The sequence below is a fragment of the Silene latifolia genome, chromosome 4 (genome assembly GCF_048544455.1).
Source record: "Silene latifolia isolate original U9 population chromosome 4, ASM4854445v1, whole genome shotgun sequence".
Lineage (NCBI taxonomy): Eukaryota > Viridiplantae > Streptophyta > Magnoliopsida > Caryophyllales > Caryophyllaceae > Silene > Silene latifolia.
In genome coordinates, this window is record NC_133529.1 from 106842196 (window position 1) to 106971945 (window position 129750).

General features: G+C 37.1%; 4 protein-coding genes and 1 pseudogene across 5 annotated transcripts; 1 reads left to right on the forward strand and 4 right to left on the reverse strand.

Annotated features, from left to right (window-relative positions):
- The first annotated feature begins 9436 nt into the window (after positions 1 to 9436).
- LOC141653756 (uncharacterized) lies at positions 9437 to 10725 on the forward strand. Its single transcript, XM_074461601.1, has 2 exons — positions 9437 to 10168; positions 10392 to 10725. Exons 1-2 carry the CDS (start codon positions 9553 to 9555, stop codon positions 10460 to 10462), a joined length of 687 nt encoding a protein of 228 aa, XP_074317702.1. The 5' UTR covers positions 9437 to 9552; the 3' UTR covers positions 10463 to 10725.
- A 23303-nt stretch (positions 10726 to 34028) lies between these two features.
- LOC141653757 (ATP-dependent zinc metalloprotease FTSH 12, chloroplastic-like) lies at positions 34029 to 53218 on the reverse strand. 2 transcript variants are annotated; one of them, XM_074461602.1, is made up of 19 exons: positions 52813 to 53218; positions 52518 to 52705; positions 51731 to 51957; positions 50768 to 51045; positions 48654 to 48731; positions 48312 to 48554; positions 48084 to 48224; positions 46814 to 46981; positions 46098 to 46210; positions 43057 to 43273; positions 42301 to 42372; positions 41105 to 41224; positions 40904 to 41020; positions 40642 to 40818; positions 38722 to 38841; positions 38548 to 38622; positions 38162 to 38269; positions 37933 to 38013; positions 34029 to 34779 (listed from the first exon to the last, which is right to left on the reverse strand). In XM_074461602.1, the coding sequence occupies exons 1-19, from the start codon at positions 53092 to 53094 to the stop codon at positions 34702 to 34704; spliced, it is 2883 nt and encodes a 960-aa protein (XP_074317703.1). In that variant the 5' UTR covers positions 53095 to 53218; the 3' UTR covers positions 34029 to 34701. The 2 variants fall into 2 exon arrangements, with proteins under 2 accessions (XP_074317703.1, XP_074317704.1); XM_074461603.1 differs by lacking the exon at positions 52518 to 52705.
- An 11558-nt stretch (positions 53219 to 64776) lies between these two features.
- LOC141653758 (uncharacterized protein At5g41620-like) lies at positions 64777 to 69285 on the reverse strand. The gene is made up of 3 exons (XM_074461604.1): positions 68756 to 69285; positions 67616 to 67741; positions 64777 to 66403 (listed from the first exon to the last, which is right to left on the reverse strand). Exons 1-3 carry the CDS (start codon positions 69185 to 69187, stop codon positions 65048 to 65050), a joined length of 1914 nt encoding a protein of 637 aa, XP_074317705.1. The 5' UTR covers positions 69188 to 69285; the 3' UTR covers positions 64777 to 65047.
- A 10573-nt stretch (positions 69286 to 79858) lies between these two features.
- On the reverse strand, positions 79859 to 81838 carry LOC141653759 (F-box/kelch-repeat protein At3g61590-like). The gene is made up of 2 exons (XM_074461605.1): positions 81695 to 81838; positions 79859 to 81253 (listed from the first exon to the last, which is right to left on the reverse strand). The coding sequence occupies exon 2, from the start codon at positions 81232 to 81234 to the stop codon at positions 79993 to 79995; it is 1242 nt and encodes a 413-aa protein (XP_074317706.1). The 5' UTR covers positions 81235 to 81253; positions 81695 to 81838; the 3' UTR covers positions 79859 to 79992.
- Positions 81839 to 85926: 4088 nt separating this feature from the next.
- On the reverse strand, positions 85927 to 114041 carry LOC141652387 (respiratory burst oxidase homolog protein A-like; annotated as a pseudogene).
- Between the last annotated feature and the right edge of the window lie 15709 nt (positions 114042 to 129750).

Genomic DNA, 129750 nt, shown 5'->3' on the forward strand with positions numbered 1-129750 from the left:
TTAATGTATTTTGGAAATATTTATAATTATCGTCTTCGTTATCTATTTTAATATTTCTTGTTTTGGCCTACTTTGGATGGGTTAAAATGATAATGTACGATTTTACTATTTTAATTTAATGATTATCTTTCTATTATAAGCTCTCCTTTCGTTTTAATAATATCCAATCCATCTTGTAATCAGATAATCCATTGTATAAGCTAATGGACCCAAAGCCCATTAGTTAATCCCTTATAAATAGAATTAACCTAGCAAGCAACTAGGTCAATCCTTCTTTTTCTCTCGCGTGAAACCCTAACCTAGCAGGCAAGCTGCTCTCTCTTTTCTCACGCATGAAGTGCCGCACGGCATCTCCTCTATTTCTCTCTTTCGTTCTTCTTTTCTCCCTTTGACTCCATTGTTGAATATCTTTTCTTCCTCCAAACTTATTGATAAATTATATTTTCATAATCCTTGCTCTTATCTTTACAACATATTCATCTCCAAATAGTTTTATGGGAATTATTTGTATGGACCTTTAGACCTACCTTTATGGTCTCTTATTTTTAATGGGTAAAGAAGAAGAAGAGTCTTTTATGGTGTTTTCATGGATTTGGATTCGTGCATCTTTGATATCGTTATTGAGGACGTTGACACGTGTTGGAGACAAGGCTTTGTTGGTCGTTTTCTTTATGAAGGTTTTCATTAATTGCTAAAAAGGTAACTAGGTGTTTTCTTTTAATTGTGTTTATGCCAATTGATATAATTAATATGATTTAATTTTGTCTTGTATGATTGGTACGTGTTAGATTGTTTATTATCATGTTGATTATGTTTTCGCATGTTTGTATATGTTTTAATGTTTTAATGTATTAATTATATATCGTATGTTGGTTATGTGTTTATTATGGGCGTCGTGAGCGCAATTAGGGTTTACGAATAAACCCTAGTGGCGGCATGATAGGCGGCCAAGGGTTCTCTCCAAAGTTATAGCTAAAGTTAGTATAACCTTGATGATGATTCAAGCGTTATAGCTTAAGTTAATACAACTTTGGGTAGCTACTCTAGTTATGGTTGGACCTACTATAACATTGAAGTGCGAGTCAAGGTTATAGCTGTAACTAATGTAACCTTGGGATTATGGCTCAAGGTTATGGTTAATGCTAGTGTAACTTTGTATTTCGTGTCAAGGTTATGGTTGAGGTAGTATAACTTCCGAGTTATATTTACTGAAGTTATAGTAGAGGTTACTATAACCTCGCGTCCAGAGTTTATGTTATGGTTAGGGTTACTATAACATTGAATAGTTAAAGTTAAAGTTATAGCTGAAGTTACTATAACATTGGTTGCTTATACTTGATTCATATGTTGTATTATGTTCAACGTGTTATGTCCTTGTGTTTGCATATATCTTTGGTTACTCTTGTTCATATGATAAGTAGGATGGTCAGTCATACTATCCTATGAGTTGAATCGTGATGTTGTTCACGCATGTTAGTACAGTCAGTTATACTGTGCATTTGTTTGTTGGTTGGTTTGAATAGATGGCGGTAGTATCATTTGTATACTATCGGAACGAACAAATGCTACCCTTCGGGGATTGGTGTATGGTCTATGGTCGGGGGTAGCGAGAGGCAAAGTCGTTATACGCTCTGTTCCCCGAGTGTCGTTCGGTTTACCGAGAGTCCGGCCAGGTCTGAGACATATAGGCAGTGGTTATACGCTATACATAGTACCTTGGAGGCGATCGTTATACGCTCCACACCGATGGAGCGGTGCGTTATACGCTCCATCGCTAGAGGCGATCGTTATACGCTCTAGCAGTTAGAGGCAGTGCGTTATACGCTCTAACGGCGTTCGCTCTATTCGGCTATACTTTGATGATAGCTTTGTGCCTTCTGTTGCTGTGGATTGTGTGTCGCCATGTTTGCTATGCTTCAATGCTAGCTTTGTGCCTTAGGTTGTTGTGGGTCGTTTGTCACTGCTAGTCTTGTAAGTGTTCATGGTCTAGTTGTTACATATGGTCTAGGTTTGCATGTTTGCATTCGTCTAAGGTTGATTAAGTCATGGTAAGCTGAATTGGGTTTTCATGAGTGTAGATGGTCTCACATGTTTACTGGTTTTACATTTCAATTGTTATTGATTGTTGATTATATTCAATTGTTGTAAACATGACTGGGAGAGCATCTAGTTACTCCCGACTGATTGTCGACCCCCATTCTCAGGTTGTTCAGACGTTTGCTGTTTGGATGATATATTGCTGGGGAAGTGTTGTGCGGCGAGATGAATAATAAATTAGGAGTTTGTTTTCATGTTATAAGAACCTTTGAATAATGTATTAGTTTGTTTTGGAGTTAGTAGCGAACCGGATTGGTCAGGTGTTTCCGCCACCTTGACCCTTTTATCAGTATCGTACTCTGATATTCATTTTATATAAGTTTTTCCTTTGTTTTATAATCCGGGTTGTTACAGTTGGTATCAGAGCGAACACGCTCCCAACTCTCACTTAGTTGATGACTAAAATAGAATGACTTAGTAAATGAGTGAGAGTAAATGGGGTAGAAACAATTAAGGACTTGTTTGGTTATGCCTTAATGTTTCTAATCGTTATTAATTTTATTACATGTGTTGTCAGTCATGTACTTGTTTGATTATGTGTTGATGTTTCGTATAATTATTAATTGTGTTACATGTGTTGCTAATGCACTTATTTGCTATGCCCTAACGTTTCACATCTTTATTAATTGTATTACATGTATTGTTCATGTAATTACTAGTTATGCCTTGATGTTTCGCAACATTGTTAATTATATTACATGTTTTATTCATGTATTTGTTCGTTTATGCACTTGCTTGTTTCTGCCTTAATATCCCGTATTGTTATTAATTTTATTAAATGTATAGTTTATATATATTGTGTTGTTTATGACTTAATGCTTTGTTTCGTTATTAATTGTATAGAATGTGTTGTTCTTGTATGACTTTTTCGAGCATGCTTTGTTGATTTTAAAGACAGTCAATTTTGAAAATGTCTTTTGCACGTTACGTGTCATGCATTTTGGTTATATGTCGGTCAAAACTTTTAATCCTTGGTAACCCGAGTTATACTCTTATCGTACTTTCATCCTTTTGGATCATTTGGGTGGTTGTGTCCTTGTTTGAGGTGATTTCGAGGTTGATCTCTTGTGGTCTCTTGAGGGTTCAAGTTAGGATTGATTGGCAGATTTGGATGTTAAGGTATGAAAGAAAAGAGTACTTGCTATTATGAGTTTGGTAACGAGGAAGTTTACTTTGGGATTTGAGGTTATTGAGATGAGGTTTCTTTTGGGACTAGAGGTTGTTGATGAGATAAAGTTTCCTTTAGGATTAGTGGTTGTTATGTTCTTTTATGTATCTGAGAAAATCCTTATTGATGATGAAGAGTGATTGATATGTAGCATAAGATGTATGATTGTGGTTTCATAATTTCACAAGCAAGGAGTGAGAGACATAATGAGTAGGTTTATATGTGATATTATTTGGGAATATCGTGGCGTATGCTCGTAATGGATAAATTTATTGGATTTTTGTCTGGTGTTAAGGAAGAAGTTATGCAAGTTATTTATGGATTGAGAGTAGAGTAATAGAAATGATTGAATGTTATCGTGGACTTTATATTGAGCATGTTGGGAATTTTGGAGACTATGCTCGTCTTTTGAATGGAATACCATATTTGAGGAGTAAGAATTATTAATGTCTATCAATGAGTTATGAAAGATCTTATGATTTATCCGTTGAGGAGTTATTTACTAGTCATACGTTTTTAAGGGATTGTTTGAGAGAGACAAGCAGTAATTTATGGACTTGTGAGATGTTAATGTTAAAGTGTTCTAGCGTTGACATAGTGAACGGCCATGTGGACGATGATTATAATGGATCGTGATGTTCATCTTTTGAGGATATATAGGGTTGCTATGGATTGATTCTTTCAGTGCGATTAGATGGAGTTGTTGAGAGTGGAAGGATTTGAGGGTTGATGGTCGTGAGACTCTGTGATCTTGAGAGTTGATAATCTGAGGAATATAGTGTTTGAAAAAGGAGCAATTATATGGAGATTTGTTGATGAGTATATAGATATTTGTTGGTTCTGAGGTTTATGAAGATATGATGAAAGGATGTTACGAGATGGAGTTATCTTAAATGATGATTGTACGATATTTGTAAGACCTTGGTTATCGTGCTTAATTTATCTTATGTTAAGGTGTCGTCTTTGAGTAAATGGAATTGTTTTTGAGTTGTCTATTCTTGTCATCCTTGCACGTCCGAAGCATACCTCTTCTATTTGAGCCTTTCGACCAAAAGTTTCCTTTTGTCTTTGTCCTCTGTAGGTCTCATCTATCGTTGCTCTCTATCAGTTCTTAATTTCAACTCGAGTTCCTTCTTCTTTGAACTTTCGTGATTACCTTTTTCATATTGATTTTTCTCTAAACTTTTACTTCCCAAAAGAATATGTTCTTTTGCCTTGTGTTATTACACGAAAATGTTTTGTTTGGTTTGCAAGTTATTTATTCTTTCATGGTAACTTGAAAATGTTTGAAATCGCTTTAGAGCTACTTGTGATCATCTCGTAATGAAAGCTTGGATCTTTTTGCGAGCGATGTTAGAAACCTTGAGTTTGATGTTTGGTTATTTGAGGTTGAGAACTTAGTAATATAGTTGTATGCGAGTGTTAATTGGGATAACATATAGAGTGCGGAGAAGGAGTATTTAAGGTCTTATATTGTGCTTTAAATTTTTGAGGATGTTTTGCTTTGAGGGTATATAGATGTTTGTTTGTTGTATATGGGGTTAAAGATGCGTCATTAAGAGTACGAGGGTTTTAATTAAAGGACATAGATTTATACAGCCTTTTATGGACTGGTAGTGTTAAGCTAATGTTCATGGATAGTAGATTGTGACACAAATTGAGGTTATAAGCGTTGTTGTTATATGGACACAGATGATAAGATTTGCATGGTGATATCATTTTAAGAGCGATGATGGAATTACGTTATCGGTGGATACGTGTGTTGTGGTACAATAGGTACTAGCTTAACCTATGGTGTATGATTGTTGGGTGCGTCGTAATGCCGTGGACATAAGTGTTCAAAGGAAATGATTGGGTCTTGCAAGTGTGACTAAAGATTTTGTCATGAGATTGAGGTTGGATAGGATTTTGACAATTTAGTCGGAGTTTGAGGTCTGAGATTGATGAGTTTGGATACTAATGTATAACGAGAATTATCGAGGTTTTATGATAAAGGCTTTTGAGCTTAAGAGTTGTGATTGGTAGTAAGCACTACTCGCTTTGAGGATATTAGAGTAGGAGTGATTGTAATGGCGCTCGTGAGTGAAAGAGTTTTCTCATTTGAAGGATGGTTCTTTGTTTTGAGATTATCAGTTTGGGGTTTGGTCAATGCCAGATCTTGTGGTTAATGGTAAAATAGAATTGGAGTATTTGTTAAAGGTTATGTGGATTTGGAGTAATAGTAATGAGTTTACAACTTTGAGAGGGCATATATGTTTTCGAATGATGGTTAAAGGTAGTTGGATGAGTGTTTGAAATATGAGGACTAGATGTTGGCTTAATGATCATTTTTGGGTTGCGATGGTTTAAATCTGATGTGACTTTTGAGGTTCTAGAGTGTGTGAAGTTGATAACGACATTGATGATCTAGGATCTTTTCTTTGGTTTGAGTTTGGATATGGATCAGAGTGCGCAGCGGTTAGGATTCTGAGTTGACTTTTGTTGATGATCACTTGTAATTCTTACCTTATTTTGATCTTATCTTTGAAATTCAAGTTTCGAGGACGAAACTTCTTTTTAGGGGGTTGGATTGTAACACCCCGTATTTTATAATAATATTTTATTATAAAAGTATTTTATTAAATTGATTATTTCGGAATTTATTAATGTATTTTGGAAATATTTATAATTATCGTCTTCGTTATCTATTTTAATATTTCTTGTTTTGGCCTACTTTGGATGGGTTAAAATGATAATGTACGATTTTACTATTTTAATTTAATGATTATCTTTCTATTATAAGCTCTCCTTTCGTTTTAATAATATCCAATCCATCTTGTAATCAGATAATCCATTGTATAAGCTAATGGACCCAAAGCCCATTAGTTAATCCCTTATAAATAGAATTAACCTAGCAAGCAACTAGGTCAATCCTTCTTTTTCTCTCGCGTGAAACCCTAACCTAGCAGGCAAGCTGCTCTCTCTTTTCTCACGCATGAAGTGCCGCACGGCATCTCCTCTATTTCTCTCTTTCGTTCTTCTTTTCTCCCTTTGACTCCATTGTTGAATATCTTTTCTTCCTCCAAACTTATTGATAAATTATATTTTCATAATCCTTGCTCTTATCTTTACAACATATTCATCTCCAAATAGTTTTATGGGAATTATTTGTATGGACCTTTAGACCTACCTTTATGGTCTCTTATTTTTAATGGGTAAAGAAGAAGAAGAGTCTTTTATGGTGTTTTCATGGATTTGGATTCGTGCATCTTTGATATCGTTATTGAGGACGTTGACACGTGTTGGAGACAAGGCTTTGTTGGTCGTTTTCTTTATGAAGGTTTTCATTAATTGCTAAAAAGGTAACTAGGTGTTTTCTTTTAATTGTGTTTATGCCAATTGATATAATTAATATGATTTAATGACTGTCTTGTATGATTGGTACGTGTTAGATTGTTTATTATCATGTTGATTATGTTTTCGCATGTTTGTATATGTTTTAATGTTTTAATGTATTAATTATATATCGTATGTTGGTTATGTGTTTATTATGGGTGTCGTGAGCGCAATTAGGGTTTACGAATAAACCCTAGTGGCGGCATGATAGGCGGCCAAGGGTTCTCTCCAAAGTTATAGCTAAAGTTAGTATAACCTTGATGATGATTCAAGCGTTATAGCTTAAGTTAATACAACTTTGGGTAGCTACTCTAGTTATGGTTGGACCTACTATAACATTGAAGTGCGAGTCAAGGTTATAGCTGTAACTAATGTAACCTTGGGATTATGGCTCAAGGTTATGGTTAATGCTAGTGTAACTTTGTATTTCGTGTCAAGGTTATGGTTGAGGTAGTATAACTTCCGAGTTATATTTACTGAAGTTATAGTAGAGGTTACTATAACCTCGCGTCCAGAGTTTATGTTATGGTTAGGGTTACTATAACATTGAATAGTTAAAGTTAAAGTTATAGCTGAAGTTACTATAACATTGGTTGCTTATACTTGATTCATATGTTGTATTATGTTCAACGTGTTATGTCCTTGTGTTTGCATATATCTTTGGTTACTCTTGTTCATATGATAAGTAGGATGGTCAGTCATACTATCCTATGAGTTGAATCGTGATGTTGTTCACGCATGTTAGTACAAATCGCTTTATCTTTGTGCATTTGTTTGTTGGTTGGTTTGAATAGATGGCGGTAGTATCATTTGTATACTATCGGAACGAACAAATGCTACCCTTCGGGGATTGGTGTATGGTCTATGGTCGGGGGTAGCGAGGCGGTGCGTTATACGCTCTGTTCCCGAGTGTCGTTCGGTTTCCGAGAGTCCGGCAGTCTTAGACATATAGGCGGTGGTTATACGCTATACATAGTACCTTGGAGGCAAGATCGTTATACGCTCCACACCGATGGAGGCGTGCGTTATACGCTCCATCGCTAGAGGCGATGCGTTATACGCTCTAGCGATTAGAGGCGGTGCGTTATACGCTCTAACGGCGTTCGCTCTATTCGGCTATACTTTGATGATAGCTTTGTGCCTTCTGTTGCTGTGGATTGTGTGTCGCCATGTTTGCTATGCTTCAATGCTAGCTTTGTGCCTTAGGTTGTTGTGGGTCGTTTGTCACTGCTAGTCTTGTAAGTGTTCATGGTCTAGTTGTTACATATGGTCTAGGTTTGCATGTTTGCATTCGTCTAAGGTTGATTAAGTCATGGTAAGCTGAATTGGGTTTTCATGAGTGTAGATGGTCTCACATGTTTACTGGTTTTACATTTCAATTGTTATTGATTGTTGATTATATTCAATTGTTGTAAACATGACTGGGAGAGCATCTAGTTACTCCCGACTGATTGTCGACCCCCATTCTCAGGTTGTTCAGACGTTTGCTGTTTGGATGATATATTGCTGGGGAAGTGTTGTGCGGCGAGATGAATAATAAATTAGGAGTTTGTTTTCATGTTATAAGAACCTTTGAATAATGTATTAGTTTGTTTTGGAGTTAGTAGCGAACCGGATTGGTCAGGTGTTTCCGCCACCTTGACCCTTTTATCAGTATCGTACTCTGATATTCATTTTATATAAGTTTTTCCTTTGTTTTATAATCCGGGTTGTTACATCCCGCGCTCGCGCGGTTTTTTAAATAGAGATATAAGAGAAGGGGTAGAAAAGAGAAGGTTTAAAACTTTTACTCCTAATAAGATTGTCGGTTTTACTGAAGCTTTATTATTAACTTTATTTTAAAAAATATTGTTGTTATATCATTGTATCTACTAAAGGCGCAATATAAAGGTGAAATAATGACATTTGTAATACAATTACATAAGATATGCGTTTTGACCCCCTGCAAATGCAATGTTTTTTTAGATTGTAAATATGTAAAAAAAACTAGCATTTAGCAATTAAAGTTTAAATTTAATATTATAATCTACAATTATTATTAATGATAGTATTAAGAGGTAAAAATTACATTAATTTTATTTTCGTGTTGTATTAAGAGGTAAAATTTACATCAACTTGTTAAATTTGATGTTGTAGTCTATATTTCTTAAATATTGGGATACATTTATGGTTAAAAAAACTGATAATAAATGAATAGTAATAAAATACATAGTAGTTGAAAGTGTATGATATAAAATGTAAAATTTATGGTAGTCTAAAATAATTGGTAGAAAATGTTAAGCTCAATTTTTAGGACTGTAATTTGAATGGGTAAATCTCTAGATCCACCTATTCTTTTAGTAGGTAGAGGATGACACACAAATTTTCATATTTTAAAGTAGGATCGAAAAATCAATTATGACAAATATTATTTCAATACTTGATGAGATTCCATTTTGTATTTTCCTTCAGTGTTTAGGCCCATATATTTTCATTCTATGCTAGATGTATTACACATCAAATTTAGCTTACCTTTGGCCCACCTATTCTATTGAATCTATCTATAAGATAACATAAGAGAAAGCCCATTTGTAGCAGCATTAAGTTAGGCGGGAAAAAATTACAGATTTCTTATTCTTTTAGTTTAAGGGAAGGTAACATACACGTGTCGCATAATTTGTTCTGCATTGAGGTTGTAAATATGTACGGGCGGACTTGAAACAAAGTTATAAAAAAGAGTTAATTTTGTTACCCAATATAGGCAGTCTAGAGTAGTATCACCATAATTGGCATGCATCCTTCTTTCTCTACTTATGTACGTAACCTCCCCAGTCTTCCTCACTCTTTGTTTCCACACACATAAAAACCGCCGCTCATCTTTCTCTCTCTCTCTCTCTCTTTAATTTAGGGTTCTCTGAAAATTAATTAAAAGCATGAGTAGTTCAACTTCAAATTCCCCACTTTCCAACATTATTACACCACCAACGCCCCTGTTTGATGAAATTCAAAGGAAGAATGACCTCCTTCATAAGCTCAAATTGGCCGACAAAAACCACGACATCCTTGAAAAGCAGCTCAGGCAGACTCAACGCGACTACGGCGATCTCCTCCTTGTCAACAGCGAGACCGCCTCTGAACTTTCTGAGTCCCGCCGCGAGGCCGCCGTGTTAAGGGCTGAACTCAACCGTCTAAACTCGGACAATAATGGGGAACGTCACGAGTTGACTCGCCAGGTTGCCGAGTTACGAATTGAGGTGAAGCAGTTGAAGCACAACAATAAGGAAGCAAATGCGGAGGTGGAGGAGATGAGGAAGAAAGCAAAGGCGCTGGAGACTGAGAACTGGGTTTTGAGGGGAATCAGGGAGGAGGCTAAGGCTGCTGAAGAGAAAGCTAAGAAAGAGAGGGATGAGGCTGTTACTCAGAATATGAAGCTTAAAAGGGATAATGATGCTATTATTGATTCGGCTACAAACAAGTTTAAGGCTTTTGAGAAGCGGGTTGTGGTCTTGGAGTCTTGTGTCGCTACTATTAAGAACAACATTCAAGCAGGTAATTAATTAATTCATTCACTCATTATTATGCATTTAATTTGTGGTTGCTATTAATTAAAGTATGAGTAGGAGGAAGAATGAAGGGTACGGTGGTAATTAATTAAATAAAGTATCAGTTTCCGATTAATTAAATTTCTATTTTACTGGGGTATGTATGTATGTATGTATGCATATTGATTGATGAAATTTGTCATACATTTGCACTTTAATTATTAATGCAGGTGAAGAAGCAGTGGCACCGGCAAGCCAAGAAAAGATGGAACCTGTTGTTGTTGATTTGGATAGTGATTAGTTAATTAATTAATTTGGATAATTTAAAAGTAATTATTTACTCTTGCATGCCTTGTTGAATTGGGTAGAGATTTTGGTCATGAGGCATATGCATACATTTGCTCTTTGATTTTGCTATTAATTATTAGGAGCTAATTAATTAGTGGTCATTGTTGATCTACTCCGTATGTAGTAATTAGTATGTTGGTTATATTTTGCGGAATTCTGATGATTGTAATAATCATGTAGCTCCATCGTCTCAAACGTGACCCATTTTGTGTTCCTCTCTTTCTCGTCCGTAATCGTAAGCGTAAGAATGGTGTCGCATATATATGATGGATGCTAAGACCATTCCAACAGTTCCGCTGCATGATTCACAAATACTCCCCAACAATTTTTAAGGATTGAAATTTTGGGGGTCTCATTTTAGTTCATCCACCGGTTTCATATTGTTTACTACGAGTATGTTTTTGGGTTGAAAGGTGGAGACTATTGTCCAGACTTTTGGCTCATGCACAAACCAATCAGCAACACCACTATTGTCCAGCCCAGAAATAGGAGAAATTAATCGCGACCATGACTGAAATGATCCATTGGTCCTGCCAGAATCTGACTTTTCGGCCGTCCCCGATAAGCCACCTACTTCCCTTACAGAAAACTGGAAATGCCTCCATAAGGCTCCTCCACATGAAGGATGGGTGATGACCAAGGGAAGCATCAATAATGTCACCCGATGGAAAATACCGAGCCAATAAAAGCCTTGTCACAAGTGCATTCGGTCTTTCACATAGCCTCCATAACTGCTTAGTAAGCATAGCAAGATTAAAGGACTCGAATGTCGAAAACCCAAGCTACAATCAGTTTTTGCACTACACATTCTCCCACGAAATCCAGTACACATGGCGTTTTTCATCAGAATGCCCCCACCAGAATCTAGCTAAATCTCCCTCCATCCTAGAGCAAAAGGTACTCGGAAATTTAAATAGTAGTCCCATATGATAGGTAGGAATCGATTGGGCAACTGCCTTAAGAAGAATCTCTCTACCCGAATATGAAAGCAATTTTCCTTTCCACCCCTTTAATTTCTTCCAAATTCGCTCTTTAATATTATAATTAAAAGCAAGGGATTTGTTGCGACCGATCACAGCCGGGATCCCCAAATATTTTCCGGGCAGAGCTACAATAGTGGCATCCAAATTATCACACACCAGAGCCCTCACTTCCTTATCCGTACTTGGGCTAAAAAATAACTCAGACTTCTGCATATTTAATCGTTGCCCAGACGCCGCCTGATAAATATCAATGACCCTTTTAATCGTATCCGAATTTTTTTTATCAGCACAGCACAAAATAACAGAATCATCCGCGGAAAAACGATGTGACAAACTAGGTGCTCCACGACAAACATGAATCCCATGTAAGTTCTTTCGCTCTACCTCCCTTGAGACAAGTCGAGAAAAAACATTAGCACAAAGGATAAAAAGATACGGAGAAATTGGGTCACCTTGACGAAGACCCCTTCTGGGACGAATATAGTTCGATAGTACACCATTAATCAAAACCGTCGACCGAACAATACACACACCTCATTGTCATATCCACTCAACGAGGCGCAAAACCCATCTTAACCAAAACCCGTTCCAGGAAAGCCCATTCGACCCTATCATAAGTTTTGCTCATGTCTAATTTAAAAGACATATAACCTTTGCTCCCATGAGTGTGTGACTTCAAAAAGTGGAAACTCTCAAAAGCCAGTACAGCGATATCCGAAATCAGGCGACCAGGAATGAAGGCGCTTTGTTCAACATCGATCAAGTCATCCAAAAACCTCTCAAGTCTTCCAACTAGAGCTTTTGAAATTAATTTGTACACCACATTACAAAGGGAGATGGGTCGATAATTACTCAAATTAGAGGCTTGTTTACATTTTGGAATAAGAACGATTAACATCATTCATATCTTCCCTTCCGTCTAGACAACCAATCACACAATCCGCTACATCTTTACCAATAATATGCCAGTATTTCTGAAAAAAAAAATTGCATTTAAACCATCAGGTCCGGGCGTCTTGCTTGGTGTCACGGTCCGAACTTTGAGTCGGATCGTGAAGCGCACCCTTGTCTAAAATCACGACAAGAATGCTAGAGAGAGCGTCAAGCACTAGATCATTCGTAATCGGTCTCGGTTTGCGTGTGTCGCGTCGGGATCCTCGTCTCGATCATCAACGGTCGACACACCCATGCTTGTTAGTAAGTAATGAAGGCAAGAGTCGTTCATAAGAATGTAAGCAACAAGCAATAAGAAGGCAATTGGGTGGGAAGCAGATTGATTGACTAGTACTCCCCAAAGAGGAAAATTTGATATTACAAGCCTGGTACCAGGAAACATTGAATGTGCAGAATAGCGATACGTTTTCTAAACGCCTAAAAACGTATCTTAAACTAAAAATCTAGCTCCAAGATTCAACACGCATGAAATAATCTTGGAGTACTACATGACTATAAAAACAGAAACGAAAATATATAAGTAGAAACATAAAATATAAGGGTTCGAAGTGAACGGATCACACGCGCAATTTTTAGGGATTGGCGGCTCGTTACACTCTCCCTCACCTAATATGTTGCCATCCTCGGCAACGCTGGAAGTCTTCAAGGCTGGATCAGTCGGCTGATGCTGCTGAAAGTTGGTTGGAACAGATGTTTGCACGCTTGCTTTTGTTACGAGTAGGATTTGCTGGATCTGGATGGCACGGCTTCAAGCAACTCACATGGAACACCGGGTGACACTTCATCCAAGTAGGGTGCTCGAGCTTGTATGCCACATCTCCAATCCGCTTGATCACTTGGATTGGGCCTTCATACTTTCGAACTAGCCGTTTGTCTCGTCCCCTGAGGAATCTCATATGTTCTTTATTCAACTTCACCATGACCATGTCGACTACTTGGAAGTTGGAACTCCCTTGGTCTTCGGTTCTCATCTGCCCATTTCTTCATGTGGCGTGACGCCTTCTCCAGATAAGCTCGAGCAATCTCTGCAGCCGCTCCGTGTAGTAATCGACCAGTCTTTCAGCCGCTGTCATCGCAGCCAAAGGGACTCTGGCCTTTGTCGCATGATCTCTCGTTGAGCCCACTCCTTCAAGCCATCGATAAACTGGAACACGCGATTGATATAAGGATTTTGCCGTCACTTCCCAATCAAAAACAATTTATAAAACCAAATAAAAGTAGTATTTATTCGGGTGTCGAACACAAAGATGGCGGGGGTTAGATACTTGGTTTGTTTAAATCTTTAGTTTAGTCAAACAAAATAAGATGTTGATTTATCTAAAACTAAGATGCAAACAAGTTAAATTAAACTAAATGGGATTGTATTCAATTGATGGAAGGCTAAGGTCTTTGGGTTCACAAAGGGCAATTAGGGGGAGAAACAAGGTCTAACAAGAGAAGGGTAATAATAGTGGTCAAGGGTTTAAGACTAATTTCTTAGTCACCTTAAGCTCCTCAATAAGTTGTCACTTGATCGAGATGAACTAACTACAAATAAAGCATAAAGACTACCCAATAGCATGGGCACCAAGACGGATCGAATGCATCAAAGAGATATTCTAACTTTCATTAAAACTCATCTATAAGCACTTCTAAAACTATCTAATAGCACAATGCACCAAGGTAAGCCAAACATGTTAATGAAATGTCCAATTTTCATTGAGGCATTTCCACAAACACTTCAAATGCATTAAGAGTAGAAATCACATAATCACCCAATTCAAAAGGTTAACAACCCAAATTCATCCCCTTAATTACCCAAATTCCCCCTAGACCCTAGATTAGACTACTCACACATGTTCATGGGTGAGAATTCAACAATAAATTGCAACAAAACACAAGTAAACATTGCAAACATGATAAAGACTAATACTTTTGATGAATAACAATTAAACAACATAAGAAATGTAAACAAATGAAAATAATGTAAACAAAAGATGAGAATTGTACCAACAAAGAGGAAAGTAACAATCTTGGACAATAATGGAAGAATGAATTTCTTCTAATCTTCAAATACAACCCAAAATACTAATAGTATACTAATGAGAGATGAAGAACTTGCATAAACAAAGGAGAATTAAACTAATAATTAAAGAAAGATTGCAAATTTTATTGAATGAAAAAAGAGAAAGGAAATATTAGGGTTCTACAATTGTTGAGAGAAAGATGAACTAGTACTAGTCTAATTTCTATCTAATGTAAGGTAGTAAATGGTAGTGTTGCTATTCTAATTTATATAACTTTCTAATTACTAATCTAATAACATACTAATAATGATATTAATATTAATAATAATACTAATAAACTCTCATCCTCCCCTAACACACACACACACTTTACACGATACAAACTCCAAACTAACAGCCAATAACAAAACAAAACAAAACAACAAAAAATGAAAAAAGGGCAAAAGAGGACAACACTCAAATCGCCAGAAAGGGGTCCCAGCCGGTCCACCGGCCGACGGCGTGTGACCGGCACAAAACCCGCTGGAAAATTGAGGTGAAATTGATATGATTTTGAGCCGGTGAGGGTGTCGGCAGACGGTTGACCGTCTGAGAGCCATTTGCTGAATTGTTGCGGATTGGGAGCCGGTGAGGCGGCCGCCGGTGGGCCGGCTCAGGAAAGCATCTTGTATGCGAGATTAGTGACTAGATTGATGCGGATTTGGTTGTTTGGTCTGACTGACGGTGGTGCCTGAGGACGTAATTCTGAGCTGCTGGTGTCGGGTTTCTGCAAATTGGACCGTGGTGGCTCACCAATCTGGGTTCGAATGACGGCTGCTCGGAACTCCGACAAGCCAAAAAGGACGAGCAAGGGTGTCGTGATGGTGGTGTGTGGCGATGTTGTTGCCGCCGCTGCTGGTGGTTTAATGGAGGGGGTGGTGAGATGGGTTTGATGATGATAGAGTGTAAGGTGTTGCGGACGCAGGTGATTGATGAATTGGTGGTGCGAATTGAAAGCGAGGTGGTGATGATGGGGGATGAATGAAAATGGTGATGAAGGGTTGATAAAGGTGAAAAGGGTGGAGTTGCGACAATTGATGTCGGGCTCGGGTTTGCAGTGGTGGCGTGATTGTTGATGCAGGAATGGTGTCGGGTTCGGTGCAGCGAGAAGGTGATGCAGGGGACGAATTGATGGTGATGAATGGTGTATGAATGGTGATGCGGTGGAGAAGGTTGAGGAAGTGTCGGGTTTTCGAGCTGCTGCTGTTGTGATGAAGCAGGGAGAAGGATGGTGAATGCGAGATGTGGGCAGGACGTGGTTGTCGTTGATGCTGGTGGCGTGATTGAAGATGGAGGTGAAGGTGGTTAAAGGATGCAGGGGAGCTGATGGTTGATGAATGAACATGGTGGTGAAGGTAAATAAAATTGTTATGGTGATTGTATGATGCAGGTAAGAGTACGGAGTGAAGATGGTTCGTGAACACAGTACGGGTCAAGGGTGTGCTGTGTTTTGGTCATGGTGAAGTTAAAATTGACTTTGACTTTGCTTATCATTTGATTCACCATCTTTTCTTCTATATTTAAATCCGTCTTAATTTCCGCTTTGACCCGATTAATTTCTCAAACTCCGTCTTGCTTTCCCGTTTCACCTACACATTGAATTGAATTAGAATAATAAAATAGTAATAATAATAATACGAATATTAAATATAACTAATGCAACTAATTATTATAAATTAGTAAATAAAATGAGCTTTTTAATCATTTAAGCACGCAAAATCAAGTTGGAATAAGGTATAAACGCGAGGTAAAAGCTACCAAAATACTACTCATCAGCGATCCTTCTCGGTCATGTCGGCAATCTCCAACATACAAGCCGAGTAAGCTTTCACGTAATCACGAATCGAGCCTGTATGTTTCAAGCTCTTTAATTTTCTTCGAGCTAGGAAATCGGTGATCTCCGGGTATAATTTCTCCTTAAAGAGTCATTTGAAGTCGTCCCATGACTCTAGCACAACGGTCCCTGACTCGATCTCGGCGTATTTCGAGCGCCACCATTGCTTGGCATCATCCATTAAGTACATACTCGTAGTGCTGACTTTCAGACTCTCGTCGAGCATGCTCACTCGGAAGTACTATTTCATGTCGAAGAGAAAGTTATCGACCTCCTTCGAGTCTCTCGCCCCACTAGACTTGTGAGGTGTAGGCGGCTTCACCTTGGGAGCTCCACCGAAACTCCCGTCTGCGGCCACTTTCATCAAGGTATTACACATGTTCTCAAGTTGAGCGAGTTTTCCATGGAGGTAGCCCACCTCCTCGTTATATTCTCTCGGAATCGCCTTTTCAACGGTCACCACGCAGGCCTCGAGCCTCTTTATGGTCTCGTCTACGGTTTTTAAGCGGGCCTCATTGTAATACTTCGTATTTATGAGTCTTTGGGTACTCTATCGAGTAGGCCTTACTCTGTCGAGTAAGGGTAAGTTGCGTTTTAGAAAAGTTTCTGACCTGTTGGGTACTCGATCGAGTAACTAGGATACTCGATCGAGTAAGGGGTACTCGATCGAGTACCTTGGGTACTCGATCGAGTAGCCAGGTTTCTGAGGAGTTTTTCTCGGGTTTTGTTAATTATGCGATTAAGATATATAACCTTCGTCGTCATTATTCTAAACACTTTTGCAAAACCTAATTTACTGATAAAGAGAGAAAGCAAGTACGTTCTTAATCCTAATCGCATCGTTAGCAAATCCCGGAGTTTGGAAGGTCGGTTCTCATCGTTGGTTATACCGTTGAGATCCTTGCGTCGAGGGTAAGATCTATGTACCCTTTTTGTTGTCTTTCCTTTGTTTTGGTTAAACCCTAATATAGGGATTTGGGGTTTTTGAGTAGTATGTGATTTGGTAGCATTTGTATGTTGTATGATAGGAGGAGGTTTCGTAGAGGAAGCTTTTTGATACAAAGAAGAGAGACCGTCGATAGTGTGCTTTTCGGTAGGATTTCTACTCGTATTAGTCCCATAATGGGATGTTTGTTGATGTGTTGAGATTGATTGTTTGATATAGTAATTGTATTGTGACGATTGTGATTGTGGTCTATGGTCCTCGAGGCGAGTCCTCGGCTGAGTGGGGTCACTTGCGGGAGTGGCTCCACGCCCTAGTTTCTCTTCGTGGAACCCGCCACAGAAGGGATGTGCACATTAATGGACGGGGTTATCGCTCATTATGAGGAGCGGGGATTTGGTGGCACGGTGCGGTCTCCCCGCGTGGCGGGTCCGGTGGACGATCGGTGATTGAGATGATTGGAATTGGTGTGGTTGTGTGTGTGTGATCAAGTATCATTTATCTTATTGTTGTTATATATATTGAATTGTGTGATTAGTATTGACCCCGGTTGTTGTTTTGTAAACCTGCGGTGATCCATTCGGGATGGTGAGCGAGATATTGAGCGGTATGAGATGAGTCTTGGGATAGTGGGATTGCCACGATATGATGATAGAAGTCTTCGCCGTAGCTTAGTAGTTTCTTTACATTTCTTAGATTAGAACGATGCTTGATCGGTTTGAGAACATGTATTATACTTTTGGTTTTGGTTTCGAGAATTGTAACCCTTCACTAAGTATTTCTATTTAAACGTTGTTTCTTTATTGTTTATTTGATTATCATTGTCTCGGGTAACCGAGATGGTAATACTTTCATACCTGAGTGGTCCTGGTAAGGCACTTGGAGTATGGGGGTGCTACAAATGTTATCAGAGCGACGATCCTGAAACCTGTAACCAATGAACCTAATGAACATAGGGAGTCAATTAAAATGAACCCGGAGTAAAAGTTGTAGGAGCTAATGCAAAGGCTTGGGAGACGTCCTAAAGTCGCGAACTTGCCCTACAATTTTGAACCGGTCACATGGGGGGTGTAAGTCAAGGTCGTATGTGTTGTTTGGTTAACTTGTGTGTGAATGTGATGAAGTGTGTGTAACTGTTGGAGAGGTAGAAAGCTGAGAATATGAAAGAAAGGTTGATGATATATGTAGACTTGTTGTTGGAATGAAAACATGTTGGATGTTTACAATGTGGCATTTAATAGCATGATATAATGATTTCGTGAATCGTATGAAAGGATGCGTAGCATTGTATGTTTAGTTATGTTATAACGTTGATTTTATAAAGTTTTAGCATGTTAGCATATGACATAGCATGTGGGTAGCGTTTCTGAGTTAGCATGACTCGATCGAGTGAGACTGACTTGATCGGGTGGGTTTTTGACGATTTTGAGTCCAGAATCGTGTTTTTGGGCACTCGATCGAGTACCTCGGGCACTCGATCGAGTAGAAATCACTCGACCTAGCTACTCGGTCGAGTATGTTAGAGATCAGAAGGTCTGTTTGGGGTCGATGTTGAGGCACTCGATCGAGTATGGTGGGCACTCGATCGAGTAGCCGGTTACTCGATCGAGTATGTTTGGGAACTCGATCGAGTAGGGTCCGGGGCGAGCTTGTTTTCGTGTTTTGAGGTTTTAGCGCGTATGTTTATATCCACCCCTTCTACGATATAGTTTCAAGATGCCGCTCAAGAAGAGGCGCTTTGTATGCGAGAGCCGAGCTTATGAACATAGATGACATCGTTAAGATGTTGGAGCATCAGGATGCTCTCACCGAGGCTTTAAAGACTGTGGGGAAAGATAAGGATAAGGATAAGGAGAAAGAGGTTGATCACTCTAAAATCAGCCTCTATATAGCGAGGTTTAACCCGAAGGAGTACAAGGGGGTTGGGGAGCCTAACCTTCTTGATAGTTGGCTTAGAGAGATGGAGAACATATTATATTTGGTTCAGTCGATGAGATGAGAGTGGAGCAGTGCGTTCTATCCGAGGGAGGCGGTGGCAAGTGGTGGGATACGGTGAAAGTGAGTGCTAAGGAGATATATACAAACCAAGGTTTAACTGCTATACCTTGGGAGGAGTTTCGTAGGGCTGTGAGAAAGGAGTTCGTGACGGAGCATGTGAGGAGTAAGTTGAGAGAAGAGTTTGTGATTTTAAGATGACCGCTAAGATGTACGTGGCCGAGTACTACATGCGGTTCAATGACAAGTCTAGGTATCTTTGAGGATATGGGTTTGAGTGAGGAGAATTTGGCGTTGAGGTTTGAGAGGGGTTGACCCCTAAGATTATGGATAAGTTACCCGTGGGAGTCCTTACCGATGTTAAGGAAGCTTATGAGAGAGGGGGGAGAGCCGAGAGGTTGGTGGAGATGGCTCAGGAGAGGTCAGGTGGTGAGAAAAGGAAGTCTGAGAGCGAGGGTGGTGGCCAATCTAATCACAAGAAAGGCAACCACAATCAGTCTAAGGGGTTTTCTTCTAGGTCAGGGTTCAGTGTTGGGGCTTCCTTTGGGCGTGGCCGTGGAAGTGTTAGTGGTAGTTGGGGAGTGACCTGCTATAGCTGTGGTGGTGTAGGCCACAAGAGACATGAGTGCACAAGTGCGCCGTGTAACACCCCGTATTTTATTAAGTTGGATAAAATTCTTTTAATTGTTACTTTATATTTAATTACGTTGGTTAACGATTTATATATTTATTTTCTCAGCTAATTAATTAATTTCATTATAATTCGATACGTTAATTTTAATAATCATTAATAAGTTTATTTAAAGTTAGTTCGAGTTTATTGAAATTAGTCCGAGTTTATTTATTTAATAATTTCCGTTTCTTTACGAGTCCTTATGAAAGTTGTTTTAAGTAAACCCGAGATGGATTTTGGGGAACAAAACCGTCCAATTAGCTATTTTGAGCTTATTTCACTAAATTGGCAATTTTTATTAATATCCGTTAGTTTTGTAAAAATCGCTAATAATTCCGATTCAAGCTGATATCGTATTATTTCCGTTAACTAGCTGAGTTTATTTTATTTTCACTCATTAAATTTATTTATTATTAATTTCGTTTTATTACTGAAACTTTTACTAAAAACCGATTTTATTAACTCGAGACGGTTTTAATAACGATCGAAGTTTCTTAACGACGAAGAAACGTACGTATAATTAGTAGCTAGCAAGCTAGCTGGTGTATCATTATTATTATTATTAATTATTATTATTACTCCCTCACCCGTTTCCCCTGACTCTTTCTTTTCCCCTTTCATTTTTTTTTCCTTTCTTTTTCGTTCTATCAGCAAACAACAGACAACAACAACAGTGAAACAACAGCTCCTCCGTATGCCATTTCCCATCGTTCAAACCCCAGATCCCGCCTCCATTCTCAACCAAATTCCGTAATTTTTGTACCATTCTCTTCCCCTTTCCTTCCTCCTCCTTTTAAGGTAAGAAAGTCTCCTTTTTGTAGTGGTTTCGTCTTTCGCCGTCTTATAAAAGTGTCGTCTTTTAGCTTCTTTATTCCGTTTTCTTGCCCTTTTATGAAGGATTCGAAGACCCGGGGTGAGGCTCGTGCCTTGTGGACCATTTATTCGAAGAATAAGGGGCGTTTTAGGTGACTCATTTGTGGTTGAAGATGAAGAGTAATTTTGGGGTTTTAGAAGCTTTCTCAAGTTTTTGCTTGTCTCTTTGCTAGCTTAAGGTAACTATTCCGAGTTACTCGACGAATTAATGTCACATTAGTAGTTGATGTTGTGTTTGTTGTTTGATAAGTGTTTAGGTGTTTGATAATGTTTTACTTTCGTTTTTCACATGATAGAAATTAGAAATAGCATGAGAATAATATAGCGATAATTGTAATGTTGGATGATTATGCCGAAAACTGAGCCTTGGTCCCTTTGACTGATTCGATGTCAGTCAATTGTGTGATTGGTCAGCCGCAATTTAACCCGTACCTGTCGCAGGGCTGGGGTTGCGGGTAAAAATTCGGTTGGATGAAATTTTGAATGAATTAGATAATCGGCCTTTTTCTTGTTTTAGGCCATTTATTATATCTTTATTTCACATGTATAGCTTATTGGATTTAATAGCTTCTTATTTTGTAGTAATGGCCCTAGTTTCCCCTAAAGCCTTAAATATTGTTATAATTGCTAGGATTGGAAATTAGTATTGAATACTTATTGAGGAACTGTTGGTTTATCTGCTGAATAGACAATATTATATAGCCTTTTACATGATAGAATGTTAGAATTCATGTTGGTAAGTGGGACTTTTTGAAGGAAATGTAGATTCATATACATTCTAACATATTCAAATATGTCATAATTAATTTGTCATAAAATTAAAACGGATTTTATGCATGCAAACAATAATATAAGAGAAGAGAAATCAAGTCCTTACATTGTAGATTTCGGTTTTAAGGGCACAAAAGAGATCACCTTTCTCTTTTGATCTTGAGCTTTTCCTTATGGATGAACAAGATCTAAGTATAAGATCTCTCCCTAAGCTTTATACCCAAGGCTCCTCTTAATTAAGATTAATATTATAGGAACTAGTATAATATGAATCTAGAAGAAAATTGAACCAAAAATATTATTAAACACTTGAATATTTTCGGTTTAAGGGAGGAAGAAATTGGAACTCTTATTCTCTCTAAAACTCTTATTTTAGATTGTGTATTAGAATGAATGAATAATGACATTTCATTATTGTATAGTAGGTAAATTAAGAGGAAAAACAATTAGTTTTTCCACTCTTAAAAACAGCCCAAGGAGAGAGGTAGGAGAGCCAATGCATGCCCTCATTTGTCTTCACAATGTATTATAGGGTTGCATGGCTACACTTGCTTTTAATCATTATGTTCACCACTAAAAATGTAAACACAATTTTAGCTTAATTCTCCTCAATTTTTCGCCCAATCTATAATATGGATTCCATATTATTTTTGTCAATTGTCAATATGTCACATGTCATATGTGACATAAATTTGTTATGTATTTTTAACATATTAAAAATCAACGTATTATCAAAAATACGTCACATACAAAAATCGACTTAGTAATTTTATAATTACTTGTGCCAAAATATTTTACCATTTATAAATTACAACTGATTGTATTTATAACAATTCATTCAATTTAATTGTTACATTAAACAATTATTTCATCCGAGTAATGATACAATTCAATTACTCAGACCGTATCTTATTTAATCACATTTCAATATGATACGTAAATTTTACTTCCAAAATCGTCCGTCAATTTTCAAGTAATTTAATTAACTCGCAACATTATACGATTAATTAAATAATCAATTAAGAGTGTTGCCCTTTAGGTATGACCTAGGGGTCAATCGATCACCACCGTCACACGACGGTAATAATGTCAAACTCTAGTCGACCCAATCATTACCGATATATGTTGACCAGTTGACAGTAACAATATTACTTCCCAATTGTATTCTTTAAAATGAGATTTAATAATGATATTAAAATCACATGATCGCACTATTGTTGAGGACACATTTCCCAACACTTTTTGCCCTCTTATGGTTAAGTGGGTGTCTTAATTGACTTGTGTGGTGAGTCGTGTGTGGTGTGGGCTAAAGTATTCAAGCTGGGACTAGGTCCTAGGTGAGTATTTCGGCCTTCATCATAGATAGGTCTTTATAGTCTCTGACGAGTATATGTTCACTGCTTGATAGCCTTTGTGTTCCTGACTAGTGGATTTATATCCAAGTTGGGGCATGACCTCAGGTACTTATTTTGATAGTATGGGGTCAGCTTAAGTACTAGCCAACCCTTCGGTGGTGTCCTTAGGGTACTCACTTCACTTTGTTTTAAAAAAAGTTGTGGGTCTTGGGTGCGGTGGTGTGTATCCGCATGTCTAGGTCTGCGCAGATTTTAGGCTAGGGTTGTGTTGTCTCTTGACCATGTTTTCTTAATAGTAACAGGCCGAGCCAAGATACCGGGGTTCGATTACCTTCCCTACCTCGTGGTATAGACTCGAGTTACAAAGTGACTATTGACCGTACTAAGAACTTATGCCTGTCTTTGATATATTGCCCTTTCTTGTTTGATGATTCTATGAATCATAGAAGGTGAGATGCAAGCCGGCTATGGTTGATAGAGTTTGGATTCCTGGATGTTATGTGGTTCACATGATAGTGTAGTATGAGTCGGTCTAGTATTCACATGCTAGGACTATGTGTTGTTATATTGTTGTTCACATGATAAGCACGATTGTCTAGCATCTATATGCTAAGGCTATGTGTTATTCATATTCATATTCTTATGTTTACATGTTATATTAATTATGACATTTCGTTCGGGAGAACTCGGAGTTACTCCCCACCGATTGTGGCTTTCGTATTTGTATAAAATGCGAAACGAGTAGGGTGATGCATTTATGGGGTACACGGACGAGCTAGCGAGTAAAGTAACCCTGGAACCTAGACTGGTTTTATTTCATTGTGACCCTTAAACCCTTTTTATGTCACATACATTTTAGGGACATATGTCTCCCTTTCTCATATTTGGTTTGTATAACTTTCTTTTCGCGACTTTAGCGATGTTTCATTCTTGAGATTTATTTTGGACCTTGCATGTTTGACACCTTCCCTTTTGGATATCTTTATAACAGGTTTAAGAAAGTTTTAAAAATTACAGGTTTTTACCCAATTGAACCTATTACAAACATATCCTGTCAGTTTTTCTGTAGAATTACGTGTTTACTTTTCCGCGATAAGTGAGGGTGTCACACGCCGGGAACTTTCCAGAGACCTGCGCAGAGCTATGCGAGCAATAGACCGGCTGGGTCATGGCCAAACCGGGAAGTCGAGTTGCAGTGGAGGCAACCGCAACGGCGGTAATTCTTATCGAAACCACCAACGAACAACAACAACAATCAAGGGTCGGGTGCTAAGCCGACCACATCAGCCAAGATCTTGTCCGGGAGGTGGACGGAAGACCGATGGAAAGTTATTCATGATGGAGAAGAAAGCGGTGAGGAGGATGCACACGTTATCACCGGTACTTTTCTTGTTAATGGTATTCATACCTTTGTTTTGTTTGATTCGGGGCTTCTCAGTCGTTTGTATCTTCGAGTCATGTTAAACGGTTGGGTTTAAGGGTGTATGAGTCTACAATCGGTGAGAAAGTTTTTATACCTTTGGGTGAGTCTCGTATCTTGTGGGAGGTTATATAGGGATGTACCTATGATAGTTTGGCAAGTTGATTTCCCTGTAGACTTGCTAGAGTTTCCTTTAGACGGTTTTGAGATGATAGTTGGGATGGATTGGCTGGGAAAGTATAAAGCTAAGATAGTCATCATCAAAAGAAAGTGTCTTTAAGAGGTCCTAAGGGCGTTAGTGTGTCTTATCGTGGGTTTCTAGTCAAACCCAAAGTTAAGTTGATTCATTTGTCACCTTGAAGTCTTATATGAGGAAGGGATGTCCTTTGATCTTGTGCCATGTGAGAGATGATCGGATAGAGAGTCCGACAGTTGATCGATACGGTGGTGGGAGAGTTTCTGAGATGTTTTTCGGAGGAGATTCGGGTTGCCACCGAAGAGGGAGATAGATTTCACCGTTGAGTTGAAACCGGGACGGGGCCAATCTCTAAGGCACCGTAGCGGATGGGTCCTAAGGAGATGGAGGAGCTCGGGAAGCGTTAGATGATTTGATAGAGAAGGGATACATTAGACCTAGTGTATCGTAGTGGGGAGCACCAGTTCTTTTTGTGAAGAAGAAAGATGGGAGTCTGAGGTTGTGCATAGACTACGAGAGTGAACCGAGTGACGGTGAAGAACAAGTATCCTTTGCCAAGGATAGATGACCTGTTTGATCAGTTGAGTGGTGCATCAGTCTTTTCTAAGATTGATTTGAGGTCGGGGTACCATCAGGTGAAGATTAGAGAGGTGGACATACCAAAGACAGCTTTCACGTCGAGGTATGGCCATTATGAGTATGTGGTGATGCCGTTTAGGTTGTCTAATGCACCAGCAGTGTTTATGGATTTGATGAATAGGATCTTTAGACAGTTTTTGGATAAGTTTGTAGTGGTGTTTATCGACGATATCTTAGTCTACTCCAAGACTAAGGAGGAGTATGAGGAGCATCTGAGAATCGTGTTGCAAACCTTGAGGGAGCATGAGTTGTATGCTAAGCTATCCAAGTGTGAGTTCTGGTTAGAGAAAGTTGCTTTTCTGGGGCATGTGATCTCTAAAGATGGGGTAGGTTTGTGGATCCAAGCAAAGATAGAAGCATTGACAAAGTGGGAAGCACCAAAGAATGTTGCTGAGATCAGGAGTTTTCTTGGTTTAGCTGGGTACTACAGACGGTTCGTGAAAGATTTCTCCAAGATAGCTAGACCTATGACCGCGTTGATGAGGAAAGAGAACATGTTTCGTTGGGATGAGAGTTGTGAGACGGCGTTCCAAACATTAAAGGAGCGTTTGACCCACAGCTCTGTCTTAGCATTGCCTGAAGGAAACGAGAACTTTGAGGTTTACACAGATGCCTCAAAGAATGGGTTGGGATGTGTGTTGATGCAGAACGGTAAAGTGATTGCCTATGCTTCTAGGCAACTGAAGCCTTATGAGGAGAACTACCCTACTCATGATCTGGAGTTGGGTGCGGTGGTGTTTGCTCTCAAGATTTGGAGACATTACCTTTATGGAGCAATCTTTAAGATATTTTCTGATCACAAGAGTCTCAAGTACATCTTCACTCAAAAGGAGTTGAACATGAGACAGAGGAGGTGGATGGAGTTGATTGGCGATTATGACATGGAAATTATCTACCATGAAGGGAAGGCCAATGTAGTTGATGATGCTTTGAGTAGGAAGAGTGTACATTCTCTGTGTACAGCTCTATCTTTGATGAGGCTGAGAGATGAGGTAGCGAGGTTTGGGATACATATGATGCAGAAAGGAGATGCCATGGGTGATATGACAGTACAGCTTGAGTTTTATGATGACATTCGAGGTAAACAGGCGTTGGATCCTAAGATAGTGGAGTGGAGAGCTGGAGTGGAGAAAGGGACAGTGTCCCGATTTTCTATTCATACAGATGGTAGTTTGAGGTTTGATGGTAGGTGGTGTGTCCCTAATGATGAGGAATTGAAAAAGACAATCATGACAGAGGCACATAGTACACCATATTCAGTACATCCAGGTGGTGACAAGCTATACAAGGATTTGAAAAAAACGTTTTGGTGGCCTGGGATGAAGAAAGAGACAGCTGAGTTTGTGTCCCGTTGTTTTACATGCCAAAGAGTTAAAGGGGAACAGCGACGACCACAAGGTAAGATTCAGTCTTTAGAGGTACCTGAGTGGAAGTGGGAATCCATTTCTATGGATTTTATTGTGGGCTTGCCAAAGAGTCAACAAGGTAACAACATGATTTGGATAATAGTGGATCGACTGACCAAGTCAGCTCACTTTGTTCCAATGAAAGATACGTGGACTAAAGCACAATTGGCTATGGCCTATCGAAAGAACGTGCCTAAGTTACATGGAGTCCCTAAGGACATAGTGTCTGACAGAGATCCGAGATTTATATCGAGGTTTTGGAAAGAGTTGCAGGAATCGTTGGGAACAACTTTGAAGATGAGTACAGCATTTCATCCTGCGACAGATAGGCAGACTGAGAGAACAATCAAGACTCTTGAGGATATGTTGCGAGCTTGTGTGATGGATTTTGGTGGTAGCTGGGAACAGAGGTTGGACTTGATAGAATTTTCTTACAATAACAGCTATCACACTAGTATTGGTATGGCGCCGTTTGAGGCTTTGTATAGGAGGAGATGTAGGAGTCCAATTTGTTGGGACGATAGTGCTGAGGCTGTGGTTTTAGGACCAGAGATGGTGCATGAGATGGTGGAACAGATTAAGATGATCAGGGAACGGATGAGGGCAGCTCAGGATAGGCAAAAGAGTTATGCAGATCTACATCGCCGAGATATAGAGTTTCAAGTTGGGGACAAGGTTCTTTTGAAAGTGTCTCCTATGCGTGGGGTTATGAGATTTGGGAAGAAAGTCAAGCTAAGTCAGAAGTTTATAGGGCCTTATGAGATCTTAGAGCAAGTTGGGAAAGTTGCATATCGTCTGGCTTTACCAGCTGCGTTAGAGAGAGTGCATAATGTGTTTCATGTGTCGCAGCTGCGGAAGTATGTGAGTGATCCGTCACATGTATTAGAGGCAGAGAGCTTAGAGCTAGATGAGTCCTTATCATATCTTGAGGTGCCTAAGCAGATTCTTGACCGAAAGGTTAGGAAGACTAGGAGTGGCGAGACAGTTTTGCTTAAGATCCGGTGGTCTAACCACGAGACTGAGGAAGCTACATGGGAGCCAGAGGAAGCTATGAAAGAGCGATACCCTTTTCTGTTTGATCAGGTATGTATGGTTACGGGGACGTAACCTTGTTTCTTTTAGGGGGGTAGGAGATGATCGCGACGAGTTTTTAAGAGTTTCATACCCTTTTTGTATGTTGTGTCGGTATGTTTGTCGGGATGAGTTGGGTTAGTACCATGTTTTATGTTGAGTTTTGTTTTGGTAGTGAGTCGGAAGCGTTGGGGGAGTACCTTTGTTTAGTAGTGGTTTGAACTTCGGGGACGAAGTTCTTTTTAAGGAGGGAAGACTGTAATACTCCGTATTTATGAGTCTTTGGGTACTCTATCGAGTAGGCCTTAATCTGTCGAGTAAGGGTAAGTTGCGTTTTAGAAAAGTTTCTGACCTGTTGGGTACTCGATCGAGTAACTAGGATACTCGATCGAGTAAGGGGGTACTCGATCGAGTGCCTTGGGTACTCGATCGAGTAGCCGGTTTACGGGGAGTTTTTCTCGGGTTTTGTTAATTATGTGATTAAGATATATAACCTTCGTTGTCATTATTCTAAACACTTTTGCAAAACCTAATTTACTGATAAAGAGAGAAAGCAAGTACGTTCTTAATCCTAATCGCATCGTTAGCAAATCCCGGAGTTTGGAAGGTCGGTTCTCATCGTTGGTTATACCGTTGAGATCCTTGCGTCGAGGGTAAGATCTATGTACCCTTTTTGTTGTCTTTCCTTTGTTTTGGTTAAACCCTAATATAGGGATTTGGGGGTTTTTGAGTAGTATGTGATTTGGTAGCATTTGTATGTTGTATGATAGGAGGAGGTTTCGTAGAGGAAGCTTTTTGATACAGCAGTAGAGACCGTCTGATAGTGTGCTTTCCAGGTAGGATTTCCTACTCAGTATTAGTCCCATAATGGGATGTTTGTTGATGTGTTGAGATTGATTGTTTGATATAGTAATTGTATTGTGACGATTGTGATTGTGGTCTATGGTCCTCGAGGCGAGTCCTCGGCTGAGTGGGGTCACTTGCGGGAGTGGCTTCACGCCCTAGTTTCTCCTTCTGTGGAACCCGCCACAGAAGGGATGTGCACATTAATGGACAGGGTTATCGCTCATTATGAGGAGCGGGGATTTGGTGGGTACGGCTGCGGTCCCCCACTGGCAGGGCTGGTCCAGTGGACAGTCAGTGATTGAGATGATTGGAATTGGTGTGGTTGTGTGTGTGACAGTCAAGCTGTCTGTTTATCTTATTGTTGTTATATATATTGAATTGTGTGATTAGTATTGACCCCGGTTGTTGTTTTGTAAACCTGCGGTGATCCATTCGGGGATGGTGAGCAGATATTGAGCAGGTATGAGATGAGTACTGGGATAGCTGGGATTGCCACGATATGATGATAGAAGTCTTCATTTGTAGCTTAGTAGTTTCTTTACATTTCGATTAGAACGAAGAAATGATCAGTTTGAGAACATGTATTATACTTTTGGTTTTGGTTTCGAGAATTGTAACCCTTCACTAAGTATTTCTATTTAAACGTTGTTTCTTTATTGTTTATTTGATTATCATTGTCTCGGGTAACCGAGATGGTAATACCTTCATACCTGAGTGGTCCTGGTAAGGCACTTGGAGTATGGGGGTGTTACACTCATACCCATTTACCGTCTCGTATAAGGCGTGGTGAGTACTCCTCAAACTCACAAGGAGAGCCTCCAACGATGGAATTTTCTCGTCCATCAATTTCTCTAAGGCCGCCACTCTAGCCTTAGTGTCGCTTTTGTTCCCACTCGGTTCTACTGTCCTTCCTGCCATCGTATGCAGCAGCCCGTCGTGAAGACCGGGCTCTGATACCAAATGTCACGGTCCGAACTTTGAGCCGGGTCGTGAAGCGCACCCTTGTCTAAACTCACGACAAGAATGCTGCCGAGAGCGTCAAGCACTAGAGCATTCGTAATTCGTCTCGGTTTGCATGTGTCGGGATCCTAGTCTCGATCATCAACGCTCGACACACACATGCTTGTTAGTAAGTAATGAAGGCAAGAGTCGTTCATAAGAATGTAAGCAACAAGCAATAAGAAGGCAATTGAGTGGGAAGCAGATTGATTGACTAGTACTCCCCAAAGAGGGAAATTTGATATTACAAGCCTGGTAGTAGGAAACATTGAATGTGCAGAATAGCGATACTTTTTCTAAACGCCTAAAAACATATCTTAAACTAAAAATCTTGCTCCAAGATTCGACACGCAGGAAGTAATCTTGGAGTACTACATGACTATAAAAACAGAAACGAAAATATATAAGTAGAAACATAAAATCTAAGGGTTCAAAGTGAACGGATCACACGCGTAATTTTTAGGGATTGGCGGCTCGTTACACTTGGCTTCATTTGATTAAGAGCTGAAGTAACTTCCTCCATAGTAAATGGCTTAACCAACTAAATATTCATTTCCTCGGACACACGCGGAGCCACACAAGAAAGAACTTCGTCCATTCGAGAAGGATTTGAAGAGGAGAACAACCCATTGAAATGCTCCATCGCAAGACTCCTCATATTTTCCTCACCCGTAACCCAGCTGCCCCCCTCACCTTTAATTTGATGAAAATATTTTATTTTAATGAAAAGTTAGTAGTTTAATAGTTTAACTAGTTGGAAAACCCGTGCGATGCACGGGGCTCTCATTAGGATCATCTTTAAAATATATGCTTAAGTTGATAAAAAAAAGATCTAACTATATTGAATCAATTGATGAAACAAAAGTTCGTGGTTTGTTGTAGTTGATCACCTATGTTGCTTTTAGCACGAAAGGTTTGCTGTTTAATTAGTAGTAATCATATCATTTGTAAAACATCAAGCGACAAAGTTATAGTACGTCGCTACTACAGGTACCATCAGTTTTTAATTAAATACAAAACCATGTCCATAAACATGGTGCAAATTACCTAAATGAACTCTATATAACTGAAACATACCTTTATGAATTTTCCAAATTATTTTAACCTTCAACAACTAAGTAAAACTAAACCGTGTTACGTAAAACAATAGGCCAGGTGTCATAATTATACTCCTTGTATCTATCATATGTGACAACATTAGTTATTAGTTTATAACTTCATTAAAATCGTTGGGTGATTGAATAATTATAATGTTACCGTTCTTATCGCACTCACTATCTGTTTTTAAGCGAAGTAGTCTTTGATTATTTACAATAAGACTACTTATCCTTAAAAATTCTACGCAAAATATATAATATGAAATATAGTTTAATAAATTTGTGATTTTTTTTTTGTAAATAATGTTTTTCGTGTGGCTTTGATACATAGGCAAAAAACATTAAAATGAAATAAATTTGATATTAGAAAGGTTAGGGGATCATGAAAAAAATCTAATATTTAAGCCTTGTTTGCAAAGCAAATAAGCTTAAGCTCATTCTTACCAAAAAAATCATTTACTTTATTTTTTTTATAAGTATTTGTCATTTGGTAAGTAACTTATTTATCAGAATAACAGTAGCATGTGAGAAGAAATAAACTTACCTGTCTTTTTTTTTTCCTATCCTTCAATTTATAATATTTCTTTAATTATTTCTTTATTTAGACTCCTAATGTGTACCCTTAGGGAAGACATTAGAAAAATCGATATTAAATATGGAGTACTTATTATGTCTTTCTATGCTATTTACCAATAATCAGCTACCTGTTAGTTTGCCAAACATTTTTTAGTAAACCAGCTAATTTATCAGATCCTAATTTTTAGTTCCTTATAAACTACTCACTCTGTCGCGGTCATTTATTTACCTTTTTCATTTATGGGCGTTGTCTCATTCATTGTTTTACCTTTCTAAACTGGGACTATTTTTTAAGGGTAATTTCACCATCTACATAACCTATTGTCCACTTGTAGTCGTGAAATGTATTTTTGAGTGAATTACGGTCAAACTTTTCAAACTTTGATCTAGAAAAAGCAAATGAGGAGTTTTGTGTGAATTGGAGGGAGTAGGATATTAGGATACTACTCTTAAACTCGATTAGTTTAAGATTAATTTTATTAAAATTATAACTCAATTTTGTTTATTTGAAACGTCATTTATTAACAAAATCAAGTCTCATTATCTTACATTGTTATTCAGCTCTTTATTTATAATAACAAAATGAGCAAATTTTCAGAAAATAGTTTCAATTTTAAGAAACTGGCTTCAAATTACTAAATATATATGTACAATCGTTTCACTTCTTAACCAATATATATGCAATTAGTTGTTTTTATCGTAACGTCAAACTTATAAGTTTGACCTAATTTATTACACTAAGGAGTACCTTATATTCAACTAATTAAATCCATATGAGATACCTCATGGTGGCCTGAGGTTTAGCCTAATTCCACTTTAATGCCTCGAGGTTTGCATAACTCCACTTTGGTGCCTTGAGATTTTGACAATCCACTTTAGTGACCTATACATAACGTTCTTAGTATTTTATATGGAATACTTAAAAAATATGTTGAACATAACAAATCAACCATTTTTTTTTTTTGCAATATTATGTTGATTATTCTAATTTGTATGTAGTTTAATCTCCAATTTTGCACTTTATTTCACTGAAAATGTAATTAATTAAGATTAAAGTTGACTATTAAATATTTTAGGTCACCAGAATGTAATTAATTAAGATTAAACTTGACTATTAAATGGTCGTTCAATTGGTTTTTAATCTTATGTGAATATTATTGGTATCTAATCATACACATTTGATACGTCATAGAAAGTCGGATTTAAACTATTTATGCCATCGTTGTAGTTGTTTATTTCTAATATAGTCATTATAGAAATTATTCTCATTCCACCGCCATTGTATAAGCCAAATGCTAAGTAAATGTCATTCTTTACTTCTTTTTTCTAATATGACATGTTACTATTTCCTGAATTATTTTTTTAAAATAAAAATCACCTTTTTTTAAAGTTTTTGTAAAAGATAATTACGTGTTTGGTTATAATTAACAACTCGAATCTTTGTAAATCTTTTAATATTCAAAAAAGTTTTAAAATATAATTATCTTTATTACAACACGGGTTTCCCTAAGTAGTTAAAATCGAACAACTTAGATTTTTGACAATATTTTATATTTGTAAAAAATTAGGATCTTTTTTTTTTCTCACAAAGAGTAATTATATGTTTATAAAATGTAGGCAATTTTAACACTTTTATACGTTTATTAAATGACATTTTGCCTTATAAATATTTCTAAAATAAATATTCTTTATAAAGTTATTTTCCTATTATTAGATCCAGTTCTATTAGTATTATTTTTCTCATAAATAACGGATCTATTTCTAGTAGGATTATTTTCTCATAAATTATTAGATCTACTCCGATTAGGATAATTTTCTCATAAATTATTAAGAGAAAAAAGCTAGATCTACACTTATTAGGATAATGATAATAATTTTATATAAAACTTATTTTATATATAGGAATTCTAAAAAAGTTGGACTCTCTAATATCGCTCGAAAAGTTTCTGCTTTATATATATGTATTGATTGATTCTTATTTGTTTCCTTATTTAAGTAATGAAGTTTAGAAAGAAAAAAATTTGAAAATTTTTCTTTTCTTAGTATACAGGGGATTTATATAACAAATTATATGTTGTGAACATTTTAATAAAATAAAATAACAAATTATATGTTGTTCATTTTTCAAAATTTGTGAACATTTTAATAAAATAAAATAACAAATTATATGTTGTTCATTTTTCATTCGATATGTAAAAAAGCACTTTTTGAGTAAAATGATAACCAAACGCTTAGAATTTTTTGACATTTGTGGAATATATGTGAGTAATATTGTAATCAAATGTATATAAATTGATTGAAATGGGGGAGTGTAAGAAAATATTAACAAAAATATTAAAAACTGGTGCAAGAAAATATTGAAAAAATTAACAAAAAAAAAATACAAAGTACTTTCCTCTGCCACCACTGACCCACACCCCTACCCCATGACCCCTTATGACCCCCTTCCCGACACCACCCTGCTAACCATTCCTTCGCCTCCTGCAGTACGCCAGACCAACAATCTCCTCTCTCCCTCGCCTCCACGCACGCCTAACCACCACACATCCACCCTCCTTCCTCTTCCCCTACCAGCCAACCACTTTTATTAATTACATTTCTTTAACCCTAATTTTTATAAAGCATAATTTTCTTTTAACCCTTTATTAATTACATCTCTTTAATATGATTTAATTGAAGTCTCAATTCATGAAGTTATACCTATAAATTGATTAATATAAGAACTAAGATTCATAATTTGATTCGTATTTTGGTTCGAATTTGATTAATTTTGAGAGGAAAAGATAAATATTTTTTTTTTAATGAAAAAGGGTTAGGGGAAAATAATGGCAAAAAGTATATGAAAGAGAGAAGAGTAAACCTGTAATGTATAAAAACAATCTCGTATGTTTGCAAGAATTTAACAGAACGGCTTTTGTCTAACCAATGATAAATTTGTAATGTTTAGTCCTACGCCACACAAAATTGATTAGAATCATCTTCCATGAAGCTGCTGTTGCAGCAATTACAGCCAAATCATCATCAAAAATTAAACGGATGGTAATTATGATTTGGTACAACATTGTGACATTAATTCTTGGCTGGAACCTTACTAATTAATGTGATTAGGTTCTTACTCTTCCTAAAAGTTCTCTCATTACTTCGTTCTTGAAGTGCATGATAATCAACTTGATAGACAACTTCACAGCCCAGTTATGGTTGTAGTACTCGTGTTTGCAATTTACATTCCCTCGCCGAGCTGATAGAGTGAAGCATCATTCATATACAGAGTAGATTCAAGGGTCTGAAAATAACCTCCGGTGTCGACTAGTAGAAACCAGGTCGTATGGTCTGCCGAACTCTATGCAAAGTGATGGTTACCACTGTCGTCATTGTATCGATGTCTGAACATCATAATGAGCAAAGCCATGCCGCTGAAATCCAGTATATTGATGTGGTAAACCTTATAAAGTCCAGAAACCAGAGACATGCAAAGGCAGACCAAATTACTGACAGCATGACTCGACTTGCCATATCCTAACATCTGTGAAGTGGAGCAGGATATATGTCTAGTGGTTGATATCGTAGCTTGTCATTGTGAGGCAATGGATCTTCCTGAAAAAATTCGAGAGCAATAACAAGAACATTAATATATATTTTATAAATCTGGATTTGCAAGTTAAGGACCAACACACATAACCTTACTATGGTGCCTCAAAGGATAATCGTTGAAGAGTATTGCATGTTTTGGGCTTTTGGCTATTGCTCCATAGTATAACCGCAGCCTATTTAATCGGCCATTTTGCATTATTCTACCTTTGTTTCAAAGCTAAAGAATAGTTTTAAGGAGAAACATCCTTATAATTTCCCATGCTCCTTGGTTCTCCCAATTACAAGCCTTAACATACACAATGGTTTCTTAAAGAGGTGATCAAGGGGCGGGCCTAACAGTGTTTTATGGCCCATGGACAAGCGGACATGTAAGTAGGTTTGGAATAAGCTAATGGGCCAGGCGACCAGGGTATAGTGGGCTGCGCCGCCCCTGAAGAAGTCTACTTTGTTTATAGGGATATGCCAATATGGTTGAGTAACCCTTGTTACATATGTTGCTCGGACTCTTCAATATTACCTCGCATATACGTGTCGGACACTTGGACATAGGTAAGACACTCAAACACTTGCATTTAGACTAAAAACATGATTTTTTTTTTTCCATAAAATATAGCCGAATCCTGGACACGTGACAGGTGTCAGATACGTCAACGAGTAACATAGAATGTGACATACATGTACATACTTGAAAAACATCACTAATCAACTTACAGCAGCGAGACAATAACCTTTGTTTTTCAATCAATACAGAGACTTTAAAAACATCATTAATATTTCAAAGGCTTCAGCATATGACATGGTAAGGGATTCAGATGTACTCAATTTGCCGCCTGTATTATGGGCTTTTCCATAGTAGAAACATTACAAAATTACTGAAAAAAGGTTATCTTAAAGTTACTTAAAGTTCTGGAACTTATTTGCAACATCTATAATATAGTTTCATCTGCTCCCTCCCCTTCACAAAATGTTCCACATTTCCTACACAACTTCATAATGATGTTACACATTCATTTGCATCCTTTTTTGGTAAAAGTAATTACCATCTTAACCTCATGACCATTCCAAAATTACAAGAAATGCGACCAAATCATGGTTTAGATCGCGATTGCGGTAACAGTGCCACGGAATCGTCCTCCACATAGCGGTGACGGTCGTCGTACTCCGAGTTAAAGTTAGGATTAATTCTATTTAGACTAATTAATTTTGACCAATTCTATACAATTTTTAAGAGCTTTGCATTACAAAATTTGGCCACTCCAAGTTATAACTTGTTCATCGCGGGTCGTATCAAGCCGAGTTGGCCGATACACATATAAATCGGTCGTCTCGGCCGATGGCCGATATTTCCTTTTTGTAAGTTAGTAATTTACCCGATACATCTTCGGATATCTCATATCGGCTACCTCCAATACCATACACCCCGAGCGCTGCGATACATCTTAGCCGAAATTTTAAACCAAACACCAAATATCTTAGTTTAACCCCATTTGTCCAACAACAACATTCGTTTATGTTTGAATCCGCCAATACGATCAAAGGTAAATAAACAAGAATAAAAGAAAGAAAAGAAAATACATAAAATGATAAACGAAACAAGTGTGTTTGTAATAAACTCAAGCAAAGTTAGAAAAAAAAAATGTGAAAATCAAAATTAAAGCGGCAAAATAGGTTTGTAAAACAAAGAGTACCCTTTCACTCTCGCTAATTTCCAAGACGTTCATATTGCTTTCAGTCGCCCTTATCCATGTTTGTTTCAGTCTTTCATTTCCTTTCACTTCCCCTAACAACATTATCCATTCCCCATCAGTATATTCTCCTCGGAGGTGCTCTCTGCCACACATGGTCGGTCAAACCACCTTAAATTGTTTTCCCTCATCTTCAATTGAAGCAACACCTACTTTCTCCTGGACCACCTCTTCCTCAACCCATCATTTTTTGTGCGACCACATGTCCAGCGGAACATACACATGCTCCAGATCACAGCTACCCTCATCTTTTGTACATGTCAATGTTCGCCCAACACTCATTACCATATAAGAGAGTACCATATAAGAGTGCAAGTCTGACAGTCGTGCGGCAAAATTACCCTTTTAACCTATAAGGTACACAACCATCCTGCTTTGAAATATGGATTCTAAATACCTAAAAGTGTCGGAACTATAGACTATCTCCCCATCAAAACTGCCTTCCTACCCGCATTTCCACTAAATCTACACTTCAAATATTCCACCTTTTTTCTGCTTAGTGTAAAGCCCCGAGATTCTAACGTTAGTCTCCAAAGTTCCAATTTCCTTAACCTCATCCTTTGTTTCATCAATCAACTAATATTGTCTGGGAACATCATGCACCATGGAAGCTCATCTCGAATTGGCCCCGTCAATTCGATAACAATAGCAAAAAGCAAAGGGCTAAGAGCAGAACCTTCGTGCACTCCAATTGTGAGGGAACTCTTTTGTCTTCCCCCACATTAGTCCTCATACTCATAGTGGCAACCTCATACATGTCTTTTATAAGATAAGATCAATACGCCTTCTCTAAAAAAATGAACACCATATGTAAATCCTTTTTTTCTTGATACGTCTTCTTTGTTCAGTCATTCTTTACCATAACTTCATGGTATGACTCATCAGCTTAATCCCACGGTAATTGGAACACTACTGTTAGCACGTGTCCTCTATTAAAATCATGATACAAGATTAAATACTAATCCTCCACTTCCCATAAACCTATTCACTCATTCACAGTTACCTCCCACAATCCCACGCCTTCTAGTCTTCCACCCCTAAAAACGGGTAAAACTTGGAGTGTGAGAGTAACATGTGTCTTTTATGCTCCCTCTCTTCCCTTACTTTGTACATCTGTGATTTCTAAACTCAAGTGACATGTGTCGGAGTCGGACGTCAGCGTACCTGATACATGTCACATGTCGTATTACGTGTCGTGTGGTGTCGATACGCGACACGACGAGAATGTGACGTGTCAAAGTAACATAGGGAAGGAGTACTAAAATAGAGTCACTTCCTATTATTAGGACATTGCACAGAGAAATAGACTAGTCCTACACCAATTTGCGACATCTTGGCATTAATATCAACTCATGAACATTAAAGTAGGACAAAATAAACAAGTTCTGCTTAAAACAAATGAAGGGGGTACCTTATCTAGATCTATTTGGAATGGCTGTATGAAATCTTCAAACATTATTGGCGAGAGAGTCTGAATTTTGTCCTTAACATCCTGCATGACAGGGAATAATTTGAAAAGAATGAAGCTGAACTGGTAATTATGAGATGTCTCAATGACATGACAGAGAGCACTTCTAAATTTAAAAGGGAAGGGGAAGGGTGGCAGGGACTGCTGATTAAAAAGTGGCAAGGGTCATTACCAGTCCTGTGATCCTGGATTTTTCCAGCAGCTCAGTGGAAACCACGTCAAGAATATGCTTATTTTCCTCCAATGCTTTTGTAGCCAATTCTTCTGTTTCTTCAATGAACTGTTAACCAATTTCAATCAAACGATCCGGAGACTATATTAGCTGGAAAGTAGCATGAACCTCAGGCAAACATCTTAGAAAGTATACACTGAACTGAGTACATTGATGAATGCATGTACTGATGTAGGTGAAATTGTATGTTTCTTTTGTTGATTGTTGTTTGTTTTTGTTCAAACCAGCTTCAAGTTAAAATTTGATATTTTTGTCATGCAAATCCTCATTTAGTCAGTAAATAAAAATATCCATCATCAAGAATATATTGAGAATGACAGAAATACCCTTGTTAATTCTCGGGTGAATAGTTCGGATACTTCCAGCGTCATTTCAGCAGGAATAACATGTGGGTCGTCCCACTATGAAAGATAAACAGAGTTACTTGGTTAGTAGTGTCCTAAATAAGAATGTATACATCAAATTAGAGCATAAAACTCAGTCACAAGTTGAAAATGCACCCTGTAATTTATCAATTCTCCATCAGGATTATCGGGCCGATCCTGCATCCCTATCTTTCTAGTCAATTCTATAAGTCCTAACTTGGCATTTCTTGGGCTGATGACCATCTCTCTGGCAATCTGCAAATAACAGTGAACAAATTTTATATTGAATGTCAAAATATATTGAGAGCCATTGCTGAATGTAAACTCTTCCTCTCTTATTAACAAGTTGTCCTTCACAGAGATCACTTTTCATCAAGGCCAACATAAGGGTAGAAAGCCGTATGCAAGATGAAACTAGATCCGTGACAGTCATCATTAAACGAGCATGGAGTAATAGGTCATTCAAACTTCTCTTTGTAAAGGAAAATCTTTCATATTTTTCCCTTTTCTGAAGGAAAAATACAAGAGGACAGCAATCCTCCTTAAAAATGACCTAAAAGTAATTGTTCTGATGACTTGTGTATGTAAAATGCTGCAAATTAATTAAGTATTCCACATCCAGATAGTAGCTGCCAGCTAATCAAAATTATTACATCCCATGAGGTTGATTTGCAATTGTTAAATGGAGTAAAAACATAATGATTTGATATCTATTTCATTGAAAGGTAAGACATATTTGTATACCAAAAAAAAAAAAAAAAAAAAAAAAAACTTAGGTAACTCCACATAATTTGGATACTAATTCAGTAGCTAATTGACAGCTCCTAACTGACTGACAGCCTAAAATCAGTAATATGTACAACTGATGGCGACTTACAATATACAACCTCTCAAATTAATCAAGGGTTGTGCTTTTTCACATACACATTTTACTCTTTCACACACTTTTAATGATTTTACCCTTGTCATTTTTTTCATCTCCCTCACTCAATTGATTTTACCCACCCTTCCCTTCACCACCGGCTAACCTACTCACCGGTAAACCTACCCTTGTGCAGTTGTGCTTATGTTCTCGGCATGGCCTTTCATATTGACACGTCTAATGCAAAAGATTAGAGTACACCTAGCTCTTCTGTCCAGTGTTCTCTTTTTCGTAATTATCAGTATCATGAAAGTATGCTTGCTCCTTTGCAGTGCACCTCGTGGATTTTTCGTGCAATTTGTGGACCCAGATGGTGCTTTGGATGCAAAATACCAGATGGATGGTCAAGTTTTTCAGGGTCGTGAATTGGCAGTTCTGTTTGCAGAGGAGAACAGGAAGCAACCAATGGAGAACTAGGATCTAGTATTCAAGTTTTTAGAGCAATTAGATAGATTTTAGGGTAAAACGTTGATATGAGTTAATTTGGTTAGGTTTAGGTAAAAAGGTATTATATGGAAGATGAAAAAATGTATGTGAAAAAGTAATTACATTAATCAAATATCTTCAATTATGGATGATAATATGAATTTAAGGCAAACATCTAATTCGTTAATTGTATTAAGATAAGTTTTAGAGTTTTTTATGTTCTTTTTTTCAGGATTTTTGATTTATTTAGGGTTTGTGGTTAATTGCAAATTATTAATCAATTATGGAAATTGGTTGTTAGATGGCGGTGTGGCAGGCGGTTGTGGTGGTGCTGAGGGGTGGTGTATTGTGTGTGGGGGTGGGGGGGGGGGGGGGGGGGCAAGAAATATTATTCGCTGCTAGTTGGTGGGAGAGAGGGAGGGGGTTTGCATAACGCCTTTTTTTGGCTAAATCACCTTGGACAATCAATAGAAAATGACTTGGTGATCCACAGAGAAGAGCAATGAGGCGATGCACGAAATATTCAAAACATTCCATTAAAAGTTACATATCAATTTCTAAGAGGCTTCTAATCATCAAAGAGATAACTTCAAGCATCAGAGACTCATATGCCTTCAGGATAAAATGTCCTAGGACTATTACATTAAGTTTATATCATGAATGATGCAATACCATACAATTTTATAAAGTTAATAAAGGAAACTAACCTTGGTGATCTTTTCCAGGTCGTCTTTTCCTCCATCAGTAACATCGTCGCCAAAAACAATACGTTCTGCACAACGACCCCCATGTGCTACAACCATTTGCATCATCAAATAACCAAAAGTTGTATACCCTTGGTCAACCATGTCTTCCCTTGGGTAGAAGACAGAAATAGCTGTTTCCTGTCAGATAACATCGATAAAATATCAGAAAGAAAGCTATGCAGTCATAAATAGATATTACCAATTTCACGACTACAACTCCCACCTTGCCTCCAGGCAGAAGTTGAGAAAATGCATGCCAATCAAATTTTGGAAACAAATGAGCTAACACAATATGACCAGCTTCATGAACAGCTAGCAATCTCTTCTTTTCAAGTGAGACCTACACAATTATCAGTCTAAGAATCAGCCAAAATCATAGAAATTTCTGTGGACTAATCAACATGGGTAGAAGTGAAAAACATACACTTTGTTCACATTTTTGTTGCTCCTCCTCCGTTAGCAGTACACCCATACCCTCGAGCAATTGCTTGTCTAAGACGTCAATAATGTCTTGATGAGAAATTTTAGGATGCCCTTTCCTTACCTGGTAGCCATTTTATCAGTAAGAAGGCTAACCATCAGAGGGAGAGGGAGAGGGAGAGGGAGAGGGAGATGGAGAGGGAGATGAGTAGGGAGAGAGCAGAGGTGAGGGGTTGGGATACATCCACATCAAACGTCCACATGCGAAAGACAAGAAAAGATTAATTTAAAACCAAACAAAAATATATTGAAACAACAAAATTATGCAGGCAGATATTCTTGCAGCTTTTGATTTCATTACTTCTACTAGTAAATGTACCATATTTTCTCTTTGTTATTTCACCTTTATGCGTGGATGGATGTCCCAACATAATCGCCGTATTTGTGTGGAAATATTATGAGAAGGTTATCATGTTCACTAATGCATGGTTCAGGGTTTGGTTGGCCAATCCTCAAACCATATCCCCCAACTGTTCGTTCTGGAATGGAGCTCTGTTAGTCACCAACTTTCATTCTATTGAATAAAACATTGATCTGTTACCTCAAGCTCCTTCCCGATCCAATTTTGACACCTAGCAATGCAACACTAGTCATGTTGTCATAAAACTCAATACTTGTGAGGTTATATAATGCTAGAATTGGGAAGCAGAGTGGGGATCGAATGGGCTTAAGGACCACTTAACTAATGTTGTCTTCGTCATTTCTCCCTTTTTTTCATGTGTCAGAACTATTGCTTACATCAGTCTGATTTTACTTTAATATAAGTCGTTTATTTCTGATGGAACTAAAAATATGCAATCCTTTTGGGTTTGGGATATAATAGAGTTAAGTGTGGCTCTTAAAACACTTGGACCTTTTCTTAAGGAAGTATTAGACGCCTCCCCCACACCCCGCCCCAATTTGTCTGTTTATTGCATGGGAAGGTTACGTTACGTACCTTCAACCCTCTTAACCCGCAGTGGCAGCCTCTCTAAAGCACCAAGGCAATGAAAAATGATAATGACGATATTTGTGCGTTTATTTCCCAATTTATGTAAGGTTGTAGTAGTTGGGGACGTGGACTAGCAAGCGGCAAGCACCATGTACATAAGTTGATAAGAACAGTCCGTGCACAAAATAAGCAGATGATCATTAACTTACAGACATGATTCCTGCTTCATTAACAAGATTGCGGATATCTGCTCCAGAATAACCAACAGTGCGGAAGACAAGCTGTAACGAAATGCAATTAGAGATCTAGCAACATGAGAAGCAATGCCAAATTTCGAGAATCAATTGGTTATCCTGTGCCATCAAATATTTACGGCTATATTTTCATCACGGAGGAATTGGGAAATCATGGGATTTCTAAATTCCTCCATTTTTCAAAAATGGTGTCAACCAAACAACCCTCAATTTTGTAATTTATGGGCTTTTCTAATTCCTACATTTTGCAAGGGTTAACCAAATGACACCTAAGACTAGAGTCAGTCAGTTTATAGGATTCATGTATTGTTGCCCCTCGTATGTTTTTTTTATCAAATGTGGTCTAGATCAGGACACAGTTATAGGATTCTACTAGGGTGTGAATATTCCACGTCCCTTTTGTAAATCCTAGGACATAGTATCCTTTGTAAATCATTAATATGAAAGAGTCCTAAACTCCTAATGACTTTTACCAAAAAAAAATCTGCTGCAGGGCCGCAGGGGGTATATGTTTATATTTTTTGGTTAAGAAAATGGTCACCTAACACCATAAGATTTGTTCTTTATTTGATTATTTTTGGAATAAAAACCAGGACGTCAATCTATCATAAACCATGACAGTGCACACCGTCCAGTATCAAGTGCTACATGGCCTACATCTCCGTTAGTGCAATTTGAAACTTAAAATGGGAAGCTGAGAATGCTAGTCACCTTCCCAAAGTCAACATCCTCAGCAAGCTGCTTCCCTGCGCTGTGCACCCCAAATATCTGCACCCGCTGCTTTGCATCAGGCAATCCGATGTGCAAACGGCGATCTATACGTCCAGCTTGAACAAATTCTACATCTAATTCATCTGGTCTATTAGTTGCACAGATAAAAATCACTGCTTGTCTAAGTGAGAATCGATCAACACCAGTCTTTACTTTCCTACATAAAAAAAAAAAAAAAAGAAAAAAAAAAAACTGAAATTCATAGATAATCAAGACACATCCTTTCAAGGTGCAGGACAGTAATAAGTTCACTTGTGAAAGGCTGTGCAACAAAATTACAATAAATGGAGAATGATACAACCATCTCAAAAATGTTGACAACATGCCATAACAACAACAATCCAACCGCTAAAATTTAGTTGACTACTTAGGCACTGATGAGTGATGACCCACTCCCGAGAATATGAGACCATGGTAATATAATTAAGGGCCACAAGCCCACAACACAACAATGCCATGAGACCAAGGTATTAAATCTAGGCCGCAAGTCCGCAACTATGCATCGCCACCAAGTTATGAAGGTTACTGCAACCGTATTTAGCATTCGTGGCACAAAGACTTAGATCAGACCGTGACAACAAACGAGATTTAATACCATGCATGAAACGCTGAAAAGAAATTGGACAAATAAATTGAAGGAGTGACTTTACAAAAAAAAAAAAAAAAAAAAAGGGATATTCTCTCGTGTACCCCTCAACTTTTTCATTTTCTATGATATACCCCTCTTTTCATGCAAAAAAACTTTGACCGTCAATAATTCTTGGCTACAAGTTCAGAATACGATAAACTTTTTTTCCAAATTGACCGTCTTTAAGAGGTCTTTCGTTTGAAATAAAATTCACCGACGTCTCAACTCGTAGTCGGGAATTATGGTCGGTCAAAGTTTATTTGTTAAAAAATGTTTAAGCAACCATAACTACCGGCTAAGAGTTCAAAAAGCGGTGAATTTTTTTTTCAATTGAAGGCCTTGACGAGATAATTGGTTTGGAAAAAAAAATTACCGTTTTCTAAACTCGTAATAGAGAATTATTGTCGGTCAAAGTTTTTTTGCAAAAAACGAGGGGTACACCATAGAAAATGAAAAAGTTCAGGGGTACACGAGAGAATATCCCAAAAAAAAACACAAAACATAGAGCATCAGCCGCTAAGTGTCCTCAATTAATAAATCTAATATTACAAAGGCATGTAATAACCTAAGCACAAGCAAGACACGCAACATCAGCCTCATAGAGCAACAATGCTAAACAGAGTTTACGGAAGTGGTTTTTTTGTATTACGTCCTTTTCTGTTTAGGAGGGGGTGCCAGGATGTTGTAGGTGAAGCATGATGAGAAGTGTAAGGAGTGTGTTCTGTTTGGTTATACACTCATGACTCATCCACTTCACGTCATTGTGTGAAAATTCTCGCTACGTAACAGAAATCCACCCTGCCAGTACGCTGTCCTGTTATAGAGCGCCCTATAAAAAAATCGCCGCAATAACCAATAATTCAAAGTATTGCCATCACTATACCGATTCTCTGCCACTTCAAATATATTACCATTATCTTTAGGGTTTTTTTGTCAGAAACTACCTTTTATTTAGGGTCATTTATGAACAATTCCTTTCATTTTATTTTTGGCATTCAACTATCTTTCATTTCTTCATTTTGCGAAAGACTACCAAAAATCCACTTCCGGCGAAAAAAAGTCAACTTATCAAAAGTTTGTTCAAATCAATACCAACGCATCAACCATCTCAATCTCCATCTCCATCTCCGTCGCACCTTTACTACCACTTTCACCTTCACCCTTACATTTCAACAACTTTATAGACTACTAATGATTCATCAATCTACTGTCCATCTAAGTCATATTAAAGTACCTTCTTTCTCTCTTCATGGTAAGATGGTGGGTATAAGAAAACTAATGAGATAGTAGCACACAAGTGATCCTAAGAGTGAATCCATGATTATTTTCGAATAGTTAACACTAGGAGCTAATTTTGCCAACAAGGCCATAATAGATCATTATTGTTGAAGAATTATTTATCATGTTAAGATTAATGTCAATGATGATTTTGTTTCGGTGATTAGGACTTTGATTCGGGTAAGAGATAGACAAATTGAGGTGATTAATGTTGGGTTTAATCAATCTTTATCATCGATTATTAGGGTTATGAAGTAAAGAGTTAGATTCAACGTGAAATGGTAAGTCAACGCCGGAAAGTTTTTTTTTTCGCCCGAAGTGGATTTTTGGTAGTCTTTTGCAAAATGAAGAAATGAAAGGTAGTTGAAAGCCAAAAATAAAATCAAAGGTAGTTTTTCACAAATGACCCTAAATAAAAGGTAGTTTCTGAGAAAAAAACCCTTATTTTTAGGAAACATATTTTATTGTAAATGGTGTACGTATCTGTGAAAGAAACAAGCCTACAAATGGAAAATCAACACAAATTTTAAAATCTTAAGGAGTGAAATTTAGGGCATTTGAGAATAGGTTGTTGAAATTACAGCCACAATGGCGGCCTGTTACCAATTACAATACACAACTAACACAAGTGACATCCCAATACCAATATTTCACAACCTTGACGGATAAGGCATTTTGTACCATGTTTACCGCAATGATGTTGACTTGAATGTTGATTCTTATTGGATGTTTACCAGCATGATTTAAATATGCTCTAAATCAAAGGATTTTACAACTTAAATAAGTCCTTATTAGTTGCTTAGTTTTGAACTCGCATAAAAATCTTGTGGAGGTGATCAAATTTTTTTGAGTTCATAACTGACTATAGATGTGAAAGAACCTTAATTTTTCAGTAACAACTGTACAGTCTCATATCTACAGACTGGTGCGTTTTCTCAGAGCTGCCTTAACGGGATATCATGGCATACACACATATAAGTAAAGCCCTCTGCATCTGACAAACTGAGGCACACAAATACATATTCCTAGAAAATATTCAGACTGCTGATGAAATAAGCAAAACCAAGAGACTTACTCCCCATCCAACTGAGAAATCAATGCCTCATATGTTGCTCTTCTTCGTGGATCATTTTTAGCATGCCTTCCTGCAATCGCGTCGATTTCGTCTATAAAAACAAAGGACGGAGCCTGCACAATTATGAAGAACAAATATTATACTGTTATTGCAAGTATCTTTACATTGTGAGAACAAATGACATTTGGAGTTCCAAATAGAGAAGATCTATCTAACATCCACAAAAAAAAAAAAAAAAAAAAAAAAAAAAAAAACTGAGACAGAAGTTCAAATAATTTTTTGCAAGCTCTCCCATGTTTCTCTTATTTTAGCGTCAGCAACTTAAATTACACATAAGTTTAAAAGAAAATGAAGGAGAAATCAAAGAAAATGAAGGAAAAAAAACTGATTTGATAAACTAGCAAAAGTAGCAGAAAATTCAGCCTATCATCCATTACTCGTAAGAGCAGAGTCAATGTCAGTATTTTCTATAGTGTTTTCCTCCCCTTTTTTTTTGCTTTTCATAACTACACTTCCCATTGATGGTTTAAGATGACGATTCATGTTCGTCAACCCCAAATCCTTTTGGGATTAAGGCTCTTTTGTTGTTGTTGTTGTTGTTGTTGTTGTTCTAGTATAAGAGCAGATTACAAGTAGAAATCCAGCATTAAGGGAAACTGAAAATTAATATTCTTAAATTTACACAAATGAAAAATAAATAGAGCAATATAGATTACATTTCTGCGCGCAGCCGAGAACAATTCATTGATCTTTGCAGCGCCACTTCTCTCACTATCAGTAAACTCAGCACCAGACGCAAACACAAATGGCAAACCACTTTCCTTTGCTAGTGTTCTGGCAAACAGTGTTTTACCAGTGCCTGGGGGTCCTGATAGAAGAACACCCTGCCACAGACACAAGAGGAAACCTCGATAAGATCATTCCGAAGCATAAAAGATACTTAATACATACATAGAGCTTTTATTTTGATAGATGAGCGAGACAAGGTTAAAGTTAAGAAGTGCTCCTAACCTGAGAAAATAGATACGACCATACAAGTACATATTCTCTACATATATTCTCTATGGAGTTAAAAAAATAAGAACTCTAAAAGATGACAGAATGTAAGCAACCGGAAGACTTCTTGCCATATCCCTTGCTAACTACTATGCATAGTATAAATTCGGTTTGAGACTTGATCTCAGAATCAACCTCTGCAGCCTAATCTCGGCCATTTGACTCTGAATATTTGCTCAGTATGCGGTCGCAGTAAGCTTAAAGACCGTGATAAGTTGTTCGCATTTTAGTGCCGCAATCAATATTCAAAACCATGCAAGTGTGTACTCTGCTATAATGCTACAGAAACGCATAGCCACTTGTTTTTGGCTTAATGGAGAGTAAGTTAGGCATAGAGAACCGGCTAGATTAAGTAGCAATTGCAAAGAGCTGGTTTAATTATTCTAAGGAATTGAGGTGGCTCCTGAGGACTAAAAGTCCATTCAAGTGCGCAATCTTTGGGCTGGAATACTGGTTCTTGTCTATTTTCTTACTCCGAAGTCCGAACTCCTCATATTATCTTGACACTGGACACTCGAGCATGATTTTACACTAGGGAAACTTCATTTAAGCCAAGAGCATGTGAATTTTCATAAACACAGCTGAGTCCGACACTTGGACATGCACCCACGTCAAATTCTCTAAATAGTCTATGTAACCTAGCATGTATATGAAGTTGGAGAGAACTTGATTTGAAAAACTTTCAAATGTCAAAAACATCCTTCTGACATTCACAATCGTATGTAATAGTTTGTAAAATGTATAATTTGTCTTTCTTGGCTCAGTTTCAGTTACGGTCTTCCTCAACTTGTACTAGTCCTTTTCTTGCCCATCCTCAGAGAGAATAAAATCTCCACTTTTTCCAAAAGAAAAACAAAAACAAAAAGGGAAAGTATGCTGAACAGCAACATCAATAAAATGATAAAGTTTCATGCGAGTAAAGAATATTACCCTCACAAATTGCACCCTTTTTTCATAAAACTGCATGGGGTTACTAATGTAAATCATTATTTCATCCAGAAGATCCCAAACATCGCCACCTAGTATTACTTCTTTGTACATTGACTTTGTTTCAACGTCTTCCCCAACAGGCTGGAAAGGAAGAAATGGAATCAGAAAAGAAACTGTTGAGCTACAAAGAGAAAATGTACACTTTTTACAAGGATCTAAGAGAAATACCAAAATGAAGTTCTCTGAATATGCCATGTCAAAGAGTTGGTTATACTTCTTATACAGAAAACGGCTGGACGTAATATGCAGAAGCATCAAGGACTCCCTCATAAACCACAGAATAAGAATTCCCGGTAGTAAGGCAATCAAAACTTTCATAAAATAATGGATTTGTCGTTTTTGAAGAAGATCCACTTCAACGCCAGAATTAGAAATTGTCTCGAACAAGTATGGATCAAGCGGAATATCAACCTACAACAATCATTTGATCGTAATAATAAAAAGATAGATAGATGCAGAAGAACTTCGAGGGGACCAGAAAAGATAAGCCATGAAACACATGGTACTTACAACATATTCCAGAGGAAAACCTTCCTTCATAGTCACATACAACCTCTTCAGATCTTCAGTAAAGACGATAGCTGCAACCTGTCAGCAAAACAAGCACACAAACAGATAATTAGCACTACAAATTTTTGCTAAAATAAACATAATTTATTTTCGCAGTGCGCTAAACTCTCAACGCAGTACATTTTTCCCAAAAAATTACATTTGCATACCCTTGGCTTACAAAAATACGTAATCACTCTCAAATCCTAACCAATACACCTCGAAATACATCATCATTGTTCAATAAAGGATCATAATTCGATTGTAAAATAAGTTTTCGATTCATTATTACTTTTTTTGTTTGTTAATTTTTGAAGGTTTGGGGTTTTCTGGAGTTTGTGGTGGAGGGTTGGTCAGGTATGGTGGCCGGTCAGCGTGGGGGGGTCGCGGTCAGCAGGTTGTGGTGGTCGGCAGACATTGGAGGGCCACGGATTAAATGACCTGAATTCGATTATGGAATTGAAGAGCCATCGACTCGGAAATCTCAATTTTAATACTCCTAACATGGGGCGTTAACATAGAGAAGTGCAGGTCCGAACACATTTGAGATATGTGACTTGTTAATATAGAGAAAATGATAAATTAATGCTAATATAGGGACAACAAGCTTAATAAAATAACCTATGCAGAGCGTGTTGATACAAAGAAATAACCTAAGTGATCAATCTACGAGCTTGTGTCTCCAGCTTGACCCTACCTTTGATGACAACATTCTTTTTTGGGTTTTTGTGATGGGTTTCAGGTGTTATAAATGGCGGGTCCTCATATAAGTCACTCTCATGAGATTGTCTTGTAAAAGAATTTGTTAATCTGAAAAGCTTCATGCTCTTGGTCTTACACAAAGTGTCTAAAAGTGTATCGGAATGTCTACAGGCAGTAAAGTGAAGTGTTGAAGTAACATAGGAAATAATTACTCTTATGAAAAAAATTAATACAGTAGTTATTAGCAAATAACTTCCTCACTTCAAATCCTAATATTACAAATTACCGCACTAAATGCATATCAACTAACAGCCTGATCAGACTTTGGGCTGTTTACTTCATGTTGCATACATCTTGACATCCCAATAAAACCAATGAGAGCAGGACGTGTGCTGGATAGTGGTTGCTGGCAAATAGTTCAACACTTCAACTACTAGAACTCTGGAAGCACAAATCAAAATTTCTAATGATGTCCATATTATGTAACAGGAAAATGAGGAAATCTATCTTATTTCTTATTCAATTATTCTTACACAATTCCATCAACGAATTTGTACAACCCAACTAACTTATAAATGCTCCAAAAGCGGTTGACCGTTTTCAGTACAAAGCCTCTTAAAGACAAATGGCCCCAAAAAGGGTTTGACCTTCTTTTGAACCTTCACTTTCCCAAGATAACTCCGAGTTGGAAAGGAGAACGGAACTTGTGTTTCCTATAGAAGCTTAAATAGAAACAGCATGAGACGGCTACAAGAATCTATCAGACAAACTCTCGGATCTAGATAACTTATAAAGTCTCCAATCCTCTATCCCCAACAAAACTGGTACCCACTTACTTAGTTATGAACGGGGTAGCAAGCTTAGCAACATTTCACCACATATATAGTTATTTACTCTCAGATTCCTGCTAAGAGACTAATCCAAACTCAAATCTGATTTCTCATTCAATAGTTACTATGTCACAAAGTCAATTGATCCTCTCAAACATTATATCTATTCTTTTGTTAATTGTATTTGCCACAATGTTAATAAGAAATTCGGAATCATCTCCTAGAGCTCCAAGCCTCCCCTCAATCGCTCTATGATGACCAAATTGCACCACTTATATAATTGGAAGTAGGTAGGCAAAAAAGCAACGTAAAATGTTTAACCACGTTTTATGCGACACTAAGATATTTTCAATTTTAGCATTGTTGCCATGGTATTGAATCTAGGTGTGAGCCTTGATTTCAGGATTGGTTGGCACAGACTGGTCTTGGTTGTTGTGTCATGATGCGGCTGATACCGCCTCAAAATACGATCACTCTAACCTTCAAAGCATTGATAACTCGGTTGTTGCATAACAAGACAAGAGATTGGTAGTTCATTTTTACCTCTGAGGTATCAAGTTTTTGGAGAAAGTAGGTGTATGGCAGTTTAGGCCTGTAGCGCCACCAACGTTTCGAGATCCACAAAGCCCTTGCTCCTTGTGCATCTCTTGCCTTTTCCTCCACATCTTTCCGGAGACTGTTCTCAACTTCTTTCATGTCAAATTCGACCGCATATTTAGCGTTCAAGGAGCTCATCTGCTCACGCAACTTCTCCTTTTCCAGAATTTGTGCCCATGCATGGAGCCTTTCACGCCATGATCCATGAAGCTCCTGCTCTTGAGCTGTCAACCATGAAAGATGTAAAAGTCAAAAGATTTAGCTATGAAGATATTTTTTTCTCAAAGAAAATGCTAAGTATTGAAACTTTTCTCTCTTTTGAGAGGTTGTAGACCAAAAGCTCTGATCTATAAAGCGAGAGCTTCACACACTATGACATATTGAGACAAAATAAAAACGTTCATAGCACATACTACTATACCTGACTTGTGTATTTTGCACAAGAGTTTACAGACCAATAATATTCGCTTATTTTCCTAGAAAAGTTAATAGTACTTTGACCAACAAGATAACAAGAGTATGCGACTCATAGTGACAGAGGTGAAATAAACAAGCAAATGGTTAACATATAAGTCCACCTCAAGCAACAAAATATAGCAACGCATCTAGCATTAGTAGTGCGATGAAATTGTCCACAATCTGATTTCAACTGGCCATGATGGGAGAATGATACGCTATTCAGTTAGAGAAGTTAAGGCAGCAAGATATACAAGTCTCATGCATAATCACAATCATAATAACACCATAGCCTATGGGCTTCTAACTAAATATAAAAGTGATGAAACCCTGAAGGCCAGAGCATAAAGGAGATCCTACACTTCCTAACCATAAGTGAAGAAGAAGCAAGAGTTTGTGTTTTGAATATTGAAACCTCTTGTTAACAATTTAATTTAATTTAATTTGACTAACCTGAAACCCCAATCTCCGTTTCCACAGCCTTCTTGTCTTGTTCACTCAAACTTGAATTGCCACTGATAATTCCTTTGATGTTTTCCAGTGGGCGTTCCGTGTCATCATTCCATGCATCTTCACCAACATAAAAAGTGTCATGAATCATAGTGCCATTTGGTCCTTGGATAAATTTCTTCATTTTCAGTCCTTTAGGCATGGTCTTTCTCCACATGCCCTTCTTTACCCTGCAGTTACAAGGATACAATTCAAATTTCATACAGAGTAAGGAGTAAGGAGTAAGGAGTACCCAAAATCTCATTATAGACGGCACATATCCGTCTATAACTAAAGACGGGTCAAATACAATACCACATTCCTAATAGGACAAGCAACAAGTGGGGTGGTGGGGGGCAAAAATGTCACCACTTTCAAGTTATTTGACCCGTCTTTAGCTATAGACGGATTATATCCGTCTATAGCAAGACTAGCTGGAAGGAGTAATAGCTACGAAACACGAGGAATTCAAGTATGAGTAATACTTCCTCAGCTTCATAGAATTGTTTACATTTGCTTGCTTTTTGGACACTATTCATAAGGGAGGAGAATCTTCAATATAACTACTAGTAATATACAGTACTGTATAAAATAAAAGATAGATATTGTTTAAATTGTGTTATGAATATCAAATATTAGTATAATTTTAGTAATATTGTAATTGTAACTAAAGATATGAACAAAAGAAAACGGGCATTGATATACATACGTGTATAAAAAAGCAAGGTATAAGTAGTGGTAATTGAGTTACTTGGTGAGATTGTGTGGTGTGGGAAGAGGAATCAAGGCTTCCATATACGCATCGGTTAGCTGTTTTCGGTCTTGTGCAATTCGAGGAGCTTGAAAAGCGGCATAATAAAGTTTATGAAAAGAAAGTAAAATAGCAAATATATAGAGGAGCAAGGCGGCAAGTCGTTTAGGTTCCCAGGTATGTATGTCCTGGAGAATGAATGAATGAATAATTTAGGGTTGATTGTATGTATCATAAGAGTAATTGAAAAGCAAGCAAAACAAGAATGAGAAATGATGATGATGATGAATAATACCTTCCAGTTATCCCATTTATTCCAATTGAGAAACTCAAAGCTAAGGCGATTAAACTCGGAACGAAATAGTTGGGTAGTACGGGTGAAGGAGGTGGAAAGTTTATCCCAAGAATTGGAATTGGAATTGGAATTGGAATTGGAAGCATGAGGTAAGAACAAGGGCTTGTTGTTGCGGTTGCGGTTGGGAATCCTGGAGGATTTGTTGTAATGGCGGCTTGGTGGTAGTAATAATGGTGAACAGAAAGAGGGACATTGCAGTAACATTAATACTGAGGAGGACATCTCACATTTGAGTATGTCAAACTGGACTTATGGAGTGAGTTTAGCTTAGCTACTTCTACCGCCTTGGAGACGGAGAGGGATGCTGTGTCTTACTCTTGTCTTCACTCTTCTTCACTTCAAGGATAATCTTTTGCCAAACTTTCCACTTTCCACTCATACTCTCTCTTCCTTGAGGGGTTTGGTTCAAAATATTGGAATGGTATGGAATGGATTGTGAAACTATGGTGGTATAGAGTTAGAATTCTATATTTGCTCATGAGTGTTTGGTCCAACCCCTGGAATGGATATAGAGGTGCTAGTAATATGGAATGGAGTTAGAAACTTGAGTGAAAACATGGGTATGAGATTCCAAGGGGTTGAAATGGAGTTAGAATCCATTGGGTATGTAACTCCATTCCAAAAACCTCTAACCAAACACTAGAATGGATTGAATCCATTCCAAAAGCTCCAACCCATTCCAAAAACTCCATTCTGGGTTGGATCAGAATCGGAGTGGAAAAAATGTTGGACCGGAGTAACAAAAATTCCAGATTGGATTCCGATCGGAAAATTCCGGTCCTAGACCGAAACCAGACCGGTTGAACAGGAATTTTTCCGTACTCGCCTACCTAAGTTAACTTTATATAGGACTTATTAATTTATACTTATAAAAACGAATACATATTTGTCATTATCGTATAATTAATGATAAATTAAACGCGATGGGGTTCGTTGTTTGTTCAAGAGTGTTCTAATTATTGGAAAATTAAACTTATGAGTCATACGATGAAGTTATGGGAGCGGATAATCGAGCAAAGGCTTAGGAGATGTGTAGACATCTCGGATAACCAATTTGGAAGATCTAGAAAAATATACTGGAAGATCCAGAAAAATATAGACGGCTAATAGGCAGGTTATTATATCTCAACATGACCAGGCCTGACATAAGTTATTCCGTTCAACATTTAAGCCAGACTGTAAGCCAACCAAGGTTGCCTCATCTTCAAGCAGCAATGCATGTTCTGAAGTATCTAAAGAAGACATTCAACACAGGCTTAATTTACAGTGCCAGATCAAGGTTGCAATTCACTGCTTTCACTGATGCAGATTGGGGACAATGTGCATTTTCATGTAAATTATTAAGTGGGTATTGTGTTTTCTTAGGACAATCAGTCATTTCCTGGAAAACAAAGAAACAAAGGACTGTTGTAACACCCCGTAATTTCCACGTCATCCTATATAATTAAACTCCTATTTTAAATAATAAGAATGATTGACAATAAAATCTTATCCTTTAAAATCTATTGCTTTTCGACAATGGTATCCAAATACCCATCCTAAACTTACACTCCTTATGCCGACGAATAACTATTTCGTCGTTGATGCTAATTTTATGATATTTTAAATACAGATTTAGCTCTTGGTCATAAAATGAAAGTTATCCTTTCTCTTAGCTTTCCAACGCCACCAAAAACACCTCAATCGGAGTTCTATAGAGGAAATTATGCCCGAAATACGAAAGGCTGTCGCAGAAATCTGCGAATAAGACCCACGCTCGTTATTCCTCTTTTCACCTTGATTTATCATTTACCTCATCACCTAGGCACATGGCAAGTTGACAACTTGATTTTTTTTTCCTTGAAGCCCAAGGCTTACCCTCATAGGCATGTGACTACTTTACCTAAAGTAATAGCCTAAAGACTAGCCTTGATCATTTCTACCACTCACTCTTTACTAGCTTCCTATTACCTACAAGTTAGACCTAATCATTCTACAAATTCTCCTCTCTAAATTCTTCACTTGGTCGTAGCTTTCAACACCCATGTAATACTCCGTATTTATAAGTCTTGGGGTACTCTATCGAGTAGGCCTTACTCTGTCGAGTAAGGGTAAGTTGCGTTTTAGAAAAGTTTATGACCTGTAGGGTACTCTATCAAGTAGCCTTAGGTACTCGATAGAGTAAGGGGGTACTCTATCAAGTAGCCTTAGGTACTCGATAGAGTAAGGGGGTACTCTATCAAGTAGCCTTAGGTACTCGATAGAGTAAGGGGGTACTCTATCGAGTAGCCTTAGGTACTCGATAGAATAAGGGGGTACTCGATCGAGTACCTCAGCTACTCGATCGAGTATCCGGTTTACGGGGTGATAATTCGACGGGTTTCGTTAATAACACGGATTAATATATAAATCTTTCCGTCACTTTCATAATACACCTTTACAAACCTAATAACATTAAAAGGGAGATTCAAGTTACGTTCTTCGCATTCATCCGTGTTGTTGACAAATCCCGGAGCTTGAGAGGCCGGATTTCATCGTTCTTTATACCTTTGTGATCCTTGCGTCGAGGGTCAGATCTGCATACCAATTTTATAGTATTTCGTCAAGTTTCGTTAAACCCTAATTTTGGGATTGGGGGTTTTTATGATTTGTTAAGGTTAGATTGTGATTATGTGATTATGTGATAGGAGAAGGATTTGTAAAGGAGAGGTTTTGAGGCAATTTGCTAGATCGTCGATGATTGTTATGCTTTCCGGTAGGATTTCTACTCGGTATTAGTCCCATAATGGGATATTGGTTGATGTATTGTGTTTGGTTGTTTGATATAATAATTGTATTGTGTTTGTGGTTGTGATCGTTGTTGATGGTTCGCGAGGCGTGGCCTCGGCTGAGTGGGGTCACTTGCGGGAGTGGCTTCACGCCCTAGTTTCGCCTTCTGTGGAACCCGCCACAGAAGGGATGTGCACATTAATGGACAGGGGTTATCGCTCACTATGTGGAGCGGGGATTTGGTGGGCGGCAGTGCGGTCCCCATCGATTGTGGTAGTCCGGTGGACGATCGGTGATTGAGATGATTGGATTGGCGTGTTTGTGTGTGTGTGTGACAGTTAAGTTTGTCTGTTTATCTCATTGTTGTTATATATTGAATTGTGTGATTAATCGACCCGGTGTTGTTTGTAAACTGCGGTGATCCATTCGGGGATGGTGAGCAGATATTGAGCAGGTATTGAGATGAGTCTTGGGATAGGATTGGGATTTTACGACATGATGATAGGAGTCTTCATTGTAGCTTATTAGTTATTTACATTTCGATTAGAAACGATCGGTTTGAGAACAGTATTGTACTTTGGTTTGGTTTTGAGAATTGTACCTCTTCGCTAAGTATTTATAATTAAACGTTGTTTCTTCATTGTTTATTTGATTATCATACCTCGGGCAACCGAGATGGTAATGTCTTCATACCTGAGTGGTCTGGTAAGGCACTTGGAGTATGGGGGTGTTACAAATGGTATCGAGAGACGATCCGAAACGTAACCAATGAACCTAATGAACATAGGAGTCAATTAAAATGAACCCGGGGTAAAAGTTGTAGGAGCTAGTGCAAAGGCTTGGGAGACGTCATAAAGTCGCGAACTTGCCCTACAATTTTGAACCGGTCACATGGGGTATGTGTCAGGGTCGTATGTGATGTTTGTTAGTTTGTATGTGAATGTGATGATGTATGTTGTAATTGTTGGATGTTTGGAGTAGAAGGTCGAGTTTGTGAATGAAAGGTTGGTGAAGTATATAGAACTGTTGTTGATTGAAAGCATGTTGCATGATAGTGGTTTACAATGTTGGTTGGAATTATTAGAAAAGTGCATGAGAATGATGAGTAATGTGGTGGAAAAAGGGAGTAGTTCATATGTGATATGATTATACATAATTTTGTTTGTGTAATTTTATATAATGATTTCATATACATGCCTACTATTGTTCATATATACATGTTGTATGAAGAATGTGGTTGAAATGGATGAATTGATTGGAAAAGATGGAGTGGCAATAGCATGAGAATACGAATTTTGTGATTATGAATATGTTTAGGTGACGAAGTGTATTTGTAATATTGATGTATTAGTAACATGGAATAGGATTTGTAATGTATGAGTATGATTTGTCTTACGAAAGGCTATAGAATAAAAGCATGGGGGTAGTGCATGATGAATGTTGTTGCTTTGTTTTCGAAAATAATAATATGTGATTGGGGCTACTGGTTTCATGAGTATTGGGTTGTTTTCGTTTAACTTGGTTGTTGTTTAAGTTGTTTGGAAGTAAAAATCAAATAGTTATGTCGTCGATTCTGACAAAGTTGTCTTTAAACTGTTATAACTTGAGATGCGTAAATGATTTGAATGTGATTCCAATTGGAGGTGATAGCTTGCTCTTTTACGATTCTAACGATAGGTCACACGCCCAAAACGACCAAGAAATGAGTGAGTTATGACTGTTTTTAAAATCGGGATCTTTGAGAAATGCGTAGGTACTCGATCGAGTAGCCTTGGTACTCGATCGAGTAGGGGTAACTCGATCGAGTACGTCAGTTACTCGATCGAGTGTCCCTGGTAATTTGTTTTACGTGCTTCTGATCTTCACCTACTCGATCGAGTAAGTCCCTTACTCGATCGAGTGTCTGTATTTCGATCTAGTGACCCCTGTTTTGGGTCATATGCTTATCTTTTGAATTCGTTGCATATTATGTTTAATTCAAAGTTATTATTTTGCTTCTTTATGCATTGTTTTACATGTATGTTGGTCTTGACGCGTAAGTTACCCAATCTTGTGGTGTAGTGAGTGGCTTTTGTGGTGAGTATGAGTTCGGTGGGAGGACATGAGTTATACGTGGTTGTAATAGATAGTGGAAAAAGAAAAGGAAGATTGTTATGGCTTAATTGAGACATAGAGCATGTTTTTACGAGATGAAATGAGATGAGTGATATGAGTGTGTGTTGAGTAACGTAAAAGTAAGTGAATGTGGGCAATGGATGATGTGAGTCTAAGGAACGTGAGAATGAAAGGATTGAGAGTAAGGATATGGATAGTGACAACTTGAGATGTGTAAAGAATTATGGAGGGAGGTAGTTAAGAGCCGTGTGGGTTAAGAATATACATAATGAAAGTTCGTTTTAAAGGGGTTGAGAAGAGTGGTATATAGTGAACTTTGTGGAGACATGTCGCGGGGTGGAGATTTGGCTTTTTAAGAGATGAAACTATTGTGGGTTTTCCTTGGGCAATTAGCGGTATGAAAGGAATTTTGATTTCTAGAGATGTAAGAAGGGAGATGCAATTGTTGAACAAGAACGTTGATTCTATGGATGGATTAGTGGCAAGGGTGATTGATGACATAATAAGAGAATATTTGTGGTAAGAAAGAGTGGGATGATATCGATATGAAATAATTAGATGTGAGTTTTGGAGCGGTGAGAACGCATGCTTAGGAACACTAAAGAGTTAGGTAGAAGTGATAAGGAGTTGAATGGTTAATTGATTTTGTAGATGTAAAGGAAAAGAATGAGGGGAATAAAACTGAGAAAATGTTGACCAAAGTTATGTGATATAGAGGCAAGGAGTCGTCGAGATGTGTGCTACCAATCATGAGGATGTTAGTTAATGGTTATAGAGGAGTTTTGGGACAACATGATTAGTAATGAGTTTCGAGGAATTAAGGAAAGTAAGAAGTTGGTAGAATATTTGCACGATACGAGATTTTTGGCGGAGAGTTAGATGATGATACAATTAAGGATAGTATTGGGAAGAATGTTGAGGTAATTTTGTTGATGGATTCGATGCTTGTTATTTGGGATGTCAACCAAAGATAGGAAAGAAATCGTGATGTTTAGAGATGAGTGTAAGAGGTTTGATGTTCGGACAGTGGTAGTGTTATCGTTTGTGACTAGTGGTTAAGGGTGATGGTATATTAGAAAGGTAGCAATTCTAAAGAGGTTGATTTTGTAGAGACCAGATGGATATGTATGGTTGTGAGAGGGTATAAGATGTGGTTAGATGAGGCGGATGCCAATAGTTGAATAGTAATGGTATGGTTATACTTGGCAGGAAGTGATGGTTGCGCGAATGGGGGAAAAGGTTATGAGGGGCATATGAGTTAAGCTCGGGCGGCAGGTAACCTATGTTGAGTGGTAACTTACGTGATCAGGATTGACTAGTTGGATGTGATTACGAGTCTATGATGTGTACGAATGTGTGTGAGATTTTGACCTCACAAGAAGTGGTATTGTGTGATAATTATAAAGTTGTTATATGAATGTTTTGTAATTTATGTTGGTTACGGTATACTAATGAAATGAGGTTCAAAAGGTAATAATTTGAATGATCTGGCATGACTGGTTATGCTTGTATGTATTCATGATACATGTTAATCTGTGATATGGTAAGGGGATGATATTCATGAGGTTATCTGTTTAATTCATAAAATATGTTGTGTTATGATTTAGTAAAGTGGATTTGAGTAAGTTTTCTTGTCCGAGAAGTTATTCGAGGCGGTGTTTATGGGAGTTGTATGCGGTTGTGATGTCTATCGATGTGGTTGTTGTGCCTCGGGTGGTGATCCGGGCACGGTACATAGTCTTTGTGATGCGGGTATTTTTTCGCACTGCGGTGTGGTGTTGGTGGCGGTGTTGCGATGCCGTCACCGGTGGTGGTGGAGTAGGCGGGATGATTATGATTCGAGTTTGAAAATACGTACAGATCATACATAGATTGTTGTTTTATTTGTTGTTGTTTCTGTGAGTTTGGTTTGGACAAATAGATGTTGTTTTGTTTCTTTGATGTTCCTTGCAAGTTTGGTTTGAGAAGGAGGGTAGAGTTTAATATAAAGAGAGTTGTATATGTTTTCGTTGTTGTCATGGTATAGTGATATTACATTAATGGGACACGGTTGTGAGAGGTTGTTACAATAATTATGATCTTGTTCTAGTTAAGGTTTCATGAGACATGGGTGCGGCAAGTGAGTCGTAGAACATGTGTGGTAATGACCGAAAGATGCGGGTGGTTCATAATCTTTTGTTGAGACAGTGAGTGTAGGGTATTGGGAATTAGTGTCATGTTAAGTTGTGTATGAGTTTTGGCGGTAATGGAAGAAAGAACTTGAGGATCTAGTGTGCGTGTACGTAACGAGTGTGGATCGTGAGTTATGCTTCTGGGAGATAAGTGCCTTACATAGAGAGGTATGTTGTTTTGCAGTAATAATGAAGAGTTGGTATGGTGATTTTGCTACGAGTTTTATGGTATAGGTTAGGTGGTATGCCAAATGAGTTGAGGTATGAGAAATGTTTATGTATGGGAGCCTTGGATATAGGAATGGTGAGTGTTGGGTTTATAGGCGGTTATCTATGACATGTGATGGTGATGAAAATAATGAGAAGATATAACTAAGGATATAGTATTAGTGAGTTACGAGGACGTAACATTTATCTCAAGAGGAGTAGGATGCGATAAAAGAAAATTTGATGATTGTGCATGTCTTAGCATAATTCGAAGTAGAGTTGTATATATTGTGGTTGATGTTGTTAAAAGGCCATGGCCGTGCTTGTAGTAGCGTGATGTTTAGGAGTGTGAGAATATTTCACTAGTGTTGACAGTTGGATGATGAGGTTATGAGTGTGAGTAAACTTCGAGGACGAAGTTCCTTTTAAGGGTGGTAGAATGTAACATTCCGTTTGATGTCTATGAGTGTCTTGGTTTTGGATTTGATAGTGGATGATATTATGGAGCTAGCAGTGTTAGTGGATGGTGGTTGGTTATGTATGAAGTTGGTGTCGTGAGAGATATATATGTGGTGGATACGATATCGTGAGTCATGTTAAGGAAGTAAACATAGTTGGTGGAGTGGGTGTTAAGAGTTCATGTTTTATGTTTGGTCGAGTTTTTGAGTTCTTAGTTATGTTGTTGTGTCTTGGTCGAGTTAGTATGGTTGTTTTTAGAGTATGGGTTGAACTTCGGGGACGAAGTTCTTTTAAGGAGGGAAGGCGTAATACTCCGTATTTATAAGTCTTGGGGTACTCTATCGAGTAGGCCTTACTCGGTCGAGTAAGGGTAAGTTGCGTTTTAGAAAAGTTTCGACAGTAGGGTACTCTATCAAGTAGCCTTAGGTACTCGATAGAGTAAGGGGTACTCTATCAAGTAGCCTTAGGTACTCGATAGAGTAAGGGGGTACTCTATCGAGTAGCCTTAGGTACTCGATAGAGTAAGGGGGTACTCGATCGAGTACCTCAGCTACTCGATCGAGTATCCGGTTTACGGGGTGATAATTCGACGGGTTTCGTTAATAACACGGATTAATATATAAATCTTTCCGTCACTTTCATAATACACCTTTACAAACCTAATAACATTAAAAGGGAGATTCAAGTTACGTTCTTCGCATTCATCCGTGTTGTTGACAAATCCCGGAGCTTGAGAGGCCGGATTTCATCGTTCTTTATACCTTTGTGATCCTTGCGTCGAGGGTAAGATCTGCATACCAATTTTATAGTATTTCGTCAAGTTTCGTTAAACCCTAATTTTGGGATTGGGGGTTTTTATGATTTGTTAAGGTTAGATTGTGATTATGTGATTATGTGATAGGAGAAGGATTTGTAAATGAGAGGTTTTGAGGCAATTTGCTAGATCGTCTGATGATTGTTATGCTTTCCAGGTAGGATTTCCTACTCAGTATTAGTCCCATAATGGGATATTGGTTGATGTATTGTGTTTGGTTGTTTGATATAATAATTGTATTGTGTTTGTGGTTGTGATCGTTGTTGATGGTTCGCGAGGCGTGGCCTCGGCTGAGTGGGGTCACTTGCGGGAGTGGCTTCACGCCCTAGTTTCGCCTATCGTGGAACCCGCCACAGAAGGGATGTGCACATTAATGGACAGGGTTATCGCTCACTATGTGGAGCGGGGATTTGGTGGGTACGGCTGCGGTCCCCCACTGGCAGGGCTGGTCCAGTGGACAGTCAGTGATTGAGATGATTGGATTCGGCGTGTTTGTGTGTGTGTGACAGTTAAGCTGTCTGTTTATCTCATTGTTGTTATATATTGAATTGTGTGATTAGTCGACCCGGTGTTGTTTTGTAAACTGCGGTGATCCATTCGGGGATGGTGAGCGGATATTGAGCAGGTATTGAGATGAATCTTTGGGATTCTTTGGGATTTGCTACGACATGATGATAGGAGTCTTCCGCTGTAGCTTATTAGTTATTTACATTTCAGTTAGAACAGTCAGTTTGAGAACATGTATTGTACTTTCAGTTTGGTTTTGAGAATTGTACCTCTTCGCTAAGTATTTATAATTAAACGTTGTTTCTTCATTGTTTATTTGATTATCATACCTCGGGCAACCGAGATGGTAATGTCTTCATACCTGAGTGGTCCTGGTAAGGCACTTGGAGTATGGGGGGGTCACTTGCGGGAGTGGCTTCACGCCCTAGTTTCGCCTTCTGTGGAACCCGCCACAGAAGGGATGTGCACATTAATGGACATGGTTATCGCTCACTATGTGGAGCGGGGATTTGGTGGGTACGGCTGCGGTCCCCCACTGGCAGGGCTGGTCCAGTGGACAGTCAGTGATTGAGATGATTGGATTCGGCGTGTTTGTGTGTGTGTGTGTGACAGTTAAGCTGTCTGTTTATCTCATTGTTGTTATATATTGAATTGTGTGATTAATCGACCGGTGTTGTTTTGTAAACTGCGGTGATCCATTCGGGGATGGTGAGCAGATATTGAGCAGGTATTGAGATGAATCTTTGGGATATTTGGGATTGCCACGACATGATGATAGGAGTCTTCCGCTGTAGCTTATTAGTTATTTACATTTCAGTTAGAACAGTTAGTTTGAGAACATGTATTGTACTTTCAGTTTGGTTTTGAGAATTGTACCTCTTCGCTAAGTATTTATAATTAAACGTTGTTTCTTCATTGTTTATTTGATTATCATACCTCGGGCAACCGAGATGGTAATGTCTTCATACCTGAGTGGTCCTGGTAAGGCACTTGGAGTATGGGGGTGTTACAACCCATTTCCAACCTTTGTTTCTTTCATTCTAACATCTCTTTCATCTTGCTCATTTGTAAGTGTAGGTGATTATTTAATTGTCATTCTCCTCTCTAAATTCTTCACTGACGCACACCTTATTCGTGAAGACAACAAATCAATACAAGACCAATCTAACTATCAAGCAATAGTAGGGAGCTTACAATATCTCTCACTAACTCGCCCTGATATTGCCTTCACCGTCAATCGATTAGCTCAGTTTCTCCACCACCCTACATCTACACACTGGTCCGCATTGAAAAGACTCCTACGCTACCTTCAAGGAACCCAAACCTAAGGCATCCAACTTTATCGCACCACACCACTTTATCTTCATGCCTTTTGCGATGCAAACTTTGTTGGCGATAAAGACAATTACATATCAACCACATGTTACATCATCTACCTCGGCCGTAACCCAATCTCATGGTCCTCCAAAAAACAACGCGGGTTTGCTCTCTCAACGACGGAAGCAGAATATCGTGCCCTTGCTGCTGTGACAATTGAAACCCTCGCTCCGCAACTTACTAACCGAGCTGCGCATATCCATTACTAAACCTCCAATCATCTACTGTGACAACATGTCAGCCACTCTATATGCCAAGAATCCGGTCTTTCACTCAAGAATTAAGCACATGACTCTCTCCTTCCACTTCGTCCGTGAACAACTTCAGCTAGGCCATATTCGTATCCAACATATAGCAAGCAAAGATCAACTGGCAGATGCTCTCACCAAGCCACTACACAAAACTCGCTTTCACGAACTACGAGACAAGATTGGACTCCTCCCTTTGACGTCCATCTTGCGGGGGCGTATCAACAATATCTCAGCAAATAATAGACCAAATCAATTAGTCAACATCACAATCAATTAGTTCACAATATCATTGTAAATAAAGGAAGATTTTATACTGTATATTCTTTAGCTATAGGCTCCTATTACTAGCCTAAATTAGACTCCCCTCTCCCCTATATAATGTATTCTATCGTTGTACAAATATTCATTCAATACAATCACCTGCAGCCTTTACACAACTCTCGTACATACAACCACGAACTCTCTGAGTTGCCTCGTAAATGTTTTAAATGCTTTTTCATTTGGGAGCTTAGAGGTGAAAACCCAAAGACATAGCCAGTTAAAAAAGAAAAGGAAAAAAAAAGGCATAATTAGTTTTATTTTTTTTTTGATTTGTTACCAGTATATTATTTTTTTAGGGATATTCTTTCGTGTACCCGTGAACTTTTTCGTTTTCTAAGGTGTACCCCTCGTTTTTCACAAAAAAACTTTGACCCTCTGTTACGAGTTCAGAAAAACGGTAATTTTTTTTTCCAAACCAATTATCTCATCAAGGCCTTGAATTTGAAAAAAAATTCACCGCTTTTTGAACTCGTAGCCGGTAGTTATGGTTGGTCAAACCTTTTTTAACGAATAAACTTTGACGACCATTATTCCTCACTACGAGTTGAGACATCAATGAATTCTTTTTCAAATAAAGACCTCCTAAAGACGGTCAATTTAAAAATAAAAAAAAATCATATTTTGAAATTGTAATCAAGTGTTATTGACAGTCAAAGTTTTTTTTTTTTTTTTTTTTTGTGAGAAAAGGACCCATCTTAGAAAATGAAAGAATTGTCACGAGAGAATATCCCTTCCCTATTTTATTTTATTTTGATATTTGTTACTTTAGTTCAGCTTTTTTCTACTTGCACCAATTTGATTCGACAAGTCATCATTGGTCGTCGTCATAACCCTAGTTATAACCCTTCCCAAAAACAGGTTCACTCATCCCATCCTAAGGCATCTTTTAATTTGGAATCCGGGGGCGAAGCCAGCAAAGTCACTCGGAAAAGGGTTTAGAGTTCAATTCTCCGACATCGCATTTCAGAACATCAAACACAATCACTGGAATACTAATACTACTGTCAGTAGACTGATTGATTGCATTAGGAGACAATGATCTTACAATATGTACACTGTACAATTTTTTGTACAAACATCACAAAGCACATTCAACTAAAATCAGAAGACACACGAATGCCCCAAAAACATATTGCTCCTAGCAAGTAACAACTAGACAAAATCCAGGAGATATATATCTCATATTTTCATCTGGCAGCTATTCGTCACGATGAACTTTTCAGGATTTTCAATCGTGAACGTTGCCCCTTTGATTTTGGTTCCTGCAACCTGGCCTTCAACGAGCTATCTTTCACTGCCTGTGTTCCGGAAGAAGCTTCCGGAATTCTATGGTTAGGCGATGCTATGCTCGTCATCCACTGTCTTATAGGGCTTGCATTCCTCTTAATCCCGGAATTTTCCAAACCTGTTTCCTTAGATTCATACTCAGGAGGGGCCAAGCTCCCACTTTCAGAAAGTAGTATTTCATTTATCAATTTATCAACTGTTTTTGAGTTTGATCCATGTCCTTCCTCGTCATATGCTTTCTTTCTTTGCTCTTTCATGGAATCATATATATCAGATTTCTGCAGCATGTTTATTTCAGTTGGATGAGTTTCCGCACCAGTTTTCATAATCACATGATCAAGTTCTCGAGGTGTGTTTTGAAGATCACTAGGACAATGACCTTGACCTTGACCTTGACCATGTCTCCTCACCCTTAAAGCAAGCTCTTCCTGCACTACATGATTACTCGGGCCCGCTTTGCTCACCTCTGCACAATGCGAATCAGAAAAAGCTGAACCTTGAGGAGCGGTCCCTGCCTCTGGAATAGACTCTAACGAATGTCTTATACGGCTCCTGTTAAGATCCCTATTATTAAGTGTAGTGTCGGAGGCAAGAAAAGTCTCGATTTCATGTCTCAATCTGTCAACAACCGATTGTTGCTGAGTTTCCCTATCTTTCATATGTGCCCGTTCATCTAGCCAAGATTCCGACATTTGTAGAACCAGGTTATCATGGTCGATCAAACCAGTCCACCCCAGGTCAGATTTCTGTTTGGCAGTTTGAACATGCCTTGCATACTCTCTTATACCTATTGCAAACCGGTCACAGAGTTCTTCCAACACCTCACTTGATTGCTTCTCCTTTTCATGCTCTTTGACGGTCGTGGATAAGGCAACCTTAACCTCAAACAGTTCTCTAGCCAACTTCCTGTGCAAGCTTTCAGATCGTTTCCTTAATCTCCTCTCATTTTCCAACTCATCCCTCACGGATTGAACAGCAGCATCAATCCTCTCGTGATCTTTTACTGATACTTTTTTCATCAAGTGATCAATCTCATGATGTTTGGCTTGCTTCTCTCTAAGCAACTCTTTGATCTTTGCACGAGCATGACCAAGCTCAGATTTCAAACCTTTGACCAGAGACACGTTGGATGCATGCTGCTCTTCGAGGCTCCATATACGATTTAACACCTTTAACAGTTCAGTAGATGTTTTAAAGCTGTAGCTTGACTCACCAACCCGTCCCCTCAATTCAATAGAACTGTCTGGAGTTGCTGCTGGGTTATACGGAGCCATCTGGAAGTATGAAAAGAACCAGCTCTTAGTTGTGACAAACATAAAGTAAAGTCTGCCTGTCTAAAAGAGTAACAGGATACCATTAATATTAGGTTTTCATTACAACGTCCCCACATTTTGAGAGCTCAAATTATCTGTGAGCTCTGTTGGATTGAGATTTTGCGTGTTTTCGGTATAGCACGGTGGTGGAGCTATCATATATATTATCAAGAAAAGGTGCGGATTCCAATCCGTTACACATTCTTTTATTTGTCTATCTAAAAACTTCTTCAATGGCCTAACTTTTAACTTCTCACTGAGACGAAGGCCACACAAAAAATGCAATAACTGAGACAGCGCTGTCACACAAATTAGTGAGACAGCTCTGCCTCACAAATTAGTGAGGGCAGAGCTCTTGAATCTAAAATCCTGAAATTGTCGGGACTCAGAAATGCAAGCTGCAAGCACAACATTTTCAAACCCCAGCTGATATAATAGAGTACAGATATTACGAGGTATTGCTGGAGCTGTATTTCTATTGCTCACAAGAGAGATTGATTTTAGACCATACAAATCACAACTCTCCCACTTGCACATGGAAGAGTCCCACAAAAACATACCAAAATTGAAATAGATAAGTACTGAATAATACACCGCAAATTGGAAATAGACAACTTCTCACCGGCTTCTTTATCAAAAGGCCTGGATTGCGCTATCTCATTTTTCATTTAACATTCATGTTTATTAAGGTAAAGAGTTCCAAAACATTCTCTGAATTACTATTAAATCTCAAATGATCCTTTTTGGTCCATCCAAAAATAATCGGCCAATTTCCATAATTGTGAACGGAATAAAAAGTGAACTTCCTATACTATTCCTAGTTCAGTAACATACTCCAATGCTCCGTCAAAAAAAACATACTCCAATGCGGAGGGAATGATAAGGTAATGTGGTATCTCTAAGTGAAGTGGAACAATATAATCAAGTTGGGTGGAGTACTATTTTCATTTTTCAACACTCAGCTCAACCCGTCTTCATTTTCCATTTTATCCTTCATACTCCTAAAAACTATTAATACAAGATGTGGGATCCGCGTCTAAAAATGATGCAATACATTATTAGGATCTCAGAGTCTAGTGTATAACTCGGGATAAAATCAGTCTAAGTAAATTAGTAAAATATTTAAATATCCAAATATCGGGCAAAACAATCAAAAGACTCAAAGATGAGTACCTCCAAGGAACTACCATAGCTTGCAGGAGATAAAGGTTGCAAAGCATGCTTATTCCTTTCAGCTGATTGATGATGCCGCATCAGGGACGCTGCAATATGTCTCCTTAGGCTGCCAGCACTTGCAGGCTGCGTAAACCCAATCAAATAAATGTTAAGATAACAGTGACGGTTTCACTTGCTTTTATAAAGCAGTCAATAACAAAAAAAGCCTCACAGTTGTGTGCTAATGGAGTTAGACTAAATGGCACAAATGAGATGATCAGAAATGAGATCCCATTAAAGAGAATGCATTGTGTTAGTGGCCAAATTTCCCCAATTAACGGGGAAAGCATCCAAAGATTACAAACAGTACTAAAAAAGCTACATATCTTTCTGCTAATGATTATTATTTCCTTCATTTACAAGGATCTTTCACACATAAGCCAGCAGCGAGATCAGTTAGTGTCCGCATCCAATTTTCAGATCAATTCTGTAAGCTTAGTTTCGCAGAGAGGCTATGTTGCATGAGAGTGCCTGAGAATCAACAGATGAAAAGAACAAAGTGGCAACCAAAACAAATCCCAACTTTTGCAGTTTGTTTGGGAGATACAGGAAATTCCGAGAAACAGCAACATCAGACAATTCCGAAACCCCTAGCGTGAAGAAATGAGTATATAGCTGAAATGTAGCAACAAATTACTAAAACAACATTCCCTATTGGAGTATATTGACGCTATTGGAGTGTACTAACGGAAACAAGGCACCAAGGACACATTGATTCACCAAGGGGCACTAACATCTTCCTTTACGGTATCATTATCATCAAATTGCCGGTTGTTGTGTCCCGTGTATGCCTTATTTCCGTTGGTACACTCCAATACTGTTAATGTACTCCAATATTCCCCGGTGCCTCAAGGTCTCCCGCAAATTATGGGGTATGGGGGCCCACAAATTATTAAAAACATAACAAAACAAAACCATAAAAAGGCAGGAAAACACTTTTCCCAAATATCAAAAACAGATAGCTACAAAATGAGTGTAGTCAAAAGACATCATCAGGAGAAGACAATAATAGACTTAAAATGTGACAATACAACACAACTTAAATACTCAAAAACCCATCAACAAAATCAAATGAAAAAGAGTAATAGGAGATTATACATGATCATCAGGAGTGGCATGACTCTGAGGATCAAAACCGGAATTTCGACTGCGAAAATGATCAAAGCTGTCATCTTTATTATCATCCCGACGACGAAGCCTTTGATTATTAACACCCAAATACATGTTAGGGAGAGTAGTAGGAGATGGATAATAATAGTGAAATTCCCAAAGAGTAAAAGCAAGGTTTCTAGCAGAAAGTTTAGGAGAAAAGAAACCAAAAGAATGAGAGTTGGGTTTAATTATGGTGTCCTCCTCTACTTCCATCCATGAGCTTACTGGAGTACAACATGTGGGCCCATCTAAACCATTTCTTCTTCTTTTGTTATTTTTATTATTATTACAAAATTTAAAGGCAACCAATAAAAAACAAGGAGATGATGACTTTGTTGCTTTTCTTTCTGCTGCACAAATACTTTTTCCTGTTTTCATTTCTGTCTCTATAAATTACATAATTTCAAACTTTCTTTCCCCAAAAATGTCATATATTTTTTACCTAATAAATTTCACTCTTTCTACTGTATTACCTATTTGTGATGTGAAGGACTATTTGAAAAGGAAAAGACTAAAGAGAAAGAAAAGAGGGATGTCTGACTGTGATGAGGTGAGGTTGAGTGTCTGTACACTGTTTGCTCTGATTAATGAATAAACTCTAACTGCGTAGGATTCTCTCCAGACCAGTTTCTATCTTTTGATTCTTTGAGTACTTGTGGTGTTGGCATCCTCACAGTATGCGTGTCAAAATGGTTGTGTTTTGCAGTTTGTTGGGCCCCTTTCCTTGGGGAATTAAATACGCCTATTTTTTTTTGGTTATGTTGATCTTCGTTCGAAAATGCGAAATTTTAAGCACAAAATCTCATTTGTGACGGCACGTATCCGTCACTTTGGAGTGACGGATACCATTTTCCCTCACAAATGACACAAATAGAGGAGAGAGGGAAGCACATGGGGGTGCCCCACCTTGTCCCCCCTATCCGTTTTGTGAGTGACATTATCCGTCACTTGCTCCGACCCGTCTTCAGCAAGACTAATTGAATTTTAAGATCATTTTACAATCTAAATGTGATTACTTTTGTAAATTAAGTTACCATAAGCTATAAAACTAGCGGGATCATTGTTGTTAGTGGTTACATTTGACCATAAATAGTCATGAAATCCTGTCTTTTTAAAAAGACGAAAATGGTCCGTCTAAATTTAGAATTTGTGTTTTTGGTTATATAGAATTATAAATACATAGCCTTATACGGAGTATACACTAGGTAGACACCGCCAGATACATATACAATACAAGCAGTATCGGTCATAAACATTTTGAGGACCTAAGCAAAATAGTAAAAATCGGACCTCTTTAAAAATCTTAGTTTGAGGCTTTGAGTAATACATATGCCATTATCTGATACTCCCTCCATTTATATCAAAATACATCATTCTTGTTTTTACACTATTCATGAGCCAAAAAAATCTTCAATACCTGTTAAGATTTATAAGCGAAAAGATAGTCATATGGAAGTTTGTTTGATTCGCCTATATAAGTACAATAAGAATACCAAACTTTTACCTATATTTTTTTTCAATTGGTCTCCCTTGTGACGGGTTACCATTTGTGACGGATATTTTGTGAGATAAAATGGTAACAAAATGGGTTAGTGGAGAAAGGGGACCACATGAATAGTGTTGCAGAGAGAGAAAAAGTGGGTACTTTGTGAGGTAAAATGGTATCCGTCTTCAGCTTGTGACGGATATGTCATGTCTTCAATGAGAATTTGTGATTTTTTTTATAATTGAAGATAATACTTTACAATTTTTACATTGACAAACGTGTAAAAAGAAAATGGTGTATTTGATTATAAATCGAGGGATCACACGATGATAAGAAATCGTAAAAGTGACGCACCATATTTCTTCTTTTTTATATTTATTAAATTCGCCTAACTTCTTCCTCCTCAGCTTGAAAGATCAATCTTCACCTCCACTTTACTCGGGTAAACTAGAGCTGATCATATGGCTCAGGCCCGCTAGCCCGACCCGACCCAGCCCGATTTTTCCCATGGATTGGGCCTCGATTTTAGGCCCGAAAAGCCCACGGCCCGATTCAATATAATAGGGTCGGGTTCGGGCCGCCTTTACGGCCCGAATTTTGGCCCGGACCGGACCGAAGCCCATGGCCCAATTCAATATAATAGGGCCGGGTTTGGGCCGCCTTTACGGCCCGAATTTTGGCCCGGCCCGGCCCGAACATATGCAAAATTTACGAATATGTACAATTTAATAATGTTAATAAGCATTAAGTAAAATAATTAACCAATCAATTGTTGTATTGTAAATAAGCCGTAATAACTTATTTACATGTATTAGTTTGATAAAGCTTAGTATTTTCTTTCACCAGTATTTATATGATAAAAAATGAGCTAATGATTTTGTATCATACTAGTGCCGATAAATTGTTTACCATTATCGGCGTGCTAAGTCAATGTTTTTGAGCCTAAAGAAAAACAAATATCAAATCAATTACAAAACTACAACAACATACAGTGAGCACCGCACTAAAATATATTATTACACTACTAAAAATTGTACATTTAGTTTGTATGGGTCACCTCAAACAGTACGTTCATAAAAGCTACATTAGGTTACTACTTCTTAATTGCAATACTCGAAAAAAATCACATAATTCTATACGAAATTTTTGATAACAAATACACAAAGTATCATAACCTCATAATGGGGATTTCTAAACTTATTTCAAGAGGACAAATATTTAGCCCGAATTGGCCCGAATCGGCCCGAAAGTCCGCTTAAGCCCGCATGGGCCGGGTTTGGGCCGACAAAATAGGCCCACACTTGTAGCCCGGCCCGCGCACCTGGGCTTAATTTAATGCTTGGGTCCGGCCCAAACCCGGCCCGGCCCGGCCCATGATCACCTCTAGGGTAAACCATAGCTTCCAAAACTTGGCTCAAATAACCATCTTCAAGACTAATCAAGATCACTCCAATCCAAAACACACAAGTTATATAAAGCATATATCCATTTAGCAAATTACTTGATAAAACACACAAAAGATCATCTTAAGGCCTCCAATTTGCACAAAGTCAACCCAATTAACACCTACTAAATACATCTTATCAATATTACTAAAACTTCCATATCTTGTATGAGCGCTATTCTTTTTTTTTTTTTTTTTGACAGTGAGAGAAAATAGAGTCAAATCATAGTTGGTTTAGCAATGGGGTGAGCGACCCTATTAAGATTTTTAGGATAGTGACTTATCGAAATACAATGTAGTTGAGAAACCAAAGATTGCAAGGATAACAGAGTTGTTTTAGAACCAAGTGGTGTTAGTCCAGTGGTAGCCGGGTTAAACCTTGAACCTTGCAGAAATGCAATGCAGGAGTTGAGAGGTCCCGGGTTCGACTACCAGCTGGGGCGATGATGACTTGGTCACTGTAGCCCCCGAAGAGGGTGGCTTACATGGTCCATGTGGTGGTGCAAGATTGCATGGGCCCGGGGGGATTTAACCCCCTCGTCATAAAAAAAAAAAGAGTTGCTTTAGCGGTTTGATCCATAGTAACGTAACCGCAAACTTGAAGGACAGTAGTTGCTTCAATATGACGATAGCCACAGAAAACTGCCTCATAAATTGCACATTTAAATGCCATAACTTCTGCTTGTAAAGACGATTTTGCCCAAAACCTTGAAAAACCCGTTTGAAAAGTAGTACCAAGGTTATCTTGTAACAGCCAACCCGCCGTCGCTTTTAAACTGGAATTCCAAGAAGCATCGCACTTAGTGCGAATATAAGCCGAGCAGAGTTGGGTTCCAATGAGAAAGCAAGGGTAAAAATTCCGGATATTAGCTGCATCCAGAGCGTCTTCATAAGGACAATCGCGCAGAGGGTAGCCCAAATCGACTTTGATCACGCATAACCACAGACAGAATTCATTGAAGCTTCATCAGAAATCAAACGCAACGATAAGATCAAAGTCAGTTTCCACGCGGGAAAACCTCTGATTGTTTCGCATACACCAAATTCGCCAGAGGGTACTTTGAACATGGAAATAGAAGAAACAGCCGCTTCTTGTCGGGATAAAAAAGAAAGCTAATTGATAATCCGTTTGAGACGCTGTGCTTGTTCGTTTGAGGATCATTTATTATGGATTTATATGGCATAAGCGTTTCGGTCATGCTAATATGGGTTTAATTCAACAATTTTCTATATGTGATCTAGTTGAGGGTCTACCAAGTATAAAATTTAAAGAAGACAAAATTTGTGATAGCTATGCTATTTAAACTCATTAAGCATGTAAGCACAAATCGGCCTCTAGAACTCATACATATGAATCTTTGTGGTTTTTTTTCCAAACCAAAGGTAACACTTGCTTTTTTTTCTCTATTCATGGTCGTAGGAAATCTTTAATCAATACTATATACTAGTTGGATAGCCCGTGCGATGCACAGGGCTTCCATTAGGATTATCTGTAAAAATATATTCTTAAGTTGATAAAAAAGTCCTACTATGTTGTCATTGATGAAAAAAAATCGTGATTGGTATAGATGATAACCGATGAATTATTAATGCTTTTAGCATAAAAGTTTTGTCATCGATTAGTAAAACATCAAGTGACATAGTTAATTAGTTATAGTATGTCGCTCGCTTTTTCATTGTTACAGACACAATCGGTTTTTAATTAAATACAAAACGCTTTCTCTATAAACATGGTGGAGCTCACCAATATGAACCCTTAATAACGGAGACATATCTTTATGAGTTTTGCAAATTATTTTACAACTACATAAAACTGAATGATGTTACAAAAAACCGCAGTTATCATAATAATATATATTTAGTGCGTTGAGAGAGAATATTAGATCTCTTACAACATAATTTTACCTTGACTATTTACAATTAATAGTATTTGCTCCTTATACACATCTCGCAATATCTCTGATTCTATTACATAGAATGCACGGGCACTTAGTAATATCTCTGACAATATCAGTTAGTAGTTTATGTCATTTTTTAAAATAGTTGGGTTACCAAGTTAGTATAATAATGTCAGTTAGTAGTATATATTTTATGGCACCGCTAAAAACGTTATTTGACGTTACCATGGTCTGGTAAAGAAAACTATTAAAGTTAACAAAAAGTCAAATTATGCTACAAATGGAAGCAAACAAAATATCGGGGATTGATTTAGATGAGGACAGATTAATCATCAGTTCCTATAACAAAAAAGCAACGAAAGCGTTGTGGCATTTGGTATTTCACTATATCAGTTGTATACTAACATTCAGAGATATAGTTGTATTATAGAGTTACCGTTCTTATTGTCTTAGCACCATCTATTTTTTTAACGAAATAGTCTTTGACTACTTATCCTTAAAAACTTCATGCAAAATATATAATACGACATCTTAATTTGGTAAATTATGAAAACTTCTTTGTAAACAATGTCCTTCTTGTGGACTTGATACATTAGGTCTCTATCATCGATGTAAAATCTTAATCTCTCGGATGACGTTGTTCTTGAAACTACATAAAGTTGGCCATTAATAAAAATTGGTTTCGGCAGGTAAATTTCAACGTGATTTAGTAACTGTCCCTAACTCTTGTTTATTGTTATGACGCAGCATTAGAGCCGGCAAACAATGACACGACATGAAAACACGACAAGAATCCGACACGAAATTAACGGGTTTGGGTTGACATTTAACGACCCATTTATGTAAGTGGGTCGACACGAACACGACACGAGATTTAATTGGGTTAGGTTTGGGTTGAGCACTCTACACACGAACCCGGCACGAATAACTTATTTACTAAATTAATCCCAAATTTTCTTGATCCTCACATAAATATACTTACACTTTCCAAATATGACATGACACGAAAATACGACACGAAATTCACGGGTTAGGGTTGAGCTTTGATGACCTATTAATGTAACTGGATCGACACGAATACGACACGAGATTTAATTGGGTCGGGTTTGGGTTGAAGAGTTCGTGACCCGTTTAAATGTGACACCTGAACCCGACACGAGTTGATCTGTTTGTCACGTCTACGTAGCATGACCTCAACGTATATATTGTCTCTACTTAAGAGCGAAAATAATCTTTGTATCTGAGGAAGTCATCACTTCCCTCGGGTTCAATACCTTTTGCCGACTTTGGAACCCGTAACTATCTTCCCTTCTACTATGAATTTTCTAGGGCGATTGATAATAAGACAGGTCTCGTTAGATAATCCTCTTACGGAGTTAATGTTCCTCTACAATTACGTAACCGGCATACCATATTTGGTAGAGCATATTATTATGATGAGTTATATTAAAAAAAATCATGATGTATACTCTCTCCCCTCGTTAGATAATCCTCTTACGGAGTTAATGTTCCTCTACAATTACGTAACCGGCATACCATATTTGGTAGAGCATATTATTATGATGAGTTATATTAAAAAAATTCATGATGTATACTCTCTCCCCTTCTTAAACTCTTCCACTTGGCTTCTTAGAGGTCAAACTTTTACAACTTTGACCATTAATATGTCGAAATCATGATCAAACTTCCGCATTAACAATTGTGTAAAAGCAATACGGAAGATCATTGCGAAGAAGATAAAATACATTTAGTGTGAAATTCCTAAAAGATAATGAATCTTACTCCCAAAGTCTACACGAACTAAAATACCCGACAAAATCTCGCATAATGAAAACAAAAGCGAAGCCTAAAAGTAAGGATGCCAAATGGGGGATAAGACATGACAAATGTAAGCCTTCTCATACCCGTATTTAATAGAAAAATTGCATGCCCCTACTTGTCGCAAGTAAAAAATTTCAAAAACATAACCGCTTCAACTTTGTCTATTCTATAACTTTCTCAATAATTATGATATTATTTTACCCTTATATAACACCCATGGTTGGCACGATTTAAAATTCAGTTTGAGTCCAACACTTGCTACATCCAAGACAAATGCGATATAGTTGGACACTTGTGATAGATTTTCCTTTTTGATCAAATTAATTTACTTTTTTCTTATTGTAGAGCTAACAATAATTTTTATTCTTATGTAGAAAGCTAACATTTATTTTGAGCCAATTACTTATTTATTCCGTTCCTCATGATTTTGGAGTATATGTACCTTGTGTTACAATGCCTAATTGTTAATATTTATTTTGAACCAATAGCTATAATGGAGATTATAAAATTAAAAATGGGATTAACTTAAGATCAATTACTAACAACAGGGTTAAAAATAAGTAAATATTGGCAAGAAAAAAAACATCAACAAGTAATTAATTAGATATGAGAAAGGTCGGGAGATCATGAAAAATCCGATATTTAGGTTTTATTTCAAAGAAATTAGTTACCTGTTTTTTTTTATTCATTCAATTTATAATATGAAATATAGAGAACTTATTAGGTCCTTTTATATCATTTTACCAAAAAAAAACACTACATTTCGGTTAGTTTGCCAAACATTTTTGGCTTAACCAATTAAATTATCACCTCTTAATTTTTGATTTACCTTTTAATCTACATTTTTAAGTTTGATTAACTTTTTGAGTTAGTATGACAAATGAAATTTAAGATATAGTAGAGTTAATTATATTTTACTCCTTTTTGAAATCCACATTCTAAAAATTACCCCCTTTTGAATTTTTTTGCTAAAATTACTCCTTTATGTTGCATTTTTCCTAAAATTGCTTCAAAACTTCAATTTAAGTGACTTATTTTGTCTGTTTTTGAACTCTTCCTCCATTTGTTTACATAGTTATACCTTTCAAAGTATAAATTGGCTAAGGCATAAAAGGGAATAAGTTCAAAAAAGGGATTTAAATAGGTCACTTAAATTGGAGTTTTGAAATAATTTTAAGAAAAAATGCAACTTGGAAGTAATTTTAGCAAAAAAATTTGAAAGGGAGTAATTTTAAAAATGCAAATTTCAAAAGAGAGTAAAATCTAATTAACTCGATATAGTATATGAATAATGTTTATATTATAATTTAATCTACTTATATTAGGATGCTGACTTTATTAAAATATTAGGAAATCTACTTTTATTAGGATAATTTTATTAAATTTGTTTCGAAATCTACTCTTGTTAGGAATTCTGAAAAAGTTGGACTCTCTAATATCGCTTGAAAAGTTTCTGCTTTATATATATGTATTGATTAAATCCAGAAACTAAAGGACATTAATGTAATTAAAGAAAGTTATACAGATTAATTATACTATATAGTTTTAAATCAATAGCACCGCGTGATGGACCCGATTAAGGGATCTCAATGCAAATATTATATAGTTTGGGTTAAAATTAAATTATATAGAAGCTTGGTAATTTTCCTAAACATGGTCAATTTCCTTAAAATAAAATAATTAATTAAGATGGTCAATTTTTTTAAAATAAAATAATTAATTAAGATGGTCAATTTCTTAAATATTTATAGAAGACTAGAAGATGGTCAATTTCCTTAAAATAAAATAATTAATTAGTATAAACATGCACACTTATGGTATTAATTATTATCATCATAAAATTATATATTAAATTTAAAATCTATGCAATTTTATTAAACTTTATAGTTTATTAAATGTATAAAGATGTTAATTATTTAACATACAAAAATATAATAAGTTGGTTATAAATAATTCAAGTTAAATTCCATCAATAATATATATTAAATCCAGAAACCAAGGGACTTCGATGTAATTAAATAAATCTATATAAATTAATTATACTATATAGTTTTTAATCATAGCACTGTGTGATGGACCCGAACAAGGGATTTCAATATAAATATTATATAGTTTTGATTGAAGTATAAATTTAGAGAACACTATAATATGGTGATTTTCCTTAAAATAACATACCCCACTTATGGTATTAATTAGTATAAAGATGTTAATTATTTAACATACACGAATATAATATAATATAAGTACTTTATATTTTAGAAACTATTAAAAAGTAAATAAATCAATCTTGATTTCCAAAAAATATAATTTTCCATAATTCATTAGATTTGTAATTTAATTAGCCAATAAAAATGATTGCTCTTAAATAATATTATAATCTAAGATTTATTTAAATATATAACTCTAATACAACTAGATAATCAACTACCATGATATCATAGTAACCATCCATGTGAGTAGTAAAAGCAACAATAATAGCAACCGGAGTAGTGAATGTCATACTAACAGTAATGGGAGTAGTGAAATTAACAATAATAAATACGGGAGTAGTGAAAGAAAAAAATTATGACGGCGGGAGAAGTGAAAGTAATAGTACTATAATGGTCATAAAACATGTAATGAAAGTAATAGTAAGAACAACGAAGAGAGTATGAAAAATTAACTAACAATTCGATTTTAAGAAAATATTAATTTATTTAAATATATGAGTTTGACAAAACTAACGGGTTAACCGTAAAAATAGCAATAGTTAAACAAACAACATTAACCGAAGAAGTAGTGAACATAATAGTATTAATAGGGGATGTAGTGAAAGGTAATAATATTGACAGCGGGAGTGGTGAACGTGTCACATAATTTGTTGATTAATTTTACATCTCATTATAATTTCAAGATATAAATTGTAAATGTATGTGTTAACCAAAGTTAGCGAAACATATTTCACAAAAAATAAAATTTAAATGGTAAATAAAGGTAGCCCGGGCGTAGCCGGGCACCAAACCTAGTAATATATAATATTGCATAATTCTTTCGATTTGATTTAATGCATATATGTAATATACATATATAAATATATAATCCTCTTAAAATCGCATGTCTATGTAGTAAAAGTAATTTCGTCAGTAAAGAAAAGAATTGTAGTAACATTGGATATAGTTATATGATAATAATCACTCATTTGAATAGTAAAAGTAACGAGATTAGTGAGACTGGTAGAAACAACAACGAAAGTAGTGAAATAATCAATATTAATGCGACAATAGTGAAATTAATAATAATTACGACGGGAGTAGTGAAATTATTAATATTAATGCGACAGTATTGACAGTAACAATAATTACGGCGGGAGTAGTGAAAGTAACAATGATTACGGACAAGTAATAAAATGTTATTACTATTGTTTCATTAATAAGAGTAAAATATTAATAGCGGGACTACTCGGGAGTAGTAAATTTGTCTCAAATTTTATTTCATCGTAATTTTAGGATATGTTATAAAAAATATATTAATGATAAATTTATGGGTTATGCAACTTTAAGTAATTTTATTTAATGAAAAAAACAATTTAATGGTAAGTAGAGGTAGCCCGCGCGAAGCCGGGCATCAATACTAGTATTATTCTTAATCTATAAGACAAAATATAGTCATGTGGGGATCTTGTTTGATTTATCGTCATGAATGCTATAAGACATCTCATTTTCACTCATATTCCATTATTTCCATCCTCTTCTTTTTACTCTTCCTAAAAAAATTTCACATAAAAAAGGATCATCTTATCCTCTTCTCCCAAATTTTTGATAGCCAAAAAATAAAAAAGAAATGAATTATATGCCACATGCTAGATAATGAATGGCAAGTGGGAACAAGGGCCAATATTGCATATCCTCTAAAAATAGAGGAAGTATTCTTCTTCCTCCTTCAAAGAGTATATGTAACAATGGTTCCACATTGAAGAGGACATCCTCTTACATGAGAGGGAGTCCTACGAGGATGGTTCATCCTCATTAATATGGATGCTCTCATAGAAGATGATTTTTCTTACTCTAGATATATGTGGGCAATGTGGGTGTGGGTGTGTGGCCAATCTTTTAAGTTCTAAAGATGAAACTTTTCCCGAGTTTGAACTACTTATGAAAAAACTCGAAATAAACTTGGGACATAATTTGGTTTCAATTAGAACTGATCATGAATTCATGATACATAATTTGATAACTCATCATTCATTAGGGAACATGGAATTGATCACAACTTTTGAGCTCCTCGCACGCCTCAACAAAATGGAGTCGTTGAAGTACAAAATAATATAACAAGAACACTTGCCACATCAGACCAACATCGGAAAATAAATTACAAGAACCAGCAGAAGCATCATAATAGCGAGTCTATAGCAATCTGGAAGATCAAGGAAAGGCTAACCCATCATGGAAGCCTGTAACTTATGTGTCACGAGGTTAAGTTCACACTTTCACGAAAACCATCAGATAAGGAAAGCCGCTATAGTCTGCTGGTATACATGAAGCTCGAAATATCTACGTCAAGGAGCAATATCAAGCCGAGGCTCAAAACAAATTCCAGAATACAGCTGCAAGGGAGACTTTTTTGCAGCAGGACATTTACAAGACCAGCTCCATTCGTTAGAGTACATGTCAAACATAAGGAGGGCGGATGATCCATAACTCTGGATGTATATAAGCTTTTCATGCCCACAACTGCCAAAAACATCATCAAACTCTCCGAATCCTTTGAAAAACTTGTTAGGCATGCGAGAGACCTCTTCCCAATTCTTGTCTTTAAGGACCCAAATACCAATGCCCTTAATAATTCCAGGGCGACCTACTTTCTCGATCCCACCCACCATTACGACTTCCTCTTCTAGATTCATCAATCTCATGCACGTGATATAACAAGGGGCTTCAATCACACATTCATCAACATCGGTGACAAAGAACTGACAAGAAAGGTCATAGGCCAGCACTCCATAACGAGGACGTATAAATCCAAGTGTTCTTGTCAAGAAAACTGTAAAATATAAAATCCCATCACATATCACACAGTCAGTTCCAGTTCTCCAAACTTGAAAAGTAGCATTAACGGGACATCTCCAAGTACCCTTTTCGGAACTATAAATATCAATTGAAAGATCCCAATCTATATCCTCCCCACGAGCTTGCTTAGATCTCACAATCGCCACCATATAACTCTGGGATGATGTGTCCTGTGAGATTGCAAGGGCACAATAGTCAGCAAGTGCTGCACCAGGAGGCTCCTCAAGCCTTCGATAACACTTGGTGATTGGATTACAGACATAAATTTTTCTGCGTCTGTCATCCATCAAACACAATAAACCACGTGAAGAAACAAGACTCCAAGTAGGTGTTTCAACAAAAGGAATCTGGAATCTGTGCCATTTTAGATGGATGGGATCATAAACATGCCCAATCGGATAGAATTCAGAGGTGAACATAAAGTACCAGGGTTTCCGAGGCGCAACACCTGAATAATAGTGTAAAAATCTGTCAGAATGCACCACATCATTCCATTTCTTACAAACACAGAGAGCTTTTAATATTGCGGAAATGGGAAGATTTCCAAGAATTCGCTCTAAGATATCATCAGGTAAGACGGAGTTGATACAGACACCACCATTTCCATCATCACCATTGTCATAAGCTATTGCTATTTGTTCATCGCAATCAGGTGTATCACATTCACTTGTATGACCATTGTAACATATGTGTGAATCTTCATCATTGACCCATGATGTTAGTGATTCCATGACGCTACTTTGTCCAAACCTAGAGCAAGGTAAGCATGCAAAGTTTACAAACAGTGAGTAGAGAGACCACAAAACAAAAACAAGCAACGAAAATTCGTTCAAAGAAGATTCCTACAGATACAATAATGCAGAATCATAAGTAGACAACAGGTGAGCAGCTATTAACAGTTAGTCACAATTCTCCCTTATAAGTTCTCTGATTGTAGAATTTGTGAGCCCAGCTACGGGTAAGAAGGCAATTGAAAATGGTGAATTGTGCAGTTATGTTCCTGAATTATCATGAGAATCATAATTCACAATATGTTCCTGAATTATCAATTCCCATGTATAGCTACAATACTAGATTTCGTATTATATATTGTACTGTATTAATCTGAGAAAAGATTCAAATGAATTAACGAATGACGATAATTAAAATTAAAAAATAAAAATAAAAGCATCAAGTAAAAGCATGAAATACTTGGGAATTAGGATATGCCGCCCTCTTTTCCCTTAATTTCGTACTACCAGCACCGTCGTCGTCGCCGCAGCCGCAGCCGCAGCCGCCGCCGTTTGTTCAGTCGGCAGTGGCTTTATTTAATCACTGTTGTTGGATTCAAATTTCAAACCCTACCAATTTAGTTGCATATAATAATAATAATACATGAGTTGAGTCCATACCTAGACCGCTCCAAAATCCAAATAGCGTCACATGCCACTCCAAGTTGGACGAGGAGACGAGGGCTATGGTACATATTTTTTTTTTTTTTTTTTTTTGGTTTAATAGCAAAGGGTCTATGGGTCGGGTATGCCGTATGGGTCTTGTAACTCAGATCCATACCCAAACCCGAATTATTTTTAAAGGACCCATATCCACTGCGTCTGCAAAAAGGAGACTCAAACCCGTCCTATTTGGGTCCGACCCAACGGGTCTGTAATCTGACTTGAAACGTGCCCTGATTCTGATGCCTTGTCTTTGTGGCACTTGTCTAAATTATGGCCTAGTTTGCCGCACTTAAAGAAAATCATCTTAAGACCCTCATACCGAATACAATATATCTTGCCATTAAGACGGAATTTTGATAGTAGAGCCTTTGATATATCGACCTCGATACTCATTCGTGTAAATTGTCCTCGTTCCGTTGATGATGTGTTTTTGTCGATGTGAACAACCCTCCTATCTTTGAACACTTTAAAGTATTCCACTAGAATATTCGGGATGCAAACCCATGCTGTTAAGAATCTGATATTATCCTCCGAGGGAACAAAGTTGGGGACCCATTTTCTAATAGTTAAATAATGTTCATCAATCATCCAAGGACCCTGCGTGATAACGAACTCATAGTCCTGCCTTGATGTGAAACGAGCAATATAATAAGAACCGCTAAGATCAGTAAGGGTCAACTTTCCTTTGATTGACCACTTTGCTTGCAGTTTTCTCATTAACGACAAATAGCCAATTTTCTTGTCGAACATTTTGATTATAAGAGATCGACGCCATGGTTTGCGGATCTTAGCCTTCTCATGTTTGGCCAGAGTTATGCGAGGACAATGGACATCTTCGTCATCTGGGCTCCACTACTACAGATATAGGGTATAACAACGGTTAAAGACCGTTGTTATATAAAAAAACGGACGTTGTTAAAGCATCCGTTGTTAAAGGTTTTAACAACGGTTGGTTTTTTTAAGAAACCCGTTGTGAAAACTATTAACAACGGTTAAAAACCATTGTCGTTACGAGTCATTCGTTGTGGAAAGTGTGACTAATTTTTGGTGGGAAAGTTATAACAACGGTTACAATAGAAAAACCGTTGTTATAACTAAAGACAACGAGTTTTTTTTTAAATAACCGTTGTGGAAAGTGTAACTAATTTTTGGTGGGAAAGTTATAACAACGGTTACAATAGAAAAACCCGTTGTTATAACTAAAGACAACGGTTTTTTTTAATATCCGTTGTTATTGTTTTAAAAAAAAATAAAAATACAAAGCACTACTGCCAAAATCTCTCCTGCATCAATTAATTATATATTACTAGATGCATTATTACTGCCAAAATCCCTGCATGAAAGGACACAATATATGGAATGCGAAGGGTTATAAGATTTGAAGCAGGGATATGGCACAACTTCCTAAACAAAAATATACTTCGTATTAATTTAAGTATCAAACCCTAAACATATTAATTAAAAAATAACTCAAACGACACATATACTAATTATAAATTCATTCCACTATCTCAATAACCAATCCATTATATCACTATCTCCACCCTAAACTCCAAACCCTAAATCTTTAAAACCTAATAAACTCCAAATTTACTTCAATAATGAATGATACCATTCGTTTAACATGCATTATGATCGAGTACAACAAAAGTTTCATACGCCGCTTGCTGGAAATCGAGAGGAAGAACAGGCTCTTCCTTGACCAAGCTTGGATCTGGCTTGGTGCAGGATTTAGAGCCGCGGTGAAACATGGCTTGGTGCAGGAGTTAGAGCCTCAGATAATGCAGCTATATGAAGATATTACATCTGCGGAACAAAACCTCCAAATAGGAAAGGAGGAGATGATGATTCTCATAGAAGAGAATGCATCCCTAAATGAACATCTAAGAAATGTATTTTTAGCAATGCATTAAGTTTATGTATATATATCAATTAATTAAGTTGATGTATGTCAAATGTGGATTTGTTTTACTATCTTCTCCATCATCTTCTTTGTTTTATTTTATTTAATTTGTTTTACTAATAAACGCAGAAAAACTAAGCGAATAATTAGAGAAAGAACAATGACGGAGAAAAACACAGCAAATAAAATAATTAGAGAAAGAACAATAATGACGGAGATGACAAAACCTAAAACCATAAAGCGATAGATATATACCTGATAATTAGAGAAAGAAAGAGACGATGACAACAACAGTGACGGAGATGATAAAGCGACGATGAGAAAGAGACGATGAGAAAGAGGGTGGTTGTGTGTTTGTTTTTGTGGCTGTAGCTGATCTGTGTTTGTGTGGTATATATTGTGGTATTTGCTTGAAATTATTGACAACGGTTATTACACATAAACCCGTTATCATTAGATAATATATTAACAACGGTTCCTTTGACAACCGTTGTAATTACTTTTCACTAATTTTGCGCCAAATTATTAACAACGATTATAATGTATTACAGAGTAAACTGTTGTTATTAGTTTTTATATTAACAACGGTTGTGCAAGTTTGACCCGTTGTTAAAACCAATAACAACGGTTAACAATACATAACCGTTGTAATTAAGTTTAGTAAAATTTCGCGCAATCCATTGTACAACGTCTTTTGGTGATTTTCGTGAATAAGCGTTGTTAAAGGGCCGTTATGGTTGTCTGGATTTGTAGTAGTAATTTATCATCATCTGAATCAACTTCAATATCATCCATTGAAGGATCCTCCGACATGAAAGATTCAGATCCTTAACCTTGTACTGTTTCTTTATAGGATAGGTTGGGTGTCAAGTTCTCTCCATGACTTGAAGGAATCGATTGATTAGCGATGAGGAGGGATTCAATATTAGTTGAGGGAGCGGCGATAAACTCGCTTAAATGCATATGGAAATGAGGAATCTGTACCACCAAACGTGGAATTAGATTCGGGGGGCTGGTTGTGGTGGGGAGGTCTCCGGCGGGAGACCGGTGGAATTACTGATCATAAGGGAAAAAAACTTTATCTCTCTAAAAAAATAAGACGGTTTTATATGAGAGTCTGTATTGTGTTGTCCAATTTAACATGTACATATAAATGTGATATTTTTTTTTTCAAAGTTTAAAACATCTATAACATACTCTCTCTCATCCAAACTAAAGGTAACAATTACTTTATCTTACTTGCCGAGGCACGTTTTGTAACGTGAATATCTTTAGTTACACATTATTAAAAATTATAAAAATTTGATATTTTTATAGCATTCATGACGATAAATCAAACAAGATCTCACATGACTATATTTTGTCTTATAGATTAAGAATAATATCGAAGATTAACTACGACCATAAATAGTGCCAAGATTCTTAATGTTACCATTGGTGTGGTATGGAGGGAGTACAATTTATGTTAGATCTTATTAGAAGTAAATAATTAAGAGTTAGCTTTTGAATGGAATAAAGACCATGAATTGTACCAAAAAGCAAGTGTTACCTTTGATTTGGATGGGAGGGAGTATAATAAAAGGTTAATTCTTCTGTTTTTTAATATATTGCACTCTCACATTTACAGTATATTTTGAGACACTCGTATATCTTTTCGTAACGAACTTCTTGTTATAATCATCAAGAAAGTAATTCTTAAACTAATCTACTTTAGTAATAAAATAAAGTTAAAGATTTATCTCGAATTAGCGAAACCATCATACATTTAGGTACAAAGAAAAGGAGTGGGCACTATACGAATTTGTCTCAACCAAGCTTTCAAGCATGCTTATGCAAACTTGTACATTATGTTCACGATCGTTAATTTGTTATCGTACATTTGTACATCCTTCACTCAAAGACCATATCCGTGTTTTTGCTTATTATATCTACATATTGATGAAATTATACTCTGTATCACTTAGAATAAGGAGAAAAATGTCATTCAATGTCAATGGGAAAGTTGAGAGGCGCAAAGAATTTGTTCAAGAGACTCCTTAAATATGTTCCTGTGAAATTAGAATTTTGTTACTCCTCAATGTTTGTACTTCATATTGCAGGAAAAGATTACACTCTTACTGTGTAATGTATTTAAGACGACGAGAAAAATTACTTTCTACAATGGCAATGAGAGTTGAGATGTGTAAGGAATTACCACAAGACACTCCTTATTAGAAATGCTCCTTGTGGAAGTCGAATTTTGTTTCGCCTCGTTTATTATACTCATTGCAAAGGACTTTCAGTTCTTTGGCCAATATCGGTTCACCACAACAGAAAACCCCTGCTCCCAACAATATATTTCAGATAAACAATAATAATGAAAAATTGTAAATTAGTTATTATATTATAATACATTTTTTTAACGAAATACTACGTAATAATTAGTACCTAGTGTAAAGATCCAAGTGTTCTACAACTCAAAACCAAAACAAAAAAGTGAGGAACTTTGTAGCTTTTTCTAACTTACCTATTTTTTCATTTGCATGCTTGGAGCCTATATTTGATAGAACTTTTTTCCAGTTTGGCTTAGCGAAATGGGTACGGACCTGTTAGGAAAATAGCGTAGAATAAATTAATACATGAGAATTTTAATTATCAACGACTTCTAAGAAATATTTGTGAAGGAAAAAGAGAACTAATTTTAATTATCAACGACTTCAAAGAAACACATTTCTGAATAGGTAATAATACCTTTGTTCCGGAGACAATATCGACACCATTCTTGGCATGGTTGAGTGTTGCAAGCATGGTTACGAGAGCAGATCGTGCATCTCCTTCGTCGTAAACACTAGTAAGGTAGTTGTGCATCTCAACTACACCCTGTTAGCAATAGCAAAACCCATTAGACTTTAAAGAACGAGGAAGAGAACTCCGCATCAAATTTAAAATTAAATACTTTAATGTTTTAGTTACCCGCTTATCAAGCTCAACAATTTCATTCATGACCCCTCTGAACCAATCAAAAGAACCTTGTTCATTAGTAAGCCAATAGAAATATGCAATTTTTGTCCTCAATGTCTTCTTTTGTTTGCTCGAATCCATGTTTAAATCAGAAGCCATCTCCGTAGCCAAAAAAATTAGAAAAATTTCATGTGAATATGAGGGTGACAATGAAACGTTACCAGGTTAAACAAAAATAGGTGAAGCACTCACTTGCTGCTCCTCCTCTTTGATGATATTGTTCATCAAATCTTTAAGGATACTAATGAATGGAGCCACCCCAATACCATGACCGACAAAAAGAAGAACATCATAATTACGGTAATCTTGAGCTGGAGCACCATAAGGCCCATCTATCAGCAACTTTGGCAACCTAAGACCAAATTTATTATCATGTTAAATACTTACAAGTAACCACAATATAGTAAGAAATCTAAGTCAGTACAGATATACTCCATAATAAAATGGATAGAGAAAAGAAAAGTGAACAAAGACCTTTTTGTTGTTGCCTCCGAACTTTCTTTGAATATTTTGTGAAGTTGCTCCGTCCAATCGCCACTCTGGAGCACGTGGATCGAGAGATAGTCATCCCCGGGAGAGGAAGTAATTGAAAATGGGTGCCTGGAAGAGAGTTGTAATTCTTTACCAAAGTTTATGTACATTGCTCAATAACTGCATTTAAGAGAGGTGAGTGACAAATTACCATTGAAAGAGAGAAATAGCAGGGCACTGAACAAACATGTACTGTCCACTCTTATAACTAAATTGAGGCGGTTTTGACATTTGCAGTGAGAGGACATTTCCTGGATATATAGCCACCTAATTTAAAGTAAACAAATTATCAGTATCATCCTACATGTTAAATACAACCGCTACTTTCTATTTCCATATGAATTTTCTAAAAATGTAGTTTGAGACGATAGTTGAGGAGACTAACCTTCAAAAGACGGACATTGTACAAGCTAGATCGAAATAGTCTTAAGGTCCTTTCCCCCGCATACAACAACACAGGAACAACAAGATACATCCACGTCTGCAATAATGAATAATAAATTTAACTTAAAAGCATGCACTTTTAATAAGCCACTGGTAAAATGAAATTTTATAATATGGTGGTATGAAGATTACCGTCTTTTTGTACCATTTGTGGACAAGATAAAGTTTTATCCCATGGATGAACAGACACATGTAGACAATGATTAAAAGATGGTGGGAATACCAAAAGGCATTGAACCCTGTGAATCTGTTAAATGGCTTAGGCAGCTTGACAACGCCATGTCTAAACTTACGAGTAGCAAGAGTGAAAGTAATTGCCAGCAGCACAACCATAATAATCCCTGTTACACCTTCCCAGCCAAGAATTAAGTCTCCATATGTAGGCTTATGACCTTGAACACTAAAGTCACTCAAGTAAATCATAAATTCTATTGGTGATGATTGTTCTAGCCTCACAAAGTCGCACGCAAGATGAAGCCCGACATGGAGCACAATAGCTAGCACAATGGCTCCAGCAACTATCTGCAGAAGTTTAAATAGTGAATATAATAACAGTGAGATAGTGATGCCAGAACAGATAAAAAAGTAAAAACTTGTCATTTTGTCCCTATGTCCTACACAACTCCCTCTACTCTAGTTAAATTATTTACGTTTACTTTTTAGTCTACTCTAACTTAGGAGTTTATTTACTATATATAGTAACTAAAAATGATAAAGATCTCATATTACTCCTAATTAAGCAAGCATCCCCTTACTGCTAAGAGAATAATTTTTTTTTTTTTGTTTTTCCTCCAAAATGCATCTAGCTAAATAAATGGTAATACGTAAAACTTTGTTTCACTACATTATTATCTTTTCAATGAATATATTCTTATAATTAAACTCATAATTATGATTTTTTTTATTAAATTAAATAAAATTAGTATTAAACTATAAACTGTAGGTTAGCTAAAATTTTCAGTAATGCAATAATTATTACTGTAGAGAATAACTTGATAGATACTTACTATTAACTTCGTGACAAAAAACAAATTCATTAAAAAAAAATTCACAACTTCACTTAATTCTCTTTGGTTAGTTTTCCAATTCAATTTTTTTTTGTTTCATATCAAAATACAATGGAGGAAAATATTAAATATTTAAAAAGTATAAATAATACACTAAAAAAAAACTCTATATACCGCGCATGCATTGCACGAGAGCTATACTAGTTAAAATACCATTCGATTCATTTGCTTCTTTATTTCTCTTAATCAAAGGGCAATAAGGTTATTTCGTAGTTTTTCCATAAATCTCACCTTTACTCATATGGGTCAATAGAATGAGATGGAGGGAGTAAACTGTATGTAAACATTTTTTTTCGCCCTTTTGCCAGTGGCGATTCTAGAAATTCAATATAAGGGGTGCGGAAAATAAATTTAAATATCTAAATTAAATTTAAACATGTAACCAATTTAATGGGTCAAAAGAAGCAGAAGGTTACTATTTCATATTGTAGGGTAGTTTTTATTTGGTCCGTTTTTATATTACTCCCTCCGTTCCGGTCAATTGTTATCTATTTCTTTTTTGGTGTGTATCACTCATTTGTTATCTATTTCTACCTTTGATAAATTTAGGCAAGTGGACAAGTGGGGTATGTGATATGGGCAAGTGGACAGGTGAGATAGCTCCTTTAGTTATCATTATTTTTCTCTTCTTTTTCTAATTTTTTTTGGTCTTTGTGCCGAACTGAATAGATAACAAATGACCGAGACGGAGGGAGTAGCTTATATACGAAAAAAAAGTAAAATTGTTTGTAATGGGAGTCGAGCCCACAAACTCTAAACACATGTCTAAATAACCACCAAACAAACAAACTTAAGTTAATGCTTTATTAAACGAAAATGTATATACTTCACGGTTGTAGGACCCCTAAAATCACCCTTGCCTTTCGTGAAACCAATGTGAACTGATGCTGAATTTACATCAGAATAATTGCTTAATAACAGAGGCATTGGAAAAGTGAAAAATGTAGTTGGTATACCTTATGGAAGTTGATATTGTCGTCAAAGGGCATAATGTAAGCGAGTCTGGTGGTCCTAAGCCAAGTAATGGTATTCCTACAAACAGGAACCAGTATTAAAGCCATGTTGAATTTCAAAGTCTCAGCTGCACCCTTAGCTGTAGTAAGGCAATAACCCATAACGTTGAATGCCGCATTGCGTCTGTATTCGATAAATTTCCATATGAATAGGGCTACCATGATCAAAATCCATAGGCTTAAAACCCATATCCTCTTCCAATTATATTTCAAAAAATGTAACACATTTATCCTCATCCTTTGTATAGAGCTCCTATATCTTAGTTCGTGTAAATTTGTGCTCAAGGCGTGGTCGGTATAACTGAGGGCCATACTATATTTCGTGTACGAGTCCTTTTGTAACAAGAGTGTCTCCAACTGCCATAACTGCATTATTTGTCAAGAATATAATTAGAGAAAGATATGCAACAAGAGATTTGGCTCTCATAGTCAGTTACTCACACACACTTGGATTTGCACCTAGAACAGAAATTGACCTCTAAACATGCTTATACTGTATTAATGACCACAAACATGGTGGAATCAAGGGTGGGGTTCAGGTGAAGTTGATTTTAAATTTGCTTCTAATTGTTAAATTAACTTGCTACACCGATTCACTCATAAAAAATTCTCTACTTAGATTCTATTTCAGTGTGTGAAATTCGGTTTCAAAAGATCATGTTACTACTGTTACGTGTATAACTATTTAAGTGTGTGTTTCGCCTAGCTTGAAAAAGTGTTTTTGGCCTCAAAAACACTTTTTGGCCAAACATATTATTTTCTAAAAGTTACACAAAAAATTGTCAAAACTAAAATTCCATATTTTTGCTCATAAAAATAGAAGCAGCAATTTGTTACTTCTGCTTTTGAAAAACACTTTTGAAAAATTAAACTTAAAAAGCAAAAACTCATTTTTGAGAATCAAGGCCAAAAATGCTTTAAATCATTTGTTGTAGTAAATGTTATGTTAATGACAAGATCAATCCCCTATATACTAATCCCCCAAGTACTAATAGAATAAGTCTACTCAAAAACTTTACCATCAAAATACACACACTAAATAAGGAAATAAAATGAAAAGTTATTTATGTATGATATAATGTTTTCATTAAAATATATCGAGTAATATTTTCATTAAATTATATTTTTCATTAAAATATTATAAAGTATAATCTTTTCATTAAACTATAAACTATCCTTTGTAAAAAACACAAAATTACAAACTGTTACGCTAACTTCATGACTAAAAAATAGTTAAAATAATTTGAGAAGTTTATAAAATAATATAACTAGCCTCATGTTAAGAAAAACGTTTTCATTAAAATATCAGAATGGTATGATTTTTTGTTTTATTAGTTTTGTCGTTTCAATCATTTTTGTTGTCTAATCAAAATGTAGGGATGCGAAATCTGAAAAGTTAATAGTTATCAATTTAAAATTTATAAGTAATACACTGCAAAATAAAACTCAATATATACAGAGCATGCATTGCACGTAGACCTGTCAAAAGCTGACCCGACCCGAAAACCGACCGTAACCCGACCCGTAAATAACCCGCAAATAACCCGGTGTTTTCAACCCGAACCCGTTTTGACCCGTAAATAGCGGGTTGAAACCCGACCCGTAACGGGTTGACCGTTGGGTCAAGGCAATATATCTTCCTTAATATTGAAAATGTCAAATACGTATTGACTTATAAAATTCTAAGGAAATATATGTATATATACAGAATGCCGCGTCATCACCTTGAACCATATGCCACGTCATCACCTTGAACCATATGCCACGTCATCACAACAAAGTGTGTGCCACACCGTCACTTTCACCATATTACATTAATCCTTATTCTACGTCAGCACTGCCATGTCATCATTTCAGGCGACATGCCACGTCATCACCTTAAAGTGTGTGCCACGCTATTACTTTCACCGTGTTACATCGAACCGCATTCCATGTCGGCACTGCCACGTCATCACCTCGATCACATGCCACGTCATCACTTCGAAGTGTGTGGCACACCGTCACTTTCATCGTATTATGTGGAACCGCATTCCACGTCAGCACTGCCACATCATCACCTTTGATCACGTGTCACCTCATCATTATTAACCTATATGTGTCTCACTGTCGTACTTAGCGAGTTAGTTAGGGTAATGATGATGATGATGAGGCGGTGATGGCGAGAATGGTGACAATTAAGTTGATTAAGACGAGCAGGATGATAATAAACGTATAAATGGTAGGAATTACGATATAAAAGAAGTTTTAAAAAATAACAAAAAAGATGTTGATCGACCCGTTTTTTTTACCCGAAACCCATATCGAACCGTTCGTCTAACGGTGTGATATTGAAAATATTAAGCAAAAAATGTTTAATCTTACTAATATCATATATTAAACTAGATAATAATAAAATTTAAGAATAATTATGCGTTTATAAGTAGAATTAAAGAAAATGATTTTTTTTTTAAAAAGGCGTTAATCTGACCCGTTCTAACCCTAAACTCGACCTGAAACCCGTATAAACCCGACCCGTATAAACCCGTATTTTTCAAACCCGAAATAGACCCGACCCGTATTTTACCCGAACCCGAAACCCGCCCGTTTGACCCGTTTGACAGGTCTAAATTGCACGAGATCTATGCTAGTTTATAGTCACAATTTTGGTAAATATTTTTTTTAGAAATATTAAGCTGCAAATAAGCATCTTTTAAAGAAGAAAGATCGCTGCTTCTTTGTTGATTTTATCAGATCGATTTAGCTCATTTACACCATTCACGAACCATCTCAGGCAATAGATCTGACCCGAAGTTGATCAGAAAGCGGAGCAAAACGAACCTAAAATAACTTGATCTGAAATGACCCGACCCAAAATGACTCAATATGACTAATTTGGAACATAATCTTTTTAACTTGACCTAAATTAACCAAAACAAACCAACCTCATTCAGCCTAGTAATGTTCCGATCCCAAAATTATCCGAGAGACATATACGCGAAATAACCTGACCTAAAATTGCGAGACCTAAACTTGATTTGAATGCCCTATTTAACATGTCTACTTACACGCGTGTCTTGTTTAATTTGTGGGTATTAAACCTGACTATTACAACATTCCTGTTTAACCAATCGTTGGTTGGCGCAGTGGTAGCATGGGGCTGCGCTTGGTAGGGAGGTCTGCGGATCGATCCCCCACAACTGCGATTGGGAGGGGTTTAAATACCGTAATCCTTGGACACGCCCCGAAATCCGGATTAGTCGGCCCAATGTGGTTCGGATTACCGGATGGTTTAGACAAAAAAAACAACATTCCTGTTTAACAAATATAGAGTATCTAACTAAGAGGTGGCAATTATTGAAACGACCCGAAGCACAACACGAACCCGACACGAAGTTAGCGGGTTAGGGTTAAGACATTGTGACCCGTTTAAATAATTAGGTTGACACGAACACGACACAAAACTTAAATGGGCCGGGTTAAGGTTGAGCTCTTTCGAGACGAACCTGACACAAATAACACATTTATTTAAAACTGTCTTAATATACTTACGTTTAGTCAATAATTCAACTCAAAAACTTTAAAAATAAGCATTTTCATTCATTATTTTTGGGATTATAGGGTTATAAAGCTTAGTTTATTTTATTAGTTTATTGGTTAAACGAGTTAAGTGAGTTAAACATGACTTGCTTAAAGATAAATGAGTTGAAAACGTCGAGTTGGGTTATATAAAATTTAAATGAGTTAGGTTAGGGTGGAGACAAATGACCTGTTTATGTAAATGGGCCGGGTTAGGGTTGAGGTATTGATGACCTTTTTAAAGTTGACACGAACACGACATGACCTGATCTTTCATTGTTATTTTTCTTTTATTAATCTAAGCATTGTTTTTTCCTTCCTATTCTTTACTTACTACTTCATTTGTTAGTACAACCTAGGCACCACCTAACACTTTGAGTTTTTCTAATTTGACTTGCGACGAGACATGCGAGTCGAATGGCAAACTGGCATGCGAATCATTTTAAGGAAACTAATAATATCACAATAATCACTAAACCATTCATATAAGAGAGCCTGTCCGTTATATGCTCATGGTTTATAGTTTTAAGTTTTTCATAGCTACATACAATGATAGTGATAAAAATATATATAGTTACATAACTTACAACAACATAATATTGTGGAGGACTTATTACCTCAATATATCCAAGTTTTTCTGGATCCAATTCTTCCATAATAAAAGCGGCATATTCATCTGCTTGATCTCTTATATTTGATAGCTTGCACGCTGAAGCACTTAATATTATTATCTACACAACATTGCAAATGTCTGAGTTAAAATAATAGCATACTCATGTCAACAATTAGTTGTACACTTGAACAAATGTACTCCCTTTACTTGAAATTATCATTTAAGTTTTCTTTGTACAAAGGGTAAAAAGTTACTTTTAACTCTAGTTTTCTTCATTAATGTACCCCCACCAATAACAACAAAGGCTTAGTCTCAACATAGTTTGGGGTCGGCTAACATGAATTATCATCCGAATTCGAGTAGGTTTGAATATGTCAATACGGTCAAAGGTAAATAAACAGAGCAAAAGAAAATACATAAATTTTGATGAAACAAGTGTTTTTTTATAAATAAAGCATAATGAGAAAAGTGTGAAAATGGGGTTAAAAAAAACAAAATGGAATTATAAAACAAAAAGAATATGAGTCATTTTTAAAAAATAAATAAATACATCTTTAAGTTAAATGATACTCCATAAAAGATAAGTAAATATCTAAAACTTAAACTAAATCTTCAACATGAAATATTTCTCTCCATGACGCTCTCTCCCTCGCCATAATCTCACTAGTTCCCAAAACATTCATATCGCTTTTAATCATGTACCCTTGATCTTCCCCTTCTTCTAACAATATTATTGATTCCTCAACTCTCAACTCTCCTCACTGGTACCTTCGGTGCTCTCTACCACACATGAACGTACAAACTACCTTAAGTGGCTTTTTCTCAGCTTATCTTTAACCGACTCAACACTTAATTTTTCTCGAACCACCTCGTTCCCTCGACCTATCATTTCTTGTGTGACCACACATCTATCAAATCATAAGAATTTCAGGTACTCTAATTTTTTGTACATATCCATATTATACCGCCTAACACTTAATACCATATAAGAGTTCATGCTTAATAGTCGTGCGATAAAATTTATTCTATAACCTATAAGGTACAACAAAATCACATAGAAATGTCGTGACAGTTTTCCATTTCAACCATCGTGCTTTAATTATATGGGACATATCTTCGTCTAATTCTCCATCTCTCTAGATAATAGATCCTAAATACCTAATATAGTCAGAAACATATAGTACTATGTCCCCATAAAAGCTGATTGAACCTACCTCCCTACCTCTATTTTCACTAAACTTATACTCCAAATCTTCTGTCTTCTTTCCGACCAGTGTGAAGCCTCGATATTCTAACATCGGTGTCCATTGCTCCAATTTCTTCTAAGCTCCATTCTACGTTTCATCATTCGGTATAATATTGTTTGAAAATATCATGCACCATGAAACCTCGTTGAATTGATCGTGTCAATTCATCCATAACAATAGCAAAGAACAAAATACTAAGAGCTGGACCTTGATATTATAATAGGGAACTCTTACGTCGTCCCCACATTAGTCCATATACTTGTAGGCCAGTATCCTTGATACATGTTTTTTATAAGATCAATATATTTTTGTGACACCCCTTTCTTTACTAATGTCCACCAAAGTACTTGTCTCGGGGCCCCATCATACGCCTTCTCTAAATCAATGAACACTATATGTAAAATTGCAAATCCTTCTACTTGTCCTGATATTTCTCCACCAATTGTCTTATAAGATCGATCGCTTTCTTTGTTGACCTTCCTGGTATAAGTCCAAATTGCACCCTTACTTTCCTTCTAAGTTTTTGTTGAATCACTATTTCCTATACTTTCATGGTATGACTCATCAGTTTAATTCCACGGTAATTCGAACAATTTAAACATCACCTTTATTTTTAAATAATGAAATCAAGGTAAACATCCTACAAGCCGAAAACATCATATTACTTCTCCAAATCTAGTTGAAAATCATTGTTGGCCATTCTAGTCATTTATCCCGTAAACATCTCCACATTTCAATGGGTATTCCATGAAGCCCTTTTACTTTGTTCAATCCAATCTTTTTAGTGCCACGTTGACTTTAATTTTTGAATTCTCTTGCTTAAATTCCTTATTAACCATGTTTGAGCGAATATATAGATTCCCATTATTCCATTCTTGTTACCCATTAAATAGATATCGAATGAAGTATTTCCTCCATCTATCCTTTATCTATTTGTCTCCTTCCTATACATTGTGATCAATGTCCTTTACATATTGGGCTCTCCTATATCTCGCGTCTTCTTGTCCCTAACCCGAGCAGATTTATTTATTTGTTTTTCTCCATCTTTCTAATATAATCTTGCATGCAATTTTTAACTAACCTTTCATTTAAGATCTTGTGCAACTCCTTTTTTTGGCTTCCCTACGAGCTTCCTTGTACTTCTCATAGCTGTCTATGGTTCTACATATTCACAACAGTTTATTCAACTCTCTGTTCTTCCTTCTCACTTGACTTACTATCGTATTCCACCAAGATACGTCCTTATTTGGTAACGCGACTCCTTAGATTCTCATAACAATTCTCTCGCTAATTTCTTAATTTTATGGTCCATCATATTCCAGCTTGAAATTATATCCATTTCTAAGTAATCAGACCAAACTTCATTATCCAAAATTTCAAACCATAAATTTCACTTGATTCTCTCCATTAATATACCATTTTTTATAAACAAAACATCGGTGAGGAATGTTTCATGATGAAGGTAAATATATTAACAAAGTTATAATTTTTTTATTAATTTAACGATTATTATTTTAGGTAAAACTTTTTAAGCTTTAACCTTTAAAATCAAATTAGGAAGAAACTTATAGGATGAAGGTAGTAGAAGTTTTGGAAGTTCATTGTCAACTTTTTATTATTTCACGTGCCTCCATAGTTCTTAATACACTTAATGTTATTTCAAAACTTAGACCAGGCTTATCTTAAAGTTGATGTCGTTTAATCAAATATTCCATTTTATAATACAAATTATTAGAATGTTTTGCGTTTTTGGAGATTTGATGTACTTTCTTGTCCATGACTTACTTTTACCTAACATTCCCTTTTTATTTATTTACTTTGTATATATGTTTCTTTCAAGTTCTATTCTAATGAAACTCAATTTTGGTATTAAATTATGATAGAGTAAAGTAAAGTTACAAATAGACATGATTTCCGTACATGCATTATAGCGTAACTTATGTACATTAACTAGTTAACTAACCATTAATAAGGGGCGAGATTATGAATATTGCCCGGTGGCCTATTATTGCCCTCTACTCCCTTCATATAAATACTTTATAACCGTCGTTTTGTGAGGAAAACCTCTTTAGAATATCTTGTTAAAGTTGTATTTATCCTAAAACCTCAAAGACTCTTAGTTTAACTTAATCCTAAATCTACCATTTTATACTTAATGTCTTTTGTAAAAGATTTCATCTGTATTTCTTATTATTATCATTATTATAATCTCTCTCTTTAAGTTGGTATTGTTGTTATTCATTATTTATTGTTTCCTTTGTGATTGTGTTGATCTATCATTTAATAGGATTGTATGTTGAATGATACGTAGATTCTCTCTCTTAGCTTTTATTCACATTGTTAAGTTTATTACCCTTTACCTTTAAATTAGTTGAAGTTTCAACCTTTATAAATCCATTATGCTTAACCCATGTTTACAGTAATGGGTAATAATGTGATTGATTTTAATCCCGCCATGGTTAGTAAGTGGGTGGTCTACCCTCCTGAGGTTTACAATCCTCCATACGTATTGTTTTTGTGATTAATATCTATTAGACAAGTTATAATCTTGTTGATAGTAGGGGTGTTAACATTGCTGATTGGTATTGTTTATAAATCCTTGATCATCAATGGATGTTTATCAGATTAAAGATATAATATCTTAACCCACTAACACCCTAGCTAATAAGATACAATGTTCACATTTAGGCCCATTAATCATCTCTTATGCCCAAAAGTGCAAAGACTTTTTATTAATGTAATGGGTAGAACCTCTTATAAATATCATATCATAAAATCCTTATTTGTCTGACATGGGAAAATTTTACTCTCAATCTCTTGAACTGTTATATAAGAATATTTCATACCACATTAATTAATTAGTTAAGTTGAGTTTAACTTGAGTGAGGCAACTCAATGAGAGCACCCCTCGACATTGACCAAAATTCTCACCAAGGGAAGTGGGAGGGGGATTATTTTTTTTTTTTTTTTGTTGAAATGTGAAAATTATATTAATAATTAGGATAAAGTCATACATTCACCAATAGACACAAACATAGTAACCCTACTATAAACTGCTAACCAACTAACAAATTACATCCAAGGAGACCAACTCATACATTGATACTTAGAAGTCCACTTCCATTGCTGACCTCTATTTTGCACTATTTGTTGCACTGACATAACAACACTTGCAGGAGAAGGGAGGTAACAGTCCACCATGCACACATTACGGGCCCTCCACAGCTGATACACCAAAGCCAAAACCGCAGCACAGACAATCCTTTTTTTCATGAGAGACCTGCATCTCCAAGAGCTACACCATTCAAGTATCCCACTGCCAGGCAAAGCCACATCCAACCAGACTTTAAGTAAAGCCCAACATTGGCTACTGAATCTGCACTGATATAGCAAATGAGAATGATCTTCAGCATGGTCCAGGCACATATCACACGTACCATCCTGAATAACCCCAAAACATACTAGTCTATCCTTAGTGAGTAGTCTACCTTGGATAGTTAGCCATCCAATAAACGCATGCTTGGGCATATTGAAACGATTCCAAACCACAGGATGCCAAGGAACCTTGACCTGATCACCTTGAAGCCAATTGTAACCCTCAGAGATAGTATATCTCCCTGCATTAAACCTCCATTGCCCATTACAGTATGCAGGTTTAAGTTGCTCCTTGACCTGACAAAGCTTCCTCCATGTCCAGCTTGAACTAACAGTTGGAACATAATCCATCCAATGCTAGTCTTTAATATACATGTGATTCACCCATCGTATCCATAAATGATCTGCCTTCATGGCAAGCCACCATACATACTTGCCAAGCATAGCCACATTCCACAGTTTACAGTTAATAATTCCAAGACCACCAGATTTTTTTCCAGTGCATACCTTAGTCCATGCTACAGGGGCAGTTTTCAGGAATTCCTCAGAACCACTCCACAAATAATTTCGACAAATAAGCTCTATTCTGTCCATCACAGTCACAGGAATGAGAAAAATACGAGCCCAAAAGCCGTGCAGCTGTGATAAAACAGCCTGAACAAGGATAAGGCGACCAACATAACTGAGCTTTCTAGCTCCCCAACCACGAATTCTCATTACCACTCTCTCCACAAGCCTGGAACAATCCCCAACAGCCATTCTCTTATAAGAAATGGGAATGCCCAGATACCTGAATGGAAATGACCCTTCTCTGAAGCCTGAAACCCTCATCACATACTGACTATCCTCATTGCACATACCATTAAAGTAGATATCAGATTTCTCTTCGTTCATTACCAGTCCAAAAGCCTTAGAGAACGTAGCAAAAGCTCTCAGAATGGTGCATATAGACTGTTTATCTCCCCTACAAAACATGAGGAGGTCATCCGCAAAACACAAATGAGTAAGCTTGAGTGCTCTACACATGGGATGGTAATTGAACTCCAAGGAACTTGTCACATAATTCAAAATTAATTGTTGATTTATTAGTAATTAATTGTTGATTTATCCTCATTGCACATGGGATACTCTACACATGGGAGGGGGATTATTAGTAATTAATTGTTGATTTATTGCCATTAACTTGTTAGGAAAATGATTACATTAATTAGCAAGTATGTAACTCCAGAAATCAACCTCTAAACTTTTCTTAAGTGATTAAACCTCATATTTGCCAACTTCTATGTTTTCCTTTTTAATTAAATCATTTTCGCATTTATTTAACCTTATTCATTAGTTTCTAATCAATCATCAACTCTCATTCGACTTAAATAAACTCTTAGAATTGAACCATTTAGTACTCGCTCTTGCTCCTTATGATCACCACTCATAAGTGCAACAACGACATAGCGCACTTGCAGTATTTATAATTTAACACCTCTTAGCATTTGAGTGTCCATGTAAATTAATAGGATCGACATCGATGACCCTTCCAGCGACAAGGATGCCTAAATTTTCTCAAAATTACGCCAAAAGTGCGGGATTTGGATTTGACCTCTTTTTGTAGCTCCTTATGGTGTTGATGCCTCTTATAATTAAGTTTTCGAGGTGTTTTGACTATACTAATCTATATATGGGATTTTTATGTAGCTTAAGAATGATGATTTTTCTCGCAGAAGTCGAGGAGCGTTTCCTAAATTTTGAGAATAGATACTTTTGACGATCATTGATTTACCAAGCGTGATAGAAAACTACTTTGTCGTAAATGTGAGTATAGACGGTCACTTTTCATCTTAAGTTTAAGATGGAGTAAATGTGACCCATTTACAACAAAATGTAACCATTTCTTGATAAAAAGTTACCCATCAATTTTTTAAGCAGTAACACTTTGTCATTAAAATGGCAACATTTTGCCCCACTTACAATATAGACGAAACCTACCCGTCTACAATGAGAATTTGTGTTGACGTGCATGAAATCTTGAATATGTATCATACATCTTTGGCTTAATTAAAAAGAGAATTAATAACTTTTAGCTAAAGTAATCAAGCTTAAATCATCTATTTATTAAAAGATTTGGAAAAGTTTGGAATTTTCCCGCCTATAATGTTTTAGCTATAAGTTGGGTCTTAATTTAGGAAGTTATTCTATGAGTATATATTTATGTAATGTATTCGAATATCTTCTCAAATAATTAAACTTTCATAGTTGGGCTTAATATTTTGACTCATATTATTAAACAATTTCTTCATATATGTACATATACAAATTTTGCTCACACTATTAAATTAGTTTATGTATTCCACCTTTTTCTTTATATTTTTTACTTCGCATATTCTAAAAAAAAAATACAATAATAGCTGCACATTTCACTAAAACGTTTTATATGGATAAAAAAGAATCCTAAGCTGTTTATGTTAAATCGACAAATTTTATTTTTTTATAAATAAGTTTTCAAGAAAAAAAAGTCTCACATAAATTGTTAATTTTATTAGGGCTAAAGAAGTTAAAATTTTCTTTCTACCTCCTAATACTTCACATTTAAAATTGTTAGTTTTATAGTTAAATGCAACTAATTTAATTGTTAAGATCTATATACAAAGCGATCTAAAAAATCGCGCTTTTGTGCAGGATCTACCCTAGTATGTATATTAAACAAATAAAGTATTCCACAAAAATAAAAATACCTCTTTAATCTCTTGTTCTGTCAACCGCTCGTCACCGTTTTTATCCACCCTTGAGAAATTGTGAAGCAATAAGCGTTTAGAAATTAACCATAGAAATTTGAAAAGACAAATGTTACGGAGAATAAAATATTATAATAATATATAAAGCTATTAAATTAGTAAATATTTGTGGGGATCTGTGTCTATACACGGTCAAAGTTGTGTGTGTAGAGTTGGATCTGGTGAGGACACCTAAATATTTGAGGTTTGAGGACGCCTTGAAATATATAACACATGTTCTTCGATGAAACAACACCAAAAGTCACACCACTCATGGCGCGAATTTTTTTGACGCATGGGTGGTGTGATTTTTTGTGTTATTTCATCGAAAAACTTGTGTTATTTCATTGCAAAACCTGTGCTATTTTAAGGAGTCCGTAATCCTCGAAAAGACATTGTTTCTATTTCTCGATCACTCGATCGACTGGACCCATTAATCGATTAAGGGATCCCTATTCCTGATGGCGGTGATTCAGACATCAATAAGAAGAAGAAAGTAGCCGATCCCATTACAATTGCTCTACCTTTTACACACCGACAACATAAAACAAAGCAAGATCAACAGTTTGAGAGGTTTATGGAGGTCATGAAGAATCTGCAAGTGAGTATCCCATTTACTGAATTGATCACTCAAATGCCGGCTTATGCAAAGTTCCTGAAAGACATATTGACAAGGAAGAGGTCCTTTAAGTAAGTGGAGACAGTTGCATTTAATGAAGAATTTAGTGTTATACTACAGAGCCGATCACCTCCTAAGCTTAAGGATTTACGAAGTTTTTCTATTCCTTGTAATATTGGTCGATTAGCCATAGATAATTCCCTTTGTGACTTAGGGGCGAGTGTTAGTGTCATGCCGGATAAAGTATGAAAGCGGCTTAACATTGATAAACTGAAATGTACCAATATGACTCTATATATGGCTGAGAGGTCTATTAAGTGCCCTATGGGTGTCTTAGAAGATGCGTCGGTCAGAGTCGGAAAATTCTTTATCCCAGTTGATTTTGTGGCGATATATATGGCTGAGGTTTCCGAGTTCCTATTATTCTAAGACGACCATTCCTACACATAGCGGGGGCGGTTATAGATGTTAAGAATGAGAGTCTTACACTAGCAAGCTGGGGATGATACAATTACTTTTACTCTTGACAATGCATTGAGACATCCCGAGTTAGAAGCTACTTGAAACATGATTGACATTGTTGATCTTACTATTGATGAATGTCTTGCTCTATATCTGGACAGGGATTTGTCTGACGCTTATGCTATTGCGTTGAGACCATGTAATGAGGAAGTTGATGAGATAGAACAGTTGATCTATGGAGTAGAGCCTCATCCTGAAACAATTTATAGCCTTGTTGACAGTGACGATTGGGAAGCTGAGCTCGATGCTTTGGAGACTGCGATATTTGGAGAGGAACCCGTCAACATGGATACTGGGATAGTGTATGGGGACGTGATTCCTAGTTTGGGTGAGGTAGTGTATTCTTTTCCCATGGGCACCGAGGTGGAAGGTAGTGAACAATCATGTCTACCATTTATTTTGAACTTTGAGTTTGATGAGCCTAAACAATGTTTTCTGATGATTTTCTATGATTGCATTGTATCTTGGTGCTACTTATGATTTAGTGTAGTACATGAGCAGATTTCCGATCGACTTTTGAGAGCACTAAGCTATTTGATTGTGCCAATTGTGGGCAATTATTTTATTAAGATAAAGATGGCGGTTCATGTGGAACAAGTTGGTTACTACTTCCCCTACTTTGTAGCTGGTTTGGAGGAACTTTACATCCAGCTGGTAATATCTATCCTTATATTTACTTTCATTGTAATCTTTAGGTTACTAGTATTTCCCTTTCCTTTTGTTAGATGTGTCCTATAAGTTGTTGCTAATGATTTGTTGTGATGGTTGTACTGTTAGGGACACAATGAGGACACTGTGACATTTAGGTTTGGGGGAGATTATTTATTTAATTGTTGTGTAATAAAATTTAAAAAATCTAAAAAAAAATTTAAAAATCAAAAAAATATGTATTTCTTTTTATTAGATTAGTCTTGGTGAATTGAATAACAATGATGATAATTTGAATTTTTTTGCATTTGAAATCCAGTTTAGTTACCCATATACATTGTTTTGACCTGTTATTGATCTTTAAAACGAAGCTCAATGATAAGTCTTGACCATATTGATATACCTTATGTTGATTAGATTTGACTAAATAACGTTGGTAAACTACTTAAATTCTGAGGTCTATAAAGCTTCCTAGGCCAAGGACAATAATAAACTGGTCTCATTGTCAATTAGGCTTGAGTGTAGTTTCTCCTTGTGCAATATGTAATATCAAACCGCATAAGTGTGACATTAGTTTCTTAATACTCTTAGCATTCATTTGATGAAGCACATGAGAAAAGGCGGTTCTTACCGTTCAAATAAGCCTTGCATTGCCTTTTGTTTAACCCGTTTAAACCCTTGTAACAATTTTATATCCCATTTTATAGCTACAATCCTAGAATTTGTCTACCTTATCGAGATAGTCGCAGTTGCTTATTTATCATGTTTACTTTGCTATTATGATTGGGATTGAGACATATAATTGTCAAGTGGGTGTAGTAAAATTTTGTTAGTAACTGTGTTATATCCCTTATGTTGAAAAAGAAAGGAAAAAGTTTGGAGCAAGAAAAAAAAGAGGACGAAAAGAAAAATGATTGGTTCATTTGGTTTTGTTAAGGGATTATAAGGGCATTTGCTAGAGTCTAATGCATTGTTGAAAAGTAGTTCTTTTGTCTCTTATATGTTGTCAAGATTAAGACGATTCCTCTAGTTGGGTTTGTTTATGCAATTTATTACTGTAGAATTTATTTTGGTTAACAAGTCTAGATGTGACTACCGTCTTAGCCTCACGTATCCTTACGTGCCTTGGCACAAACCACTTCAATACCTTCACCCATTTGCCACCCTTATAGTCCTTGATACATGTACTTTTGTTTATGTTGTGAATACATATTAGTTAGAGAAATTTCTATCACATTAGATTGCATGCATGTTTCATAAGTTGAGTGAGTGCTTCGATCTATTTCCTTCTATCTTACACATAAATCACCCATACTTATGAGTGCATGAGTGAATCCGTGAGAATCCAACTAATTTATCTTGCAAGATTGAAAGGTATTTGGTCATTGTTTATATTACGACATCATATCATAGCTTGGGAGTTGAGCTGCATTTTCCACTTACCCGTCTGTGCTTTAAATTTGTTTTATTGGTGCAATTTTATCATTACTTTGTCATAGATATGAATAGCTTGGGATTTGTATGTGCACTAACATTATCTTTGAATTATTCATTCACCGTTTGTACAATTACTTTATGTATCTGTCAATACTTTGCTTAGAGACAAGCAAAGAGAAAGTTTGGGGGAGTTTGATGAAACATATCTTTTATGCCTCCTCTTAGTTGCTTCTGAGACAGTTTTGTGCTATAACGCGTTGTTTATATGCCATTTATGCTAGAATGTCGATACTTTCGCCTTTTGGTGTGTTAATGCAGATTGGATGCATTCAAGGGAAAAATGATTGATATGGAGCACCACGGAGTCTGGGAAACGGAAAGAAGAAGGAAGAATGGAACAAGAATCAAGAGGAATGAAGAAAAGAAGAAGAGAAAGCATTGAGAAGAATAAGCTGGAAACTAAAGACACTCGATCGAGTATCCTAGCTGGCCCTAGATCGTGTCGTGATGAAATACTCGATCGAGTGTTACAACACTAGATTAAGTGTCCATCACTTTTTACACTTTCCGCTAAACTTCCTAAAGTCGGTTTGTATTTAGTATAAGAAGTTTGTGCCCTATTATTATTTTACGCCTTCTTTACATCAAAAATTCCTAGAAAACTCTTAAATTAGGCTACTATTGCTCTTAGATTTACGAACTCGTTCATCGGATCTTTGCTTACAAATCATTCAATCTTTCTTTAGTATAATTGCTTTGCTCATCTTTAAATGCTTTTAGTTATGTTTTCTCTTCATCTTATCATTGTAGTTATTATTAGTACGACCGCATGTTAAGTTTAGATCTAAAGGGAATATTTGAGCCGACCGATCATATGACCTTAAACAACGTAATTGCTCTTTTAATTAGTTAAGTCACATCCTCGGATAACATACCTAGTGAACTCTACCTCTAGAGCTTTTAATCTTATTGAATGTTTCTATATTATATTTGTAATTAGTTGTAGAAATCAACCAATCAAACCCAAGAAATTGTTTCCTTAAGACGAATTATTACATTAACAAATAGATCATTACCGTCTCCTTGTGGATACGATACCTTACTTATCGCTGACTATTAGTTAGTACTGAGTTAGGTTTACTTTGATTAAGGTGATATGATTTTAGCCTTGTCAACTTTCGTCTCTATTTAATTTATAATCAAACCTGCAAAGGTACTACCACGACAACATCAAATTAGGATGATACTAGTTAACCCCCATGCTATTCTACCTTGGCCGTATTTCTAGCCTGCGCAAAATATGGACAAAACAGCCGTGCCTTTTCTAAGTGTTTTTACAGGCTTATAATTCTAGAACAACCTATTTCTTCCCGTTGCTCACTGTAAATACATACCTCAAGTCTCTCTTTCAAAAAACACTTGAGTTAAATTTTCCTACACTTCTGTTCTCTCCCCTTGCATTATAGACCTTGTTCCTACTTTCTGATACTTCGTGCTTGATCACTCGACCACATAATCCTGATACATATCGTGGTACTATCACCTAGCATTAAGACTGACCAATTTGACTAGCTACACTAATTTGTAAACGCGTTTTTCAGTCCTTTTGACAAAACGGGATTCTTTTAGTTCACATAACATTTGAGCAACATTTTTCGATAAAAAGTTGTCTTTTCTCATTTTGCCCTTTTAGTTAACAAGTAAGTTCTGAGGGTGTAAAAATCCTATTTTTGTATTGTTTTGCATTGTACACCACTTTTAATTATGCATACATATTAGATCTAACTGTTATTTTTCAATTATTACTCTTTTTAATGTTAGAGGGTCTAAGATCATTAATTGAATACTTTATTTTAGATCTCTATATCCAATATTAAGTGGTTTAATTTTAATAAACTTTCTTCAATTTAATGTTTTCTAATTTGATTTAATAACTTTATATTTATTTCCTTTTTTTCCCTTTTGATTTTGTTTTAATAACACAATAATTAATGTTGATTGGTCTTATTCTAAATGTAATTTAAAATACTTTCTTTTTATTTTAATTATGATTTTAAATCTCTTATAATTGATGTTAAACGTTTTAGGTTCGTTATTTTAATTTAAGACTTTTCTATCTTTTATTTTATTTTCCTTTATTCTTGTATTAAATCGGATAAGGTTTTGTAAATAAATATATTTTTTTTCAAATATTTTTAACCAATCTTAGTTAACAAAGCGAATCTAACTTCCAAACAGTCAGAAACACCTTAGAATTAACGCATCTGAACCCGCGACTATTCAAAGAGGCGCAAGACTCTCTGAGCCCATTCCTTGATGTTTCAGACTCTGGCTCGTATCATTTTGGCTTTAGCTGTTATAGTCAGTATTAATCGACTAATATTCGTTATTGTTGCCTAGATCTGTATTAGTGTATTAGCCCTATTATTAATATTTGGCATTTTACCATTTACTTGAATAATGCATCACTCATTCATATATTTGTTTGTAAAACTGGTGCATCACAGATTCACAGGTAATCAATGTAAATCGAACTTGAACTTCTAACTTGCTTGCTAATCAACCGACATAATAATTCTTACGTGCTAGGATTCAAGACAATGGATGTTGCATAGCATATCCGTATATGCAAGCACTTTTCTGAACCACAGGCTATTGATAGAGGTCGCTATAGAGAGCATTCAGGATTGTGTGTTCGATTAAAGAACTTATCAATACATACCCTCACCTCTTACTCAAATCTTATGGACACCGAATGTCCGTATTCATTAGCATGTGAGAGTCATTTTAAACATAAGTGCTAGGGGGAACAAATCTGAATCTTTAGTACTCGCGTCATTTTCTGCCTTGTGCTTAATCTGGCCTGGAGTATAGTTTATTCAAACATTTTCCAAATTTTCTATAATAATTTTGCGCCGACTACAAGCTAGTTCGTTTCAACCCTTTTATCGGTTTCAGAGCTTTAAAGATCGGTATCAAACCTATCATGACTGGTCTATTGATTATTGTTTTAGATTAAGTCATTTTATTTTTGGGTGGTTTTAGCCTTTTAGGCATGGTCAATAATGGGTAGTCCATTAGTGCTATGCGTAAAGAGTATAAGAAGAGGAGTTTGTGAAAGCTTAAGTTATATTAACAATATGTCGAGGTATATATACAAGGAGACGGAAGGCTATAAACCCTAAAGGATCTAGGTAGCTAAGATTACAAGATAATTATAATTACAAGATATTATACTCAAGGATTATTCTAAATAATAAAAAAGATATTTATAGAATAAAATACTTAGACAAGATTATGCTTATCATCCCCCGCAAGACAGACGAGATTTCAGAGAGGCCGATCTTGGAGAGTAATATGCGAAGGCGCGGGCGAGGAGGTGGTTTCGTAAGAGCACCCGCGAGCTGATCATCATTGTGGACCGGAGTAACACGAAGAGTCCCACCTTGAACCTTTTTCCCGAATAAAATGATAGTCGATTGCGAGATGTTTCATACGGGTATGAAAAACCGGATTAGCACTGGGGTGGGTGGCACCAATGTTGTCACAAAATATTATGGGAATACCTGGCAGCTTAATACGTAATTCAAGGAACAAATTTTCGAGCCAAGCTAGCTCCGCAGCAGCTTGGGCAACCGAACGATATTCGGCTTCGGTGGAAGAACGCATAACAAAACGCTACTTTTTGAAGATCCAAGAGAGAGCATTGCGACCCAGATAGACAATATAAGCACTGGTAGAGATGAGGTCGACTTGGTCTCCTCCCCAATTAGAGTCAGAGAAGGCATGAAGAACTAGTGGGGAGTCGCGATAAACAGTAAAACCAACATTTAAAGTGCCATGAAGATAACGGAGGACTCGCTTGATTGCCTGCAAGTGAATGTCAGTGGGTTTATGCATAAATTGAGACAGCCTATTTACTGAGAAGGCAACATCCGGGCGTGTGAGCGATAGATACTGTAAACCACCAACAAGGGTGCGATACTCTGTAGGATCAGTGAGGGGAGTGCCATCCAACAGTTTTAAATTAGCATTAGAGTCCATTGGTGTGTGCATCGGTTTCGAGTCTAACATCCCTGCACGAGTTAGCAAATCAATAATATAGCGGCGTTGACTCAGCAGTAAACTGTGGGAAGTGTGGTGCACCTCGACACCAAGGAAGAAGGAAAGTGGACCAAGGTCCTTGAGATAGAACCGAGAGGACAAGTTCGCAATGAAGGCAGTGATAGTTTTAGAGCACGGTCCTGTGACGATGATTCCGTCTACATAAACAAGGACATAAACGGGTGAGGCAGCGTGACAAATAAAGAGAGAGGCATCATAAACCGAGTTTGTAAAGCCGACACTTTGCAAGTAAGAGCGGAATTCAGTGTACCATGCCCTAGGGGCTTGACGGAGGCCATAAATAGCTTTGCGAAGGTGGCACACATGAGTGGGAGAGGAGGGGTCGACAAAGCCAGGCCGCTGCGCCATGAACACATCATCAGTAAGGGTGCCTTGTAGAAAGGCGTCATTGACATCGAGTTGGCGGAGGGACCACCCATTGGTCACAGCAAGACTAAGGAGGACACGGACTGTAGCGGGTTTGATTACGGGGCTAAAAGTTTCGGTGTAGTCATGACCGGGCCGTTGGTGAAAGCCCTTGGCAACGAGCCGAGCCTTGTGTTTTTGAATAGAGCCATCAGGATTGTATTTAATGCGGAAGACCCATTTGCAACCGACGACATTTTGTGATGGAGAAGCAGGGACAAGATCCCATGTGCGGTTGGCAAGGAGAGCATCATATTGAGTTTGCATTGCCTACCGCCAAGTAGGATCTTTAGAGCGTGAGTGATGGTGCGTGGTTCAGTGGAAGAGATGGTGGTATGAAGGTTCATTTTATTTATGGGTTTATAAATATTGTGTGAGGCACGAGTAGCATAAGGATGACGAGGTGGAGGTGGAGGTGTAGGAGATGATGACGGGGGCGAGTCTGGGCTTGAGGAGGCAGTAGGGGAGGACGAGGCAGTGGAAGGAGAAGAGGATACAGGGGCAATAGTGGAGGGAGAGGAGGTTGGACTAGAGGAGGGTGTGGTGGGCGAGGAAGTAGGAGCAGAGTGGCGGGGTGAGAGAGGAGACGTAGCAGGATATTGGGGAGGATTGGGTTGAGGGAGGACAGGTATGGGCAGGTCACACCAGTCGTGAGTGGAGGGAAGGGGAGATGGTGAGGTGTTTAGGCGACTGAAGGGATATACATGATCAACGAAACGAACGTGACGAGAGGAGTACACACGATCAGTAGATGGGTCAAGGCAGAGATAGGCATGTTGACTTGGAGAGTAACCGACGAAGACACAAGCGATGGAACGAGGGTCAAGCTTATGGCGAGCATATGGCCTGCGCCAAGGATAGCAAAGGCAACCAAAGTTGCGAAGGTTGTGGTATTTAGGTGAATGACCAAAGAGTGAGGAGTAGGGCGAGTTGTGGTCAAGAGTTGAGGTGGGTAGACGATGATGAGATAGGTCGCAGTTTGAAAGGCGTGTGGCCAGTATTTGACGGGGATGGATGCGTGGGAAAGGAGGGCTAGGCCGGTGTCAACAATATGACGGTGGCGACGTTCAGCATAGCCATTGTACTCGGGAGTATGTGGAGGGGAGGTTAAGTGAGAGACTCCATGTTTGCGAAGAAACGGCGACATTTTTTTGGAATTCCCCTCCATTGTCGGAGTAGAAACTGCGGATGAAAGTATTAAATTGCTTTTCCACAAGTGCTTTAAACTCAACAAAAATGGTGTAAGTTTCGAATTTAGATTTAAGAGGATATAGCCATATAAATTTAGTAAAGTGATCGACAAAAATTGCGTAATACTTGAAATTATTAACGGAGTAAACTGGGGATGTCCAAAGATCACTAAACACGACATCGAGAGGAGCTCTGAAGTGAGCGAGGATGTAGCAAAAGGTAATTTCTTACTTTTATTAGTGAAGCAAGCATTACAAGGAAAATCACGCAAATGTGAGACATTGAAATTAAATAAAGGAGCGAGGATGATGCAGGACTTTTACTGAGGGATGACCCAAACGATGGTGGAGATCAAGAGGCTGAAGTGAGGCGGTGAAGGCAGTGGGAGCAGTGGTGGAGGACGGCCAGAGATAGACTCCATCTTTAGCGGGCCACATAGAAGCAGGGCTTTCGTGCGAGGATCCTTAACACAAAAGAAATCAGGGAAAAATTCAATAAGGACGTTATTATCATGACAAAATTGAGACACTGATATTATATTTTTACGCATGGTTGGGACACATAAAACGTTATTTAGAACAAATACACGAGAGGAAGAGAAAAGAAGAGAGGAACCAGAGTGTGTAATTGGAAGACCCGTTCCATCGCCAATGACTATTTCGTCGGTACCATCATAGGGGCAATGAAGAGAAAGGGTAGACAAATCGGCTGTGACGTGGTGGGAGGCACCCCTGTCGAGGATATATTGACCAGTGGGGTCGGAGGAGGAAGAAGATTGCAAGGCTGTGGTGTGGGCTTGTGGAGTGGTACGGGGTGGAGGACAGGGAACCCTAATGTCAGGATATAATTCCTTGAACACAGGGCAGTAATACAAAGAGTGTCCTTGGGTGTTACACCAATGACAACGGCCTTTGTACGAAAAGCGAGCAGCAGAGGTGGAGGACGAAGGGGCTTGGTTGACAGAGGGAACAGGAGACCGTGGTTGATAGTGGGAGGTACGATTGTGGTAGGGACGGGTTTGGGTAGCATTGACAGTGGCGGGAAAGGAGCTAACAATGGTGTGTTCTAGGGCTTGGATGGAAAGCTCTGTGGAGCAATTTTTCGTGTAATTCAACAAATGATATAGGGGTATCTCGTGCGTGAACAGCATCGATGACAGACTGATAGCGTGAGTCATCGAGATTTTCGAGAATGCGATCAGTGATGTCTTCGACACTGAGTGGACTGCCAAGAAGCGCGAGTTCGTCAGTTGTGGTTTTGATTTTGGTGAGGAAATTAGAGATGAAAATGGTACCTTTGGTGAGGTGACGGAGTTTTTGTTTGAGTTGTTTGATATGGCCGCGGGAGGGTAGAGCATAGGTGGAACTAAGGGTGTCCCAAAGTTCCTTGGAGGTGGTAGTACGGGTGGTGAGGGCAGCAACGGAGCCTGTGAGTGTGCCCGCTAAAGCGCCGTGAAGCAGTTTGTCTTGCCGGAACCAATAGGTGTAGGCTGGATTAGGGATAGGAGACGAGGACTTGTCACTCGCTAGGGTTTTGGAGAGAGGGACGGTGGTACCGTCAACAAAGCCAAAGAGGCCATAGCCAACAAGGAGAGACTGAATTTGTGTCCTCCATTGTCGATAGTTGATTGAGCCATCGAGTTTTTCAACCGAGTGGACATTGATAACAAGGAAACGGTTGGTCGGATCATCTTTGTTAGGGATTGTGGAGGCTGCCATTAGGATCGTTTGGCTGATACCATGTAAATAAAGAGTATAAGAAGAGAAGTTTGTGAAAGCTTAAGTTATATTAACAATATGTCGAGGTATATATACAAGGAGACGAAAGGCTATAAACCCTAAAGGATTTAGGTAGCTAAGATTACAAGATAACTATAATTACAAGATATTATACTCAAGGATTATTCTAAATAATACAAAGATATTTATAGAATAAAATACTTAAGACAGGATTATGCTTATCACTATGGAGTATGGGTCTTGTACTCTTGTTTAGGTTGTTTTGGTTCAGTAGAATTAGACTCACATCCGCATTTCATACATGAAGTCAATTTTGCGTCTTGAATCATCTTTATAAACTAGGGTTGACTTTACCAACGTTAAAAGTACAGTATCCATGTAGGGATTTTTTTTCTTAAGCAATTTAGTGGATGAAGCCAAGAGCAAAACAGACAAAACAGGAAGAAACAAAAACCCTGGAAATGATGGAATTGAAAAATAGGGAGTAATAACTAATAGAGTAAATTATAAATTACTCCCTTTTAAGTTGCACTTTTCTAAACTTACTCCCTTATATGTTTCTTTTTTTAAATTACTCCCTTAAGTTGATCTCAGACCAAAAATTGCTACCAAATTAGTTCTCAGGTGAAAAAATTAAGTAAATGGACGAAATTGCCCTTCGAAAAAAATCACTCTCTTCATCTCTTACTTCCTCATCTCCTAGATCCACCTTTCTGCCACCGGCCACCGCACAACCTCCACCACCGCACCACCGTCACCCCAAGAACCTCCCTCCCACTACCTGATGTACGACAATGGCCAACCACACGTGTCACCATACTCATTTAAATTTGCCGACAATAAGCAATACCTCACTTCCTTTTCCACCTAATACACCGACAAATTCAATAGGCTAAATGTCTCCGGTGACGTTGTCGGCAAAATTAGAGCACGAAACTGGTATGTCGACATTTTTCGTGGTTGAGTCACCGACGACGTCGCTCACTGAAGGTGGTCGTTTTGGGCAAAAAAAAAGGGCGGATGACAGGGTTCTCGTGAGGAAGGAGAACGGCGGGTGGTGGGTTGTTAGAGAGGAAGGAGGGGGTGGCGGCTGGTGGGGTAGTTGGGGAGATAAAGAGGGAAGATGGTGAGGGGTATTTTCGTCATAAATTTAGAGATATGGAGGGAAAATTCAAAAAGAAACAGAAATACTCACCGGAGTTGGTAAATGGTAGCAACTTTTGGCCTGAGGTCAACTTAAGGGAGTAATTTAAAAAAAGAAACATATAAGGGAGTAAGTTTAGAAAAGTGCAACTTAAAAGGGAGTAATTTATAATTTACTCTAACTAATAAGCACGTACATGTCGAAGAATAGCTGGAGTCGAGAATCGAAACTTTGATCAGTAATCTGAGACCAATACTCGTACAGTTCAGCCTTTCCAATCTTCTCCAACTTGAGTCTCCTTCTCCTGTTCAAAACGTCGAACATTTCCAACGCAAATTCCGTTGAATCTTCCATCCCTAATCAAAAACTAATTTTAATTATCCAACTGAAAAAAAACCTATACTGAAAATTTAACGATTTTTCAGAAAATAGACGAACAACAAACCAATGCAAAGCGGAAAATCAGAGCGATCAAGATATCCGTCTTTAGCAATCTTCTCGAAGTTGTTCTCCACTTCTCCCCAGGACACATTTCCATTATCATTACTACTTATGAATCTAAGCCCCTTAATAGCGCGTTTAGCACCAGATCGACTTCGATTCAGCTCACCCATTTGCCGCCTACGATCTCTCGCACCCAGTCCTAAGTCAACTTCGGAGTGGAACTGGTCTACCGACATCGAGTCGCTTAACCCCTTTCCCCCCGTTCCACTGTTCCATGACAAACATTGCTTAAGCTTCTTCGACTTTTGCGGCCGTGGCGTTTTGGCGACGGGCTCAACACTACAAATGGTTACTTCGTCTGCGTTGACGTCGATTGTGATCTCGACGAACTCTTCACCCCTCGAAGACGACGGGGCCAGGATGTCTTCTGGCGATGATTCACTACTCACCGGTGGCATTCTTGAATTCTCTGAACGCCGTCGCTGCAACTCAGATTGAGGAAATCCTTGCATTACAAATTTCTCAAGTCAAATGAAAGAATGGTAAAATACTGAGTTGCAAGATGTAAGACAGATATTGTTCATGTTTGTATATTGTGATGCTTGCTGGTCACGTGGTTGAGATGGAGTCAATTTATTTTATTCTTTAGCTGGTATTTGTTTTATTGTTTATACGGTTTAATTGAAGAATAGCTTAGCGCATTTTTCCGGACTTAATTTCGATTTAATAAGTTGATTCGATTTAGTTAAATTTCTATTAAGTTTAGTTGACTCCATTCAATTCAATTGATTCGATTGATTAGTTGATTGGATCGATTCAGTTTAGTTCAATTCAGTTCATGTTAGTTTATTTCAACATTATATTATTCTTATTGATATTCTTATTCTTATTATTATTATTATTATTATTATTATTATTATTATTATTATTATTTTTTTTTTTTTTTTTTTTTTTTTTATTATAGAAAGATGCGCGCAGCTTTCATAAATAGAAAAATAAAAGTTTATATGAAATTTGTGGGGAGCCGAGAAACAATCTGGACCCCACCCCCTTAGCAACAGCAAAGCTAAGTCTAGTAAAAATATAAGCGGCCACCCGATCCCCCGCATCCTGTGATACCGAGAATTTCTGGATCCGCTTGAGCAAGGCAACAACATCCGAACCCAGCTCTCCAAGCGAAGAGAAAGAGAAGGGAAGGAAACCATAACCAGCTGCTGCGCATAAATCCCCATACTTAGCACACTTACTGGCGACGAAAGATCGGCGATAACCCCGCCCGACACAAAATCGGTTATCCGCATCGAGTCAAGGGGGAAGGCCCTGTCAAATCGACACACACATCATGCCCTTTGTCCCAAGAATAAAGCAGCAAATCCGCAGGACAAAGAGAGCCACCATGTCCGTCAACCAAACCGATATCAACCTCCTTACCCGTAGAAATACCAAACCTATAGCAGATGTCGAATAAAGTGTCCCGGACGAGGTTATGCCGATGCTTAACACCCACAGTACCGGTACAAGAAACAGCGTGGTCCCCATAAACATCATCAACAAAAACCCGAGAGCAAGCATGACAAGGCCTAGAAACCGTGAATAACGGAACACCCAGTCGATATCCAAGCACACTACGGTAAGTCCTCCCGTTCATAGTCTGACCCAACCCAGAGATAAGAACCGCACGCAACCAATCAGAAGAGTGGACACCCTGCTGAGACTTCCACAACGCCAGCTGACGCGGTGTCAAAGAGAAAACAGATTCTAAAGCAGCAGCAACCGTCGCGAAATATATATCTTCCAATTTCTTCAAAAATTTAGAGGCAGCGATTTCACTAGGATTACGTAAGAAAGAAAAACTTATAGTCTCGGAAAACACCCGCAAGGCATTGTCAAAAGAAGGACCAGCGTCTACAATACCAGAAGGCCGTAGGAGCTTAGCCTGCAAATCTGCAGACTGCAAACGGGACGCCAGAAAAGCATAGTGTAAAACATCTCCCGCAGCATAAACACCAAGCCCACCAAGATGAAAAGGGAATGTAGCAAGGCGCCACTTCCAATCCCCAAAACCAGGTCCAGACGCGGTGACAATATGTTCCAAACTAGAACGAAGGGCGGCATCGAAGGAAGATGGACCGAACCAAACACACGGGGGAGCAAGTACGAAGAGAGAAATAGAGCTTAGAAATACCAGTACAAGCTCTAAGCAGAAGCAACTCACATTGCGGGTCCTCAATCCTCACGACTAAGTCCATAAGCTCAATGATCTTAGTCACTCTCTTCGCCACAAGGTCACTGCCCAAAATAGGACAAGTACTGACAGGTCAACCCAAAACAGAGACACCACGCAAGGGCCTAGCATATTTATTATTATTATTATTATTATTATTATTATTATTATTATTATTATTATTATTATTATTATTATTATTATTGTTATTATTATTATTATTATTATTATTATTATTGTTATTATTATTATTATTATCATTATTATTATTATTATATTAAATTTATTATATTAAATTTATAATATTATTAATATATTCACTATTATTAATATTATTCATAACATTATTATTATTATTATTATTATTATTATTATTATTATATTAATAAGTTATTATATTATATTTATTATTTTATTAGTATACTCATTATTATTAATATTATTGATCACATATTTATTATTATTATATTTAATATTATAATATTAATAATTTATTATATTAGACCTATTATTATTATTATATTATTTATTTTTTAGTTATTATTATTATATTATATTATTATTAATAATGTTATCATTTATATTACTAATATGTTATTATTGATATTACTATATTTATTATTATATTACTATTTTATTTTTTATATATCTTATTAGATTATATTAATATATTATTATTAATGAATAATATTATAATAATATTTATTATTATTATTATTATTATTATTATTATTATTATTATTATTTATGGAAGGATGCACGCAACTTTTATTAAAAGAAAAATAAAAGTTTACATGAAATTGGTGGGGAGCTGAGAGACAATCTGGGCTCCCACACCCTTAGCAACAGCAAAGTTAAGTCTAGTAAAAATGTAAGCGGCCACCCGAGCCCCCGCATCCTGAGATACCGAGAATTTCTGGATCCGCTTGAGCAAGGCAACAACATCCGAACCCAACTCCTCAAGTGAAGAGAAAGAGAAAGAGAAAGGAAGGAAACCATAACCCGCTACCGCGCACAAATCCCCATACTTAGCACACTTTCGCCGAGCAGCATCAACGACAACCCGGCCAGGCACAAAATCCGTCATCCCAGTCTGAGTCAAAGGAGAAGAACCTGTCAAGTCGATGCACACATCACGCCCCCTATCCCAAGAATAAAGCAATAAATCCGCAGGACGAAGAGAGCCACCATGCCCATCAACCAAACCGATATCAACCTCCTTTCCCGCAGTAATACCAGATCTATAGCAGATGTCGAAAAGAGTGTCCCGGACAAGGTTATGCCGATGTTTAACGCCCACAGTACCAGTACAAGAAACAGCGTCGTCCCCAAAAACATCCTCAACAAAAACCCGAGAGCAAGCAGGACATGGCCTAGATACCGTGAATAACGGAACACCCAGACGATACCCAAGCACACTACGGTTAGTCCTCCCGTTCATAGTCTGACCCAACCCCGAGATAGGAACCGCATGTAACCAAATAGAGGAGTGAGAACCCTGCTGAGACCGCCATAAAGCAAGCTGTCGTGGTGTCAAGGTGAAAACAGACTCCGAGGCAGCAGCAACCGTCGCGAAATAAATGTCTGCCAATTTCTTCATAAGTTTGGGGGCAGCAATTTTACTAGGGTTACCTAAAATACCAGAGCCTATAGTCGCAGTAAAAAACATGCGGCATCATCAAAAAGGGGCAGCTACAATACCGAGGAAGGGCGAGGAGCTTAGCCGCAAAACCAAGCAGACTGCAAACGGGACGCAATAAAAGCATAAAATAAAACATCTCCCGCTGCATAGACACCAAGACCACCAAGATGAAAAGGGAATGTAGCAAGGCGCCACTTCCAATCCCCAAAACCCGGGCCAGACGCGGTGACAATACGTTCCAAGCTGGAACGAAGAGCGGCATCAAAGGGAAGATGGACAGACCCAAAAACACTAGGGGAGCAAGTACGAAGTGAGAAATAGAGCTTAGAAATACCAGTACAGGCTCGAAGTAGAAGCAACTCACATTGCGGGTCCTCAATCCTCGCAACCAAGTCCATTAGCTCAATGGTCTTAGTTGCTCTCTTCGCCACAATCTCACTGCCAAAACCAGGACAAGTACTGACAGGTCCACCCAAAACTGTTATTATTATTATTAATATAATATTTTTATTATTAATTCGGTTGATTGATTCGATTCGAGTTTAGATCGATTGATTCAGCTCCATTAAGTTGATTCGATTAAGTTGATTCGAGTTCGGACAATTTCGGTGCAAAAGAATGGGGGCCTTCTGTTAAAAAAAAATGAACATATAGCAATGTTTAATTAAGGGGAGAAACCAGGCAGGGCCGTCTTTTATGTTGTTCAACCTGCTCAGTTGAACAGGGCCCCCAAAATTTTGGAGCCCAAACTGTACGCAAAGCCTTTGCAAAGTAAAATATGAAATGGGAACGGTAATTGTGAGGCCCAAACTCTAGTGCATGTTCGTTGACTATGAGCTACCAAGACAAATTTTTTATTTATTATTTTCTTCAATTAATTCCTTATTTAATTCATTTTCAATCATCCTTCCCCCATAAAGTGATGATTTTCTAATTGAACAAATCTTCAGGCTTCTCCAAAGCAATCATCATTATATTTTTATAAAAGAAGACCCCAAAACTGCTGAGGTGGCACAATGAGGTTCAAGAAAAACAAGTTTCTAGCTCTCTTATTAATTGGGTAAATTTGTCCATCACTTTACTTAATTTAAATACCCACTACAAAATTAATGGTAAAGTGGTCAATAACTTTTCCATCCCTATATACGAGGTTGTTTGGTCCAAAATTTACATTTCCACCTAACGACGTGGCATAGCGTGATTGGAGCATAGCATTGGCAAAGGATCGATGACATGGCACACCAATATCTTAAGCAAATGAAACATAAACTGAGTCAACACAACAAACTCCTTAAAAGGGGGTGGTTGAGCAAAGATATGGAGTGGACGTTGAGGAGGAATGCACTAAGGAAAGAGCCTATAAATAACATACAAAGTCAAGCAACAAAGGGCATTTGATCATTCATTCACTTACACTCCAAGTCTTCACTCCAGAAAAATATCTCTCATCATCACACAAGAGCATTAGTCATCATTTCCATCATAATTGTATCATTACGTTGTTCGTCCTCAGTACCCCAGAAGTTATAGTGCATACATTTGGCGGGATACCGGCTCCCCCCGCGGTTTTTCCCACATTCGGGTTTTCCGCGTCACCAATCTCTCGTGTCCTTATATCTTTACTTTGTCTTTTACTTTGTTTATCGTTATTTACATCGCTATCTACGCTTATTTTTCGACCGTCCTTTATCACAAATCACATATAAATTAATCCTCCGTTTTGAGGCTAAAAAGAGTAGATCGCTTTGACCCACCAAAAGATAAAATCACTAGTAGGTAATTTTTTACCAAAACAGTTTGGCGCCCACCGGGGGGCATAGTGATCAATTTCTATAGCCAAGTTACATTTCGAGTCAATCGTCCACCACCGTGTTTCCCATAAATCTCAGAATTCCTCTGAAGTTCCTTCAGAGACTGCAATAGCCTTAGTCGCTAGTGTTCCTCCAAAGTTTTGCAGTAGGTCTAATTGTCGAAGTTCATCCAAAGTTCCTCCAGCCTTTGTCGGAGCAGAAATGGCTAGCCTACCAGAAACTGCCAGTATTGTACCAGTAGAAGGTGGACCAAAAAGAATGTTTAGCGCAGGCGTGGAGGTCCAGAGCAGCATACCTGGAGAAACCATTGGACAGTCAAGCCCAACTCCACCAGATACCTTGGAACTCATCCTGAAAAGGATGGACACCCTGTACAAAGCCGTTAAGGACATGCATAAGGACAACTTGCATATGCAAGAAAGGATAGCGGCTATAGTACCCCCTCATCCAGCGTCCATCCAGCAGAACACTTAGGCGATGATTCCAACAACTTTCTGGCAGGAGTCAGCAGCAAGTACAAGACCAGGATGACAGGTTCCCCCAGAGTTGGTCACCAAGATGGATCTTGGAGCTCTAAGACCTAACTACTCTCTCATGCCAACCAACTTGCAGGCTAGCACATGTAGCGTCTTGTCTAATTGTTCCCTTGGGACTAACTCCTTCTCTAGTACAGGTACCACCAGCCAGCAGGTACTGGATGAACAGTACACGTCCATCATCAACGTCACCCCTCTGTCCAGCAGCTTCGCTAGCCAACCCTACTACGCGGAGCAGACCCCATGTAGGAGCAGCGTTAGGAAGTAATCCCTTTGGCTTCGTTCCGCCTATCCCTAACCCTCTTGCAGGAGCAAGTACTCTGGTGGAACAACAACTTCAGGAAATCAGAGTAATGCTCAACAGGATACCCGGAATGCCGCGCCCGATGAAAATAGCAACACCAGAAAGTTACACAGACTCTCTCTTCATTGACACCATTGCATTGGTGGAAGTACCAAAGCGATTTGTTCCTCCTGAAATGGTGTTATTTGATGGTACTACTGATCCCAATGACCATATCAACGAGTACAAGCAGAGAATGATGACAATCTCATCAATGAGTACGCAAAAAGAATCCTGCATGTGCAAGGCCTTTGGATGTACCCTATCTGGAGCTGCACTGCAGTGGTTTGTCAATCTGTCGAACAAATCCATATCATCTTTTGCGGAATTAGTCAATACATCCAACCACCGGTTCGCCAGTAGTCGCAAGCTTGAGAAGCAAACAGGCGACCTTTATCGCATTGTCCAAAGGTATGACGAATCTACTTGCGATTATATGTGAAAGTTTAATAGGGAAAACGTGAACATCCCTAGATGCGACGTCTCCACCGCGATTGAGGCCTTCAGGCAAGGGTTACTCCCAGACTCAGACCTATACGAAGAATTAACAAAGTACCCATGTAATACCTTTGAGGATGTGCAAGTAAAGGCAATGGCAACAATTGGGTTAGAAGAAGACTCATATTCATAGACATATATGCTACACATGAGGTAGTTCGTAACTTCATAATTTCATTACTTTTTTCATATTTCGAATAGTTACTGAGTTAAGCGTCGGAGGGTCGTTGGCTACCCCAACGGCCAACCCTGGCAACAAATTTCTTGTAGGGCGTACAAGAGACCAACCTGCTGACAGGGGGCATGCCAAAGCAGCACGTGGTCGCTCAGGCTGTTCCAGCGGGATAGGACACCCTTCATGCAGAACATGCAACTCTTCCTGCAGAACAAGTCGTTCCTGCTGCAGAACAAATCGCTTCCTGCAAAAATATTGTTCTGCCTGCAGGACAGATCGCTCTCCCTATTGGACGTCATCGTAGTTAAAGATCTATTAAGTTACCCTATCACCAGATACAAGAGGTAACCATGTCAGAAGTTCTAGCAGGTTATCAGACAACTCTGCTACCGGAGGAACATTCTAGAAGAACGCTTTTTAGAGGATAAGCAAGGAGGTAATGTATTCGTTAGTTCGTTGTCCGTCATCTTGTGTTGTGATCCATGGCAGGGTATGAATCAATGGCTTGGGGGCAATTCGATTAATGTATCGCCTGTACGCGAACTTCATAAAACCCTGGAGGTCCATGAGATAATGGACAACTCGATTTCTGCAAATCATGTTCCTAGAGATACTCCCTCAAGCAAGCCCTACACACTTACAGGCAGGCATGCCCTAAGAAACCAGAATGAGTAGGCACATGCGTTGGCCATCCTGGGGACAACATTCAAATCAAGTAGTTGTCTTGCAATTCCATGTAGGCCAAACCCATAGCATCAAGGACGAACAGAAGTTACATTCCTCCAGACAGAAGGAACGCCTTGAAGTTAACTAACATATAGTTGATGTAAGAACTAAGGGCACTTTACAACCTGCATGTGATTTAGAAAGTTCCTCCTCATCAGGAGAAAGAGGAAGATGAGTAAGACTATTTTGCATGCCCTCCCAGGCGGAGCTATGAAAGTCATACAAGGGGGCAGGTGCCTCTCCAACAATTCACCACCAGGTATTTACAATCTCATAAGGGAACGCAGCATCCCTGACGGAAATACAATCCCCATGAAGGGACTACAAACCCCCTGTTGGGACTACATCTTGGAACAGTATCCGCCCAGTTGGGTAAAGCATACAGAATTAGTTTCAAAAAAAAAAAATTCTTTATCAATCATTTCAGTTTTTCCATTTAATCATCTTCAAAGTATTAGTCTTTCTATCTCTTTCATGTGTTTTAGACCGCTGTTAGCCCAAAGTGTCCTCTTACGAACAATTTGAATTTTGTGCTTACTATGGCTTATGGGGTCTTGGAGATCTCTAAAGAGACACCAAAGGCCTTTTGCGCCAGGTGGAATTGCATTGTTCAAATCTACCCATAGGAATCCTTAGTCCAATGGGCAGGCGGAATACAATAATAAAATTGTAATGAAAAACCTGAAACTGAGATTGAAGCAAATAGGGGGTAAGTGGGCATATGAGCTTCCCCTGGTACTTTGGTGTGACAGGACCACTCACAGATGGCAACAGGACAAACACCGTTCAGCCTGGTGTATGGAGCAGAAGTCGTGATTTCTTCCGTGGTGCGAGTACCAACACACGGGTACGAGTGCATCATTGAGTACAGGAACTACGTGGAAATATAAAGCAATCTGGATACTATGGACGAACTAAGAACAAGCGCCCACACCAGAATGGCAGCCTATAAACAGACTGCTGCCAAGAGGAACAATCGAAACGTAAGAACCAGAACCTTGCAAGTAGGGGACCTGGTGCTCGGGAAGGTGTTCCAGAACACCAAGAACCAGCGAGTAGGGAAGTTTGTTTACAACCGGGAAGGATCTTTCCAAGTAGAAAGCATGATGGATAATGGAGCATACAAACTCATGGAAGGACAACTTATCCATAAGCCATGCAACATTACTCACCTGAAAGAAAACTACATTTAGGTTCCAACTGTTGAAACACAAAGTCTCACCTTCTGAAGGTACATAACATACAAATGATAAACTTCGAACTTGCACCGTCAGTGCCTAAACTAATTTCTTATGGTACTTTACCATGAAACAACAGTCACCTGAAGGGATACAATGCCCAAAATCCACTCGTCGGAACCCCGGTCCTATTTTTCAGTAGGTACAACAGAAGAAGTGGAAATCCAAAACTTTAAGTTGTGGCACCAACTTCTTATTTATCCACCTGAACAGGTATCACTTCGTTGCTTTTTGCAGCTCCACATAAGGAACACTATTCGCCCGACAAGGTATCTCGTTCAGAACTTACGTGTTAGCCACCTTAGATCTATTAGGTACCGCTAAGGGGATGACAACTTAAATCGTGCTCTTAAATTCCTTTCAAATACTTGAATTCTTATTCTTTTCACCCTTTGGCATAACCTCAGCAGGTAGTGGCAAGGGAATAAAACGTGGGAGTCACATCTTTGAGATTTTTTGCAAAAGGGCCCGGATTAAATGTTGTTTTCTTTTGATGTATCACTTTTATATACACTTTTATAACTCCTTTCATGGTGTTTTATATACCGTTTTTGTGCCTTTTACATAATTTATATGCCTTTTATAGTAAATTGTCGATACTGCCGCTACTTTATATTTTAATGCAGAAATGACGCATTACGAGGTGAATCGAGTTAAGATAAGCATTGCGGTTATGGCATAGTGGAATACACGAGGCATGGTACGAGAAACGAGGAAACTAGTATTAGGTTCATATACCTATTATTAGACTCTTCTAATAGTGAACTAATTAACATGTTAATATGTGTTCTAAGGATTTAGTGCATGCATAACTAAATAAGAGATAAAATAAGAGAACAATGGTTCTTACATTGTTGTTTTCGGATTTTTGGGCACAAGGAAGGTCTCCTACTTTCACTTGTTCTTGAGCGTAAATGTCAATAGAAGACCCTCCAACCTTGGTCTCAAATGTAGAAACCCTCCTCAAGAGATGCACCCAAGATTAGCCCTTATCACTACTAAATAATATTTGCTAGATATTTATTTAGTGTTCTACCTTAAAAATGACTACTAATACTCATATATTACATTAATAATATTAGTAGTATTTTTGAACAATTTAGATTAAAATTTCTCAAGTTTTAGACAAGGAAAATAGAGTATGAGAGAGGGATTTTGCATGTGTATTATTTTGAGAGATGGTGGAGTAAAAATTGAGAAGAACAAATTATCCTCTTTTTTGATGTACCGTCCAAAAATGCTCTTATAGAGCATTTTTTGTCTTCTTCAAATATCACATGCAATAATCTTTTTATATGTAGGTTGTAGGTAGTAGGCTAGCTTATAAAGTGTGTCATAAAATGTTGGAGCATCTTTTCAACAAACAAAATGACAAAACCAAAAATCAAGCATACACATCATTTTGGACGGTACACTTGAGTATATATGGGTCCATTTTTGTCTTATAATATTTGTCCCACAAATGCTTATAAGTCTTATGTTTAATTATCTTACATAATTAAATATTAATTTGATCATACAACAATTATGTGACAAATTAATAAACATATATTCACTCAACTTATTGAGTAATATTTTATCATTATATCAACATATAGTGGGTCCCATAATAGCTAGTTAGTTAAATTTACAACCTTTTGTAAATGTAAATAACTAATTACCTCTACCTTGAAATATATATAAAACCTCAATATAATTTAGTAAATTAATATATTAATCCACTAAATCGAATCTTATTTAATCGAATTACAATAAGATACATATTTCCTCTCATAAATATAAATTGTTCTTATTTAAGGAATTAATTAACTTGTATCAATATACAACTAATTAACTTTACTGATTAGGGCATCATCCTATACGTGTGACCTTAAGGGATCAACTGACCACCACCGTCCTACGACAGTAACGTCAAACTCTAGCAAGCCAATCGTTACCGATAAATGTTGATCAGTTGATTGTTTAATTTATCATCCCTTTCGTATTCTTATTATGAGATTTAATTATGATTTTAAATCATGTGATCGCACTATTGTTGAGGACACATACTCCAACAATCTAGCAAGCCACGACACTATTACTACTTCATATCTTATAATCTTTCGTGTACCATTAACACTAGTAAAAATGCAATAAAAGCTTGGCAAGTGGATATACCCTATATCCATATATTCCAACTTTGTCAATTGCTATTTCCTCCTATTCAATGTTATTTCTAATAACTTGAATTTATCTCTAAGTATTTATCTAGTCTTCTTACTAGACTTGGGCTCTTTAACTTGAAAGATGCTCCCACTGTTATCACATAACTTGTGATAAAGTCATTTGTAGAGGGATTCACCCATAATCCCCACGTTGACCATTTAATCACTATATACTTAGAATCCTTTTGTAGAATTTGCAATGCGCGAAACTAAAACACCTTTTTAGTCTCTTACGCCTTGGACAATAAGACATCCTAGGATTTCAACAAATCCCTTTAAGTTTGGAAACTAAAGTTTGTGCAACCCTTCAACACCTAACTTAGTTTATCATCCAAACATATGAACGAATCCTTAATTCTTCTCAAGAATCTCAAGGATGTTCTTAAGGCTTTCACAAGCTATATCATGGAAATTGTCTTGTTATTAACTTATTATGCTCCAAGCATATGATTCATCACGACGTGTGCATTTAATGGCATACATGATCGTTCTAATGGCGGAAACATTAGCAAACGATTTCAGGTAATCAACAACTTAATAGGTTCAGTGAACGGCTATGACTCCATCATAGCAATTCCACTTTCATCAACATGAATAACCCATTCAACCTTGTTGATGTTAAAAAGATACGAAAGATCTTATCCTCATAAGATTCTCAACTCTATGCCAATATTCTCTCTCATAGATACAAAATCTAGAATACTTTGCATCACTTTCCAAGTCTCCAATCACTCTTTCACAGAAGGGAGCATTGGTACATTATTCTCAATAAGTAATATGTTATCAACATATAAGACATTGGGAAAATGATTCTGGCTCCTACTTAACTTCATGTATAATCATGATTCTTAAATCATGTGAATGAAACCATTCACTATTATCACATGAACGAAAAGTATAATCCTTTAGTGCTTGCTTAAGACCATTCTAGAATCATTTAAGAAAGCTACGCATAATATGTTAGGATTATTAGATCTTTATCTAAGGTTTTGTGTTCCATACACATCCTTCTCTAAATTCCCATTTTAGAAAAGCGAATTTTTAATATCATTTGCCATTCTTCATAAAAATGAAATGTGGCAATTCCTAACATAATTGTATCTTGATCAACATCTTTATGTCAATCTTATGCATTTGAGTACTCTAAAGCTCTATTTACCTTTAAAGAGACCCTCGCTTTAAAGCAAATCTACTCTTGAGTAACAATTTTCGGATTGTAATGCAATGGCTCGTATGTAACAAGGTCGATTTGGAATAAGGTCATAATACCATTACTTTCACAAAGCAACATTTTAACAACAAGACATGTGTGCTAAACTCCCACTGAGCTATACTCCCACTCTATCTTTATAGATTATAGTTCCATTACTTTCACAAAGTAACTTATTAACTATAAGACATGTTTGTGATGATCTAATCTACTCCCACTCTATCTCTTAGAAATACCTCTATCTTCTTAAGAGATATCTTTGTGAGTTACAAACATATATTGTGGAGTATTTGGAAGTTCGTCTAGACTGACGAATTTGCACATAAAAGACCAACTCTATCATGGCAGCTTGATTCATGTCATATGCGAGCCGGATCCATGTTATTTGTTAAATAAACTCTCTATTTCAAGTATCTCCTGGTTGACTATCCGTTTAGAATTACGTGTCCGTCTTGGATTGCAAATTCCCAAAATTGAGTTCAACAACTCAAACCAACTCATATTAGTTTGATCTTATGGGTAGTGACACTAGGTCATAATCCATCTTTAATAAATCATATTTATTAATTAGATATTTGCCACTACGATCGGATCGTAATGCTTTAGTCTTTTCTTCAATTGGTTCTCTACACCATTTAGAAATTTCTCAAATGCTTCACTTTATATTTGATTAAGTAAATATACCCATATCTACTTAAATCATCGGTAAAAGTGACGAAATAGTCATAAATTCTCCTTGTGGTGATGCTCATTAGAACACATACATCGACATGTATTAGTCCCAACAAATCACTTGCTCATGTCCCTTTATCACTAAAGGAAGTACAAATCATATTGTAAAGGAGACAAGATTCGCATATTCCATATGATTGAAAATCAAATGGTTCATTAAATCCAGTCGACACTAGCCTTTAATGCGTTTCTCATTTATGTAACCTAATTGAAAAAGTCAAATGTACAAATTATTTGGATTACTAGTTATGAGTCTTTTAGATTGTATTATGTAGATATCATTGCTTGAGTTGGAAGTGTCTAAAACATGTATATCATAAAGATAAGTGACATGGCTCACAGTCATGTCTATTTTCAACAAAATACAACAATTGTCTTTCATGGCAAAATAAAAATCCTTTCATGTCTCACATAGAAATGGAAATAAAGTTTTAGACAAAGTGGGTACATAATAACAATTATGTAGATTATAACTCAAAGCTATTAGCAAAAACAAGTACATAAGTCCTATTTAAAGTGGCGGTTACCCTAGCTACATTTCCTTGTCGAAGATTTATCTCACTCTTGTTTAGCTTTTCCACATTTCCAAGTCCCACTTGGAGTAATAAGTCCAACTTTGATATCTCCCGAATACTTGGGGCAATTGCGTTTCCAATGGCCCAAGACATTACAATAATGACATTCCTCATAGGATTGGGCACCCTTCTTGGTCTTTATTTTGGTAGTCCCACTATCCATTTCCAATTCATTGTCAGGTTTGGGTTTCTCACCCATCTTTGCCTTCCCTTTAATAATACCAATACTCCTTTCATTTGCAAGGACACTCTTGCTAGAACTCCCACTGAATTTAGTAATTCTCCTTGTTTCTTCAAACAAGGATGCCTTGGGTTTTGTTAGATTTTCTTCACAAGATTTTCTTTCCAAGGTGGTGGGCAATAATATTGGAGTGGGTGGTGTGGAGGTGGTAAAGAAGCAAAAATTTCCATCCTGACCAATGCCAACGCATAATTCTCTAATCGTATCATTGTTATACTCGAAGCATTTTTCATCAAATGATTGGAGCCATGTATCAACGGTGATTGGTGTAGGAGTATTAGATGAATTCATTGCTTATAATTTAACTATAAAAACGGAAATGAAGGAAATAATAAACATCTATCGTTTTAATAATACTTGTAAACAAGTATTGCGTTTATATAGTGACCTCCACCCAACTATTATAAATGATCCCGAGATCCAAATTCATATTAATACGGGTACGGTGAGCCGAGTCATCCCTTATTAATATAATTCGGTGGATTAACCTCTTATTCGATTCTACTTCTAGAACTCTCGGTCGACAAAAATTACTCTAATTTTCATCTTTAGCCCGAAACACATGCGATTACGGTCACGAATAATTCCGTTGAGCTCAATCCAAATTTCGATGTAATAACATTTTATTACCCACTTACCCAACGTAACAAGGTTTGTATTATGGTGAAGCCGGATTAACTCCCTTATGAAATTGGGATTCATGGTTTCTACTATTTGGTAAGGCTATTTCTCAATTATTATATGTGAGAGGTCTTGTCAATTTATTATCTATCACGTTTTAAGTGAACTAAAGCGGTGAACTACGATAATTGTAATTGACACGGTCGATGACTCGATATGATATGCATGTGTTGTTATGGCGATTTGGCAATGCATGTAACATATTAAAAGAAATGCAAAGCAATAATAAAATTTCCTAGTATGGCCTTCCTAAAAATAGAAAATCAAATAATCTATTACATATTCGGAAACCAACTCCCTTGGTCCCTTGAATCTTCAAGTGGCACACCAAACAAAAATACCGTCTTCGTCGGATCACCTTTCCGAATGGCACCGTCTTGAAGAAACTCCATAATTACAAATAATAATAAAAATACTAAACTATTCCTATTATACATTTGTAAAATGGAAAAACTAATAAAATAAAAGTGATACGAGATCACATTAAATTACAACCGAATCAATATTCTCTTTCATTACGGGTAATATCGATTAAAACTAAGGTCATACTAAGATAAAATTACATAATTCAAAATTATATAAATAAAAGACATTCAACAATTGAAATATGAAGCATTATAATATGTACCTATCATGCCAAATTATGTGCCAAATCGCCCTATTTAACTTGTATCGTTTATATAATCCGGTTTTATGGAAATGCGTGATCGTAACTTCTTAAAATCACAATTTAACACTTAAATCACATCTAAGCTCAAGTTAATTATCCTAACACTCTTTAGGACTCAAAAATTAGTCATCACTCAATTTTCGACAATAATTCAACTTGATTTAAGTTTTATGCTCATTTTTTACCTTAAAATCATAACATTTATGAAATAAATCCAAATTAAATTACAATAATTTCAAAATTTGAATTTTAAAATTTTGAACATTCTGGAATATTTCCATTACACTCATAATGTCAAAAATCATGGTTAAAATTTTCGAATTAATTTTGAGATAATATAGTTGCATTTTATCGGTTTTGTCTCATAAAACATCTAAAGTATCCAAAAATTAATCCAATCAATTTTATAACCTTATATCTAATTATTGGGATATTTATGCAACCTAAAATAATTTTATCACGCCATGTAACTCGTTTTAGCAATTTATGCTAAAATAGTCACTATTTATACACTCTGT

What these genes read in the sequence shown, in the direction of transcription:
- LOC141653758 (XM_074461604.1), bottom strand. Translation starts at nt 69,187, where the DNA reads ATGAAAACAGGAAAAAGTATTTGTGCAGCAGAAAGAAAAGCAACAAAG. An exon ending in ATGCCACTCCTGATGATCAT is followed by an intron (nt 67,742 to 68,755) that starts GTATAATCTCCT and finishes GGGTTTACGCAG; the next exon opens with CCTGCAAGTGCTGGCAGCCT. An exon ending in GCTATGGTAGTTCCTTGGAG is followed by an intron (nt 66,404 to 67,615) that starts GTACTCATCTTT and finishes TCATACTTCCAG; the next exon opens with ATGGCTCCGTATAACCCAGC.
- LOC141653757 (XM_074461602.1), bottom strand. Translation starts at nt 53,094, where the DNA reads ATGTCCTCCTCAGTATTAATGTTACTGCAATGTCCCTCTTTCTGTTCA. An exon ending in ATAAATGGGATAACTGGAAG is followed by an intron (nt 52,706 to 52,812) that starts GTATTATTCATC and finishes TTCATTCTCCAG; the next exon opens with GACATACATACCTGGGAACC. An exon ending in TCACCCGAGAATTAACAAGG is followed by an intron (nt 38,270 to 38,547) that starts GTATTTCTGTCA and finishes ATTGGTTAACAG; the next exon opens with TTCATTGAAGAAACAGAAGA.
- LOC141653756 (XM_074461601.1), top strand. Translation starts at nt 9,553, where the DNA reads ATGAGTAGTTCAACTTCAAATTCCCCACTTTCCAACATTATTACACCA. An exon ending in TAAGAACAACATTCAAGCAG is followed by an intron (nt 10,169 to 10,391) that starts GTAATTAATTAA and finishes TTATTAATGCAG; the next exon opens with GTGAAGAAGCAGTGGCACCG.
- LOC141653759 (XM_074461605.1), bottom strand. Translation starts at nt 81,234, where the DNA reads ATGGAATCACTAACATCATGGGTCAATGATGAAGATTCACACATATGT.